Source organism: Aquarana catesbeiana, linkage group LG05 (assembly GCF_042186555.1).
Source record: "Aquarana catesbeiana isolate 2022-GZ linkage group LG05, ASM4218655v1, whole genome shotgun sequence".
NCBI classification, from domain to species: Eukaryota; Metazoa; Chordata; class Amphibia; order Anura; family Ranidae; genus Aquarana; species Aquarana catesbeiana.
The window spans coordinates 208,556,589-208,678,484 of NC_133328.1; the positions used below are offsets into that span (position 1 = coordinate 208,556,589).

Below are 121,896 nucleotides of genomic sequence, written 5' to 3' on the forward strand. Positions count from 1 at the left end.
TATATTTCAAGTTAAGACCATCCTCGTCTGGCCCTGGAACTCAGAGGGTTCAAATCATTATCTCTCTACTACAGGGTGACCCCCAGGCTTGGGCCTTTAACCTGGAACCAAACCATCCAGCCTTGCTCACAGTAGATGCCTTCTTTGAAACCCTAGGGTTGCTATATGATGATCCAGATCCTGCTGCTACTGCAGAATCAACCCTGCGTAACTTAAAGCAAGGAACTACCATAGCTGAAATGTTTTGCTCAGAGTTTCACAGGTGGGCCCCGGAATCTGGCTGGAATGATGCAGCTCTCCGCAGCCAGTTTAAAATGGGCCTTTCATATGCAATTAAGGTTGCTCTAGTCAACTTCTCCTACCCAGCCTCACTGGAGGAGGCTATGAGTCTAGCCATTAGAATTGACCGCCGCCAGCAAGAGAGGAGACTAGAACAAACCACAGCTGTGGCAAACTATATACCTCCCTTGCCGCCTGACTATTCCACCTCCAGTGCCAAATCTGAGGAAGAACCTATGCAGTTAGGCTCCACCTGGTTATCTTCCCAGGAACACACGCGCCGGCGTAACATGGGACTCTGCTTATATTGTGGCCTCAAGGGTCATATGCTCCGTTCGTGCCCTACAAGTCTGGGAAACTCCAGGACCTAGGTAATTGCGGGGAGGTTACCTTAGGTCTGCTCTCATCTCCCCAGGGGGACAATCGTATTCTTTTACCCGCTGTCATTCACTTGGGGACAGGGGCTCATGAACTGCTGGCCTTGGTAGATTCTGGAGCCGCTGAGAATTTGTCAGGGAAGACAGGCTTTCCATGTAAGCGCCCGGCGTGCACGCATGCATACTAGCACTTTAAGACACACACCTGTCACTAATACTGAAGTCAGGCGAGCTATTTAAACAGGGCTCCTACAGAGGTTCATTGCTGTTTGGTCTGCAGCTCCTGTGTTGTATCCTGTTTCCTGTGTGACCTCTGATTCTGATCCAGCTTGTTGTTACCTGTGATTGCCTGCTGCCTGTTCTGATCCCGGCTTCCCATAGACTCTGATCCTGCCTGCTGATTCTGTCTGCTGATCTTCCGGTACTACTTGGCTTGTGACCTGACCTCTCTTCTGCCTACCGTCTATGCCTGATCTGCCTGATTATTACCGACCCGGCCTGTCTGACCCTGCATCTCGCTCATCCAGCCTGCTACAGCTCCCAGCCCTGCAAGCCTGCATCTGGCACTGCTCTGTGGTTCATCCCAGCCTGCCACCAGTCAAGCATCGTGTCAGCTCATCTACTATCTGCCTGCTGATCACCGCTACTACACGGACTATTGAACTGTTTACAGGCACTCATACCCCACCGTGCTCTTGTGGCTGCTGTATCACTACCAGTGGTCTGCGAGCCGGAGTTGTACGAGAGGCCTTCCTCCACACGTCAGGCTTATATCCCAGGTACGTAACATTACCAAACAGCCATGTCTGAGCCTGCAAGAGGACCCTCTCCAGTAAATGAAATATGTCAGCATCTTGCTGCTCTTACACAGGCGGTTAAGTCGCTGCAAGAAGGATACGTGCCTCTCGAAGAGCGGGTACAGTCCCTGTCCAATCCAGCAACCACAGCTCCTGCATCTGATCCTGCCACCTCCATCACCCAAGCTGGGGCTTTAGCCAGCCATACAGTAATGATGTTACCCCCTGAGCCACGTGTACCTACTCCTGAGAGGTTTTCCGTTGATCGGAGTAAATTTAGAGCCTTTCGCAATGCCTGTCAGCTCTACTTTGCTCTCCAGCCACAGACTTTGACCCTGGAAACCACCAAGGTGAGATTCATTATTTGCCTCCTCCAAGGGGAACCACAGTCTTGGGCCCACCGGTTGTTAGAAGAGAACAATGCACAACTAAACACGATGCAAATGTTCTTTGACGCCATGGCGCTGATTTATGATGACCCACAATGTACCACCACTGCTGAAGCCGCTCTTCATACACTCCAGCAAGGCCATAGAGCGGCAGAGGACTATGTCACTGACTTTAGACGCTGGAGTGCAGACACTAGCTGGAATGACGCAGCCCTGCGTCATCAATTTCGTCTGGGTCTCTCGGAAAGCCTGAAAGATGAGCTCGCTCGGGTCGGGGTGCCAAGCTCTCTGGAAGCCCTAATCACTCTGTCCATTCAGATTGACCGCCGCCTACGAGAACGCAGGTCTGAAAGAACCACACAGCACTTCCGTCCAACCTGGATGTTACCTAAGATCCCTGCTTCTCCTAACCCGACTCCTGGAAATTCCACTTTCCCCACTCCAGAGGTGCCTAAACCCATGCAATTGGGCCTGATTCGCTCTTCTTTGACTCCAGAAGAACGCCAACGCCGACGAGTAAATAACCTCTGCCTGTACTGTGGAGAAGCCGGTCACTTCGTACATACCTGTCCTGCCAAGCTGCATAAGTGTCTTTCCCTTTCTTCACTCAAGCAGTCACCCCTGCCTGCCTTGTCTGCCAGCTCAGTTCATATCGCTCTGCCTGTTTCCTTCCAACTACCGGGAAGATCCGTATCAGTAACCGCTATTATTGATTATTGAGCGTGTAGCTGTTTCATCGACCAGTCCTTCGCAGCTCAGCAACACATTCCTCTACAAACCAGAGGACAGGGACTCACTGTATTCCTGGCCGATGGGTCTCGTATTAAATCTGGACTGGTAACCAAGGAGACCCCACTGATGCTGACCATCTCCTCCACCAACCACCGAGAGCTGCTGCATTTAGACGCAATTTCTTCACCCTTATTTCCCATCATCCTGGGCCTACCCTGGCTACAGGCCCACAATCCACAGATAGACTGGAAATACGGAAGTGTCAAGTTCCAGTCAGCATATTGCCAGAGACACCGTTTGGAAACTTCACCACCATCACCTGCTACCCTGCTGTGTATGGACGCAGACCCTGAATTATGTCAAGTAGTTCCGAATTCTTACCACAAATACCTGGACGTTTTCAGTAAACGAGGAGCAGACACCCTTCCTCCACACAGACCTTATGACTGCCCCATCGAGCTCCTTCCTGGGGCAGAGATTCCATTCGGGCGCATCTTCCCTTTATCTGAGCGGGAATCAGGAGTTCTGAAGGACTATATTGATGAGAATCTGCAGAAAGGATTCATCCATCCCTCTACTTCACTGGCCGGTGCCGGTATATTTTTCGTAGAAAAGAAGGATCATTCCCTGAGACCATGTGTGGACTATCGTGAGCTAAATAAAATAACAGTGAAAAATCGCTACTCCCTTCCTCTAGTCCCTGAACTGTTCCAAAGACTCAAATCAGCAAGCATTTTTACTAAGCTGGATTTAAGAGGGGCCTATAACCTGGTTCGCATACGAGAAGGGGATGAATGGAAAACTGCCTTCCGTACCCGATTTGGGCACTTTGAATATCTAGTTATGCCCTTTGGCCTTTGTAATGCCCCTGCCACCTTCCAGTACTTTATTAATGACATTTTCAAAGACTTTCTGGATATTTTTGTGGTTGTCTACCTTGATGACATCTTGATATTCTCTGTATCATTAGAGGTGCACCAAGGGCATGTTAAAAGCGTATTGTGTCGGCTCCGCAAATATGGACTTTATGCCAAAGCCGAGAAATGCGACTTTGAGCAACGGAGCATCCAGTTCTTAGGTCTGATCATTTCGACCGAAGGGATCAAGATGGACCCACAGAAAGTCTCAGCGATACTAGATTGGCCAGCCCCCACAGACAAGAAGGGAATACAACGATTCGTGGGCTTTGCCAATTTTTATCGCAAGTTTATCAAGAACTTTTCTGCTATCATTCACCCTATTACACAGCTGACCAAACAAGGTATCCGTTTCTGTTGGACTTCTGAGGCTCAAGCTGCTTTTGAAATTTTGAAGAGACGGTTTACCATTGCTCCTGTCTTAAGTCACCCAGACTCTACCTTGCCCTATATTGTGGAGGTGGATGCTTCAGAAAGTGCAGTTGGGGCCATTCTATCACAACGTCAAGGCCTCAAAGAAGTGACCCATCCAGTGGCATTCTTTTCACGCAAACTCACGTCAGCTGAAAGAAACTACAATGTAGTGGATCGGGAACTTTTGGGGATCAAAGCCGCGTTGGAGGAATGGAGGTACTTGTTGGAGGGAGCGGCCCATCCAATTCTGATCTACACGGATCATAAGAATCTTGAATATCTGCAATCCGCTAAACGCCTCAAACCTCTTTTTCTCAAGATTCTCATTCCATATTACGTACAGGCCTGGTTCAAAGAACACTAAGCCTGAAACAGGGGGGCATGACCGGATGTGGGAGTGAGAGGGTGAGGGTGTGTGTGTGATCTCCTCTCCCCCAGCTCTAACTAGCAAGCATACAGCTGAGGAAATGCTAGCCGACCCAGCAGCAGGAGAAAGCAGCCGACTTCAGTCCTAGAGACAGACACCTTCACCAGCACAAGTACATACCTAGTCCCGGTGAGAGCGGAGTCCCGGAGGACAGCGGAGAGCGTGACAGGGGGGAGGCGTGAGAGGTCTCCCAGACCTGCCAGCGCTCGGCGAGAAAACCGGCTTTAAGAGCAACAACAGTGCTGGTGTGAGGGACGGAGCGAACGCTTGGTGAGAGGAACCAGTGGGGTAGCGTGAAAGGCTCCCATTTGAGACATCAGCATCTGAGTAACGAATTGGCCTCAGCAACTGGGGCTGAGGGGAGTGAAGCGGTGAGCGGTTGTTAAGAACATAAGGTAATGCTGAAAACCAACAGACATGTGTGAAGACGTCTGATGCAGGTGAAAGTTTTTTCTATTTGTCTCGAATCGCATATCTGCCACATATGCTTATTTAAGCTTAGCCCATAACAGAAGAAACATAAATATAAATTTATTGCACTCTCACTTGGAACCTCCTCTGAGCTGATCTACTGCTTAGCGGTTGTTATTAAAGACTCTATACATATAAAATTCATAAGGTAACGTTGGAGATTGACTATCATGTGTGAAGACGTCTGATGCAGGTGAAAGCTCTTCCTACTGTTTTCAACCTACATATCTGCCATATATGTTTGTTTATCCTGAATGTATAGCTGAAACTAATAGAAACTTTCAGCTGGAACTGGGGCTGAGCTGAATCCATCGCTGCCTTTCTTTATTTAACCCTTGCCGTCAAAGACATTATATCTGCGATTCAGAAAGTTGCAATTCTAGTCCCGGGTGTGAGACAGAAGGGGAGCAAGCTGGGAAGGCCAACTAAACCAAACAGCAATAGTACAAATCAATATAACTAGAGGAATGGTGTTTAAAAGCTGGCTATTATGACTAAAGTGGCAATTTAAAGTGCAGTATTTCACCGCCTACTATTTAATCTCAGGCTCAGTTGAGCGGGATGACATTGTAAACTCTGGACATATGTAAAGGGACAGTGTTTCCCCTTTTTTTTGGTTTGTTTTGTCATTCTTTTTGAGTCCAACAGGAATTAACAGGGTGAAATAACAAGTGATGATGCAACACTGGGCAATGCTTTGAAACAATGTGTAAACTGGTTAATCCTTAAAGGAGAAGGAGAAAGGAGGAAAACAACATGGTGGGGAAACGAGCTGCCTAGGAGAAAGTAAACCAGCCACAACAGCCACAACAAGAAGGATCCCAAGTCACACGCTCTACAAAAAATCAGACAAATCAAGCAAAAGCTGCAGCAGCAACTGCAGTTGCAGCAGCAACTAAGCTAGAGCGATTTGCTAGGACATCTCTCTCACCAGCTAAATCTACACAACTAACCCACACAGTTCCATCAGGGACTAGGAAAAGTTCAAGCAGTGGACCAGTGCCGGTGGTGCCAAGCCCAACGACTGCCTTGCATATAAAGGAACAAGAAGCAGGGAAAGTGGATACATCAAGCGGTGACAGAGCAACTAGAAAGCTCTCTAACATAACAGAGGCAGATATGGAGGGAGAACAAAGGGGAAGAGCAGAAGAACCCACAATGAGGGACCTCCTATATGCGATAATCGCATGCAAGGAATCAATCGCAGGGGTGGATGCCCAATTGAAAGGCATAAAGGAGGAAATCACAGTGATAGGCGGCAAGCTGAAGGAGATGGAGGAAAGAAGGGCGGCACAGTGGCGCAGTGGGTAGCACTCTCGCCTAGCAGTAAGAAGGGTCGCTGGTTCGAATCCCGACCACGACACTACCTGCCTGGAGTTTGCATGTTCTCCCTGTGTCTGCGTGGGTTTCCTCCGGGTACTCCGGTTTCCTCCCACACTCCAAAGACATGCTGGTAGGTTAATTGGATCCTGTCTAAATCGGCCCTAGTATAGGTATGAATGTGAGTTAGGGACCTTAGATTGTAAGCTCCTTGAGGGTATAGGGACTGATGTGAATGTATAATATATATATGTAAAGCGCTGCGTAAATTGACAGCGCTATATAAGTACCTGAAATAAATAAAAATAAATAAACAACGGCTTTAGAAGAAAGATTAAGTGCAGTAGAAGATACGTTATCTCCACTCAAACAGGATGTCATTGAGATTAAAAAATGCATAAAAGAACAAGCAGCCAAAATGGACGAATTAGAAAATAGAAATCGAAGAAACAACGTAAGAATAATTGGCATGCCTGAGCGGAGTGAGGGGTCTAACCCCATAGAGTTCTTGGAGGAATGGGCCAAAGAAATATTTGGGGCTGCGACTTTTTCTCCTTTTTTTGGCATTGAGCGTGCACACCGAATCCCCTCTAGACTTCGTCAGGGAAAAGAATATCCAAGGCCCATAATCATAAAATTGTTCAACTTTAGAGATAAAATATCGTTGCTCCGGAAGGCAAGAGAAATGAGAGAGATTCTATACAAGGGGGCCAAAATTTTATTATTTCAGGACTTTTCTCCAGAGCTACAAAAACGCCGAGCGGCATACATACCAATCAAACGTACGCTACAGCAAATCAAGATGGATTATGCACTGCTATACCCAGCCCGATTGAGAGTGACTAATATAAATGGTATACACTTTTTGGATTCCCCACGGAGTGTTGAAGAGTGGTTGAAGGACAACGGGAAAACAGCACGGAATACAGAAGATGATATTATATAGGGGTAGTGGGAGGGAAAGGGGAAGAAAAGGGATCACAGATAATAATTAATTAAAAAATAAAAATTAAATAAATGTTAGCGTTGGCAAGTAAAACACGGATTAGGAGGGGGATTAGAATGTAATAAAATAGTGGAAGATTGATATATTAATTAGATTAAAATGGGGCTGATATGAGTATTTACCTTCACAAACACAAAAGTCATCGCACAGGAGTGGCACTAAAAAAAGGTTGGAGAGGGGGGGAGGGGGGAGGTAAGTCCCCGTAGAACAGGGGGATACAGAGATGTATGGTATGGAAAAGATGGGAGGGAGTATGTTGGGGAGTGAATATAGGTGGGAGGTCAAGATACAAGCCCCTAGGGTAGGCCCAGTTGGGCGGGAGGGGAGGGGAGGGGGGGAGAAGAAGGGTGGGAAGGTTTGGGAGGGAGTGGGGTGGAGAGGAGGGAGGGGGGGGTAGGGTAGGCACGAGAAGGGGCGGATTTATGCAATTAAGAAAGGGAAGTTATCACAAGTATAAGTTGTGCCACAAATATTTTTTGTATCACACAACTGACAAATGGGGGGAAAAAATAAAGTTATGTAGAAATGTATTGTATGCTGGCAGGGTCCTTGGAATGGTTAAAACCCAGAAGGCCAACGGTGTTATGATTTACTATTTATGTAGCTGTTTTCGATTCTATGAGTGCAGAAAATAGAGAGCTATCATGTATGAGTAAAGGGGGGAAAAAAAGGGTATTTTATTAATGACATGGAATGTAAGGGGGCTGGGGGATAGGGATTAGAGAAGTGCAATGTTTAAATATTTTGATAAAATGAAACCCCAGATAATTTGTTTGCAAGAAACACATATGCGGCCTGACTCTGTACATTTATTGCGCTCAAGGAGATACCCGATACAGTTTCATTCTATGCATACCTCATATTCAAGGGGGGTTAGTATTGTGATCTCCTCGGATATCTCCTTTGAGTGCTTGCAACAGAAAGTGGATAAGGAGGGAAAGTTTGTTTTTCTACTATGTAAGCTTAATGGACTAACGTGTATAATAGCTTCCATATACATTCCCCTGCCTTTTTCAGCAGTTCCCCTTGGGTGCCTATCGCAGTTCATGGCTCTGCATCCGGGGGTCCCGCTGTTAGCAGTAGGAGACTACAATAATATCTTGGATAATTCCCTGGACAGAATGTCTTTGACATCCAAAAATATGAGACATACCTCTGGGAAGACGGCTTTTCCCGCCCTCCTCGAGGAATTGGGACTTAGGGATGTATGGAGGGAGAGACATGACAAGGATAGATGTTACTCCTGTTACTCTGCAACACATGATGGTTTCTCATGTATTGATTTGGGGAATGAGTCACTTTTTCAGTGGGTAGAGGACTCTGCATATGAGCCGCGCCTTCTGTCTGACCACTCCCCATTTTGGGTACGGCTGGGCATTATTGGTACCTCGAGACAACCACTGTGGAAAATGAACCCATATTGGTTGACTCTGCTTCCACAGGCAGATAGAACGGGAGAGGTTTTACGGGAATTTTTACAATTAAATGGGGGCTCAGCCAGTAAAGCAGTAGTCTGGGATACACTCAAAGCATTCTTGAGGGGTTGCCTCATCAAAGAAATTGCGGGAGTTAAATCCCGATCCAGAGAGTGGGAAACCAGGGTACGGGAAGAACTGAAAGAAAGGGAGCAGGCCTTAATAATTGACCCATCACAATCCAATCAAGAGCTATGGAGAGAGGCGCAGGCAGTACACAATGCCGTATGGCTATCTGCAGCAGAGAAGAGAAGATATTTTCAGCAACAAAGTTATTTCGAAGAGGGGGAAAATACTGGCCGCCAATTAGCTCTAATAGCTAGAGAGCAACGGGAATCTACAAATATACTAGCTATAGGGACTGAAACTGGAGAGAAGTTAACTCTCAGCTCAGACATAGTAAATAGTTTTCAGCAGTTCTACAGGGATTTGTACTCTAGTAAAACCAGGTATAAACCATCGGACTTGGAACAGTTCCTACAAACCTGTCCTTTTCCGCGGTTAACGGAGGAGGAGAGGGAAACTCTGAATTCCCCAATTTCACTGGCTGAATTAACGGAAGCATTAGAGGGGGCAATGCGTCATAAATCACCAGGCCCAGATGGAATACTCCCATTATAGGGAGGTTCTCTTACCGTCATTGTTGCAGACAATAGAGGAGGCTGGGGAAGTGGGAAGGTCACCAGATAGTATGCAAGAAGCAATAATTACAGTTCTTTTGAAACCAGGAAAAGTTAGACTTCTAATGGATTCATACCAATTAACGGAAGCATTAGAGGGGGCAATGCGTCATAAATCACCAGGCCCAGATGGAATACTCCCATTATAGGGAGGTTCTCTTACCGTCATTGTTGCAGACAATAGAGGAGGCTGGGGAAGTGGGAAGGTCACCAGATAGTATGCAAGAAGCAATAATTACAGTTCTTTTGAAACCAGGAAAAGTTAGACTTCTAATGGATTCATACCGTCCAATTTCGTTATTGAATGCAGACGTTAAGTTGCTGGCCAGTGTTTTGGCTAAGAGGCTTTCTCAGGTAATTGGCAAACTGGTTCATTGTGACCAGTCTGGCTTTATACCAACGCGCTCTACGTCTGATAATATAAGGAGGTTATACATGAATTTGCAGATGCCAGTGGACAATCCGGGGGGTAGGGCCATTCTGTCACTTGACGCGACTAAGGCGTTTGACAGTGTGGAGTGGCCCTACCTCATGGAAATACTGGAAAGATTCGGAGTGGGAGGTAAATTCATATCCTGGGTAAGAGTACTGTATTCCAAACCTAGAGCCAGGTTGCGCATCAATGGGATCCTCTCCCCCCCATTTGGATTATATAGGGGGACTAGACAGGGCTGCCCGCTGTCTCCATTACTGTTCGCCTTGGCGATTGAACCCCTGGCTATACTGATCCGGAACTCACCTGAGGTATTGGGGTTTCGCAGATTTCAGAGAGAGGAAAAAATATCTTTATATGCAGATGATGCACTTATATATCTAGGGGATATGTCCTCTTCTTTGCGGGCAGTGATGGAGATAGTGGGAAACTTTGGCAGCTTTTCGGGCTTTGCAATTAATTGGTCGAAATCAACTATAATGCCATTAGATCAGACGAGGGAGGGACTCCCAGAGGGGGCTGAACAAATTGCTATTGTTAACTGCTTTAAATATTTGGGAGTGATGGTGTCTCCAGAGCCAGCCGAGTATCTTCGACTGAATTTGGGGCCATTGCTCACCAGACAGAAAGAAAAATGTAACAGTTGGTGTAGGCTCCCATTGTCAGTCGTAGAGCGGGCAAACCTAGTAAAGATGATCTGGGCCCCACAGCAATTGTATATCCTCCACAATTCACCAATATGGATTTCAAAGAAGTGGTTCAGACTAATAGACACATTAACGAGAGAATTGATATGGAAAAAAAAAGTGCCTAGAATTAGCTTGGAAACACTGCAATATGAAAAAGATAAAGGAGGGCTGTCAATACCCCACCCCAGGTTATATTTCTTGGCATCACAGTTGCAACAAATGGCAGGATGGGGTAGAGTGAGAAATGAGGACCCTATATGTAGATTGGTGACCATCTCGAAACCCACATTGGCGGCGGCCTTCCATTTAGAAATGGATCTACCAAGTATGAAGGGATTAGAACCTATGAGTTCTCTTTTTAAAAGGGTTTGGGGGGAAACTCGGAAAATATTGAAAATAACGGGCATGCTCCCATTCACACCAATATGGCATAATAAAAGATATACTGAGGTTCAGGAGTTGCGAGGTTTCTCACACTGGAAGGAAAGGGGGATTTGGTTCTTCTCACAAATCTATGAGGGGGACGTATTAAAGTCATATGAACAACTATGTAGGGAATTCCATTTGCACCCTAGGGGCTTCTACCAATATCTTCAAATCCGCCATGCGCTACAGGCACAACAAACAACCCACTCCTTAGGAGTAAAAACAGTCCCAATACTGAATGAAGTTTTGAAAGCAGACACAAGGAAAGGACTAATAACAAAAATATACAGGGAATTATTGATTAGGACCCAAGATCATACATCATTAAAGTGTCGGAAAAAATGGGTAGAGGATGTAGGCGAGGTAAACGATAATCAGTGGGAAGCGGCACTCAAAGCCATCCCAGTGGTCTCGTTATCTGCATCACAAAGGTTATCACAATTATTTATTTTACACAGGGCCTACAGGACACCAGTGCAACTCCACAGGTGGGGAGGTAGGGATTCTTCTGCGTGCCCCAAGTGCGGAGTGCACAGGGGGGACTTTATTCACCTAATGTGGAGGTGCCCAAAGTTGCATAGGTACTGGGAAGAGGTATCCAGACCCATTTCTGGGTTGGCGCAAATCCATATTCCCTTGAATCCGACGGTTTATTTGCTTGGCGCCATTGAGGCAAAAATGTTCCCTGGAGGAAAGTATCTTATGATAACTAGATTGATGTATTTAGCTAGAAAACGTATCGCAAGATACTGGATGGCTCCTACGGTGCCCACTGGGAAGCAATGGATCTCATATGTAAACTCCCTCCTTCCAAGAGAAAGACTGGCCTACAACCATAGAAACGACAAGGGGAAATTTGACAAAATATGGCAACCCTGGTTGAGGGAGGCGGAAGTGGCCCCCCATCAACTGGTAGTGGAAAAGCTCCAGATGTAGAGCAGAGGGAATTGCGTAGAAAGGAAAGAACAGGCAAAAAAATTGTCGGAAAAGGAAGAGGCAAAAGGAGGGGAAAGGAAAGGGGAGAAGGAGTAAGATAGCGAGTGGACCCAAGGGGTGATAACTACACAACAAAGAATAGGTTGGGGGGGAAGCCAGCGGCAAATGAGGGAGTGGCAATTAAAATAAAATAAAGCAACCCTAAAGTGACGATTGACAGGTAGATGTGAGGGTGGGAGGGGGGAAGGCTTGGGGCGGGCAAGGGATAAGATATGGTATTGAGAATATAATAGAGAATTTGTATAATTTTATAGAAATTGTATTATTATATATTATGTATAACTGTTTTGTGAAGTGTATGTATTAAATTAAAATAAAAAAATCTTTCTGATAAAAAAAAAAAAAAGAACACTAAGCCTGATGCGTTGTCGCGCATGTTCGAAGATCCAAGAGACATCCTAATATCAGACACCATTTTACCAGCTGGAAATTTCCTACTATTACACACTGACCTTATGTCTCAGTTACAGCAAGCTTCTGCAGAAACACCCAGTCCTCCAGGGGTCACACTACAAGCAAAGAATGGGCTATTATGGAGGGGTAAGCAGATTTTTGTACCTAAAAAGGTTCGAGCAATGATCTTGGGGGTTTGTCATGACCACCCTTTGGCAGGCCATTTTGGGGTTCATAAGACTGTCGAACTTGTACAACGCTCATTTTGGTGGCCAGGTTTGGAGAAAGACTGCAGAGCCTATGTAAATGCATGCACCACCTGCACCCAGAGTAAAAGTTCCCGTAACAAAGCTTGGGGATTACTCAGATCTTTGCCTATACCTGACAGACAGTGGAAGATGATTGCTATGGATTTTATAGTTGAACTTCCACCTTCTGAAGAATGTAGCGCTATCTTTGTGGTAGTGGATCGCTTAACAAAGATGGCTCATTTCATTCTTCTAAAGAGTACACCATCGGCTGCAGAAACCGCTCGGGTGTTTATAAAAGAAATTGTCAGACTCCATGGAGTCCCCGCAAATATTGTGTCTGATCGCGGTGTCCAATTCACATCCAGATTTTGGAAGGCCTTGTGCGAGACCCTACAGATTGAACTCTCATTCTCTTCTGCTTACCACCCACAAACTAATGGGCAGACAGAGAGGACTAATCAAACCCTAGAACAATACATCCGTTGTTTTACTTCTTTTGTCCAGGATGATTGGGTATCATTATTACCACTGGCGGAATTTGCCTATAATAATGCCACCCATTCTGCCACCAAGCAATCTCCGTTCTTTGCTAATTATGGATTCCATCCCACCTTCTTACCTAATCTTATCACAGAATCTTCCATTTCAGCCGTCCAGGATACTGTGGACTTTTTCTCTTGCAATAATATGTTGTTACAGGAAACCATCGCGAAAGCGCAGGAGGACAGCAAGAAATCATTTGACAAGAAAAGAAGGGGGGAACTGATCTTGCAACCAGGAGATCAAGTATGGCTTTCAACAACAAATTTGAAGATGCTATGTCCTTCAAGGAAGCTGGCACCAAGGTTCGTAGGACCATTTCCGGTAAGGAGAAAAATTAATGATGTTTCTTTTGAATTAACCTTACCTGAGTCTTTTAAAATCCACCCAGTGTTTCATGTATCCTTGCTAAAGCCTGTTGTGCCAGATCCATTTCCGGATCATAGACCAGGTCCTCCCGCACCTATTATTATTGGTGGGGATGAGGAATTTGAGGTTGAGGCTGTTTTAGACTGCAGGAAAAGAAGGGGGCAGACACAATATTTAATCAAGTGGAAGGGTTATGGTCCAGAGGAAAATTCCTGGGAACCCGCACGAAATGTACATGCCACAGGCTTGATCCGTGCCTTCTTCCACAGGAACCCATAAAACAGGAACCGGTTGGGCACCCGGAGGTTGCCCGTAGGGAGGGGGCAAAGCCAGGGAAGACAGGCTTTCCATGTAAGCGCCCGGCGTGCACGCATGCGTACTAGCACTTTAAGACACACACCTGTCACTAATACTGAAGTCAGGCGGGCTATTTAAACAGGGCTCCTACAGCGGTTCATTGCTGTTTGGTCTGCAGCTCCTGTGTTGTATCCTGTTTCCTGTGTGACCTCTGATTCTGATCCAGCTTGTTGTTACCTGTTATTGTCTGCTGCCTGTTCTGATCCCGGCTTCCCATAGACTCTGATCCTGCCTGCTGATTCTGTCTGCTGATCTTCCGGTACTACTTGGCTTGTGACCTGACCTCTCTTCTGCCTACCGTCTATGCCTGATCTGCCTGATTATTACCGACCCGGCCTGTCTGACCCTGCATCTCGCTCATCCAGCCTGCTACAGCTCCCAGCCCTGCAAGCCTACATCTGGCACTGCTCTGTGGTTCATCCCAGCCTGCCACCAGTCAAGCATCGTGTCAGCTCATCTACTATCTGCCTGCTGATCACCGCTACTACACGGACTATTGAACTGTTTACAGGCACTCATACCCCACCGTGCTCCTGTGGCTGCTGTATCACTACCAGTGGTCCGCGAGCCGGAGTTGTACGAGAGGTCTTTCTCCACACGTCAGGCTCACATCCCAGATACGTAACAGAATTTTATTGATAGGACTCTGATTACCTCTTTGTCCCTGGAAACTCATGCTCTAAATTGCCCAGTCCGCCTGATTTCCGAGGATAATCGGCCTCTCTCACAAGATCTAGTGCTCCAATCCACCAACCCTTTCCAGTTACAATTGGGGGCTGTGCATTGGGAGAAGATTTCATGTCTTGTCATTGACACTCCTTTGATCCTAGGCCTTCCTTGGCTTCAAAAGCACAATCCTGTAATTGACTGGCGAACAGGAAATATTCTGGCTTGGTCCAATCAGTGTAAAAAGAACTGCATCCAGCACCCTGTTCGACTTGCTACCTGTCAAGTGGGAATGGAACAGATTCCACTTTGTTGTAAGGACTTTCAGGATGTGTTTTCTAAAGGGATTGCTGACACTTTACCTCCTCATCGCAGTTATGATTGTCCCATTGACCTCTTGCCTGACACTACACCTCCTCGAGGAAGAGTCTTTCCACTGTCTGAGCCAGAGAATCTTGCCTTGCAAGAATACATCCAGGAAAACCTAGCTAAGGGTTTCATCCGTCCCTCCACTTCTCCCGCAGGAGCAGGATGCTTCTTTGTCCCGAAGAAGGATGGGGGACTGAGACTTTGTGTTGATTACAGAGGTCTAAATAAAATAATTGTTCCCAATCGGTATCCTCTTCCTCTCATCACAGAATTGTTCTCTCAAATCAAGGGAGCCAAAATCTTCTCCAAACTGGACTTAAGGGGAGCCTATAATCTGGTGCGCATCCCTGCAGGCGACGAGTGGAAGACAGCCTTTAACACCAAGGATGGTCATTACGAATGTCTTGTCATGCCTTTCAGCCTCAGAAATGCACCAGCTGTCTTTCAGAACTTTATGAATGACATTTTCCGTGACATGTTGGGTCGCTTCATGCTTGTATATTTAGACGATATTTTGATACATTCTCCCAATCTTGAAACACATCAGAAGCATGTCTGCTTGGTATTGGCCCGATTAAAGACTCACTCCCTTTTTGTAAAGCCTGAAAAATGTTCATTCCATGTTAACCATCTCAATACAGTGCATTTTAACCCCCTTCCTGCCCAAGCTATTTTTCAGCTTTCAGCGCTGTCACATTTTGAATGACAATTGCGCGGTCATACAACACTGTACCCAAATGAAATTTTTATTATTTTTTCCCCACAAATAGAGCATTATTTTGGTGGTATTTGATCACATCTGCGTTTTTTATTTTTTGCGCTATAAACAAAAGAAGAGGGACAAGTTTGAAAAAAACACAATATTTTTTACTTTTTGTTATAATAAATATCCATTTTTTTTTTTAAACAAATTTTTTCCTCAGTTTAGGCCGATACTTATTCTTCTACATATTTATGGTAAAAAAAAATTGCAATAAGCGTATATTGATTGGTTTGTGCAAAAGTTATAGCGTCTACAAAATAGGGGTTAGATTTATAGCATTTTTATTTTTATTTTTTTAACTAGTCATGGCAGCGATCTGCGATTTTTATTGTGACTGCGATATTGTGGCAGACACATCGGACACTTTTGACACATTTTTGGGACCATTCACATTTATACAGCGATCCGTGCTATAAAAATGGTTACTGTATAAATGTGACTGGTAGGGAAGGGGTTAACACTAGGGGGTGATCGAGGGGTTAACTGTGTTCCTAGGGAATATTTCTAACTGAAGGGGGAGGGGACTCACAAGGGGAGGGGACCGATCTGTGTTGCTCTGTACTGAGAACACAGATCGGTCTCCTCTCCTCTCTGACAGGACATGAATCTGTGTGTTTACACACACAGATCCACGTCCTGCCAAGTTACCGGACACGCGCATCGGGTGCCCAGTGACACGGCGGGCGTGCGCGACTGCCGTCGGCGGCGCACGCGCGCCCCCTGGTGGGTAGGGAAGGTGAGGGCATTATATGACGCCCTCCCAGAACGAGAGCCGCCTCGCCGTTATATGACAGCCGGCGGGAGGCAAGCGGTTAAACAAGTACCTTTCCTAGGCTACCTAATTTCTGACACAGGCCTCACCATGGATCCAGCCAAGATTCAAGCCATTTTAGACTGGGCACCACCTTCAGACCTGAAGGCAGTTCAGCGCTTCCTGGGCTTTGCAAATTTCTATCAAAAATTCATTAAGAACTTTACCACCATTGCACATCCCATCACCTCTCTCACCAGGAAGACTCTGACTACGTTTAAATGGACTACTGAAGCCCAGGCTGCCTTCACTGAGGTAAAGAAAGCCTTTACCTCTGCACCAATCCTACGCCATCCTGTTCCTGAGCTACCTTTTATTGTGGAGGTAGATGCATCTGAAGTAGGGGTGGGGGCGCTTTTGTCACAAAAGGATCCTGTAAATGCTGCCATCCACCCCTGTACCTTCTTGTCTCGTAAATATTCCCCAGCAGAGCGCAATTATGATATAGGCATCAGAGAACTTCTAGTCATAAAGCTTGCTTTGGAGGAATGGAGACATTGGCTGGAGGGAGCTTGCTATCCATTCATAGTTCTGACTGACCACAAAAACCTTGAATACATCCGTTCTGCTAAAAGATTGAACTCACGTCAAGCCAGGTGGTCATTGTTCTTCTCCAGATTTGACTTCTCAATTTCATATTTATCAGGGCCAAAAAACATTATCTCTGAGGATAGGATTTTGGCTTTCACCCAGACTGACATCTTTGAGGCCTTGTTACCTGCACAGGCTGAAGCCCCTCCCTCCACTCCCTCTGGTATGCTTTTTGTGCCCCTGGCTCTTCGTTTACAGGTATTGCAGCAGGTACATGCATCAAAACCCGCAGCACATCTGGGGTTTAGACAAACTTTTGAGATTATCTCTCGCAACCGCTGGTGGCCATCGATTAGGCAGGATGTGTTAGCCTTCGTCCAGGCCTATGAAGTTTGTGCCAGAAGCAACAGCAGTACCTCTATCTACCAATACCTACCTGTCCCTGGACCCATTTATCTATGGATTTTATCACTGACTTGCCTCCGTCCCAGGGATGTTCCACGATCTGGGTGGTGGTAGACAGGTTCAGTAAAATGGCTCACTTTGTTCCACTTCCGAAACTTCCATCTGCTAAAGTACTGGCATCTTTATTCATTAAACATGTTTTCAGGCTCCATGGAGCACCAATTAACATTGTCTCAGACCGTGGGTCTCAGTTTATAGCCCAGTTTTGGAAGGTCCTTTGCTCTCAGCTGGAGATTAAGTTATCATATTCTTCAGTATATCATCCTGAGACAAATGGCCAAACAGAAAGGACTAATCAGACTCTAGAGAAGATGGTACATTGTCTGATGGCCAATGATGAGGTGGAGTGGGTCAACGTCCTGCCATGGGCAGAGTTTGCCTTTAATAATTGTGCCAGCACATCTACAGGGACCTCTCCTTTCTTCTGTGTTTACGGGTTGCATCCTCGTGTGTGCTCCTTCGATCTTCCACCCTCTGATGTTCCAGATGCCAACACCACAATTGAAAATTTGTGCAAAATCTGGTCCGATGTTAATCGTGCTATTTCTCGCTCTGTGCAGGCTTTTAAGAAAATGGCTGACAAGAGGCGCTCAAAGGCACCAGGATATAAAGTTGGTGACAAAGTGTGGCTATCATCTAGGAATCTGTCCCTGCATGTTCCATCTAAAAAACTTGCCCCAAAATTCATCGGGCCCTAAGAAATTTCAGAGATTGTTAATCCTGTATCCTATAGATTAAAACTCCCCCCCATTCATGCACATTCCAAATGTCTTTCATGTTTCATTGTTGAAACCTGTTCCTTCCAGCCTCCAAGTAAATGAACCAGAACCTGTGGATGTGTTGGACAGTCAGGAATATGAAGTGGTATTTATTCATGATTCCAGACGAGTGCGCAATTCCTTACAATATCTCATTCATTGGAAAGGTTTTGGCCCAGAGGATCGATCTTGGGTCCCAGCTCGTGATCTTCATGCTGACCGACTTAAGAAGAAGTTCCATCTTCGTTATCCAAGTAAGCCTGGGGGTGCAGGAGCAACCCCTCGAGAAAGGGGGGGTACTGTCAGTACTAGGATCCCTTTAGGACCCAGCACAACTCACCTGACACAGCCTTTGCCTGGGAAACAACAGTGATTGGCCACCTCACCTTTAAATCACCTGTATCAGCATTCAGTCAGTGCTCGTGTTAGAGTTTACCTTGTGTTTGATCCAGCTGATATCTGCTCTGTGTATTTCATGTACGACCCGGCTCGTTTGACCCTGTTTGCTTGCTTCTGATTCTGTACTATTTGGACTCTGATCTTCCTGTGTATGACCCAGCTTGCCTAGACTACACTTTGCCTGATTCTACTGTAGTACCTTCATCTGCAGCGGTGAACTACAAGCACCAGTTAACATCTATCCTCATCTGCAGCAGTGAACTACAAGGTCCAGCAAACATCTACCTTCATCTACAGCGGTGAACTACAAGTCTCAGCTGACCTGCTCTGCTCGGACCTGCTCATGGTTTGTGCTCTTGTTCTTTGAACTCTTTGTATAATCAGAACACCTGAACTGTTACCTGTTATATGCTCCTAGCCTGACACCTTCCTTTCCGTTACAACTCGGAGGACCCCTCACAAGCGCAATGTCCCTGGTGTACAATACCATGGCCTACTCTGCTACACCGCCTATGGGACTGCTCGGCTATCTCTCTATACTGGGATAACTGTCATCACCTACATTTACAAAGTCACTAAGACCCAGTTATCCAAAGACCCCCTACTATGCCTTTTTGGATGTGAAGTCACAACCTCATCATCAACATTTCACAACCTCTCACAATGGACCCAGATATGCCTACTGGTGGCTCGCAGGGTGAATGTGAGCAACTGGGTAAAACCTTCACCACCTTGCCTTCTGGCTGTACAATGAAAGCTACTATCACCATTCAATATAGAAAGGCTGGAAACTATCATATTAAATTTTTGTTCTACTCAGCGCTTCTTTGCCAGATGGTGAAAGTTTATGGAATTTACAATTACTCAGGAGGAACTAGAATCTGCTATACGACCCTTTCACTACACTGATTGGTACCTGAAACGAGACCTCATCAACTCCCTTGGCAAACTTAAACTACCAGAACCCAAAGAGCCCCTTGACTCTTCTCTTCCCTATGTCCTAGAAATGGTAGGGGGCCACTAGCTCTCCATATCCCTTATACATATATACTTTTTTATAGTTAGCCTTGTTTTTTTTTCTAAATCTACTTCAGCACATTTCTTTTCTGTGATCATCACATACATGAGTTTTCCTTCATTAAGTTATCATATTCTTCAGTATATCATCCTGAGACAAAGGGCCAATAAATGGTTGTATAAGAGATTGTTGTATCACTTTTGTAACCTGTTCATTTTACTAACTATGGGTAAATTTGCATCCTTACCCCCCCCCCCCTTTCCTACCTGCCCCTGTTTAAGACATATTTTGCTTACTTTACAGAGTCTATGATTTTAGGCTCTACAGCTATGCACACTGTCGATTTTTGTCTTGTTATTGTGAAAATAAACATTTTTTCAACAAAAAAAAAAGCCGATAGATGCACAAACATGCATGCTCAAATCATGCAAGGCTATTTACTTTCAGCCAATCAGGTTCTGTTGCATTGCAAAGTGCTGTCAATCTAACCTACAGTATTTTCCTACAGTGGAGGCTGCAAATGAAATGTTTAGGCATCTTAATGGTGGGGCAAAGACAGGGAGGACCTAATTAAATTGATGATGTTCATCCATAGTCATGATCATGAAGAGCAGATGGCATATGAAGCTGTCAAGCTGCATAGTGCATAGTGATAACACTATCATGGCCATGTGGTGGCGCAGGGATGTGTGAACCACAAGACAAGAGTAGTTAAACATAATTCCAAATATTTTGGCCTTGTACTTATAAGGCAGTACAGCTGTTAGAGCAGTGAAGTTGCAGAGTGAAAGATATAGAGAGGAAGTAATGTGAGTTTTGTCTGTTGGCTTGAGCATTGGTTTCTTCTTCCAATTCTGTCTTTGAAGCTTGTTCTCTCTGACCTTTAACATCTTAGAAAATCACTAAAATGTCCCACAACCAAACCTAATGGCAAAGATAGCTGGGAATAAAGTGAACTCTCATAAGTGAATTAAGATTATAATTCTGTAGACCAGGACGACATGCTATCAAAATAGTTTTTACATATAAATATGTGCCTAAAAGTAGGTAAAGTTAGAAGTTAAGCTTCCAAACCAACAGCAAAAGTATTAGGAGCTCTCTTTAAGGGTTATATATGTATATAAATACATATGTGATGTTTAGGCGGGGTTGCTATCAAATTTAGTTGCCAGGTGATAGTTGCCTTGGCCAATTGTTAGGAGATCAATGAATTCCTCTCTAAATCTGGACTTGTTGCACCCTTTCTCTTCTGTCACTTGGTGGCACTATGCTAGTGACATTAGATAAGACAGGGGCTTTGCAAGCTCAGACATGAATGGATGGGGTGTCTTAGCCAACGGGCAGGGATTTTCTTTGGTGCCTTGGCCTGCTGCGTGAACGTATTTATTTGGGTAGAGTCAGGTGATCAGGGTTTTGTGCCACCTGGACGACTGTCTGGGTGGACATGTGTTGTGCTGCCCCGGGCTGCTAGGCTGGAAGCCTGAGGCCTATCCCAGGGACATTTGGCTGCTAGGCTGCCTGAGGGCCTTTCCAGGAGTGGGAGAGCAGCGTAGGGTTGGGACTGCTGGCTTGTAGTCCAACCAAAAGTAGTGGTTCAGCCGGACGGGGGAACCACCTGTGGTCGGAGGTAGAAGGGGAAGCTGTCGCCACTAAGGGACCATCCACCTTGTTACCGGAGACCACTGTGAGTAAGCAGAAGCCGGTACCAGAGCAGTCTTCTCACAAGCCGGGGATGGTGAAGAAGGGGGAAAACTTCAGCGAGTGCCAGGCCAGGGACCCAGTGGGACAGAAGAGGTGACACTTGAAGAGTATCTGTGAGTGCCAAGCCAGGGACCCAGCAGGGAAGAGGGGAAGACACTTGAGGAAGATATGGAGTGCTAAAAGTGGAAGAGCTCAGGGAATCCAGTGGCTATTGGTTCCGAAGTCTAGTGAAAGACTGGGCGTTCGTTGAGTGAAGATCCGCAGTGAGTGACTGTGGAGTAAGCGGAGAACTGTTTGCGTTGCCAAAGTTGAATACAACTACCGTTAGTAACTGCTACAAGATTGTTGCCATAGGAGACAGCGGTCCTACCTATACAGAAGTGGTGTCCGACTGGAGGCCTTCACCTGTATAGCTGTCTTCCTGTAGAAGTCTCGGAATCTGCCAATTATCATTGCATGTACTTAAGGATGTCCTGGCCCTAACCCTCTCTCCCACAGTTCTGTTCAAGAGACAATAAAACTGTCAGAGAGTGTAGATAGGGGTTATGGCGCTCCCTTATGGGGGGTATATAAGTGAATACAGTGAATAATGATAAAGATATTATAATGAATAGTAAATACCATACGCAAAGGGTAAATAAGTGCAATAAATCTTGATGCTCATAAATAGATTAATACCATAAAAAAATGAAAACAATAAAAAATGATGAAAACATCCCATTCATATGTAATGGGCAAGTGTGAAATATTAATCAGTTGCAGGTGTTAACCAATAGGTGCTAATCATATATATAGTGCATGTGCAACTCTGTAATTAGTCCAACGTGTCCCAAAAGTAAATAACAAATGCAAGCCAATAAGAAAAATATAAAAGGAAAAAATAAAATAAAGAATCCAAATGGAGTAAAAATTATACAAAAAGTCCAAACAGTCTAATCAAAAGTGATATATTCAAAAATATATATATCATAACGAAGTTCCAATTGCATTGGTGACTGTGGTGCCCACAGAGAAGAATATCCGTGACTTCTGTGCTCCCCCTTTTGGCTCCCCACTCACCGGCTCCCAATACCCCTGCAGGGGTGACAGACTCTATAAGATTCCAATGCCGTCCTCTTGGTTGGTATCCCGTGGTTGCTGAAATATGGTTATCCTCTATCCCAGGGTTCCCAGGTCAATCATCCATATCACCTTACACCACGTCCAAGAAGGGGAATCACCAGAGAAGTCCCCTTTATGACACCATTGACCAAACATGGACCATATATGGTCAAAGACATCACCTGGTGACCCTGTTCCTTTGTTTACTTCAGCAGCGGGGCATCTTATACACTTCCTGTTTCTTGTCTGGTAAAAAGCCTAGGCTTATGACATCATGCACAGCTCTCTCTCTCTCTCACACTCTCCTGAGAGTTTGCCAGCAAAAGAAAGCTCTATTTGTGGGAAAAAAAAAGACGTCAATTTTGTTTGGGTGCAATGCCGCACGACCACGCAATTGTCAGTTTAAGCGACGCAGAGCCAAATCGCAAAAAGTTCTCTGGTCAGAAAGGGGGTAAAATCTTCCGGGCTGAAGCAGTTAATAATAATAAAAAAAAGTTAAACAGAGTAAACGTAGTCAAAACATAGCCAGAGTTCAGGAACCAGAATGGATAGTCAGACAAGCCAAAATGTCAGGGAGCCAGAGAACAGTGTAGTAGAACAGCAAGCAGGATCTGGAGCCAGAAGGAATGTCAGCCAAACAAGTCTTTAACAGGAACACAGGAGAGCATCTCTAGAGATGTGACCAAGGCGAAGGCAGAGATCATCTGGACTTGACGGCTTAAGTAGACAGGACTGATGAGCAGGATATCAACATCAACAGGTGAGTCACTGTGGAGAGATAGGAGCTGGCAATTAGCCAACAGCTGAGCAGCCAGTTCAGAGAAGGAAGGGCTGAGCCCAGCCCTGACAAAATCTCTTTGCATTCAAAAAGTGTCTGACGCCCACCATTTCATCTTGCAGTACACCCACCATGCCTTGCAACCCACTCTACACAGAAGGATGTCAGCTGTCTCTAACTCTGGAGGTCACCATTAGGCCTCAAGGGACCCGGGACTTTGCTACATTTGGCGTCCAACATGGGGCAAAGGCGTTATTTCTACAGAAACCACCCATAGCAACCGGCTACAGCTACATCAGGATTTCATCTGGCTCCATGGGAAAGTGTCAAGTAACCCCTTTACTTCGTATAGACTGTGTTATTGTGCATTCCAACAATGTGGGGAAGAACCAGCATGTCTCACCGCTCATGGCAAAGTATAAGCCTGGTCTTTTAACAGTTTACGCCAGTGCTGCAAGGGTTAAAACAGACTCCATTAAAGTTTTGGCGCATCGCGAAAGGAAAGAGGCGGGCGCTGAAATTCCCAGAAAGTATCTGTGCCAATCCTTAGGCAGAGGGAGTAGCCCTCTCTGCAGTGGAGGACAAGGAAGTGCTGCCACGTGTGCCCTGTTGTAGGATGGAGAAAATGGCGCAGTTTGGAAGTACTATGGTGGATTGGAAGATGTATGCTCTGGTTGTTGGCCTTGGTCTGATCGAGTCCATGAGCACTCTGACTGACACCGGAGTGCAGTAGACACCTAAGGGTAGCCCTGTACATGGCTGGAGGCTATGAGGCCTTGGGACTGATCTGCGGGAAGTGTTCCAGCTTGGCCATGCATCTGAGGTCTTGGATCATCTGTGGATGCTGCGGGGAACCCCTGCTTGAAGTAGTCTCACTAGCCCACCCTCCTGGGAGCAGCACTGAGAGTCCACCTGCTATCACCCAGCTTGTGAGAGAAGCTGCTCCTCTTGTTTCTGTAGCTGCTCCAGGACCCAGTGCTCCGGTTATCCCTTGAGACCGGGGTCGGGCCCACCTGCTCTCCTTGATGGCGGAACCACTGGGGAAAAAGACACTGGAGTCGGGTAAGCCTGCAAGGGTGAAAGTGGTGTCCCAGTGGGAGAGGTCATACCTGTGGCCATTAAGGAAGACAATGCGGTTGTGCAAAACAAAGCCAGCTCCACGCACAACTATCTTCCAGCCGAAGAATGCTCCAGACATTTTATCATGGACTGGGAAGTGGACTAATAGTGATGAGGAGCAATTGTGTGATTTAGAGGAGGATGAAGTTCCCTCTGTGCCAGAAGCTAGTGTCAAAGTTGAATTGTCTGTAAGTGCAGCTCCCTTCTTATGCATTACTAAGTCCTTTGAGGAGGATCGTTGGGCAAGACGGGTTCCTAAAGTTGCATTGAACAAACCAATCCCATTGATTGAGCCCCCGTTCACACCTATGCGAATTAGATGCGGATACACCACATCCAATTCGCAGGACATTTTAAAATACATTCACATGAATGCATCTGGTTCACATATGTGCGTTGCATTCACACTGCGCATTGCACAAAAAAAGTGTGCCTTTTCTGGGCATTGCAGTGTGAATTACAAGCCCATTATCTTCTATGGGAACGCATCTGATTCGCAGATGCACTGCGTTCTGAACATGGATTTTCTCCTTCTCCTCGCTACACCTCCCCCTCTCCTCCCCCCTCTCCCTGCTCACTGATCCGCAGCTAGAATGCAGAGGAATCTCTGAACAACTGATTTTTATCTTCCCAGTGAAACCTGAGCTTTAATTCGCACCGCACATGTGTGAACCCAGGCTAAGTCTGGTTGCAAGCCAGATATTGTTGTCGGACACCCAATTCAACGTGCACCAGATGCACAGGTCCTAACCGGGTATGGAGACCCTAAAACACTGCCCAGGCTGTCCAAGACACAGTGTATAATTATTAAGAAAGTGGCTGAGGAGTATGGTTATCTGTATCCCAAGATACCGGCCCATCTAGAGGAAGAGATCCAGGACAAGGAAACACAATGAAGATGAAGCTGTGTAGAGTTTTCTTCGGATCCTTTTGCGGGTGGATTTCCAAAAGTTGTTGCCCAAGATAGCTGAGAGGTATACTTCAGTATTGCAAATCTGGGGCTATGGTCGCAAAATTGACCCAGACAGTGTGATTATCCGCAGGCCAAACATGAAAGACATTCAACATTACATTACTACGGTAAATGCCAAAGGAGAAACCCTGAAGTTACCAGATCCCAGATACTAGTGGTAAATGCTATCGAATTGTGTTTTTCACTGACACCATACGGATTACAAATGTGTGCTTTGTGGAGTTAAGAGACTATGCTGAAAAGCCACTTCACCTCTTGTACAGAAAGTGTTGCTAGTGGGGGACATTCCTGTTGGCTGTATTGCTGGGACTGTGTTGGACTGTGTGCTACCGGCAGATACAGGGAGTGCCCACTTGAGTCATGCTGGCTGGTGCTCTGGAATTGCCAGTATGCCTCCCTTGGAAAAGTAACACCTTGATCTGAAATTCAGCGTGTTTGTTTCTTCAACCAATGAGGAAATTTATTCTCAGTCCCCGGCTGTTGTGTGGACAAATCTGTCCACACAACAGCCGGGGACTGAGAATAAATTTCCTTCCACTGCAAGGGGACCTATGTCAAGAAGTGCGGTCTCTTGCACCATGGCCTGGCTGCTTGTTGCCTGATTGCAGCCATGCCTCCTGTCCCCTGAGTTTTCCCTGAGAAGAAGGGAAACTGCTGGGAAATGTTGTTCTACCCTGAGTGAAAAATTGATGGACTTTGGGGCTTCAAAGACACTGGGGTGTTTAGTTAGTTAGGTAGAATAAGCTGTGGCAAAGGGGCAAGTTCTCAACTTACAATTTGAATGATGGACTGTCAAGTGTACCAGGATTGTTTTTCATATGCTGACCACCAGGTGGCGTGAGCCGTGCCAGCCTTAGTGAGCCCTTGTTCACATTATGCACTTATCTGATAGGAAATGCTAAGAAAGTTTTTCTGTAAGATAGCTATGAAAAGGGGTCGCACCCTTGGATGAGGGTGGGGCCCATTTTCACCTGTATTTGTGTTTACATTGTAGCTTAGGTATACTATAGGGTGTATTTACACTGCTTTGCTGCTCTCGGCTGAGGGTAATTAACATTTACTCAAGATTCACTCATGTATATATTGCACTGTATTATCATAGGGATAGGATGCATTTTTTTTCTTTGCTGTCTATTTTTCTCTTTCAGGTGTTCCTGCACCCTTTTTTCAAATATATGTATTAAACATGATATATATATCTATATATATAGATATATAGATATATATCTATATATATATATATATATATAGATATATATCTATATATCTATATATATAGATATATAGATATATAGATATAGATAGATATAGATAGATATATATATCTATCTATATCTATATATATATATATATATATAGATATATCTATCTATCTATCTATCTATCTATCTATCTATCTATCTATCTATCTATCTATCTATCTATCTATCTATCTATCTATATATATATATATAGATATATATCTATATATATATATATAGATATATATCTATATATATATATATAGAGGATCTGTGAGTTTTTTTGTTCAACCTTCTGGTTGTACAAAAAAACTCAATGTGTATGTAGTGCTACCCCTGCAGGAGCCGCTGATTATGGTTACCCCTATTCCTGCACAGCCAGGCAACACGCATTTTCCACTTGTACCCAGGCACAAGAAGTCAGTCCCTTGGCTTTGTTTTTTGTTATTTTATTAGGGGTAACAACTTGGATGGGGTAGAGGAATATATGGGATACCCTCTTTGAATGACAAAGATGAGGACAACTTCCTTCCTATATATAAAGATAAGATCCTAGACTGTTCTCCTTCCTGGACACACTCAGCTTTTAACCACTTCAGGTTTTAAACCCTTCCTGACCAGGCCATTTTTTAACTGACAATTGCACGGTCGTGCAACGCTGTACCCAAATAAAATGATTGTCCTTTTTTCCCACAAATAGAGCTTTCTTTTAGTAGTATTTGATTACATGTGTGGTTTTTATTTTGTGCGCTCTAAACAGAAAAAGACTGCCAATTTTGAAAAAAAACAATATTTTTACTTTCTGCTATAAAACACATCCAATAAAAAAAAAATTAAAAATCTAATTTGTTCATCAGTTTAAGCCAATTTGTATTCTGCTACATATTTTTGGTAAAAAATTCCAATAAGTGTATATTGATTGGTTTGTGCAAAAGTTATAGTGTCTACAAACTATGGGATAGATTTATTGACTTTTTTTTTTTTTTTTATTGTTTTTAATAGTAATGGCGGTGACCATGATTTTTAGCGGGACTGTGACATTGTGGCAGACAAATCTGACACTAAGTGACACTTTTTGGGGACCAGTGACACCAATACAAAGTGATCAGTGCTAAAAAAAAAAATGCACTGACACTGTATAAATGACACTGGCAGGGAAGTGGTTAACACCAGGGCAATCAAATAGTTAACTGTGTTTCCTGGGGCTGCTCTCTTAAGCCTCGTACACACAATCGGATTGTTGGCCAACAAAACCGTGGAATTTTGTCCGAAGGGCGTTGGCCCAAACTTGTCTTGCATACACACGGCACACAATTGTTCGCCAACAATCACGAACGTAGTGACGTACTACCTGGTTTTTCAGCTCTTTAGCGCCACCCTTTGGGCTCCTTCTGCTAATTTCTTGTTAGTAGAAGTTTGGTGAGTGTTGATTCGCGCTTTTCATTTCGCGCTTTTCATTTCGCGCTTTTGATTTTGCGCTTTTGATTTGGTGCTTTTCATTTCGTGCTTTTCAGTTCGTCAACCAGACATGTTGCGGAATCGGAGGAGATAACGTGTTATTTATTATTGGCCTTGGAGTTATTGCTTTGACATTATTTTTTGGTTGAATAATGATTTGATTTGTTATATTTTCTATGTTTTTTGGATGCATAGAATGTACTTTTTAGTTAAGTTCTATTGGCAGATAGCATGTCTAATTTTATTTGTTTTCTTTTTTTAATGCACAATAAAAAAATTGTGGAGAATAATACTTGGCTATGTGTTTTACTTCAAATTACAGTTTGAGAGTAGGCAGTTACATTAAAAAAAATACAGTGTAAAATTGACAAGGAACACCAACACAGTTGTATCTTTGATCCTAAAAACTACGGGATAATAGTATTGTGGTAACTTGCCCAAAAAAATTTGTTTACAAATGTAGACTGCCGTTCTGTCATTTCCACAAACGATCGCGGGTGGCCGGCGGCCATCGTGGCCACCGGACCCTCTGATTGGCTCCCGCTGTGTCTGATCACAGCGGGAGCACGGCTTCTCCGGCGGGTGCACCCCCCAGAGCTGATGGAAGAAATCACGTACAGGTACATGACTTTGCGCTTAAGGGCCGCCCTGCTAAAGTATATGTACGTGGGGCGGCCCTGCTGAAAATGCCAGCCCACGTGGCTGCTTCTCCACCAGCCCACCTGGCTACTTCTTCACCAGTCTACCTGACTGACTCTCCACCAGTCTACCCGACTGCTTTGGCCCAAGTAAAACCCACCCTGGCATCCATATTTAAGGGTTGGCTCAGCCCCATGCTAGGCCCACTGCCTGGGGATAGGCCAAACTCGTCTAAGTATGCAGATCAATCCCCCGGCCTCCGTCCACTAACCTCTAGAAGTTTCTTCAAATCATCCAGGCTAAATACAAATAACCCTGACTCAGATTCCGGGACTCATGCTTAACCATGAGCCAAACTATGTTTTGCCTACCTCACACTAGTAGCACATTAGAGGGTGCTACACACAAATGAATATACAATATCAAAAACAGAGTATGTACATTTGACATATAGCAAAAATACATACTGTATATACAGCAACCTAACTACAGCTCCCTGCAGCTAGCAAACATCAATGAAGGAAACATATGTACAGAAAATTTACATATTACCAAAGGTATTTTCCAGATGGAGCACCTCCCCCTAAAGGAAAGCTCTCCCAACAAAAACTTTCCTGGAGAAATACTTTAAAAAGTCCAACACTCACCCAGGAAGAACACAGGCCTGTGGAGATCGGGTAATCCTCAACTTGTAGGCCTTGTTCTGGGCTTGTATCCTGCCCCTGTTGTTCGACGGTCCTGTCGGGACCTGACGTTGGGCATGGACATGGTTTGGTTGGTCTAGTTGGTCTAGTTTCTGTCCATCCGTGTAGGGTAATGGCTGCTCCACTTCTCCTGCCCATTCTGCCTGTTCAGAGGTAACGGTCTTCTCCATCCTTTCTGCCTTCCCCCTCAGGTAGTCCTGACTGCAAATTTTTAGCTTCCTGAGCATACCCCCACTCTCATTTTTCCTCTGAGTGACTCCCCAGGGACCACTCAGTCTCTGCCTCTAGGGGCCCAAACTCAGCCTCCAGTCTGGGAGACCCCCAGTCAATTTCACCACCACTATCACTCCCCACTGGCTCACCTGAGGAAACACTGTGATCACGATCTGGCCCCTTCCAGGTGGGGCTGACAGTGTGGACTTCAGCAACTGGCTTCTTTGGTGGGCTAGCTTCCACTGGGCTGGCATCTCTTACCTACCATTGTGGCTCATCCTTTTCCCGGACTGCACACCTCCGGCTCTTCCATAGCAGTAGTGGCGAATGCCTAAGTGATCACAGGCTCGCAAACCGCACACCTCGCGATCTCCTATGGCCGACCGGGATTCCTCTCTCCACTTAATGCAAAGTCCTGACTTCAGATGCACTGTGTATGTGACCAGGGGCCGGTCACTGAGCACCAACTTTACTAGTGGCTCCTCACAGTGCCCACACTTCAGCCAAGCACCTATAGCTGCAGTGGGTCTTCGGCATTCAGGACACAGCAGGCACAATCTCTTCACTCTATTTATCATGCCGTGAGCGAATCCCCGGTTGTTCCATTCGCACACTGGTATCCACCATCCAATACTCAGACATTGCCTCCTGCTTTGACTAACTGTGAACAAAGTACAGACAGGGTTAATCATGTTAAACATTACTTTGCAGCCCCCTTCTAAACAAAGTAAGGAGAGCATGTAAAACTAGTCACAGATGGATCAAAATGTATCCGGTTTAGCAGGGACTGGCCACATTTCGATCCATCTATGGCTGTTCCCACTCAACAGAAGTTGATCTAACAATCGACTTCTGTCTAATAGGAATGTTAGAGAATTTGTATTTGATCAGCAGCAGCAACTGTCTGCAGCCCCATTCACACCAGAGCAGAGCGATTTTCTGGCGTTTTTATTTTAAGAGTTTTGCAAGCGAATTATAAGCAATTTAGAAGTGTATTACAAGTGCTTTACATGTGTATTCAAGCTTCAAGTGTTTTTATTTTAGCCAATAGAAAGCACTAGGGGGAGGAGAGCTTCTGCTTTGCCAGAAAACATGCAACAAAAAGCTTAAAAAAAAAACTTGTAAAACGCTCATGTTGAGCTTTTTTCAAGTGTTCCCATTGATGTCTATGGGACCAATCTGCCTCTATTCTGCCTAAAAGAAACTCATGTACTTTTTTGAGCGACGAGCGTTTTTCTGCAGGCGACAAAAAGCTCAGATGTCAACAAGGGTCAATGAAATAAATGGGATTTTGTTTGTTTAGCGTATTAGACCTACAAGTTTCAAGCAGAAAATCTCTCAGGTGTGAAGAGGGCCTCAGTGTGGTGACAGTAGATTAAGTCCGCTGTCAGAATGCAATAGCACAGTGAAGAGGATTTCTCCATGCACCTCGCTTGCGTGGATGGGGTAATCTGTTCGTTTTGGGGTTTTTTTTAATCAGCCCGCTGGCTAATTGAATAAAAAAATGACCCATCTAGCCACCCATCAAGCCACTTACAAGGGTAACCAGCCATTTTTAAATTTATGTTAAACTACTGTATGTTATGGTAACATGTAGAAAATATAAAGTAGGTGTTTTCCCAATTTGGCTGCAAAAGTGGAAATACATTTTAAACCTTCTTTGCGTCATGTTACGGTCTACAAAATGACAGCTACGCTTTTAAGTTTTATTTTACAAACCTCTGTGAACTGAAACATACAGGCATTTTGGCATACAAGTGTGTCAACAGATTACACCAATTAATGTGATCACTTACATTATGAATAATTGTTTCAGAAGTGCTGCTAGGCAAGCAAAACGTAATTGCTGTCTAGGATGATGATCTCCTTCATTCAACCACGGCAGCAATTTAATTTCCTTTCATGGGCGTAAGACGGCTAATCTTGTCCATACTGTTTAGTGCTATAAGCAATAAATTGTTGAGTCTCAAAGATAAGCAGTTCTGAGTGCAAAACCTTATCTGAAACAAGGAAAACAACTTTTTGTTCTAATAAATAGCCACCTCATGATGTTTGGCTGCATAAAATCCCTAACTTTTATTTAAAGTGAAACACCACATTTAATGAGAAATTTAAAAAAAAAGAATGTCATAGACACGCTTTAAAACTGGGTTCACACCTGTGCATTTTTTTGTGCATTTTCAGTTATGCAGAAACACACTACATTCCATTTAACATGGTTTCCTATGGATCATGTTCAGATCTATGCATTTTATGGAAAGGCCCGGGGACATTTTTCTGGTTTTTGGTTCCATAGACTTCAATGGATCAAAATTGTGTATTGAAAAACACAAAATGCACCTGGAATATGCAAACTGCAAGCTGCATAGGTGTGAATCAGGCCTAAGATTCCCTTGCTCCTCCATACAACAAATGTTGGTGTGGGTGGTGACATGTTCATGTACTTGTCAGGAACCAATACATGAATCTGTCACATGGAGGGGTGTGGCACTGAATCTGGAGGGTCCACACCATGCTTCTTTCTAGCTAGGACACTGTCAGCTCTGTGGCCAACAGCATCATAGTAACAAATGACTGATCCCTGGCCATTCAGTTGACCGCCAAGATATTCCCCAGTTGATTGTAAGCAAAGAGGCAGGGATATGCCAATGTAAATACCCAAATATGGCCATGGTCACTATTGGACAATAAAGTCAGCCAGCATCCCAGCCTCTTTGTTTACTTTTAACTGTCAGCCAGGAAATCTCCTGGAGGCAGGTGAATGGCCAGAGATCAGTCATCGGTTGCTAGGAAGTTTGCAGCCACTAGCATCCTAGCAAACACAAGCCTTGTGGGGGAAGCTGTCACATTAATGACAGCTTCCCAGTATATATTCCCAACTCTAAGCACTCTCTCTCTATGCCAATTCCATGCTGGTTATAATTACTGTGGCCCAGAGCTGTCTGAGGCTGTTTCACACTGACATCCTTCAGTTGGGATAGGAGTGTAGCTTTCTTAGTATACAATGGTCTTAATTACTGGCAGTTTGCTTATCTGCAAGCTGGCAGTAAGTTGTTTTGAACCTGTTGCAGTCATAGCAATAGATTTTAAAAGTTTCAGTGGTATGAACTAAAACTGGCGCATGTGTCAGAATTGGTACTGAAACTGGCACAAAGCTTTTAATAATTAGGCACAGGTCATGTTACTACCAGGAAAGTGTCATTACCTTATTGATCAGTTATGTACATTGCAAGGATTTTTATCACACTTTAATGCAGAGTCTACTGTCCTGCTTAAAGGGGAGCTAAACCCTCCTATCCTTTTCAGCCAAGGAAGCTGCCATCTTGGCCTCTGATGTTAAACTACCATGATGCTGCACATGTAATCAGTTATAACACCAGACATTTGATGATTTGATAGTTTGGTTGAGAGCACAACCAATGTGACAGTTACATTCCTGGCACGTGTCGGGAATGAAACAGTTTTTTGAAACTGTTAAATCAATGGGTTTAGTTCCGCTTTAAACTGACTCATGCATTTCAATCACTTTCTACTTTCTAAATTTAATATGACATATTTGTCTACAGTGACATGATCTGTCTTAGTGATATAATGAGGTAATAACTTCTGGAAATAGCAGTAAGTCAATCACATATGCAGGAAATTACATTCCTTGATGGCATTCTGTATACATGAATACAAAAAATAAATACACAAAATGGGGTTGTCATTTTTGGCATGGTTAAAGGAAGCAACATGTGAGAATCTTTGCCATTTTTAGAATACCAGACTGTAAATGGATTGTGAAACAATTATATGTTATATAATTTTTTTATGAGAATGGTGTTTTCCTTTAAGTTGAACACAGTTGCTGGTAATGGTAGTAGAAGTGGGCTGTATTACATCTAATTAATAGTCATAGGTGTGTAGCATTGCCCCTAGGGGACTGCTTGAATTTACCTGCTCATCTGCATCGCCGTGACTCTGTGAACCTTGCAACCGACCTGACACTCTGGGTTCAGACATCATTGCAATACCTTTAAGTAATAAGACAACACTCAATGTGTTTATATTCTATTAACGTTTACTGGAATACTTCAGTTAAGGTCTGGTTGTACAAAGAGGTAATGATTTAACTAAGTGTGGGATAGCAGCTCATACTCAGTCGAATGACCACCAAGGCAACAACAGAATAATATATACACCTATGTACAGTAGAATACCACTTTGACATAACCTGAAAGGATAAACAAGTTAAGCAGCAATACTGACAGTACTTCTAGAAAGAGAAACCCAGGCCAGCCTGTTTAACCTCTGATCCTAATGAAAGATGGAGATAAACATGGATGGTGTAAGGGTCCTTTAAGTAGGTTTGCAAAGATCGGCAATGGCCCTCTCACCAACGATCAGGCTGATTCAACCCCTTCCAGCTAGCGACTCCCGAATGGACATTCTGGCTGCAGATCGGCTTGTGATGCGCCCGATCTTGATCCAACGATGTGCACAAGAGCAGCAGCTGTGTCAGCTCTCTCCCTCCTCATTGGTTTAGAGACAGCAGCAGGAGATAATGGCTCCTGCTGCTGTCAAACACAGCCAGTGGGGAGGGAGTGGGGGCAGGGCCAAGCTGAGCTCTGTGTGTTAATGGACACACAAAGTGAGGCTCGGGACCGAGCACTAGTGCCCCCAGAACAAGTGGCCTGCTATGGGGGCACTTGGTGGAGTCAGGAGCACCGGTGGGGGACCCAAGAAGAGGAGGATCAGGGCTTCTCTGTGCAAAACCATTGCACAGAGCAGGTAAGAATGCCATTGGGGCTATTTACTAAAGGCAAATCCACTTTGCACTACAAGTCACTTGGAAGTGCAGTCGCTGTAGATCTGAGGGGGGACATGCAAGGAAAATAAAAAATAGCATTTTAGCTTGCACATGATTGGATGATAAAATCAGCAGAGCTTCCCCTCATTTCAGATCTACCCCTCAGATTTAAAGCGGCTGCACTTCCAAGTGCAAAGTGGATTTGCCTTTTGTAAATAACCCCCAATGTTTGTTATTTTATATAAATAAATAAATAAATAAATAAATAAATAAATAAATAAAGGATTTACAATCACTTTAAAAAGACAGCTAGTTGATTACTGCCACAAAATATTTTAATATGTGAGTACAATATTTCTCTTTGTCTTTTACTTTACAGGATTAAAGAAGGATTCTACACAATGCCAATGCATTCTACTGCCTTTTGCTATTCAATAAAAAAGAAACCAAACCAGACTGGAGTAAGGCCCCTTTCACACTGGGGCGGTGAGTGCGTCGGCGCTAAAGCACCGCTATTTTTAGCGGCGCTTTACCGTCAATTTTGCGGCGCTATTCGGCCGCTAGCGGGGAGCTTTTACCCCCTACTAGCGGCCGAGAAAGGGTTAAGACCACTGCAAAGTGCTGCCGCAGCAGCGCTGTGCCGGTGGTATAGCCGTGCTGCCCATTCATTTCAATGGGCAGGAGCAGTGAAGGAGCAGTGTATACACCGCTCCAAAGATGCCGCTTGCAGGAGTTTTTTTAACGTCCTGCAAGCGCACCGCTCCAGTGTGAAAGCACCGGGCTTTCACACTGGAGAGACAGGAGAGGCTTTTTACAGGTGCTATGCAGGCATAATTTTTAGCGCTGTAGCGCCTGTAAGGCGCCTCAGTGTGAAAAGGGTCTAAGGCTGGCCATACATTAGTGTATATAATGTTTTGTATTCAATTTTCCATTAAATTTACTAAAATCATATAATATGAGGTGAAACCTAAACACTTTCAATTTGTATGCCATCAGGCAGGCCCTTGCACTACATACAGTAAATCTAAAATAAATTGAATAAGAAAATTGTATAATGTATGCCCAGCTTAAAGGTGACCTTAGGTTCAAGGGAGCATAATTAAAACAGAGGTTATATTTCTCACACTAACAGTCATACATAAAAGGTATCTGTAATGAAGCATGTACCTGTATAAGAAGTTTCTGATGGAAGCAGGCACTCCTGTTCTGCATTCTACATCTGAGTGAGAAATGTAAGTGAATTTGCAGCCCCGAAAATAATATGCAACCTTTAAGTCAGGGAATAGAAGTGTCGGTCAGGGTTTTCTGGCACATATATTTTGCTTGTGACTAAATCTCTTTAGGACCATACACACATAGCTTTATATTTTTTACGCAATTTGAAAACACTAATAACCATCAGGCCATATTTGAGTTTATACTTAAATGATAACAAGCACTTTCAGAGGAATAGCTGTTCATCATGCCATGCATAGATGTTCCATTATGTATGAAAAGGTGCAACTGTTTCTGGCAGTGACCTGATTTGAATAAGCATGGGCAGATGCCACACCACCTGTCCTTCTTCATAACGCCCATGAACGTGAAGCCTTAACTATAACTGCCAGGGCCTGATTTATTAATTTAGCAAACTTGCTCACCAGGCTGTTGATCTTAGGCCAAACAGCAGGTATGCTTTATTCTGATTTACAAAAATAAAAAAATAAAAAAAGTCAGCACATACAACAATCTTGATATTGTGTCCTACACCTACATACATTACATTTTAGAATTGTATTCGATTACTTTACAATGTTTTAATGCTATTTTAATTCTAGTTTTTTTTTTTTTCTAACAGTGTAACCTTATAAATGTGTCATAGTGAGTTACAAATAAATATCAGCATCTTATATTTAATACTGGCTAATCAGAAGCTGGAGTGGAGCATAATAGTAAAACCAAATTTTGAGAGATGCGGATTATGCAGAGATAAGAAATGGAGAGAAGCGAGTAGCTCCAATGGTTCATTAAAAGTGTACGTGAAGGTCAGGAACTGTTGGGGGCATCGTTGCAGAAGTGTGTTTAACACAACTTTACTGAGGAATAGAGAAAAGGCCATAATCCAATAGGACTGAAAATATAATATACCAGTACAAGTGCTCACGTTATGAGACAGCAAAGCTCTTATAAAGAGAACCTCTAATTAATAGGGTTATTCGGTAATCTGAATATTCAGCCTTCAATAGGAAATGGAGGAAATATGGAGGCTGCCATTGCTGACTTAATCTTTGTAAAAACATAGATATATGTTTGTCATTCTGATGCTATGGCTTCAATTACTTCTGAGTCGCAAACCGATAACAAGTATTATAAGATAAGGATTTCTCACTTTTCTCTGCCATTTGCTTTTTCTGGGTCAATGACACAATCAGACACAACCAGGCAACTAGCATTTTCAAACAAACCCAGCAATGGCAACTCACACCATTTTTCTTTATACATTTGTATTTATAACCAGGGATGAGCTTGGGTTCTGTTCAAACCCAAAAGTTAGCTGTATTGCTGGCTCAATGAGCTGCAGGCAGGAGATGTGGCCATATTAGGTCAATGATGTCACTAAAAGGGAGGTTGAATCAACCTAGCAAGACACCAGATAAAAGCTTGTCAGGGGCTTGAATTCCTCCATCTTCTACCTAAACTAAAATGTTTTGACTATACATACCCTTTCGTTTTCAATTTGAACGTATATAGGATCCTTACAGAAATCTGCCCCTGTCCATGAATACAGACAGATAATTTGGAGAAAAAAATAAAGGATAGTGGATTATTTAAGCACAATGAAGGGAACAAAACCAAATGTAATTACTAAATGAGCAGGTGCACCAAGGATGTGATTCTCATCCACTAAGCATAAGCTTTGGTGCTTGGACTATATGTTTCGAAAATCAAATTAGAGGAGATGGCATTCTAAAAAATAATAATTATAACTATAATGATTATGATAATAATGCAGTTCTGTGATGCTAATTAGTTCTGTTGGATGATTTATTAAAGGAGTGTTTTTTGTTTGTTTTTAATATTAGGCATCTAAAATCCAATTTTAGGTAGACAACCATATTGAGAAGAAGTTTAAGATTTGTTCTGCCAAAGTAAAATCAGATCCACTGCCAAGTGACTCCCATGTGTTAGCTCTCTGCAGAGATCGTAAAATGAATACCATAAGTATTATAGAGTTATTTAAAGTGATAACAAATGAACCTACGTATGAGGAAACAATAATATATAGATAGATAGATAGATAGATAGATAGATAGATAGATAGATAGATAGATAGATAGATAGATAGATAGATAGATAGATAGATAGATAGATAGATAGATAGATAGATAGATAGATAAATCTAGATATATAAACTTTGGGCTAAATGTAACATTTTAGCTCTAAGATTTAAGCCATTTGGAAGCTTGAATACTATGTTTTCGTTTTAAAAGTATGTTTGTTACTCTTTGTTATTTGTTTTGGCATTTGGATGGGTAGAGATGGAAGTGTTCAGCAAATATTGTTATTTTTTTTCAATGCTATATATAAGGCTAAAATGCGTACTAAAAGAAAAAGGAAAAGTGACTTACTCAGGCTAATGTTTTCCACATCTTGTTGCTCAGATGTAGTTTAATATAGGTGTCTTTCATTTTGTAAAATGCCCCTTATTGTTACTATTCCTAAGGAATCATTGCCAACACAGGGGGATAATCTTGTTTGAGTGTCAGCGGCGCTGCCAACATGAGAACTAAGGGGAGCGAGAGGAAGAAGTGAGCGGCTCGGACTAGGAGATGTATGAGATGTATGAGCCGGGCCCGTCTAGACAAGAGTCATTCCCTTATCAGGGTCTGGGCCAGGGAAACCTTCTCCTGGGGGATGACAGGGGACCCACTATGATTTCATAAGGAAAATAAAGACATCATACGCTTCTCCAGACTCTTTGTGGCTCTATGCTTCAACCAACAAAACTGGGATTATACTGTGTTCTGGCTGCTCTTTAAAGGAATACAGAAATGTTAGTTTATGATAATAAAGTATACTAATAGTGTAAAATAATGACTCTGTATAGAGAAAAAAGGCAATACACCAATGAGTAGAAATAGAAACCTTTATAGTTGTGTAATATGATGATGGTAAAATTATTATATATATATACGTATGTAAAATACATACCCCAATATATATATATATATATATACTGTATGACATAATAATAATATAATAATGCATTATTATATTATTATTATGTCATACAGTACTCTTAAAATAAAAAAAAATCTAAGTGTATTTACACATATTGGGTGGATTTACTAAGGGAGTAAATCATGATTATTTAGCTAAACAAATAAACGGATGAGTGTTCAGGGAAATGTTTAAAAAATTAATTAAAGGGTGGCTTTATGATAATAATTAACTTTATTCACTAGGGAAAGTTTTATTTATTTATGTATTTATTTATTTATTTATTGAGAGAGAGAGAGAGAGAGAGATACGAAAAGACAGAATATAGATCAGCACATTTATATATGTTATATTTATCCATATTATAGATAGATAGATAGATAGATAGATAGATAGATAGATAGATAGATAGATAGATAGATAGATAGACACATAGATAGATAGATATTAACTATTAATAACTATTAATGTTATTTTGTACAGTACTATTAGAATCAAAAGTGCATATACACATATTTGGTGGGATTGGTCAAGGAGTAAGTGATGATTATTTAGCATGAGAAGTAAACTGAAGAGTGTTTAGGAAAATGTAAAAAAATATATTTTTTAGGTGAATGGATGATAATAATTAACTTTATTCACTAGGGAAAGAGAGAGAGAGAGACGAAAAGACAGATGAATATAGGTCAGCATATTCATATATATGGTATTTATATATAATATATGTAGAAAAAGAGAGATAGATATGAACTATTAATATTATTTTGTACAGCACTATCAGAATCAAAGTGCATATACACATATTTGATTGGATTGGTCAATGAATAAATGATGATTATTTAGCATGAGAAATAAACTGAAGAGTGTTTAGGAAAATGAAAAAATATATACTTTACATTTTTTTTTTTTTTAGGTGAATGCATGATAATAATTAACTTTATTCGAGAGAGAGAGAGAGAGAGAGAGAGAGAGAGAGAGAGAGAGAGAGAGAGAGAGAGAGAGAGAGAGAGAGGAGTTAGATAGATAGATAGATAGATAGATAGATAGATAGATAGATAGATAGATAAAAGACCTATTATGAATGATCTATTTATCAGATAATGTTATGGATGTAGTTGTCAATACATTTATATGTCAGGAAAACAGGGGATCATTTAGTGATCACTTAGGGTGATTGGGACTGATTTTAAAATACAGCCTGAAAAGTATTGTTTTTTTTTTATTAACTACCATATGTTCTTTAATTGTTACATTGGTGCGGAACTATGCAGGAATACATTGTAATGGGTTTGTAGTGAAGTCCCATCTCCCAGCAGCAATGGTATCAGTGCAGATGTGAAGGAACTGCAGTAAAGAGGTGCAGATAGGCAGTGTTGATTTAAGGAAAAGGCCAGGACATTAATAGACACATAGCAGAGATATGTCATTGTAACAAAACAGATCTATCAATGTACCTGCAGTCAGGAGGATTGTGCTGACTGTGTTTTCCCATAGTCTGCTTCAGGAGTCTTGTTCAGATTAGTGAGAAAATGGTGTGTTGTGAAGTGGATTAACCCCACTGAGAGAGGGGTCTGGAGGAGATAGTGAGAGGATGCAGACTATACAAATGTTGCCACACAGTCTCCGCAAACAGCCTGAATACAAGTGACAAGATCTCCTCTACACTGACCATTACACAGCCCTTCATTCCCATTCCTTCATTAGAGTCCGATTAGACTTTTATCTAAAATATTGTCTTATGTTTTATAGTTCTAAATTATATGACTATCTTATCACTATCTAAAATATACATCTCCTTAAACATAAAAGGATAATAAGAATAAAGGTATCATTACAAGAATATTAAAGAAGCATCACATATTCTTTTGTTATTTAAATGTAATAAGAAATTGATATAATAATAAATAACATAAATTTTGTTTATCTTTTGCACTGTATGGCTTATGGTTAGGATCTCATATGCATAATTTGATACTGTTCTTATAGCTGTATTTATATTCACTTATTATTATAGCCAATCGTTAAATAGACAACATGAGGGAGATAATAGTTATAGTAGTAGTAAAAACCATACTATACATGAGTAACAATAAAAAAATCTATGTATATATACATATATATACATAGATATAAACAGTATATATATATAGAGAGAGAGTTTAATATGTATATATTATTATAATTATTATGACTATTATGGTTATTTGTATTATTATTATTGTTGTTGTTATTCTTTTCATATTATTTATTTATTAGATAACAATATAACATTTTACCTACACACAGCATGCATGTTGTATACACGTTGACATTTACATTATCTATACTTTGCATGTTGTTGTTGTTTAATTATAATAATAATATTCATAACATTATTCTTATTATTGGTAGTAGTAGCATTAGTAATAATATTGTTGTTATTATTATATTCTGCTGCTGCTATTATTGTTGCTGTTGTTGTTTTTATTACTATTACAATATGATCATTGTTGTTATTATTATTAATATTAAATAATAATACGAATAATTTATTATTATCATCATTGATATTTGAAAAGCCTTACTAGGTTATACAATCAATAAGAAAATATATGTTTTATATACTACAAAGTAGATTTAGTAGGATGTGAAGAGCCAGTATATGTGTGGAGGTTGTGATTTTGATGTTGACTCATTAGTCTTGGCTCATAGCACTGTGGACAAGCCATTAATTGGCAGTTATCACAAGCTCAGGATCTGTGGCTGGTGTGCAGGTAATTGGAGGGCTCCCTATCACTTGTGTGATTAATTCCCAGTCCACGCCTCTCCCATTGACATGATGGCACTGGTGAAGGTGGGACCCAAATGTCTGATCTGACAAGTGTGCGCTGCGTCCTTCCAGGTTGACATGTACAGTTATGGAGCATTTAAGAACATTATGTAAAGCTCTTTAAATATTCAGGCATGTGTAAATTCAGTGAATGATCTCTATCTTCATTATGAGATTTCAGAGGCACGTTCCTGTCTGTTATACAAGCTTGGCCCACTCCTGATCATAATCGTAAAATAAGGCTAATGGTCCAATTCAGCATTCTAATATTGCCAGCACTCCTCCCTGTAATCCTGGGCTGAGATTTAATGATCACCTTTTAGGAAATGACAGAGATGTTGTATTTAGGTATAAGCTGTGCACATCACAGTGCAGGCTGTCTGTGTCCTTCAGTCTTGTAGACATTTATCAGCTGGATCAGGCAGATGTGACGCACAAGTCCTGCCATTGGCCAGAGAAGAGATATGATCTGTGTGGCCATCAAATGAAGGAAGTGGAGGCTGAGATTCAGCACAGAGTACAGCACCAGCTCCAGCCAATCGGCGGCGATCCTCCCAGGCTACTAAGTTCTGTCCTAATGCCAAAGCTTCTCTCCTACCAGTAATACACCAAGCCTGGAGGGGAACTCACTGACACACTCACTGACAATATGTTTCCATAGAAGAACTACTGATACCTTCAATCCACAGGATCATCGGATCTACAGCAGCCTTCCCACTGCTTCTGACTTCTAGGAGAGAAGAGAGCCCAGCATGGAATACACAGCTTCTCCCAAACCTCAGCTCTCCTCCAGGGCGAACGCCTTCTCTATAGCCGCACTCATGTCCAGTGGTCCGGGCAAGGACAAGGACACCTCGGAGAGTACCATCAAACCACTGGGTGAGTAGACAGACTGGTCAGAGGGACAGAGGGACAGAGGGACAGGGACCACAACTATATACTGACATATACTGGGGATAGAGTCACACACACAAATACACTACTGCACAAGTGCCTTATAGCCTGATCTTATGTACAAAAAGTGGACTTACAACTGTCTTTGGCAAACACACACACACACACACACACACACACACATATATATATATATATATATATATATATATATATATATATATATATATATATAGTATATCATGAGAGCGAGAAATAGAGAGAAAACATTTGACAGGAAAGGGGGAATAGACTAATGTACACAAAGTAGACTCACAACTACACAAATTCCTTCAATATAGTCTGACATGAAGCTGTCTGGGAATGTTATGATATTTTGTATATACTGTGTGTGTGTATATATATATATATATATATATATATATATATATTTGCAGAGACAGCTTGAAGTCCATACTTTTATTATTGTATATTTATATGGACATATTTCTCTCTCCTCTCTCTCTCTCTCTCTCTCTCTATATATATTATCTATAGTTATATATATTATTTTATATCTACAGAGGCATATTTATTTCACTCTTTTTATCTATCTCTATGTAAATTTCCCTCTCTTCTCTCTCTTCTCTCTCTCTCTCTCTCTCTCCCTCCATGCCTATATAACTTTACAATAATACAAATACTATGGGTTTCAAGCTGTCTCTGCTAATATATATTGTATATGTATACAGTATATATATATATATATATATATATATATATATATATATATATATATATATACACACACATACACTTTCCTGCTGTTCCATGTTCGAAAATTAAACATATTAAACAAATATATGTTGATCATTTTGCAGGTGTATCGATTTCCATGTATACACACAAATTGTTCAACCCCTAGCTTTAGAATGAATATTTATTAAATATTTATTTAACATAACACATGCTTTTTTTATTGTGATACTGTAGGAGTTGATATACTAAAGGGGTAAAGACTTATTCACTGAGGTTAGTAAATAAGGAGAAGTTGTGTTCACTTTAATCACCCAGTCATGTGCTAGTGAAAGTTCTATGTCTCCTATATAAGAGTGTATTTAACTAAAGTGAACACAGGCTCGTCTTGTTTGCAAACATTCAGGTATCACTTATTTAGTAATAGTAAATAAAGCCTATTGTGTACGATGAGTGAGCAGTTAACATCTGGCCAGATAGATGTAGAATATTGCTCTCCTCTCTATCAGTGCTCAGATAGTGGTGATATGGAAGTCACCCCACAATATAGAATAGGCAGAACCCGGGGATCACAAGGTAGCCCTAGGATCTGAACAGGAAAGGTGCAATGTTCACCAAAGTAAGCAATGCGATTTCCCTGGAAAAGTGAAGGAAGGGGTTCCAGGCTGTGCTGTCAGTGAGACTGAATCCTGTTCGCTTTAAACAGACAATCGGGTCCAGGGGGGAATTGTAATGATCCCTCGATTTTTTTTTTTTTTTTTTTGCCATGTTAAGCGAATACAGGTTAGTGTATACATGATTCTAATATCCGAAGTGTTTTTTTCCCAATCAGTGTAGCCAGGCTCTTCCAGGAGCCTAGCTGTGTTTAGGAATCATGGAAAATGAATGTATGTTACAGCTGACACTAATGTGTGCATAGTGATATGTAGAGCATTATTATCAGAGCTCTAATATAGGAGCAATCTAAAGTTTTACATTCAACTTTAATGGGAAAGTTCCCTCCTGGAAATGTCCACAGTGTTCTGTACAATCCAATTGTTTTCTGTATCATTCAGTCCCTGGCTTCATAACTGACAGGCTCAAAGAATCACTGTGTAAAATACACCATTTTTAAACTTATGTAAAAAAAAGTCATTCGCTTACATCCCGGCTGGTCTAGTTATATTGAGATATTTATATTTAAGCATTAATGCGATTATGTGCATTTTACAGTTTGAAGATTGAACTCCCTAGTGCCTTTCATTCATTCCACATAATAATATTATTATACTCTATATACTTATTCTGCAGTGGTAATACTCATAATATAAAGGCACAGATGATAACACTGGTTCAGATACATTCAGCACTAGTCTAACATTCAACACCCGTATTCTGATACATTCAGCTATTCTAACAATTATTCTGATACATTCAGCACTTCTCTAAATACAATGTAACATGCAATAAATATAACAGCATGTATCTTATAATAATATACTTTATACTTTACAGATCCTGCAATGCATCTGGTTAATACAAAGCCTGAATTGCACAGGTTCTAATACATTCAGCACTATGCTATATAAAAGCATTCTCATTTATATCAAATAATAAAATACTCTGTACTGTTTAGATTCTGCAGTGCTTTTACTGGTTAATAAAAGAATATACAAATATCACTGGTTCTAATTCATTTAACACGATTCTATATAACAGTATTTCCCTTTATAGCAAATAATATACCCTATACCCTACTGATTCTTATTTACTGGTTAATACAAATAGTATTGGTTCATTCAAAACTGTTGTAAATAACTCTATTCCAATTTATATCAAATAATTGTATATCTGTGCTCATTCCACAATGCTTCTACTAATTCATACAAATGCCCACATAATACTGTTTCCCATATATCCAACTATTTTTAAGTAATAGTATTCTCCTTTATTATATTTTCTGCGTGCGATTTACTTGGAATCTGGTGCAGCTGTGCATATTTCCAATCAGCTTTTTATTGCCAAAGTTTAATTGAACAAGTTGAAGTTAGAAGCTGATTGGTGACTTTGCACAGTTGAACCGTGTACATCAGTTTTAGTAAGTCTCCCTATGTGTATTTTTCTGTAGTGTTTTTACTGATTAGTACAAATACCCAGATTAACATGGTCCTGATACATTCAACACGGCTTTTAAAATAATAACATTCCCTCTTTTAAATCAAATCATATTATATTCGATGCATACCCTGCATTGCTTTTACTAATCAGAATATGCACAGAACACAGTTTTTTTGACAGTCAACACAATATTCTAAATCATAGTACCCCTTTTCTTATAAAACAAGAAAAACAATGTTTGTGCCCTTCTCATTCTGCAATGTTTATATATAATAATAAAATACACAGATGACACTGGTTCTGATACATTAATAATAATATCCCTTTTGTGCATTTTTTAGCTTTTTTGTCTATTTCTTTTCTCAGATATTAATTTGCTATTAATGCAGATGTTGCTTTAAAATGCCTAATAGTATTGTGTGATATGAGCTCTGCTGAGCCCAGTCTGATGTTTTGTCCTTCCAAACCAAGTACAGGCAGAGTAGATTAGTAAGAATTGTAAGTCTGAGGAAAATCACCTTAGGGGAATTGTACTTCCTAGATGATTTCGTTACCATGATATATATATATATATATATATATATATATATATATATATATATATAACAAGAGTTATCATTTTTTAACATATAGGCTCTCATGGGCAATTCTATGTTAAAGAAGGACCACTGTGGAGTGGTTGCAATATTCTGGTAACTGTAAGTTGATAGATGATAACTGTAAGTTATCATCTAATAACAGTATTCAGTATATGAATTTCTTTCTTAATTGCACATGCTTTTTTTATATGTGTCTCTACATTTATATGCAAACATATTTTCCCTTGTTATTTATGCCTGGTACCTTGGTCTGCATCTTAAGGTGGAGAAAAGAAATAAAAGCACATAAAATTAAAAAATAAGGGAATTTATGTACTATATACTATCATTACATACATTAATCTCATCCAGTTTTCAGCCTACAATATTGTCAGTGATAGGTGTTCCTTTGAAAGACACATTCTTTATATGATCACCTGACCTGATATTAGTGCAATTAACTTAAAAAGTGGAGGCATAAAGAAACTTAGGCTTCAGTAATGTAACTCTTCAGGATACTTTAAGCAAATCTCTGTCAATGTCTATTAAAAATGTCCCCCAGCAGGCATATTAGTGATTAATGTCCTGAATGGGATAGGCTGCAACATTTGTAAGTTTTTCAAGAACCACATCATAAAAATGGCAGTAAAATATATATGAATGATCTGTATTTAACCATTTACCATTGTTTCATTTTCTGACATCAAAATAGATAGGGTTGCAGTATTATCAGTATTATAAAAATATATATATATATATATATCTGTTATATCTTGAGAAATGTTCAGATACATTGAAGCTATATTATTTAAAAATACATCCAATATTCTTTGTTGCTATGGTATTTTACTGTAATTCATTTGTAATGTAATATATAAACAAATATCCTATAGTAAGCTAGCTGCTTTCTTTCTTTCTTTCTTTCTTTCTTTCTTTCTTTCTTTCTTTCTTTCTTTCTTTCTTTCTTTCTTTCTTTCTTTTTCTTTCTTTCTTTTCAAAATATGATTTTTTAATGTGGCATTACATTTGTTATTAAAAGAAATCTATGTGTATAATAGTCCAGTGTACTTGACCAACTGGCTAGCACATTATGTAAGTGATCATAGCACATAAAAAGTTTAGAGTAAACCCGGTCTGCTAGGGAAGGGACTTTGCTTTCTTTGAGTAAATCTGCAGCATTCAGAACATTTCATATGTACATCTTACTTTTATTAATTCATGGATAAAAGAGGTCCCTTAGCACACTGAACTAACTTTCTCCACAAAGGTTTATACCAATTGCTGCTATAGATACAGCACTTTGACAGCACCACCAGCAGTCATTAAAGAATTGCTAAACCTTATGTGTGCAGTAACTTGGGACAACCAATCGGTATTTGCCTTACACTGCTCTGCTGCTTTCAGTAAAGATAATAGTAATTTATTCTGCATCTGAGAATTAGCACTTTAAAATATATCCTTTATATTCAAGAGGTTCATTTATTCAACCATGTACAGAGGTAATTCAAGTTTTTTAAAATCCTGGATTACACTGATACAGTATGTTGCTAGTGTTGCTTTTTCTGTGCTTGTCTGATAATTCTATGGCACATGGAAGATGAATGCTTTTCACTTTACTGCTTTGATTGGACTTGGGCATCATCCACTCCAATGTTAGTAGTTGATTAGGGCCCCCAGGCATGTGCAGGAAGCTTCTATTTTTTAAATTCCCCTGCATGTGATTGGGTATTTGAAGTGAACAACACGTGGGGGTAATTTAATAAAACTGGTGCACACAAAATCTGGTGCAGCTGTGCATAATAACCAATTCTCTACTAGGTTTTATTGTCAAAGCTTAATTGAACAAGTTGAAGTTAGAAGCTGATTGGTTATTATGCACAGCTGCACCCGATTCTGTGTGCACTAGCTTTAGTAAATCTCCCCCCATACTTATGCCATCAAGAGAAATAACATTTTAAGTAAATCAACCTCTAAATACATAGTTGAGTAGAATAAGCGATGTGCAAACTACAGTGAGTGACAGGGGAGGGTTGGCAGCCTTAGGGCTGGGGCACAAGTTCAGTCAAGTGGCCCATTGAGCCGGTGGTGGCAAAGTGATGGATCGGGAAAAACAGTCTAAGGTTTTCCATGACCACAAAGGTGGGGAGAGGACAATGTGGTCCTCCTGAGTGAGCTACCCAGTTCCAAGAGAGAATTTCATATTTAGGATTTTTCCTGGTTCTTTCATGTTATTCACATAATAACGACAATGGTAATACTTACATATATTTTATAAATTATGGGTTATGTTGGCAAAACATTATGCAAGCCTTTATACAATACAATACTCATCTATGGGAAAAGGGACACTTTCTGGTCCACTTTCATACATATCTCTCACTGACTTGAATCGAATAGACACTAATGCACAGCTTTTATCTTTCTCATCACCAGCCCAGTATATTCAATTGCTTTTAAATGAGAGAGACTTTCCAGGTCTGCTGCCTTGTGTCCTTGTTAGTTCAGTCACTGATACATTTTCTTTTCCTTTGTGTTAGAACAATTTGTCGAGAAGTCATCCTGTGTTCCTTTGAGTGACATATCCATTGTGGACCCTCATGGGGATTTCAGCAGCAGTCCTGCCTCTCTGTGTACAGAACCTCTTATACCTACCACTCCCATCATCCCCAGCGAGGAGATGGCTAAGATTTCCTGTAGCCTGGAGACCAAGGAACTGTGGGATAAGTTTCATGACCTAGGGACGGAAATGATCATTACCAAGTCTGGCAGGTAAATCAACTTTCCTAAAGTATCAGAAACTTCACTTCCAGGCAGTAAGGCATACATTTTATATAATATAGGCAAGTCAATGTGATGCATCTTTATCTGTATTCAAGTAAAAATCTCTATTTATAGCTTACAAACTCTTTTAGGTTGTTCTTTGCTTCATAGAACACGTTATGACATACTGGAATGAGTATTGAAAACAATGGAATGCATTTAATAGGTGCCCCAAAGGATGAGGATATCATCTTTTGAGGCCCAACACATGAACAATATAGCAATAAAAATGACACCACATCCATTACACATAATTTGTTGCTGAAGTGATGTTCTGGGCCTATGCAATACCCCAGAAAGAATATTGTAACAACACTAAATATCTTCCAGGAAATCCTGGCCAATCATTTCTTGAAAGCTAGAGACTAATCCCTACCTCCAACTGAGTTAAAAGCTTTACCTACATTTGTAGCTACATACCTCCATTAGTGAAGGGATCTGGTAAAATGAAAACATACCTGGCCTTATACAGTAAAGGCTAGTCATGTATAAAACATTACGCAATATCATTTTGGGGCTTAAAAATGTCACGACACTTCCACAATTATGTAATAAATTTGCATTCATTAATGCACAGCTCAAGATGAGGCATAATGCCATTTGATAGCAAATATTATTTTTTAAATGGCAGTTAAACCAATCACAATCCTTCAAACCTGGTAAATAATTTAAAGGAATTTTGTATCTGTGGTCAAGAGTCAGACATACCAATGTATGCACAGCAAAATGTTTTTTATTTATTTGCCGCATTTATACAGTGCTGACATATCACAGAGTATTTTATAGAGAATTTGGAACCATTCACGTCGTATAAAAAGCCCATTAATACAAGTTTATGAAGTCTTTGTAAAGAACTACATTTTAAAGGAAAGAAGCTTATGATAAAACAAACATATAAAACATTTTGTTTGAGCAGTTTAGCTGTTGCAGGCAATGCTGTAATTTTAAGATTTTTTTGAACATTCTGTAAACTAAGCCTAGGGGGTTAATATAATAGATTATTTGTCCTGGCTTCACTCATTCTTTTTTTTTCTTCTAAAGGTAAGTCTGGATTCACACCTTTTCATATGTGTTTTTGTGCGTTTTTATATAAACTGTGTTCATGCATTGACGTGTTTTAATACACATAGGTGCGACCAAGTTCTCAATGTTATAAAAAAAAAAATCTGTGCCAATGAAAGGAGCCCTGCAGCAGATCTATGATCTAATCTGATCTCTGATAAAGTACCATGTTTTTTACAGAATCAGGCAGTGTCTGAATTGCTGTTACAATATAATACTAACTGCCCTCTGGGGGAAAACCAGTATAAATATTTACTACAGGATACAAGCAGAAAGCAGTGGCCCATCCCTTGACTCCATATAGCTTTCTGCTATAGGGTTTGGTTTTCTAAGGAAAATGCTTACTTTGTTTAGTGAGTTATATGAAGCTGTGTTTACACATCTAACCACATGAAGAGGAGATAAAAAACAACACAAGACTTTGTCTTGCTCATGATGATTAAATAACTAAACGCAGTAACTCTTTATTCACTTTATTGGCAATATTAATTTAAATAATGCATGTTGTTTTCATATAGTTTCCGTATGAATCTTACCTAACAGATTACAATTACCTATATAGTGGAACCCTGGTTTACGAGTAACATGGTTAATGAGCGTTTTGAAAGACGAGCAACTTTTTTTAAGAATTCTGACTCGGTTTGCGAGCGTTGTCTCGCAAAACGAGCAGAATTCAAGCTAATGGGGTGTGCAGTACCGCTTTTGGCCAGAGGTGCAAATCATAAGTGGAAAATCAAGGGGTCCCCTGAAGGGGTCACCTGTTCTCCTATCAGCAGAAGGGGCATTATTATGGGGTGTTTGCCCAGAGCGGTTTTCATTTGTCACCTGATCTGGGGGATGTCTCCTTATTTAAACCTCTGACTCCATAGATTAAAGTTGCTAAAGAGACTAATGCCTCACCAGAAATGTAGACACCCAGATCATTGTTCTTTCTTACTAAAATATATGAGGATAAATAAATCTGTACTCTGGGAAAAGTAAAAGTCCTCCCATGCAACGTGGTTGTTTATGCATTACAAGGGTTAGCTTGCTTTTTATGTCTAGGGGACTGGGTAAAGCATTTTTATTTATCCGATCCTCCACTCCCTCTGGCTCCCCCTGTGCAGCAAGACTGGTCCCCGCAGATTTTCTTCCCATGCACTCCAGTGGTTGGCAGCCCCTGATGTCATCAAGATCAATACAGGGACCATAGCTCTGCATTGGGTGTAAGGATGTTGAGGGACAGCCCACTATCTGGGCAAAGGGGAGCACCATTTTGCCAGGGGAGTGGAGGATCGGGTAAGTAAATGCGCTTTTACCATACCCTAGCCTAGACCAAGGATCTACAAACTCTATAAACAAAGGGCCAGTTTACTGTCCTTCAAACAGTGGGAGGTATAGTGTCTCATCATTGGTGTCAGTAATTGTGCCCCATCATTGGTGTAAGTGGGAGATAGTGTTTAATCATTGGTGTCAGTAATAGTGCCCCATTATTGGTGTCAGTGGGAGATACAGTGTCCCGTCATTGCTGTCAATAGGAGGTATACTATCTCATCATTGGTGTCAGTAATAGTGTCCCATCATTGGTGTCAGTGGGAGGTATAGTGTCTCATCATTGGTGTGAGTAATAATGCCCCATCAGTGGTGTTAGTCTGAGATATAGTGTCCCATCATTGGTGACAGTGGGAGGTATAGTGTCTCATCATTGGTGTCAGTAATAATGCCCCATTAATGGTGTCAGTGGGAGGTATAGTGTCTCATCATTGGTTTCAGTAATCATGCTCCATCATTGGTATCAGTGGGAGGAATAGCGCCCCATCATTGGGATCAATGGGAGGAATAGTGCCCCATCAATGGTGTCAGTGGGAATAATAGTGCCCCATCATTGGTGTCAGTGGCAGGAACTATACCCCACTGTTGCCGAGGGCTGGATAAAACCAAACAAAGGGCCACAGTTTGGAGACCACTGCCCTAGACTAAATGAGAATTTAACCCTTGCAGTGTGGACACAGCCACACTGCAAGGGAGAGCTTTTACTGCTCCCAGAGTTGAGCTTCAACTGTAGATTCCCATTATCTGTATAATTATACCTCTTTGGATCTGGCCTGACATTTTGCATAGCTGATAGCTTTCCAATACCCTGGGGTCAGTTACAGGTTTAGAATTCCTGGAAATGCATACTGAATGTATCTCTGTATTGTTCTATTATCTAGTTGACATTGCATACTCCAAGTTCAACACATCTTCCTAAATGTTGACTGTTTTAAAATGTTACTGGATTTTTACTTTTATTTGCAATACAGTTGGATCTTACTAAAGGAATAGTGTCTACCTAACAAATGGAATGTTCACTTAGCTTAGTGCATACATTGAAATTGTGATACCTTCAGTCATACAATAATATCCAAGGAAAATTTGGGGGTTATTTTCTTATATCCCTCACCCAAGATTGGGCATCCAAAGTGAACATAGCTTCACCTCATTTACCAAGCTAGGTGTACACACACATTTCAAAGTGAACATTCACTTTGCTAAAAGGACAGTCTTTATTCCTACAGTAAACCAACTTCATAGTATTCTAAAAATACTTTTGGGATATTGCAGAAGCTTACTGTTTGTTTTATCCTATCCGGTCAAGCAACCAAAGTATTATTCTGAACTAGGGTTAGCTTAAGCAAGTACAATGTCATAGATTTTTCTCCATAGTCAGGCTGAGCAGTTCCATAGTTTCCAGTATTATGTCTTGTTGAGTGAAGCTATAAATAATCCAGTAGTTTCTAGTACTTTCTATTTATTATGGAAGGATTAGCTCACTTGTTTTTTTACCATGTCAAGATAACCTCAAGGTAGCTGTGCATTATACTCTGATTTTCAAAGAATTTAGCAAGGCTATTTAAAGTTATGTCAAGGCAAAAAAAGACATATGCAGTACATCATGCACTTTTCCACATTCCCTTTTATGACCCTGAAAGTACAGTAAAATACCCGTTGATCTGCCAGAAAAGCACTCAACCCTAAGTCCTATTGTGGGCTAACAACACACAACATTTTTGTGGTCTGAGTGGTGTCAGCCCTGCCCAGTTTTCTTTTACTAAACTACTCAGACCCTCCTACTCTCCCATCTCTACAACAAAAAGGCTAAAGCTGGCCATAGGCGGAGAAGAAATGTACTCGATTCCCCCATCAACACAGTCAGTATTAACAGGGGAATTATTCCCGTGGAGCCGTGGTGTTCTCCAGGCAAGGGGTAAGGGGCAAGGGGCCGGGGCCAGCCCGCTCTAACAGCCGCTAGCAATAACCACATGTAAAATCCGGTAGGCTAGTTGTACCCAAGTTGATCGATCAATCAATTTGGGTACATTCAGCCTGCCCATACATAGTTCAAATCTCGGCCGGTTGAGATTTGCACCGCCAATGGCCGGCTTAATCAATATTACTTGTAAATGGACTTATTTTCAAGTGTAAATGCACCCTTATCCAACCAATATAACAAAACATTTTTAATGGTATATTTAAGAGCCCCAAACAAGGGAAGTTCCCTGTTAGGGTTTCAATACACTTTAATACCATGTTACATTTTAACTAATCTGGCTAAGCCAGGAATTTTTTCCGCATAAAGAAAACTGGCTTTAGGGTTAAGGTGACCAATAATAACAATGATCCCCATTTCATGTTTTACTTGCAATAATCAAGGTTTCTCAAGGTTAGTCCTGCTTCTTTTGCACATTAGCCCCGAGGAAGGGGAAGACTTTTCCCCAAAACACATTGGATTTATTTGATGCACTTAACCAATAAACAAACAAAATACCTCTAAATGATATAAATGTAATGTGCTCCTCAATACCCACCTCAGAGTTTTGCAATAATTAAGCCATTTATGGCTTCCTGTGGATTGATAATTTATTAAAATATTTCCCTACAGACAGGCCTGATTCTTCAAATGCCAATGCACAAGAAGACACAAATTAGCATATGTTCCCTACTGACATATGAGGCAAGGTGTGCAGTAGATAATGGTACTCTATATGCTTATTTGAAGACAGATAGATACAGATAGGTACAGTATCTTCCCACAAAAAGTTCTTTGGTAGAGGCCCCCATCTTACTTACACTCAAGTCATTGTTTCCAGTCTGTATATTGTTATTAGTCTGTTTATTATAGGATTTTAGAAACTACCTTTCACATGCCTGAAGCCCTACAATACGTTTTTTTAAAGAGTTACACTATAATTGGTTATTTATTGGTTAAAATAAGACAGTGGTGTGTTAAAGTAAATGCTAAAGTAGACCTAAAGGCAAAACTTTTTTTTTCATTTTGGATAGAGCATGGGAGGGTATAACCCGGTCAGATTTTTTTTTTTTTTTTTTGCCATCTGTATTTCATTGTGGAGATTTCCCTTCCTATCCCATAGCCAAACAGGAAGTGAGAGGAAATAACTCCAAATTAAGGGAATTCCTTGGGGACCCCCATGTCACCAGAACAAGTGTCCCTATTGAAAGATTTCCCCTCTATTACTTTTCTGGGGACAACCCAAAATTTGGGATTTTCTTTTACTTTCCCTTTCAATGATAATGATAAACAGGACAAATAGAGAGAGTGAATCTCTTTGACTGGGACACAGATAGCAATAAAAGCTGACAAACTTTCTAATCTCTCTGCACTCTATCCAAAACAAAAAAAAAAGTTTTGTCTTTATTTATACTTTAAGAAGCGGCAAAAGCAGGGACGCTTCAATCTAGAAATGACTGATGTTCTGATTTCTAATATAAATTCCAGCGTTGAATCAGAATTTGCCCAACTATTACAGAACAGACATAGCAAAGAAACATAGTTGCTTTTTTTACCAAATAAAAATATTATGTAGTTTATAATGTTTTAGGCTCCACGCACACAAGCATTTTTAAACTCTTAGAAGCTATTATGAGCAATTTATTTTCTGTTCCTAGAAGTTAATCCTATGGGTCCATGCACACTATTTTATGATAGAAGAATTTTTCAAGATTCAGCGTTAGAGTTTTTGGGAGCATTTTCCTGGCAGAAAAAAAACACGACGTGCTTCTAAATGCTACTAAAACAACTTTTTTCAAGTTTTTTTTTCTATTTATGTACTGTAAAAATGCTAATGAAAAACTAACACTCCTAAGCACTCCTAAAAATTTCTAAAAGCTACTAAAAGGCTACTACAAGCTGGAACAAAAATGCTATTATCAGCGTTTTCATCCAGCGTTTTTTTCTAGCATTTTTAAGCTTATAAAAAATGATCGTGTGCATGGAGCCTTAGAAGTTAGCCAGAAGATAATGAGATGCTCCAAGGTGCCCTTCGGCATTAGATGATTGTCATCTAATCCACCTTCAAACGTGAGCAGATACTTCCAGCCAACCTATCTCCAGAAAAAAAAGCTGATCATCCAGACTGGGCTTATCTGGCCAACTGCTAAAGTTCTGCATAATGCCTGAATTAGGAGCTTGCACTTCAGTCTGGCTTTACTGAGTAGGACTAGGGATGAGCCCGATGTTTGAGTCGAACATCGGGCTTCGAGTCGAACATCGGGCTCAGGTGTTCGCCTGTTCGCCGAATAGCAAACAATTTGGGGTGTTTGCGGCAAATTCGAAAGCCACGGAACACCTTTTATAAGTCTATAGGAGAAATCAAAAGTGCTAATTTTAAAGGCTTATATGCTTGGTATTGTCATAAAAAGTGTTTTGGTGCCTGGGTCCTGCCCCAGGGAATAAGTGTATCAATGCAAAAAAAGTTTTAAAAACGGCTGTTTTTTCGGGAGCAGTGACTTTAATAATGCTTAAAGTGAAAAGTGATATATTCCTTTAAATTTCGTACCTGGGGGGTGTCTATAGTATGCCTGTAAAGTGGCGCATGTTTCCCATGTTTAGAACAGTCCCTGCACAAAATGACATTTCTAAAGGAAAGAAAGGAATTTAAAAGTACTCACGGCTATAATGAATTGTTGGTCCCGGCAATACAGATAAAAGAAGTATGAATATTAAGGGGAACCACGAACCAAAATTTTAAAAAAATGGCATGGGGGTCCCCCTCAAAATCCATACCAAACCCTTCAGGTCTGGTATGGATTTTAAGGGGAACCCCGCGCCAAAATAAAAAAAATGGCGCGGAGGTCCCCCCAAAAATCCATACCAGACCCTTATCCGAGCACGCAACCTGGCAGGCCACAGGAAAAGAGGGGGGACGAGAGAGCGCCACCCCCCTCCTGAACCGTACCAGGTCACATGCCCTCAACATGGGGAGGGTGCTTTGGGATAGTTGATGGGGACAAGGGCCTCATCCCCACATACCTTGCCCGGTGGTTGTGGGGGTCTGCGGGCGGGGGGGCTTATCGGAATCTGGAAAATGAATAATTTGGCCCAATTTGGACATTTTCACTTAGGAGTGTACTCACTTTTGTATATATACACACACAATATACACAGATCACCCACAACTTTTTTTGACCACCCAATATTGTGTAGGTTCCCCTTTTGCCACCAAAACAGCACTTACCCGTCAAGGCATGGATGTCACTAGACCTCTGAATATATGCTGTGGTATTTGGCATTGAACTGTCAGTAGCAGATCCTTGAAGACCTGTAAGCTTTGCAAGGTAGGGCCTCCATGGATCTGATTTGTTTTTCCAGCTCATCCCATAGATGCTCGATCTAGAGAATATGGAGGTTAAGTCAACACCTTAATTCATTATTGTATTTCGCAAACTATTCTTGAACCATTTTGGTACTGTAGTAGGGCGCATTATCCTGCTGAAAGAGGTCTCTACTATCAGGGAATACTGTTTCCATGAAGGGGTGTACTGTGTCAGCAACATAGTTGAGATAGGTGGTACATGTTAAAGTAACATCCACATGAATGGCAGGACCCAAGGTTTCCCAGCAGAACATTGCCTATAGCATCACACTGCCTCTGCTGGCTTGCCTTCTTCCATTACTGCATCCTGATGCCATCTCTTCCCCAGGTGAGTGACACACGTGCACCCAGTCATCCACATGATGTAAAAGAAAATGTGATTTGTTGGGCCAGGCCACCTTCTTCCATTGCTCTGTGGTCCAGTTCTGATGCTCATGTGCCCATTTTAGGTGCTTTTGGCTGTGGACACAGGTCAGCAACAAACTGTGATCCCCATTTTTTCTGCTTTCAACACATCAACTTCATAGACAATATGTTTGACAACATTGACCTTTAGATGCCATTATAACAAAACAATCAATGTTGTTCACTTTACCTGTCAGTGGTCATAGAGATATGGCTAATTGATGTATACACTAAAGCTGGCCATATACAGATAACATTTCGGACATTTCCCATCTGAAAGTTGATTGGTGGGTGACCCTGCCAGCACCACTTGGCTCAACAAATGTAGATCTGAAGATCGAAGGAGCTTGGCAAAACATTGTTGACTGAACAGTAACTTCAGTCAATCAGCTACAGTTACTGTTCAGGTATTCTAAATACAGATGAGTTAAGGTTCGGGCTAATATTAGGTCAATAATTTCACCAGCATGACATCAAGTGGCTGTGGGGTGGGAAATTCCACAGCTGCGGCAAGTTGGGATGGCGGTCTGCCATTCACTTGACCATGCCCAGCGGGTTCGGCTGAACTGATTTCCATCCAAACTTTAGTTTATCCTTAAAGCGGGGGTCCACCTATCTATCGTTTTTTTTTTTTTAGTTCATTCACAAACTTTTCTTCTCAGCATTACATACTCACATATTGTGTGTAATATGTCCGCCTGTGTCAGATTTCGTCGGAAAGAATAACTTATATTATTCACTGCAGGCGGTTTCCATCTTCATTGTGGGCATTTGAAGCCCACAAGCATTTATTTCCTGGATGTGGTGAATGCTGTGCTCCCAGCATTCACCGCTCGTTCCTGCACATGCTCAGTGGCATCCTGGGAAGCCTGAGACTAGCCCCCAGGAGCCTGGGAGAGGCTAGAAACACGCCTACTCCCACGGGAGGAGAACCAGGAAGTGCAAAGAAGAATAGAAAAATAAAAGGTAATTACGGCGATTTAAATTTTTTTAAATGGCATGTCAGCATCTAGGCAAGGAAGAGAATACATACAGATATTGTTCAAAATTTGGGTGGAACCCCGTTTTAATTCTGCCAGCCATGGGTGCTCTCAGAATACAATAGTCGGCAGGGGAGATTTGTCCATCAGTGCTATTAAGCATAGGGGGAACCTGTGTGACCTCTTTTGTCAAGCCTGCAGGTTGAATGAAAGAACTCTATGCGTGTATGGCCAGTTTAAAAGAAGATTTGGTAACCCATTCTTTGTGGGCTCTATTATATAACAATTCTCATTATAAACATGTTACTCTCTTTATGTAAAAGCTATGGTCAGTGTAATTATTTGTAGCATTTATCAATTCCTAATATACTTTCTGTTTATTTTTCTAGGAGAATGTTTCCTACTATCCGGGTTTCATTCTCTGGAGTCGATCCAGATGCCAAATACATTGTGCTAATGGACATTGTGCCGGTGGACAATAAAAGGTACAGATATGCCTATCACAGATCTTCATGGCTGGTGGCTGGAAAAGCAGATCCTCCTCTACCTGCTCGGTAAGTTGTTACACTATCATTTTTATAAAAAATATTTAAAATTATGATTTTTTAACATTTATAGTAACTGAAATAAATCAAAAAATTTCTACGCGTTTAAAAGTCTTACTTCAATGAAAGTATTTTATGTAGTTTTGCACAGAGCAGGGAGGGAAAAGAGCCTCTGCCAGATCTGTATTTTTATTATTAATGTTATTATTGTTGTTGTTGTTGTTATCTGTGGCTCTTTTGGGTATGTTTCTCAATCTTTCTGTTAGGACCGAAAATTAAGAGAAATTTCTCCAACAGGGACAAAAAATCAGCCTGGACAATGCTGATAGCCACAACTGCAAGCAGACAGCGCCTACATGAATGTGGCAACTCTGCTCTGTATTTATAAGCAGAGCAGTATTGTTGCCACACCATCACAGGAAGCTGCATTAGATGGACTTCACTGGCAGGATTTATGAGTATTTGTGGGAATTTGCAGGGGGACTAACCGAAAACTGTAAATGCAGATATACTTGTAAATAAGTGCTGTAGCACATATTTTTTGAGGCAATAGCTTTACTTTACTATAAAGCTTGACTTGCTGTTTTTTGGTTAGCAACAGAATTCAAAATTCATACATTAATATATGTGGTTACCTGGTTACATGTCGATCAAATAGTCTCCCTAGCCTAGTACAAGCATGCATTTCAGGAATTTTGATTTCCCTTGCTTTTTCTGGCAAATATCTCAGAAATAGCTGAAACCAAAGAAAGAAAACTTGAATTCTCAGCAGGAAGTCAGTACTGGAATAACCCATTACAAAAATGTTAGGAAATATTTTCTAATAAAATATATAAAAACAAGAAGCCCAGTAATCATTCCACCTGTGACAGTGTGGTAAGATCTGAAAAATATATTTAATTAATGGCCTCCATGGACTGCTTAGGGAAATATTAGACCACTGTTTGTGCCCCCAAAAATAATGATACATAATAATTATTTACTAAAGGTCTGACATACACTATATTGTCAAAAGTATTGGGGTTCCTGCCTTTACTTCTTAGTCTGCAGGGTTCAATATTGAGTTGGCCCACCCTTTGCAGCTATAACAGCTTCAACTCTTCTGGGAAGGCTGTCCACAAGGTTTAGGAGTGTCTATCGGAATGCTTGACCTTTCTTCCAGAAGCGCATTTATGAGGTCAGGCACTGATGTTGGATGAGAAGGCCTGGCTTGCAGTCTCCACTCTTATTCATCCCAAAGGTGCTCCATCTGGTTGAGATCAGGACCCTGTGCAGGCCAGTCAAGTTCCTCCACCCCAGACTTGCTCATCCGTGTCTTTATGGACCTTGCTTTGTGCACTGGTCCAAATCATATGGTGGAAAGGGGGATTATAGCGTGGGGGTTGTTTTTCAGGAGTTATGCTTGGCCCCTTAGTTCCAGTGAAGGGAACTCTAAAGATGTCAACATATCAAGACATTTTGGACGATATCATGCTCCCGACTTTGTGGGAAAAGTTTGGGGATGGCCCCTTCCTGTTCCTACATGACTGCACACCAGTGCACAAAACAAGGTCCATGAGGACATGGATGAGCGAGTTTGGGGTGGAGGAACTTGACTGGCCTGCACAGAGTCTTGACCTCATCCCGATAGTACATCTTTGGGATGAATTAGAGCAGAGACTGTGATTCAGGCCTTCAGTGCCTGACCTCACAAGGAAGAATGGTCAAACATTCCCATAGACACTCTCCTAAACCTTGTGGACAGCCTTCCCAGAAGATTTGACGCTGTTATAACTGATGATTCTGGGACTCCAGGTGAAAGGTCTGCCTTTAGGCTCTGACTCCCAGTAGGAGGGTTTTTACATGTTTCCCAGCATCCTCTGTAGAGTGAGATAGATGAATAAATGGAGAATCCAGAAGCAAGAGAATGACCTTTACCCCATAACAAGTGCAGCTAATCTTAATCTACCCGTATCTACACAAAATCGTTCTTATATTATTCAGAAAATCGGCGCTTAAAACCTTCAGTGTTGGTGTCAGTGGCCAAAATAATAACCCCCACAATCTTTTGTCAGAGACCGTGATAATGATTCCCACAATGATGTCAGTGACTACAATAATATCCCCAAGCATTTTTGTCAGTGGCAGTACTATACCCACCACATTAATGGTCAGTGGCAATGCTGTTAAACCCCACCCACCCCACTCCTGCACTGGTGATAAGTTGCAGTACTAATTAGACTCTCTCCTAATGGTGGCCAGTGGCATTGCACTTTAAAATTCCTCCCAGTGGTGGTCAGTGAAAGTGTTTCTTACCCCTTCCACTGGTGGTCAGTAGCAATGAAACTTAACATCCCTGCAAAGGTGGTCAGTGGTTACCTACCTGATCACATGCTCTTGCCCCAATGCCTGTATTCCCCTTGTTGACAGAGATTACTCCACCCAAAAGCACAGTTTTAAAGGTAAACTGTTATAAACGAAACATAGAAGCTGCCAATGCTTCCTTCTTTTTTAAAAATGCATTTTTTCTGGCTGCTATGCTCACTCTTTGGCTTCAGTGCTTTAATGTAAATGTATAATGGTAATGGTTTTGTAAATATGTTTTTCATTTCTTGTGACCTGGACTAATAAATACAATTTTATATTTTCGTTTTAGTCAGTTAAAGTGGATGTAAACCTGATTCATGAAATTTGAGCTGGGCACATATATCTGCAGTGTTTTGTTTTCTCTCTTCAAAGCACTATGTCCCATAGCTGTCTTCTGCTCCTTTCTTCTGTTATCAGCCTGATAACTTCTGACAAGTTCTCAGTCACAAATGATAAAAGCAGCCTGAGTTTTGTGTTGGGGAGGATGCTATAAATAGATTAGCAGAGCCCTGAACTATTTAACGATCAGTTCTGAAAGTCTCTACCTATGAGGAGAGGGTGTGTGTGCCTTTCCTCCAATCAGCTGTCTTAGCTGTATGCCCAGGCTTCACTGCAGTGTTAACCAGAAAGAGAAACTGAACTTTCCAAACAGGATATATGATATATAAGATAAAGACAGCAGATATACAGCGTCCCACAAAAGTGAGTACACCCCTCACATTTTTGTAAATATTTGATTATATCTTTTCATTTGACAACACTGAACAAATTACACTATGCTACAATGTAAAGTAGTGAGTGTACAGCTTGTATAACAGTGTAAATTTACTGTCCCCTCAAAATAACTCAACACACAGCCATTAATGTCTAAACCGCTGGCAACAAAAGTGAGTACATCCCTAAGTGAAAATGTCCAAATTGGGCCCAATTAGCCGATTTCCCTCCCTGGTGTCATGTGACTCGTTAGTGTTACAAGATCTCAGGTGTGAATGGGGATCAGGTGTGTTAAATTTGGTGTTATCGCTCTCACTCTTTCATACTGGTCACTGGAAGTTCAACATGGCACCTCATGGCAAAGAACTTTCTGAGGCTCTGAAAAAAAGAATTTTTGCTCTACATAAAGATGGCTTAGGCTATAAGAAGATTGTCAAGACCCTAAAACTGAGCTGCAGCACAGTGGCTATACAGCAGTTTAACATGACAGGTTCCACTCAAAACAGGCCTCGCCATGGTCGACCAAAGAAGTTGAGTGCTTGTGCTCAGCATCATATCCAGAGGTTGGCTTTGGGAAATAGACGTATGAGTGCTGCCAGCTATGCTGCAGAGGTTGAAGGGGTGGGGGGGTCAGTCTGTCAGTACTCAGACCATACGCTGCACACTGCATGGCTGTTGTCCCAGAAGAAAGCCTCTTCTAAAGATGATGCACAAGAAAGCCCGCAAGCAGTTTGCTGAAGACAAGCAGACTAAGGACATGGATTACTGGAACCATGCCCTGTGGTCTGATGATACCAAGATGAACTTATGTGGTTCATATGGTGTCAAGCGTGTGTGGCGGCAACCAGTTGAGGAATACAAAGACAAGTGTGTCTTGCCTACAGTCAAGCATGATGGTGGGAGTGTCATGGTCTGGGGCTGCATGAGTGCTGCCGGCACTGGGAAGCTACAGTTCATTGAGGGAACCATGAATGCCAACATGTACTGTGACATACTGAAGCAGAGCATGATCCCCTCCCTTCAGAGACTGGGCCACAAGGCAGTATTCCAAGATAACAATCCCAAACACCCCTCCAAGATGACCAATGGCTTGCTAAAGAAGCTGAGGGTAAAGGTGATGGACTGGCCAAACATGTATCCAGACCTAAACCCTATTGAGCATCTGTGGGGCATCCTCAAACGGAAGGTGGAGGAGCGCAAGGTCTCTAACATCCACTAGCTCTGTGATGTCGTCATGGAGGAGTGGAAGAGGACTCCAGTGGCAACCTGTGAAGCTCTGGTGAACTCCATGTCCAAGCGGGTTAAGGCAATGCTGGAAAATAATGGTGGCAACACAAAATATTGACACTTGGGCCCAACTTGGACATTTTCAATTAGGGGTGTTGTGTGTGTGTTGAGTTATTTTGAGGGGACAGCAAATTTACACTGTTATACAAGCTGTACACTCACTACTTTACATTGTAGCAAAGTGTCCTTTCTTCAGTGTTGTCATATGAAAAGATTTAATAAAATATTTACAAAAATGTGAGGGGTGTACTCACTTTTGTGAGATACTGTACATGTAAAACTTATGTAGGGAGATTTGTTTCATCCCTGTGTATCATCTGAGGCTGTTCCCTTCACTGGGTACATGTGAGGGTTTACATCCACTTTGAGGCTGGGTTCACACCATCACCACATCCGTGTCAGAGCAGGGATCCAGTGCATCCTGGTTCACTGTTTCAGCTTCGATTTCAGCCTGACTTTTGGGCTGAACTCAGACCTGAAACAGACCAAAAGACGCACAGCGTTTTGTGCAAAACGCATTGGATCTGCTTAGGAGATATGTGAACCGGCTCCATAGAGAGCAGGTCAAAATCTCCTACTATTGGGAATTGGATGCAGAGAATCTGCATCCAATTCGCAATGATGTGAATCCAGCCTAAATATTTAGTTTTATCATTTTCAGCCAGCAGGAGGAGCTGTGTGCTTCATTTTATATGTATTCCAAGATAATATTATATGCATTGCTAAAAAAAGCTATTATTTTAAACAGCTTACTAGCACTAACTGTAATTTATACACAGAACAGAATGAGAGTGTGATCAGTTCACTTTAGTTATCCAATCATGCAAATGAGGCAGCTCCCTGTTTACATATTTTAAACGCACATGATTGGATAATTAAACTGAATATTCACACAATTTACTGTGTAAGGCTGGCTATACAATATACAATTCTCTTGTAGAATTTTCCTTTAGATTTACCAAAACCATATCATTGGAGGTCAAACCTAAACACTTTCAATTTGAGTGCGATCAGGCAAGCCTTTGTGCTACATAGCTGAATGTAAATCTAATGGAAATTGAAGAAGAAAATTGTATAATGTATGGCCAGCTTAAGGCAGGTGCAAATTTCTTTCCTGCAACCACAGGATTCCCCTATCAACACAGACAGCGGTGACAGGGGAATCCCTCCCGCCAAGGAATTGTCTGCTCCCGGTGGGCGCGGGCGGGAGAAACCATTCCCCTGCTAGGAGAAGACAGTGATTATCACTAGTGGCTATAGCAGCCTCTAGCGAAAATGGCAAGAGAATCTGGCAGGCTTGTTGTACCCAAATTGATCGATCGATCAACTTGGTACATTTAGCCTGCCCATACACAGTTCAAATCTCGGCCGGTTCCTGCTGAACCAGCCAAGATTTGAACCATGTATGGCTGGACTAACATTTACTGCTCATTTAGCAAATAAGCCTCAGTGAGGCAGAGAAGTGACTTACCCCCCACCCTCACATTTCTTGTCTTTCTGTTCAAATGGATGCATCTAAAGAGTCATTTTGGATAGAGACTGTCTGAAATGAAAAGGCTTCTGCTACATTAAAAAAGCAGGTATAAAACATGAGTTTAAAAGCACACACATTTATAGAAATTATAAAGTATAGGAACCATTATAGTTTTTTGTGTATTATAGTGTATCTAAACTCAAAACATTTAATATGTTGCAGTTTAGTGGTTTTTAGATGTGGTAGCTGCTGCATTTTTTCCCCACATTCCTTTAAAGCAGTTGTAAACCCCACTTTGTAATTTTTAAATACAGGTAAGTCTATAATAAGCCTTACCTGTAGGTAAAATATAGGAGATATTCACCCTGCGTACAGCCGCTGACGTCAGAGGTGCATGCGCTCTGTCGGTCCGACATACTGTGCGGGACCTTCAGAGCTTCTTGCTGGAACTGAGGGATCCCGCGCGCATGTGCGGGAGTGACGTCATCGCGGCTCTGGCCTCTCACAGCGCCGGAGCCTGCAATCCCAGGAGAAAGGACGGGAGAAGATGTTAGCCCTCTCAGTGGTGACTGAGCGCCGCTGAGAGTGCTTCGTTCTAAGGTGAGTATTTCATATTGTGCTAGTATGCAATGCATACTAGCACATTAGGCCATTGTCTTGCAGGGTTTTTTTTCAGCGGTTTACAACAGCTTTAATTTCTGCCAGTTACACACTTCCAGTTCTAGAGTGACAAAGATTGCTCACCCTTCTGTATCAGGCAACAGAAACAAGACAGGACCGATAATCAAATGCTTTCAATTGTATAGTTGACAGCCAAAAAAGGACCGAATAAGAGAAGCTCATTGTTAGGCTCATTGTTAGGTTTTACATATCCCTTTAAGTCACTGATATGTATATGTAAAAAAAAGTATGCTTTTGATTTTTTCTGTCCAGATCTGCTTCAGGTCACTAAAGCAGATAGCATTTATAGATAGAATTTAAATCCAGCAATGGCAACCCCAGTATTTCTCTCACCACAAATCACCTCACCTTAAATCGTTCCTAAAGGCAAAACTTTTTTTTTTCATTTTGGATAGAGTAATGCCGCGTACACACGGTCGAACTTTCTGACAGGAAAGTCCGACCGTGTGTATGCTCCATCGAACATTTGTTGTCGGAATTTCTGGCCACAAATGTTTGAGAGCAGGTTCTCAAATTTTCCGCCAACTTCACTTGTTGTCGGAAAGTCAGAGCGTGTGTACACAAGTCCGTCGCACAAAAGCTCACAAATGCTCTGAATCAAGCAGAAGGAGCCGCACTGGCTATTGAACTTCCTTTTTCTCAGCTTGTCGTACGTCTTGTACGTCACCGCGTTCTCACGTTTGGAATTTCCGACAATATTTGTGTGACCGTGTGTATGCAAGACAAGTTTGAGCCAACATCCTTCGGAAAAAAATCCACGGTTTTGTTGTCGGAATGTCCAATCGTGTGTACGTGGCATAAGGGTGGTTTATGATGCCTGTCAATTTCTGGGGTTTTTATTTTTGGGGGGGGGGTTGCCATTTGTGTCCCATTGAAGAGATTTTTCTTCACTTCCTGTCGTATAGCCAAAACAGGAGGTGAGCAGAAATCTCCCCAAAGGGAGGGAATCCCAGGCTGTCACAAGGGCCAGAACTCATGTCCCTATTGGAAGATTACCCTTTTATTCCTGTTCTGATGCCAACCCAAAATTATGGGATTTTCTTTTACTTTCACTTTCGATGAGAGACAAGACAAGGTGATTCTCCCTAAAGTTGGCACAGGCAGCAGTATTACAGATGTTCTAGTCCCTCTCCGCTCTATCCAAAATGAAAAAAAAAAAGGTTTACTTAGTTACACTATAAGTATTTATGTTGAATATCCTATGTTTCAGATTTGATTTACCAGTCTGTGGCTATTGCTGCTACAATAAACCAAACAAGGTTAAAATAAAAGAAATTATGCCATAATTATAATCCTAAATGAATTCAGATAACACTGTCATTAAAACCATTTCAGGTCTTAGAAAAGATATATTACACAGATTAAGCTCAAGAGTATTGGAATAATGCTATGAAAATAGCAAAATTGTGCAATAAAATATGATGAAGATTTACTTTAACATAAACAGCAGGCATTTCATGGTAATTATGTTTTAAAAGCACTTACAGTGAATTCAGTACATGGCTTATGTAGAAAAAGTTTGTTCTACAAAATATGTTGGTTCCACAATACGAATATATATTGACTGAGGAATATTATAGCACCACTCTAATAAAACAGGGTTGTAAGTATTTCCTAACTACTTTAAACAGATAAGAGACACTTAAATTATTTTATCCACTGTAAAGTTCAATTACACATGTGAAATGTATTCAAAAATACTTATACATGACCGTGTATGGCCCATGCAGCAGTTTAGTATAATAGCCAAAACTCAAATCCTCAACATTTTTCATTTTTTTACTGTACAGAAAAGATTTGCATTGTGTCTGTATTGATTTAAGAGGAACTCAAGTCTCTATCTCTCTCTCATTTTTTTTTTATGGCCTCTTACCTTTCTTTGTGGTGTTATTCACAATTTACATAATATTCTAGCCAGCCAATCCAGTGTTGTCCTGCTGTGATCTGCTGTGCCAGTGTTATGCAGCGTACACACGGTCGGACTTTTCGACCGGACTGGTCCGACGGACTTTCCAACGGACTTTTGACGGACTTCCGACGGACTTTTTAATGCACGGACTTGCCTACACACGATCACACCAAAGTCCGACGGATTTGGACGTGATGACGTACACCGGACTAAAATAAGGAAGTTGATAGCCAGTAGCCAATAGCTGCCCTAGCGTCGGTTTTTGTCCGTTGGACTAGCATACAGACGAGCGGATTACTGAGTCCGGCGGAGTTACGACGTAAAGATTTGAAGCATGTTCCAAATCTAAAGTCCGTCAGATTTTCGACTGGAAAAGTCCGCTGAAGGTCCGATAAAGCCCACACACGATCGGATTGTCCGCCGGACTCGGTCTGTCGGACCAGTCCGGTCAAAAAGTCCGCCCGTGTGTACGCGGCTTTACATGTCAGGTCCCACATCCATCACCATCTTTGTTGCTGGCATCATTGGGAGCCGACCAGATGTTTATGTAACCACCACTTTGATGGTTAGGTTATTGATATATAGTCCACTGCCACATCAGTTATGTGCATACTTATACTATTTACCCATCAAGCAATATTTGTTATGGTTTTCTCCCTTTGCTTCACATCCAGCACAGGGCTAAAATAATTTGACATGACTTAGTTAACTAGAGAAAAGTAAAGCTACTACAAAAGCAACCAGGCATAAATTATACCAGGAGTCTAGTAGTTTGCTGTATGCAAAAGTTGCACTTTAATTCCATTATTTCATAAACTAGCTCCGTGAATGCTTTTTGAATCTAGCGTTATAGTTTTATACAGCTCTTTCACCCTTAGTAAAAATGTATATTGTATGTTTTATAATGTATAACGTAAGAGAAAAGTTAGTGTAACCACTGAAAGGAACAAAATTATGTTGTCCATAAATGGCCCAATCCTGCATCGATCCAATATTGAAGATCTCCATGCAACCAAGCTGATCCTTTATTCTCAATGAGTTTAGAAAAGGAAATTCTTAACCACGCATGCACAATTAGACAATAATAAAAACATTACAGTTGATGGGCAGATGTCTCCCCACTTGTTGTTCTGCACCTTCTGTGCTGCAGCCGCCCCCAGAACCCCCCTTTTTCTTACCTGAGCCCGATCCAATCCAGGGATGTGCAAAAGTGCAGCAGCTCCAGCTGCTGATGCCCTCTTCATTGGACAAATCGATAACAGCAGGTGTCATTGGCTTCCGCTGCTGTCAATCAAAAGCTGTGACATGGGAGCGGGGGCGGAGCCGAGTTTCACTGTCTGTGTCAATGGACGCAGTAGCTGGACTCTGGAGCAAGCCTACATGGAAAGCACCATTTCGTGAAGGCACCTGGAGAAGAGGAGGGGCTTGGAGCGCCAGTGGGGCACCCCAAAAGAGGAGGATCAGGGCTACTCTGCACAAAACTATTGCAGAGCAGGTAAGTATAGGCATGTTTGTTATTTTTATTTTAAAAAAGGGAGGTTTTACAATTCCTTTGATTTGACAGGGCTGTGGCCCTGTGTGGCAGCTCTGATTGGCCTAACACTGTCACATGACTAAAACTTCCCATAGATGGATAGAGTTTTGAATGAAAAGTTTTAGGGGGGCGCATGCGCGCGAGCGAAGGAGATGGCTGCCTGATTCCTCCGCACCGCGCCATCGGAACTACTACACCGGCCGTATAGCGCACAGACGGAGCGGGGACACAGCACAACCACCTCCACGGCCACCGGAACAGCCCTGGACTCTGATGGTAATGTACCGATCAGGCAAGCTTAGACAAAAAACCTGGCAGCCTCAGAAAAATACCTCAGGCCCTGGCAAGGCTAAATCCAATATGGCGTCCGGACCTCCGTAGCCAGATGACGCCGCTCACATCTCAGATGAGAACCCTGAATCTCCCACAGACAGTTTGCAGCAATTCCCCACGGACCTTGTGAGCCCTCTCCCCTTAGACCCTGATAATCTCCTGGCAAAATTTAGTTCTATAGTGAGAGATGAAATCACTGTGGCCTCTCGCAAGCTTTCCTCTGACCTGGTGCGGGGCCTTAAAGAGATAGGCCACCGCACCAATCAATTAGAACAACGCATGGACCTAGCCACGACAGTGCTGGAGGGTCATGAAGAAGAGGTAGATAAACTATCAGCGGAGCTTGAGACCCTGAAAGATAAGTTGGAAGATGCAGAAAACAGGGCCCGCAGGGACAACCTACGCATCCGCGGTATCCCTGAGGCGGTGACAGACCTGCAGGACACAGCTACTGCTTTCTTCCAGGAATTGGCTCCGGAGATTCCAGTGGAGAGGTTAGAGTTCGATCGAATTCACAGATCCCTGGCCCCCAAGCCCACAGATGATCCCCCGAGAGACATAATCATAAAATTCCACTACTACCGCACTAAGGAGAAACTCCTACAAGCAGCAAGAGAGCAGCAACCCCTCTCCTTCCAAGGAAATTCCCTTCAACTATTTGCGGATCTGTCACCAGTCACAATCGCCAGACGGCGTGGCCTTAAACCATACCTGCAAATCCTACAAACCCAAGGGATTAAATACAGATGGGGGTTCCCGTTCAAGTTAACTTTCTCCCACTTGGGCCGCCAATTCCAGGCCACATCCCCAGCAGATTTGAGACGTCACTTTCAGGACCTGCAACTGGATCTCCCTTCCTCCCAGGTGGCGGCGGCGTCCTCCTCCTCCGGGCCGGGACCCCCCAGACCCTCCCGACAAAATTCTCAGCGTTCTCAAGCAGGATCCCAGGCTCTCCGAGATCTACAGTCTCAGAGGTTCCACAAGTCCAACAATGGATGAAGGTACTCTACTTCACTTGCTACTGTGATGTCACCTGACCCCCCCCTTCTCTTTTTTGTGCAGCCTGACCCCAGGTCGAGGTCGATTTATCCTATTTACTTTCTGACTTTTTACACCTGGATCATTTGAGAGTGTTTGGGACTGAACCAGCGCCTTTCACTGCAAATTGTTTGGTCCTCAGTTTTGGGGATTTAAGTGGACACCCCAATATGGTCCGCCCCACTAGTGAGATGGCGGTGAGGGGTGAGAATAGGTTAATTTAAGTTTGGCATGAAGACGAGGTCATAGGAGGACGCTCTCAACTATTTTTAATTTTTTTTCCCCTTTTCTATATATTATTATTTTTTTATTTTTTTATTTTCATTATTATTATTATCATTTTTCCATACTAACAGAAAGTTTATTGCAATATCCAGATATCTTTCAGGATTCGACATGCCGGGGGGAGGGCGAGGCCGTTGCTGCGGAGATGGCCCTTTCGGGTGTTTTGCAGCGGCACGGCTGGAGGCTCCCGCGCCCTCCTCCGCCGCCTCCATTTTTCGGGGGCGGTGGGGGGAGGGCGCGGAGGGGGTTAGGTCAATCCCCTTGTGGGTGTGGGGGTGTTGGGCCTTTTGAGCTCTCTCCTCCGGACCATAGGGGAATAGTTTTGGTTGAACTTTTATGTCTGTTTATGTTTTACCAGCACCTGTTTAGTAGAAACCTTTGCTTAAGTTGTGCTAATTGTTATTACTCTTATTATCTTTATAGTTTTCAATCGTCCTTAGTTTCTGTGCGCAAAATGTTTTAAACACTTATAATATTACATGATAGGCCGGTGGTCCCGACGGACCGATGCTCCCTCTAATGAGTCGGTGATTGACGGAGACGCCTGTCTCTGTCGACGTCCTACTCGAACGTGGGTCTTACAACCCACAAATTAATGCAATTAAGATATTATTGCTTACTCTACTTCAAGCTCTTCTTACTACATTTATCCTACTTGCCTTACTTTCTTTCTACTACCTTCTTCTTGTCCCTCCTCCTCGTCCCACTCTCCCCAGGTCCGTGGGGTGTCCGGTTGTGAACCTAGATAGGAAAATTCCCTGGTTTTATGTCTCTTAATTGGCTCTCCCTGAATGTTCAGGGTATGAATTCCCCCCAAAAAAGGGTCAAGATCTTCAAATATCTTAAACAACAAAAAATAGATATAGCTTGTTTGCAAGAAACCCATTTCTCTTCCACTTCATGCCCCAAATATTTTGCAGCTTATTACCCGCAGGTTTTTCTGGCCAATGCTTCCACTAAACACAGGGGTGTTCTGATCGCCATAAGCAAAACGGTCCCATTTATTTGCAGTAAACAAATATCCGACCCAAACAGCAGGTATCTACTTCTGCAGGGCACTGTTCAAGATAACGAAGTGACAATTTTGACTTACTATGCCCCAAATGTAAATCCAGGGCCCTTTCTTTCCCATGTCTGCTCCCTGTTACGATCCCACCAAAGAGGCACCCTCCTGCTGGCGGGGGACTCTAATGTAACTCTGAATCTCTCTCTTGACAAATATCCATCGGACCATAAAACCCCTTTTCCGGCCGCCAAATCTTTTTCACAGTCACTAAAAACTCATGATTTAATAGATATATGGCGAGAGCTTCATCCTCTGGGTAGGGACTACACTCATTATTCCCATCCCCATCATTTGCATTCTAGGATTGACCATATGCTTGTTCTTCGCAAACACCTTCCCTTAATAGAATCAATCTCAATCCTCACAGTCCCTTGGTCGGATCATGATCCTATCCTGACGGTCTGTCACTCTCTTCTAAGTAAACCACAATTTTCTCCCTGGGTGATGAATGATTCTCTTCTATCATACAAAGAGATCCTTACTGACATTCATGCCGCTTCCGTTGAATATTTTCAAATTAATACAGGCACAGTATCATCCCCAGTTACACTCTGGGAAGCATATAAAGCTGTTCTCAGGGGCCATGTAATCCGTATAGCATCTAGACGCAAAAGAGAGAGGGCAAAAATTTGACGCAATCTCGAATTAAAGTTAGAGGCTGCGTCCACATCTTTCAAACAATCACCTACCCCTGCTAACCGCACACTTCTAGATAAAGCTTGCACAGAACTAGATTTATGCCTAACGGAGGAAGCAGAAAGGACCTTACGTTGGGCCCGACAGAATTGGTACATTAAAGCAAATAAGCCAAACGCAATGTTAGCTAAGGGAGTACGTACCTTTACCCCGAAATTTACCCCCATTACTCTTCGCACCCGTCATAATGTCCTAACTGGTAATCCTCAGCGAGTCCTGGAAGAATTCAGGTATCGCCTTACTAAACTTTACTCAGAACCAGACCACCTCAAGGCCTTGATTCCTTTCTCACAAACTTATCTCTACCTTCTTTATCTGAAACTCATACAGCTTTGATGGACCGTGACATTCAGGTTTCGGAAGTTCTTCAGTGTATAAAAGAGTTGAAGGTAGGTAAAAGACCTGGTCCGGACGGCTTTACGGTCCTTTATTATCGGAAAATGGCAGAAGTCGTGGCCCCCTATTTAACTAAGATGTATAATTCTGTTAAAAATGGTAGCTCCTTTACGTCCAATCTCTTGACGGCCAATATTGTCACGATACCAAAACCTGATAAAGATCATTCATCGTGGGCTAATTTCCGTCCAATATCCCTAATTAATATCGACATGAAAATCTTAACAAAGATTCTAGCCACCCGCCTCAATTCCTTCCTCCCACGTTTAATAAAGAAAGATCAAGTAGGCTTTGTTCCAAGGAGACAGGCAGGTGATGCTATTAGGCGTCTCTTGCAAATACAACATATTGCTCATAACAGGTCCCTAGAAACGATGTTTTTGTCACTGGACATTAACAAAGCTTTTGACACACTGTCATGGCCCTACCTAACACAAACACTTAAACATTTTAGATTTGGCTCCTGTTTCATGCGGTGGGTCTCGGCTATCTATAACTCCCCCCAAGCGAAAGTGAAGTACTATGGGTTTGAATCAAATACCTTCCCTATCAGAAGGGGCACTCGTCAGGGATGCCCGCTGTCTCCACTATTATTCATTCTAGCGCTCGAACCCCTGGCGGAAGCCATTAGATCCCATCCGGATATTGCAGGCGTAGAGATATCGGGCACCTCACATAAACTGTCAATGTTCGCGGACGACATTTTACTCACCATAACTAAGCCGAGACTCACCCTGCCTAATTTACTAGCTCTTCTGGACACTTTTGCTACCTTGTCGGGTTTATGTGTTAACTCTGCAAAATCAAAGGCAATGTCGATTAATCTCCGCCCACTGAAATAACGACCCTTAAGTCATGCTTTTCTTTCCAATGGTTAAACTCGTTACCCTACCTAGGTATTCAACTTACCCCAAATTATTCGGGCCTATATCAAGCTAACTTTCCCTTATTGTTTAGTAAACTTGCAGGTATGCTCTCCTCGTGGTCTAACCTTCCGTTATCCTGGTTTGGCAGGATTGCGACCATCTGTATGTCTTATCTCCCAAAACTGCTTTATTATTTTAGGGCTTTACTGGTTCAGGTCCCCTCTCATATACTCCGTATTCATCAGCGCAAAATTAGGCAGTTCATATGGGGCTCCAAGAAACCTAGAATCAAGAAGCAGGTACTTTTTGCTTGTAAGATTAATGGGGGTCTATCAGTACCCAACCTACAGGCATATTACATAGCAGCAGCTATAGCACCATTATCCCATCTTCATGAAAAACAACAAATGCTGCTATGGGCCACGATGGACATGGTAGACTCACACCCGATACCTCTAGCCTCCCTCCCATGGCTTCCTCAGACATACCGCCCAAATAATATAGGTCCATGCTTGGCACACTCAATACGATTATGGGACTCAGTCAAATACTCAGCAGGTCTCATCTCTCCACATCTTCCTCTACTTTCTTTTCTTCACTGTCCATTGTTTCCGCCAGGAACTGATAACCCACAGCAATTCCGGTGGTGGTCTGAAAATGGCTTCATGGATGTACACTCCTTGCTTTCCCCAACTAGAATTATAACATTCGCAGCCTTACGCTCTTCCCACAATATCCCTCTTAGAGAACATTTTAGATACACACAAATAAGACACTTTCTCCAATCCCTCATAAAATCACAAACTACCCCTTACACACTAACCCCATTTGAAAGTCTTTGCAGATCACGACCCCAATCCTCGGGTCTGATTTCATTAATTTATGCAGCCATTATTGGCTCCACAAAACCACCTTTAAGACCATATCATCTCCAGTGGGAGGCAGAATTAGGAAAAAGGTTGGACCCGGAGGATTGGCAGGTCATGACTATTGCATTGTCCAAAAGCTCCAGGAATGTTCTCTTCTTGGAAAATGCATACAAAGTACTATACAGATGGTACTATACTCCAGCCAGACTGGCGAGTTTTATCCCATCATATTCCCCTTTATGTTTCCGAGGGTGTTTGCAAGAAGGCACGATGGCACACATTTGGTGGAGGTGTCCCAGGGCATGCAGACTGTGGATCAGGGTTTATGCACTCCTTCGAAGTCTTTTCAACACTAATATAAAGAGGGACCCATTTGAGGCCATCCTGGGGAAACCAATCACTGAATTGTTGCGACCGGAACGCCAACTGGCATCCCATATATTTACTGCAACTAAATTAACTATTGCAAAAGCTTGGAAAACCCCAGTTCTTAGTTTTGAAGCGGTAAAAAAACACGTTAATGACATCATGGTCAACGAAAAACTGACTGCAATATTATCTGATAAGCATGATAAATTTCTTCGGACATGGCAGCCTTGGGTGAATTATGCCCACCCCTCTAGATTTGATTCTATGCTACTCTCATTGTAGTGGGTTTCCACCCCTTCACCCCGCGGACCCCCCCCCTCCCCTCTACCACTTTTCCTCTCCCTTCATACTCTCTCCTTTGTTTCCCCCCCATCTTTTCTACTCTATATACCTATTATAGCTCTTCTCTGCTCCTTTCTTCTCCAACATTCTCTGGCTCCCCTTTTTTTTCAGCCTCTGACCCACGGGCTTATTCCTGACTGGGACAGAGTATAAGATGACATTATCATATGAACACGTATTGTCACTATAGAGATTTGTTCATTACTTTATGATCAGATAATACGTTCATTTAGGCATCATACAATACATTACTTTACATATCGCTAATGTTATGTAATTTGAGACTAGTCATTAAGCCTATGTAAGCATGTCACTGTACTATGTTCATTTATGTGTTCTTTTTGTTTCTGTATTATTAATGGTCTTTCTATTCAATAAACCTTTTGTACAAGAAAAGCTTTAGGAAAAGTCTTAGAAAAATTAGTACAGAAATTCTCAGAACCATTGAATGTCATTCAAAAGATTTTGTTTGCTTTTAACATTTTATTTTGGAATGAATGGACTTTACCAAATGAAAACCACCTACACTATTAGAAATTCGTTCATTCAAAATAAAATTATCCATCCTGCTCCTTTAAATTTTCTCGTCATTGTGGTTGAAAAGGAATGTCAATTTGACCCACTATGATTATAAAAAGAACAAACTTCCTTAGAACCTTCTTTTCCTAAATATTTTTAATTGAAATTTTACACATGTTTGGCCAGCTTAAAGCGGAGCTCCAGTCAGTTTTTTTTTTTGCTCTCATAAGCACCCCCGTGATAGTCGCAGCTTACCTAATGCAATCTGGCATGTGCTGTATATGTAATCATTTCAGTTATTTATTTATCCATTGTACTCCACCCTCTGTAACACGCAAGCTCCCATCTTCAGTGTGGGCATTTGAAGCCCACTCAGAGTTTCTTCTGTGATACGGTGAAACTGGCTACCCAGCATGCACCTCCCGATCTCGTGCCTGTGCAGTGTGTACAAAGCGTGGCACACTCCTATTGCAGGTTGCCGTAGCAATGGCGGCGCAACAGAGGAAGTTCCTGCCCCGTTGTTATGGCAAACTGTCAGTCAATTTACCCACTGACTTATGAGATCAATGGCACTTATATCCCAGGAGCCAATGGGAGGCAGAATATGACGTGCCTCACTGTAGCGAGGTACGACAGAGGTGGAGATCTTTATTAACCCTACAAGTAATATACTTTGAAAAAAAACCATTCCCAACATTAATGCCATTGTGTTCAGCAATGCCAAATTTCAAAAATAGGGTGGAACTCCGCTTTAAGTCACATGCTCCTCCATACCTAAAAGTGCCAGATATCTCCTTTGGCTTCTGAAGCAGTGGGGTGGGGCAAAGCAAAAGAAATGTAAGTACAGGTGCATTTAAGAAAAATTTGAGTTTCAACAAAAAGTTCATTTATTTCAGTAATTCAATTCAAAAAGTGAAACTCATATGTTATATACATTAATTACACACAGAGTGATACATTTCAAGCATTTCTTTTTTTTTTTTAATTTGGATGATTATGGCTTACAGCTAGTGAAATCCCAAAATTCTGTATCTCAGAAAATTAGAATATTACATAAGACCAATAAAAAAAAGGATTTTTAATACAGAAATGTTGGCTTACTAAAAAGTATGTCCATTTACAGTCCATGATGATATGGGAAGCCATGTCATCTGCTGGTGTTGGTCCACTGTGTTTTACCAAGTCCAAAGTCAATGCGGCCCTCTACCAGGAATTTCTAGAGCACTTCATGCTTCCCTCTGCTGACCATCTATATGGAGATACTGATTTAATTTTCCAGCAGGACTTGGCACCTGCCCACACTGCCAAAAGTACCAATATCTGGTTTAATGATCATGGTTTCACTGTGCTTGATTGGCCAGCAAACTCGCCTGACCTAAACCCCATAGAGAATCTGTCAAGACGAAGATGAGAGACACCAGACCCAACAATGCAGATGAGCTGAAGGTCGCTATCAAAGCAACCTGGGCTTCCATAACACCTCAGCAGTGCCACAGGCTGATCCCCTCCATGCCATGCTGCATTGATGCAGTAATTCATGCAAAAGAAGCCCTGACCTAGTATTGAGTTCATACAATACTGTACATGGACATACTTTTCAGTAAGCCAACATTTCTGTATTAAAAATCCTTTTTTTTATTGGTCTTATGTATTATTCAAATTTTCTGAGATACTGAATTTTGGGTTTTCACTAGCTGTAATCATCAAAATTAAAAAAAAAGAAATGCTTGAAACATATCACACTGTGTAATGAATCTATATAATATATGAGTTGAATTTTTGAATTGAATTACTGAAATAAATTAACTTTTTGATGATATTTTAATTTTAGAGATGTACCTGTATATACTGCTGAGGACAGGAAGAGCGTATTAAAGCATTTTTTGCTTTAATTTTTATTTATTTATGTAAATTTAGCACAACTATTTGTTTGCTGGATTTATTTATGATCAATTACTGATAATCTGTACCTGTAAATCATAGAAAGCAATAAGCAAGCTATAAATAAATATTCCTGAACTAAAAACATTCTGCATGGAAGAAAACTATTAGGAAAGAATAAACTATCAAGAAAGAAAGAAAACTATCAAGGAAAATATTTTAAAAAACCTGTCCGCATAAATGTTTGAAAGCTTTAATTTGTGAAAATGGGCTGCCCAAACTTTTGCATATGCTACATTTTATTTTTGTTTTGAATTTAGATAAAATAAAATATTCATTGCTGATTACATTTTTGCAAAAAAAAAAAAATAAGTTTTTTTTTTTACTGCATGCAAAAAGGTTTCAGTAATTCATAAAATTTGAAAGAAATATATTTTTTTAAAAAGCTAATGATGATTATTAACTATTTATTTTCTATTTTATCAACTAGATTATATGTGCATCCTGATTCCCCATTCACTGGGGAACAGCTACTGAAGCAAATGGTTTCTTTTGAGAAAGTCAAGCTCACAAACAATGAACTGGACCAGCATGGGCATGTAAGTGTGTACATACTGATAGAAGGTCATATACAGTGCATACACCAAAATAACACCAGCGCCATCCCAGAGGATTGCATTACTCACCCAACCACAAGTGTTTGAACAGATAAAAAATTGGAGAGGATAGAGGTATTCATGTGTGATATGATTAGAGGAAGACGCATGCACAGCTTTTTAAGCAACAGAGATAGTAGAGTGTCTTGTTAATTGTCAAACATTCAGCACATATGTCTATAGTATTTGTAGTGTTAACGCAGATATTCTTAATGTGCTGTGTTTTATGTTTAGCTTTCCACGCTGCCAACAAAAAGATATTACAAAACCCTTGGAATTCCTGAAAAACAGACCATAAAACATATGTGCATGCACATACACATACACCTTATGGTCTAATATTTAGATATTCTTTTGGTTTTTATTATTTGTTATTCTGTCATTAAGATTTCCAAACCGAAGATAGGATATACTCAATAATTACTCTTTGTACCATATTACCCTTAAACCAATTCTGGCTCACAAAAACAGTGCAAATTCAGTAAATCTGGATAGTGAGTTTGTAGGTAATGACTGAGCTCCTGCCACAGAATTTTAAATCACATCTTTCATTCCAAATTTTAGGTCACAGCTCATTTTGACCATAATGCACTGTTTTTCCTAATGCCATTCTTTTTTTTTCCATATTACTGAAGACATTTTGGCAAAATCATTTGCCCAGTGTCAGGTGCCTTCAGATATTTAACAGACTTGCTTTTGTTATATTTGTCGTTTTTATGGTGTGATCTTCCAACCTGCCTGCAGCCTGTGTTCCCTCTGTTTTATATGCCACAGTGGAGACCATTTTTGTATCAGAAGCCAGGGGGCTATGATGAAAATTCTGAATATCTCACACAATTAAAGACACTTAGGGCTATTTTTATTTTGTTGTTTGGCACTCATTTGTATGTCTATACTTTGAGTTGCTTCCAAGTACCAATTGAAGGAGGCTTGAGTGTTTGAGAGCTGTCTCACCAGAACCAGTGAGCTTGTTTGATGAATTCCTTGTGTTTGTACCATTGGAAATTCCAGAGCTTTTTATTGTGCGTTTTTGGAGTACATACTCTTGTGGGATCAACAGTCTAGCGCTCACAAGCAGTATATGAAGAATTCACTAGGGGCATCATACACATGCACATGATGCCACTTTGACACAATGAAATTGTACAACTCCTCTGGCCACCGCTTGTCAAACAGACCTGAAAAGATGTGCTGGATGCCCCAGGCTTGCATGTATTCCAAAAAAGATGAATAATGACTGAAACAGATTTGTCAACTTTTTTAAATTTGCGCAATATCGAAACACATTTTTACATTTAGTATTGGTCTTTTAGATTATTCTGAATTCAATGCACAAGTACCAGCCAAGGGTCCATATTATCAAGAAGAAGGACCACACTGCATCTCTACTGAATTTAAAATCAGAAGAATTTAGGACATTTATCTTTCAGGAAACAGTTTTTACTGCTGTCACAGCCTATCAAAACCAACTGGTAAGTTCATCGTCATACAAAAATGAGGAAGTGATTACTCTTATATGATACAGCTCTCATCATATACACAATTACTATGATATCAAGATCAAAGATTTTTTTGCAGGTAGTGCTAAAAAGAAGCAATTAATAGCCAATGTTTTTAAGTTTAATTTCTTCTTAGTGCTCCTTTATCAGTAATGAAGTCATGTCAAAGCATATTACAAATATCTATTGGTGTAATTAATGAATGTTGGAGAAAAAGCAAGCAAATTGCCATGGATAAAAATACAGCTATTCATAAATCATTTGAATAAGTACATTTTCCGCCTTTTCACTTCTGTTGCTAAGGGTATGATTCAATTTACTTTGTCATTATTAGATAAAGGATAAACACATTACATTTTCAACAAACTATCTCATAATTTTGGATTTAAAGGTCAGGTTTCAATCCAAGTAGTCAAACCACTATGACAGAGTTGACGCGCAGGTCAAATGACATGCTCAGAGATGTCTTTTGATAGATATTTATATTTATTGCTGTCTGTTAGCCAAGCCATATGTAGCCCATGTTTCCAGCTTTTACAAACATACCTAATAAGGCCTATTTTTTTAAATAAAATTCTTCAAAAATATATAAAATATACTTTCAACATGCAAACCTTATTTAGATTTCCAACGTGTTCATCAAAAGCTTTAACAATCCATTTTATCCTGTTTATATATATTTTATGTTTATTATAAATTATGATTAAAAAATGGATTGAAGGTTACACAAAATATTAAACAGAATTACCAAATTATTTATGGATTGCATTTACATTTGAAATCATATGTAAATGGATATTCTGTCACAAATCCAAAGTTCAAATACACTAACAAACTCTTTAAAAGTAAATATATATGAGTTATGAACCCACAAAAAAGACCCAAACTACATAATATTAGATGTAAGCAGAATGCTAAAGTAAGTGAAATGATCTCGGGCATTTGGCATGTCCTGCTGTAAAGTGACACAAAAACACTTCAGTGAGCAAAAAGAATGCTTTATATATTAATAGAATAATTAAAGTATACTTAAACCCAAGAAAAAAATGTAATATGTTGTAGCAAAGCAAGTACAGCACAATTCCTGTTCATTGTACCAAACTGATATCTCAAACAATGTTATCAGCCTTCCCAGCTATTTTCTGGAACTACAAGCACTCCTCTCTCCATATAATGGAGATAAGAAAATGAGATGCTTTTAGTCCAAATCAGAAGAACAGCATAGGGTATCAAAACTGCTCCTCCATTGATACAGTACAGTGAGCAAGTGTTGTTAAAAAGAAAACCAACACTAAGGGGAGAACCTCTGGGGCAATCAAAGATGCAAAAGGATCTGTGGGTCCTAGTAGATGACCGATTCAGCAGTAGCATGCAATGCCGAGCTGCAGCAAGCAAGGCCATCAGACTATTAGTGTACATTAAAAAATCAAGAGATAAAACATCAAGAGATAAAACTATAATTCTACCACTTTACAAGACCCTGGTTCGGCCACATCTTAAAGCGGGGTTCCACCCAAATTTTGAACAATATCTGTATGTATTCTCTTTCTTGCCTAGATGCTGACATGCCGTTTAAAAAAATTTAAATCGCCATAATTACCTTTTATTTTTCTATTCTTCTTTGCACTTCCTGGTTCTCCTCCCGTGGGAGTAGGCGTGTTTCTAGCCTCTCCCAGACTCCTGGGAGCTAGTCTCAGGCTTCCCAGGATGCCACTGAGCATGTGCGGGAACGAGTGGTGAATGCTGGGAGCACAGCATTCACCACATCCAGGAAATAAATGCTTGTGGGCTTCAAATGCCCACAATGAAGATGGAAACCGCCTGCAGTGAATAATATAAGTTATTCTTTCCGACGAAATCTGACACAGGCGGACATATTACACACAATATGTCAGTATGTAATGCTGAGAAGAAAAGTTTGTGAATGAACTCAAAAAAAAAAAAACGATAGATAGGTGGACCCCCGCTTTAAGTATGCTGTCCAATTCTGATCACCAATCCTCAGGAAGGATGTCATTGAACTGGAGAGAGTCCAGAGAAGGGCAACAAAGTTAACAAATGGGCTGGAGGACCTCAGATATGAGGAAGAACCACAAAAATTTAACTTATTCTCCCTAGAGAAGTGACGCTTAAAAGGGGATATGACAGAAATATACAAAATTTTAAATATGGACTGTATAACATTGGGGTAAAACTTTTTAATCTTAGCTCTCTAAAAGAAGACACGCAGCCACACAATGAAGTTGGTTCAATCTTAAACTGTGTAAGGGTTTTTTACTGTTAGTCTGGTAAAGATGTGGAATTCCCTTCCACAGTTGGTGGTGTAAGCGGGAAGTGTGGAAAAGGTCATAAAGCTTTTAAATGTGTTTCTTTGTAAACACAATGTATAGGGTTATGAAAAACAGTAGTCACACACACACTCAGGTTGAAGTGGATGGACCGATGTCTTTGTTCAGCCTTATCAACTATGTAACCACTGTATGTAATATAGCAGTCACCACATCTAAAGAACTGGTAAGCTTCAAGATATTACATTTCATTTTTGGTTTTAGATTTTCTTTAAATGTAAAATATATTTGATAGATGATCAACAGCACAAAACCATATTACAGCATCACACCAACAGGTCCCTAAAGAAGGACACAAGGGGACCAATAAAAAATAACATAATCAGTACATCGATTTTATTATCTCTGCATCCAAGAATTCAGTAGAACATATGCAGTATAAATGTGTAATACAGTAAATTCACATTTCTCCATGGTTTATCTCTTTATAAATGCTGCACGTACAGTACAGGAAAATATATGTTGCTGCTGCTGCTGAGCTCCACTGCTGAAATGAAATCCCAAGCAGCATCTTCATCCCTGCCCAGTTCTTTTTTTCTGGGCCACAGATACCCCCTTCATGTTAAAATTATTAGCAGGGGGTGAGTGTTTTCCGTAATTTAGCACAAGAATTTCAGTGCATCAGAGGCACCATGTTATTTGCTCAAACAGAAAGTTAAGAGGACACAGGATTTCTGTCCGATCAACGGATAATTTTAAGCACTTGGTGTGTTTTTAAACATGGAGAAATGTGCATGCGTTGCAAAAACTTACAGCGATTTTTTTAATTTCTATTTTGTTTTCAACATTTTACCTGGGTTAGTAGTGGTCATACTGCTATTTAGGTCTGTATATTACAATGTTCATAGGGTAACTAAATCATACAACCTATGATTTTCATAGTAACAAAATAATTGTTAGATTTCATTTTACCTCATTTACCTGAATTGTAGACACTTGGACATTTGCTTTTCTTATATTTAGAATAAATATTAGTCTCCTAGAATGGAAAGCCTTAACAATAGTTTTACAAGGGCATAAAAAACAGTTATAAAATGTTGCAGGCTTACACAAAAAGAAGAATGTAGTATTTCTAAGAGATAATGACAGGGGAAAAAATAGTGGGAGTTTGTGATTTTATGAGGGTTAATTGTTTGTAGGATGGTTGGGAGTGGTGCCGATGTGTCAAACTTGGAGCCATTGTGTGGCCTTGTCTTTATAGATAACCAAACTGAAAATTGACAGTAACCCTTTTGCCAAAGGATTCCGGGACTCCTCCAGGCTCACTGATATTGAGAGGTAATTGGAACTGCATGCTTACATATATGATAAGATAAAGTAATGGTAGTCTATGTTTTTTTTCTTTGCATTGTTCAAAACTACAAGTTTAGAAATTATACACATATTTACTCATTATCATTTCCACTTTCCTTTTTAAATTTAGTAATTACAAAAGGATATTTAAAATTAATTATTCAATCTTACAATTTACAATTATTTAGAATTTAAACGTGAAAATGTATATACTGTGTGTGTGTATATGTGAATATATATATATATATATATATATATATAAAAAGGGGGAAAACATGCTGGCACTGAAAGCTGCCAGCAAAAACAGTCAGAGATACTGTGCAATACAACTTAAAACACAATATGCAGCACTAATAGTAATATTTATACATAAAGTCCCGAAATTATGTGGTCATTCAAAACAGTCCAATAATAAGAAAAATTCTGTGCAATCGTAACAGTGGTTCCGGTCATAGAAACAATAATGATCCAATTTCATTGCGTGATCCACCACCAATGTAAAATGGACTCTTACCGGAGTTGAAGGACTCTATTATGGAGTCAATCGCGCCTAGTACATATATCAAGCATCTAGGAATTATATATCATCCAGGAACATCTTAACGAATAACATAAAATCCGGGTACATCTCAATGGATTTGGTGAAATATCCATGAAGACAACCCATTTCACTATATCCATTGAGATGTACCCGGATTTTATGTGATTCATTAAGATGTTATCAAGCATCCTAGATGCTTGATATATGTGGATACACTATACTAGGCGCAATTGACTCCTAGATGCTTGAAATATGTGGATACACTATACTAAGCACAATTGACTCTGTAACAGAGTCCTTCAACTTCAGTAAGAGTCCATCTTACATTGGTGGTGGATCACAAGGTGGAATTTGATCACTATTGTTTCTATGGCCGGAAACATTGTCACGATTGCATTGAATTTTTCTTCTTTTTGCACTGTTTTAAATTACCACATATTCTCTGCAATTTATGTATAAATATTACTATTAGCGCTGCATATTTTGTGTTTTAATATATATACATATATATATATTTTGTGTTCTGTGTTGTGTTAAAAAAAATTCTCTCGTCCTGAAAAATATTAGCCCATTTCAACAGGTTTAGGGCTGATAACAACAGAATACAAAGTGTTTAGACCCATGCAGTCCTGTTCGTTACCTGCAAGTGTGTTATCAGTGGCCTGGTATTTAAGGAAGGGGTCCAAAAAATGTAGAGGTGTCCCATTTATAGCTGGGGGAATCAAAGTGGGTAGATGATGGGTAGCTAAGGTATATGTAAACCCTGACAATAAATTTAGCTTATTTGCCCCGTTTAGTGTTAAATATAGCATGGAAAGTGTTTTTGTTTTTTAATCTGATAATTGCAAAAAATACCTGTAGATCTTGTCAGAAATTCAGAGATGTCCTGTGTCTTGTTCATTCATCTTGTGTTATCTCAAGGACTCCTCCCAGTTCCTGTCTTGGACTACAGAAATAGTAATCTTTATGTTAGCTGAGGAAGGGAGAGGGATTCAGTAGTTTTACAACAGACCACAGGACAGCACTGGCACTATGCCTTGTTTTTTCACTCAAGAAATAGGCATGTGGTATCAGTCCATAAGAGGCATTTAGGAGCTTAATGCATTTGTGGCAAATCAACAGGTATTTACCTGTACATTCAGAGGTTTAAATGACTATATTCTAGAAGAGTCATTTTATGGCAATTTCTGGACCCTAAACAGAGGCCTAGGAAAATGGTAATTTTAGTTCTGTATCTGGAGAGCCTAATCACAAAACCTCAAAAAAATAGGGATTAATGGAAGTATTGTAATTTTACAACAAATTTGCTGGAATCTAAAAGCATTATTATGTGGGCAGTTTTCGTACTATAGATATTTTCTAAGTAAAGGGGAAAAAATTAATCATTTGTCATATTAACATCAAAGGTCAGTATTTCGTTTTATTCATTGTATTAAAAAAAGGTCAGTAACTAAAACATTCAGTAAACTGAGATTTGAAAAAGGTCATAACAAGTATCTTTCAAACCATGAACATTTGGGGAAAATTGCTATACTATTTTGGGACCAGAACATAGAAAATAGTACAGTTTGTTTAATCAGGAAATACATAGATATATATATATATATATATATATATATATATATATATATATATATATATATATATATATATATACGCATTATTTGCAGCTGCAAAAGCATTTTGCACTTAAGCCTAGTACACACAGGCCAAATGTTGGGCCAATGGCTGAGAGCGCTAACTGGAGTGTTGGCGGGGGGGGGGTCGTTTTCCTGTCAGAACACAATAGCTCACCTGGGGAGATCACTGTACTAACGTTGGATCGTTAGTACAGCGGCTCTGACCTGAGCTGTCAACCCGGCGGGTTGAACAAAAAAACCTGATAGTGTCTACTAGGCTTAACTCTGCTTGGTTCTAGATTCCACTTTGAATATTATCTGCTATGGTGTTATAAGGGAAGATTTACGGAAAGTAGGGACTGTTCAGTATGCAAAGTGAAAGTGGTTGTAAACTCTCCCCCACAACCTTGTCCCATGTAAATCAGCATTAAAAACCCTAATGAACATTGCTTGTAGATATCTCCTTACTTGCTTAGTATTGTTGTAATCCTTTTTGTTCTTTAGAATGATGTCACCGAGCATGCTCTTATCTCCCCTGATTTATGGCACACTCTGTGTGCTCGTCTGTCTATTATCATGACTTCCTACGGCACAACACTGAAATCCCACGAGACTGCATAATCACTCAGAGCTTCCTACTACACCCCATGTGACCATGTGACATCACATGGAGTCTAAACCTGGGCATCGGACAGCATTACTGCAGTCTTATCAGCTGAAGCTGATAAGACTGACATAGGTAAACACTAGATAATTGGCACAAGTAAATACTATAAAATAAAACAAGTCAGCTATGAGCAGCGAAGCAGGGTTGCCATAGAAACGTTGGATTGAGAAGGGGGCTTGGTTAACAGTACAGGAAGTGCTCAATGTAAGGGCGGAAATACAGTCTACTGTGGACTCAGAAAACAATACTTAAGATGGCGCTGCCTTACCCCTGGAAACAAGTTTTTTAAAGTTTCTTTAAACAGTAAGTAATATGCGATTTGGGCTGGATTACAGTGGCTATAGTTTGATAATTACTTATTATAATGAACTAAAGGAAAAGAAGCATCAGAGTGGGAGAGTTTACTTCCTCTTGAAGGCTCACCGGGCTTAATAAAATTTGTGACTGAGAAAATGCATTTTACTATGCAGTGGTGCTGAGATAATAGGCAACTTTTGACCAGACTGTCAGCAGCAATTGCCTTGTGTGGTATAAATGACACAATGGTGAAAGATATGGTTTAATAAAATTACATAAATAGATCAATAAAATTACCATATTTATCAGCGTATAACACGCATTTTTAATTTTAAGAGGGAATTTCAGGAAAAAAACCCTACATTTTAAATAAAGAACTTTGCAGCAAATTAAGGGTCACAGGCTATTAATGCAGCCTTAATTAGTGCCCATCTGCAGCCTCACCAGTGCCCATCAATGCAGCCTTACCGTTGTCCATCAATGCGACCTGATCAGTGCCCATCTGCAGCCTCTCCATTGCCCATCATTGCAGCCTGCTCAGTGCCCATCTGCAGCCTCACCATTGCAGCCTGATCAGTGCCCATCTGCAGTCTCACAATTGCCCATCAATGCAGCCTGCTCAGTGCTCATCTGCAGCCTCACCATTGTCCATCAATGCAGCTTGATCAGTGCCCATCTGCAGCCTCACCATTGCCTATTAATGCACCCTGATCAGTGCCCATCTTCAGCCTCACCATTGCCCATTAATGCAGCCTGATCAGTGCCCATCTGCAGCCTCACCATTGCCCATTAATGCACCCTGATCACTGCCCATCTGCAGCCTCACCATTGCCCATTAATGCAGCCTGATCACTGCCCATCTGAAGCCTCTCCATTGCAGCCTGCTTAGTGCCCATCTGCAGCCTCTCTATTGCCCATCAATGCAGCCTGCTCAGTGCCCATCTGCAGCCTCACCATTGCCCCTTTAATTCAGCCTGCTCAGTGCCCATCTGCAGCCTCTCCATTGCCCATCAATCCGGCGGCGCTCGCCCCCTCCTTCCACTCCAAGGCAGCCAGGATTCGGCATATAACATGCACACATGATTTGCTCCCGATTTTCAGGGGGAAAAGGTGCGTGTTATACACCGATAAATACTGTATATATTTAAATACAATATACAACATACAGTATTTTTTTCAGAGACAGCAGTCAGAATTATTTTGCAGACTTGCTCCACAGTATGTAAGCATTTTTACAAGGCTACAATTTAAGAGAGAGAAAGAACAGGTAAGTTTATAATTAAGAAATAAAAAATAGAATGCAATTATTTCACAGGAAAAAAAATTAGGAATATTGGACAGACTTTAGCAGGCCACAGTTTAAGAGGGAGACACACTGCAGGATTTAATTAAGAAATCAAAATTAGAGTGTGTTGTTTTACTGAAAAAAAGAAAGAAATCTTGGCTTACCTCAGCCAATTAGCGCGACCACCCCATGGCATATCTATTCCACATCAGCCAGAACCCACTCTCTTGATATAAGTACTCTTTAACAGTCCATCTTAGCAATACAGCCAGGGCATGCATATCCTCTACTACAGGGTTTCCCACCTATAGAGTTGTGGTTCGTTAAAGGTAAGGTTATAAGTCAGATGGAAGAGCTTTGTACCACAGGGAAGAGAAGTTTAGAGACACTTGGTGCCCCTGGCTTGCTTTCACTTACTCCAAAGATTATAAAAAATTGTTGGCACCTTTGAAAACTGGCAAGTCTGCCCTACTTAACTGTGCTAGAGACAGTTCCAAAATACAGTAATTGGATATAATAGACCAATGTATTTAACATGTAACAGCTTCCTATTGATCTTTTGGAGAGATTTAACTTGATCACAAGGACAAACTTGTCTCCTACTGCTATAAAATCAGGGACCATACAGGTGAAGTTTGTGTATATTCAGGAAGTGCCTGTGTCTTTCATCAGGAGTCTGACCCTTGATATGTTATAGGGCAATAGACTCCATTGTAATGTTTGTGTGCTTGTGGACGTACTTTCAATGAATATCTATAATAATACCTTGGCTGTATGTGGTTATGTTATAGACTTCTTTCAGCTGTGGATGAGGAATTGTACATTCCTTGTATCTTTTACATACTCACCTGTATCTATGTTCTAAATAAAGAAATAAAAAAAAAAGAAAGAAATATTGTTCGGTCCATGTATACTAGGTGAGGTGCTTTAGTAGGCTGCAGTTTCACAGAGAGACAACAGGCTGGTTTATTATTAAGAATTTATTAAAAAAAAACCTAAATTAAGCATTTATTTAACAGAAAAATAGCTAAGAATATTGTACTTTTTCTTTTATTGTACTTGTTACAGGACAGACACCAGCCAGCTTTTAATCAAAGAAATCAAACAGTTAAACAGAGATTAAACAGAAATGATATCCCCCTGCAAAAACACTCTGTGAAGCCTCCGAAATCTGCTATAGGAGCGTGCAAAACACAGTGAGTGGAATTTACTAAGACTAGAGCAACCAGAATATGGAGATGCTGCACAAATCAACCGATCAGCTTCTAGCTTTCAAAAACTTAACTGAACAAGTTGATAGGGTAATATGCACAACTGCTTCAGAGTCTGTCTGCTCCAGTTTTAATAAATCCCCCCACAGTGGGTCTGTGCCTCAATGTAAATATGGAAATTTTTAGCAACGATCAACAGCATTAGCCCCCCCCCCCGAAAAAAAACCTCAGTCTAATTTGCTATATCACTGTTCAAAACACTGTTAGTGTGTCTGTGACTCAATGTAAATATAGGTAGATGTTTTCAGCTATCAGCACCAGCATCTAACTCTCCTTGGAAACACTGTAAAATCTCTCCCTGGTTCTGTGACTCACTGTAAATATAGATAGACATTGACAGAAATCAGCACCAGCATTAGCACCCAGGTTTCACTGGAGTCTGTTATCTTTTCTAACTATCACCTGTCTGCTCCAGCACACACTTAACAAAGGCTGCTGGGAACGCTGCCCTTTATAGGGAGGGGACTGGCACATAAGAAAACCATCATGATATACCTATTTAAGCCATGTGACCGTGGTTTAGAACGGTGTTTCTCAACTCCAGTCCTCAAGGTGCCCTAACAGGTCATGTTTTCAGGCTCTCCATTTTTTTGCACAGGTGATTTGATCAGTTTCACTGCCTTAGTAATTATCACAGCCTTTCATCTGAGAGAAAATATGAAAACATAACCTATTGGGGTGCCTTGAGGACTGGAGTTGAGAAACACTGGTTTAGAAGACGGAAAATGCATTGTTGGTAAGTGGTTGCTATGAGAGTGGTTATTTTACCATTTTCTCAGAGCGAAAACAACTTGGGTTTGTGTCAAGCCCATGGCAGACCCAAACCCCAAGCTCATCCCTAATAAAAATAACAAATTCTAAACACTCACTGACCACTCATTCTTTAAATAGAAAGGCAAATGATTAGAAGCACAATATTATATTTGAGCCAAACATTGCTCAATTCATCGAATAGCCTTTACAATCAATTTTATTAATTTAGGAAAGGCTGCTAAGATCTGGTATGCCTCATAGACAGCCAACTGTTGCTTAATTTTGCCAACATCCTTGAAAACAGGCACCTAACCTAATCATTTTACTAAACTGCCAAACTGGTTCAAGTCTGCTAGACTATTATTCTTGACGATATAATGGAAATGGGGGTTGTAGATGTGACAAGATACAATTGCACTTTCCATTTTTTCTTGTTGACATTTTAACTTTACACCAGAATGATGGAGATAATACTTGACAGTTAAGCCAGCCATAGATGAAGCAAATTTCTTTCCTGCAACCATGGGTTGCAGGAAAGCAAATCACTAAATTCCCCCATAAACACTGCAATCCCTCCCGCAGAGCTATTGTGTTCTCTAAGGTGAAATTTCAGTGCATGGAGACATTGCATACCAACCTGTTGGCAAGTAGACAGTTTTCATGCTGCATTTCTGCCAAGCAAGCCATGGCCACGTAGGAACTGCAAAAATGTATGCAAACCCACATGGTCTGGCATCAGGGAAGCTGATAAGGCAGTACAGCCATCCCTCCTGTACTGGGCCCAGGCCTCATCAGTTCAAAAGTGGGGCCCAGGCACCTGCCCAGCAGGAGGGCCGGCAGTACTGCCTTATTGCTGACAATAGTGTAGCACCCTCTAGTGTGCTAGATGTATATAGGTTTGTAGTGTAGGAAAATTTGGCTTGGCTGAGAGCCAGGCCTAGGTTGAATCTGGGTCAGTTTTGTGGCTCAGGGAGGCTAGATGACTCAGCAAACAGCATTTCTGGTGCCTCCCCCTGCCTTCTGGAACCTTGGAGAAGCTTCCAGGTTAGTGGGCGGAAGCTAGGAGGAGCTGCTTGGCATATTTATGAGGGCCCCAGCCAATCCCCAGCAAGTGGGCTGGCAGGGGGCAGGCCCACTTCATAAATAGGCATGAGTCATGCCATCAGGTGCAGTCGGGTGGAAGATGGAGATCGCATGCTGAAGAAGCTGTTGTGACCCTTGACTGTGCCCCTAGTCATCTGCGCTCCCTGCTGTCTGTGACCTCTGTGTGCCCCTTTCCCTGCACTGCTGCTGGGAGGAATATTTCAGGATGGTGAGCGAGGAGGTCTCACCATCCTGAACAAACATACCATCCTGAATGAACACAGTGAGCGATTGATGCTGATCATATTGCCTCCATGCCACTATTCACTTGAATGGGTGTTGTTCGATTGGGATATAACTTTTTCCATGGCTGAAAAGCATAGCATTGCGGCTTTTGCATTTTAGCAAAAACATCGATTGATATTTTAAGAAGAGGGAGGGCCATGTTAGGTAGGCTGTACAGGGCCCCGTGACTTCTATCAGCAGCCCTGTCTGGCATAGCATGTCTTGGAAACATAGGCCAGGCAATGCATGTGTGTGACTAAGCTTATTGAACATTCCGTTTGTTAAATAAACATACTTCCCAAGTAAATTAACCCCTGACCTAAATTATTATAGACATCAGTACAACCCTTAACATCCCTGGCTGTATGATTATGTCAGATTTTTGCATGTCAAAGTGGTACAATTATTTTGCAAAGAAATTTGGCGTGTTATATTGTAGGCCTGTAATTCTTAGCAATAACAAACTTAAATCTGTCCAAACAAGAGTCTAGTAGATATCCCGGGTATGATAAAATTTGAAACACAAAATCATAAATTATAATATAATAAATAAATATAAATATTTATATAAAATAATAATATAATAATAATAGAATAAATTTCCCCACGATTCACTATCGCTCAATTCTGCAAGTGTTCTAATTTACTATCGCTGTTTTCTAACTATTCTAAAACCACTTTTGACGTAAAGGGACACTTTTTGGTTGCTGTGGACAATCTCCAGTTTCCAGGCAGAAAGAACAGTATATATCATATAAAACTGCATGCAGGGCACTAGACAAGCACTAGGGACAAAAGGAATGTGAAATAATTTCATACAGTAATGTAATCTGTAAGATTACAGTGTACTGTATGTGTTATGATTTTTACATTTTTTTCATTTGCCGCCAGGCTCCGCCCCCCCGTGCGTCGCAACGCTCGGAGGGAACGGAGCCCGGCACACAGAGGCTTTGGGTGGAGGACAAAGCCCACGGACACAGCAGGGGGACATCGCAGGATCCTGGGGACAAGGTAAGTATACTGCACCAGGATCCTGCAATGCAATCCCGAGTGTGGCTCGGGGTTACCGCTAATGGTACTGAAATTTAACCCCAAGTCACACTTGGGAAAACCGCCAGGGAGGTTAAGGTGGTTGTAAAGGTAGAATGTTTTTTTATCTTAATGCATTCCATGCATTAGGATGAAATACCTTCTGTGCGCAGCAGCCCCCCCTAATACTTACCTGAGCTCATCTCGATCCAGCAATGTTATACAAGAGACTTGTCCGAGAGACACCCTTCTGATTGGCTGAGACACAGCAGCAGGCGCCAATGAGGAGAGAGAAGGGACTGGGCCGAGTTGTGGCTCCGTGTCTGAATGGACACACGGAGCTGCGGCTCGCGTTGGTGCTCCCATAGCAAGCCGCTTGCTGTGGGGGAACTCAGCAGGAGGGAGGGGCCAGGAGCGCCAAAGAGGGACCTGAGAAGAGGATGTGGGCTGCTTTAAAACCACTGCAGAGAGCAGGTAAGTATGACATGTTTGTTATTTTAATACAAAAAAAAAAAATGAGACTTTAGTATCACTTTAAGCTGGTTATACACTAGTAGAATTTTGTTTAAATATTTTTGTTTTAAGACAAATTTTAAATTTTATCGATTTTCTAATCGTTAGTGAGGTAAAATTGACATTTGCTTTTGACCACAGTGACAAGAAGATTTGAAGGAACAGGATGGAAAATGAACAAATTATTTTCCAATAGTGTATGTGGTTTCTGTTCAGGAAATTTAATTTATTCTAAAATTGAATTTTAAAAAGCAAGATTCGTCCAGTCATCGAGTGTATGCATGAATATTTGTACGAATGTTTGCTGAAAATCTACTAGTGTATGGCCAGCTTTACTGAACAAGCCCATGAATGCAAAAAGCACAGTAAATATAGCTGCCTGCCCCCTTTCTGGTCTGTCTCTATCACTCTACATCACTATGCCCTAATAAGATCATTTACATAATGATGATCCCTCATTTAAGCATATATAAAAGGTATTTAAAAATAAAATAAAAGAAAGAAGCATCCCTCTTCAATGGGACTTTAAAGGCCATATACACTGATATAATATGGAAAATAGTTTATTGAATACACATAAAAGTCTATGATCAGAACAGAATGATCAATATTAAAAAACATCACAATTATGCAAAATGTACATACATATGAGAAAAGAGCAATACAAACAAAAAAACAACAATTTACATGAAAAAAATATGAAAAAAGAGATAATAATACTCTCCAGTAGGATAATCCCCGGTAACTGACGCGTTTATGGTTAAATACCTTCGTCAGGGGTATAGGATAGAAGTAGATATGGTTATGAATTGTTTTTACTCATGTAAAATGATTCCATAAAGAAAATGGATGAGGCAACTGTCCCAATGGGGGTATAGATGGACACCAACCAGGCAGCAATGGGATCTTGGAACAAAATGTTCCCGTTTATTATTGGTCTGAAAGGCCACAGCAACTGTATCCAGTAATATAGCTGAACAATACATACTGTGTAGCAGGGCTTTTTTTCAGCAGGAACTAGGGGGAACTCAGTTCCACCACCTCTGGCTCAGGTCTTCTGCTCCCTGCTCAGACAGGGACAAGGGAGATACAGAACAGATGCCCAGGGTTCAGTGCAGTCATGGGAAGGAGAGGGTGTGTGGTAGGCTGCACCCTCTGTGGTCTCCATTTTTTCCCTGGTGACTAGTTGTTGATGCTCCTACTGCATGATCTCCCTTGCACGTGACTGTAGTATAGTATAGTATGCTGGGGGGTACTACAGCCGGATAGGTGCTTCAGCTTAATATTGCAACAAAGGTAAGAAATATGACAGATGATGGAGCTTTTAAGGAGGGGGAGAAGATGAGGGCAGTGGAGGGAGGGGTTGTATGCAGAGGGAAGAGTTACTATTTGATGCCATTTGGCAGGTATGTGTGTGTGGCGGGCATGGTTGAGTTCCTGTACCTATTCTCTGAGAAAAAAAGCCCTGCTGTGTAGACATCTAAGGAGATAGCTATCAGAAGCTTTCAGTGAGTCTCCGGATCAGTAGCTCACTGCAGAGCGGGGGAGAAGCCAACCATACAGACCTGTTCCAGTAAATTATGGAAGACAGGTGGTGTTAAGGACTCTTTGGTACTATCCACCGATCCGGAGCCTCACTGAAAGCTTCTGATAGCTATCTCCTTAGATGTCTACACAGTGTGTATTGTTCAGCTATATTACTGGAATACAGTTGCTGTGGCCTTTCAGACCAATAATACACGGGAATGTTTTGTTCCAAGATCCCATTGCTGCCTGGTTGGTGTCCATCTATACCCCCATTGGGACAGTTGCCTCATCCATTTTCTTTATGGAATCATTTTACATGAGTAAAAACAATTTATAACCATATCTACTTCTATTCTATACCCCTGACAAAGGTATTTAACCATAAACGCGTCGGGTACCGGGGATTATCCTACTGGAGAGTATTATTATTTCTTTTGTCATATTTTTCATGTAAAATGTTGTTTTTTGTTTTTATTGCTCTTTTCTCACATGTATGTACATTTTGCATCAATTTTGATGTTTTTTAATATCGATCATTCTTTTCTGATCATAGATTTTTATGTGTATTCAATAAACTATTTTCCATATTATATCAGTGTATGTGGCCTTTAAAGTCCCATTGAAGGGGGATGCTTCTTTCTTTTAACCATGTTTCAGGGATGTGGCTACTGCACTGTTTCAATCTGATATGGTGAAAACCTCTTTTTTGTTAAAAATAAAGTATATTCTTTTTAAAAAAGGCTAAAAAGGACACTGTTTTTAATCACTCAAATTCCATACATACTGTATTCCATATTTACCCTGAGCACATTGTCACTTCTCATATTGTTCACTGATTTTGTTAGCTAAATTAAATTGAATCACATAAATGATCTCAAAGCACCTTAACGACTAATTAGTAATGACTAGCTTAGAATAATTGGACAGAAAATTAAGATAAGAGCAGACCATTAGGTGTCTGCCTGAATGCTTAGAGGGCATATAGATAAAAACCTTAATTTCTGACCATCAGTTATCATCCATCCACGGTCCAGCAGTTTTAATATATCAATTGCACATTGCACTCATAATTTTTTTTACTATATTGGGAGGTATATATTTTCTAGTAATGGTCTATATGTCATTGTTAGATGTTTAACACGGCCTTTCCCCTAAACAGCCTTTAGGGAGAAATCTAAATCAGATCAATTGATCTTCAGAGAAACAAATTCAATCAGTCTGGAGTCAGTTAGTGCACTAAACCGCTGAGTAATTGGATTGCTTCTTGTAACTGATTAGAATCAACTTCTATCTCAAAACAGCACAAAGTGATTTCTTTTTAAAAATTCACTCCATAAAATTTAATTTTATTATATTGTCATAGAAATTGGAGCTTTTGGAAACAACTGAATATTACATTAGTATGGTCAAAAATATTAGCACTTCTGCATTTCTGACAGATAGGGCACCACTTCATCCAGAAAATTGTTGCAATTACAAATGTTTAGGTATTCTTGTGTTTATTTATTTTGTTTGTATGACACAAAAAAAGCGGGGAAACAAAAAGCCAAATCTGACATATTGCACGCAAAACTTAAAAAATGGACTGGACAAAATTTTCGACACCCTCAATTTAATATTTGGTAGCACGCCCCTTGGAAAAAATAACTGAAATCAATCGCTTCCTGTAACCATCAATGAGTTTCTTACACCTCTCTACTTTCATTTTTGGACTACTCTTCTTTTGCCAACTGCTCCAGGTCTCTCAGATTGGAAGGGTTCCTTTTCCCAACTGCTATTTTGAGATCTCTCCACAGGTGCTCTATAGATCTGGACTCATTGCTGGCCAGTTCAGTACTCTCCAGCACTTTGTCTTAAACCATTTCTGGGTCCTTTTTGACGTGTGCTTTTTGGTCATTATCCTGCTGTAAGACCCCTGACCTCTAACAGAGACCCAACTTTCTGACACTTGGCCCTACATTACACCCCAGAATTCTTTGGTAGTCTTCAGATTTTCATAATACAATGCACACATTCAAGGCATCCAGTGCCTGAAGCAACAAAGCAACCCTAAAACACCAGTGAACCTCCACCATGTTTGACTGTAGGGACTTTATTATTTTCTTTAAAGGCCTCATTTCTTTTTCTGAAAACAGTAGAATGATTGGCTTTACCAAAAAGCTGTAATTTTGTTTCGTCTGTCCACAGCACATTCTCCCAACAGGATCTTGGCTTCCTCAGGTAAGTTTTGGCAAACTCTTTGATAAATGTTTCTCTGTCGTCCACGTCCAGGGAGATTGGCTACAGTGCCATGGGCTGTAAACCTCTTGACAATGTTGCACACAGTGGACACAGAAACATTAAGATCTCTGTTGATGGACTTGTAAACTGGAGCTTGTCCATGCTTTTGCTCGTTTTTTGTCCTTAAATTCTCAGACAATTCTTTGCTGCTCTTTCTCTTCTCCATGCTCTGCGTGGCACACAGATGAACACAACAGAAAGGTTGATGAAGGAATCCCTCCCGTGGAGCTATTGTGTTGGAGGAAGGGGGGGGGACAGGGAGCCTTCCCTGCCGAGAGGACACAGTGGTTACTGCTAGTAGCTATAGCCTGCTGAACCAGCCGAGATTTGATTCCTCTATGGCTGGCTTGAGATGTAGTGGCTGTATCTAATTTTTTTTTTCAGGCTGAGGCAGGCCATAGACAGTGCAAATTTCTTTCCCACAACCACGGGTTGCAGGAAAGAAATTTGCATGATTCCCCCATCAACACAGAAAGTGCTGACAGGGGACTCCCTCCTGCGTAGCAATTGTCTGCTCCCGGTGGGGTGGGGGGGCAGCCGGGTAAATCGTAGGTAAATCCGGCAGGCTGGTTTTATCCAAGTTAATCGATCAATCAACTTGGTACATTCAATCTGCCCACAGACGGTTCGAATCTCAGCTGGTTCCTGCTGAACCAGCCCAGATTCAAACCGCTAAACCGCCTAAGGCTGGCCATACAAGGTGGGTGGATGGAGGAATTCTCCCTGCTGTTTTGTATTCTGACAGTGGGATTTGTCTCAGAATACACTGATAAGCATGCAGCCGATGGGCTGCAGGAGCTGATCGAATGAAAAGTTTCCGACAGCCCTGTTTTGAGAGAAGTTGATCATGAGATTGACTTCTGTTGAGCAGAAACAGCCATAGATGGATTTAATTTAAATCCATCTATAGCCAACTTAAGTCCTTTTCTTGCAAGTAAGTACAAAATGTTAATTGTTTATCTTACCCAAATTGCAGTGGCCTTGTAACTTTTTGTGCAGCTTTGGGCGGTACTCACTGCACCCATACAAGGACCCGGAGAAAGCGCTTGCTAGTGCCTCCAGAGACAGGCTGAGGCTGTTATTCAATGCAAGGCTGCCGTTAAGGCTTCCTGTAAGACTTCATTAACTCCTTGAAGCCCGTGGCACAGTTCTTTAACTCATTACACTCTGTACACTATAGATAACAGTTCTTCAATACCTTCGTATCTCTTTTCTCTGCATTTCTGAGCTGGTACCGCTGAACCTGTACCGGACTCCACTAGCCCAGTTACCCATGGTGACATGGATTCATAAATTACTCTTGAATACTAGGAAGCTTAACTTGTACGTAACCCATGTCTCTCCTGAGGTCTCACTCTGTCTTCTGTGACATACAGGCTGGGTCCCTAGGATGCCTGTGTCTTAATGTCGGTCTTATATTGGGGTACCAGTCACTAAGGAAGGAGCATAGGCATACCAGCTCCTTTATTACCAGGGCCCTCCTTCACCTAGACCAAGTCACACTGCTTCCTGACCAGCTGGCTGCTTATACACTCAACTCTAATACTGTAGTCACTGGCAACAGCAATATAGCCTTCTCGGAATAGCTTCACTGCATGTTAGACATAAGTACTGCATCTTCTCTGTCTTGTCTCATCCCCACATAACCCTGTTCTGTGATACACCATGTATGCAACCCTTTACGGTTGTCCTCAAATAACTTCAGACCAGACAAAGTTAAAAAAACAACAAAAGTTGTTTTACTGAAGTTGTTTAAATACAACATGTGAACAGTTCAACAAAGATATCTTCAATACACATTCCTATAAATGATCTCTCCTTGCCCATGAGGTAGTCATACCTTGAATAGGTGTGGAAAATCCTTAAAATACTTGAGTCAAAAGCATCCATGGCCCTGCATCCCTGAGTCACAGCGTCTATACCTCTGGAACCTCGGGGGTGGTTAAGTGTAAATAGTGGATCACATCACTTGTTCTTTGGATGGGGAGACCTGGAACTGAACCTCAAGCCATCTTACTCACCGCTGTGCCCCAAAGATATGGTTACCTCTCTTTTTAAGTGGTTACCCCAGTAGAGGGTGGTACCTTCCCAAAAACCCTGGGAAAATCTGACCAGCAGAGTTAACCTATACCTCCAAGGGAGTACCACCTTAGCAGGGAAAACACAACTAAACACTGCAACATATTTACACTACAATACAGAAATTTAACCACATTACATAGGAAACAGTAAAAATATTTTCAACATCCACCTGCTTACACACTGAACAACGTTATTTGTTTTCCCAGCAATCCTCTATGAACTACAAAAAAGTATGTATTATATATATGAAGCGCTGCGTAAATTGATGGTGCTATGTAAGTACCTGAAATGAAAATAAAATAAATTAATAAATAATACTAGCAGGTTCACCAGGTAAAAACAGAAAAAAAGAGAAAAACCAAAGCAGCTACATAATCTAAGAACGGGTAAGCTACAATATACAGTGCCTTGAAAAAGTATTCATACCCCTTGAAATTTTCCACATTTTCTCAGGTTACAACCAAAACCATAAATTTATTTTTTGGGGATTTCATGTGATAGACCAACACAAAGTGGCACATAATTTTGTAGTGGAAGGAAAATGATAAATGGTTTTCAAAATTTTTTACAAACAAATATCTGAAAAGTATGGTTAGATATAAACCGCGCTGCAAACAAGTGTATTATAATATAAATAGATCTCTGAAGGATCCACATAAATATCAAAAAGAAAAACACTAAACACAACCCATGTGAAAATAAAACAATATAGAAAAATCACACCAGTGAAATAATAAAGTCCAAATATAAATTCAAATAATGTCCAATAAGGTGCAATGAAGCTTATAAATCCTTCCGGTGACACCACGTGAAAGAATCCACCACCAGGTAAAATAAATGCTTACCAACAGCAAGCTGTGAAACAGCTTGTAAATAAACCAGGCGCACAATCGTATTAACGTCCTGATATGATTCACAATGTAGGCTGTATTTTATCCTTGCTTTTAACTCTGCTGTTTACATAAGTGCAATAATCTAACCATTATCTTATTTGATTTTGTATATCCCGCAATTTTAGAACTGCAGCTATTTTTTGTGTTAGCGCGGTAATTTTTCTTTTTTATCTGAAAAGTATGGCATGGATTTGTATTCAGCCCCCTTTAATATGATACCCCTAACTAAAATCTAGTGGAACCAATTGCCGTTAGAAGTCACCAAATTAGTAAATAGAATCCTCCTGTATGTAATTTAATCTCATAATAAATAAAGATGTTCTGTGAAGTCCTCAGAGGTTTGTTAAAGAACCTTAGTGAACAGACAGCAACATGAAGGCCAAGGAACACACCAGACCAGGTCAGAGATAAAGTCGTGGAGAAGTTTAAGGCAGGGTTAGGTTATAAAAAAATATCCCAAGCTTTGAACATCTCACGGAGCACTATTCAATCCGTCATCCGAAAATGGAAAGAGTATGGCACAACTGCAAACCTACCAAGACATGGCCGTCCAACTAAACTGACAGGCCAGGAAAGGAGAGCATTAATCAGAAAAGGAGCCAATAGGCCCATGGTAAATCTGGAGGAGCTGCAGAGATCCACAGCTCAGGTGGGAGAATCTGACTACAGGACAACTATTAGTTGTGTACTTCACACATCTGGCCTTTATGGAAGAATGGCAAGAAGAAAGCCATGGTTGAAAGAAAGCCATTAGAAGTCACGTTTACAGTTTGTGAGAAGCCATGGGGGAAACAGCAAACATGTGGAAGAAGGTGCTCTGTTCAGATGAGACCAAAATTTAACTTTTTGGCCTAAAAGCAAAATGCTATGTGTGATGGAAAACTAACACTGCACATCACCCTGAACACACCATCCTGTGAAAAATGGTGGTTGCAGCATCATGTTGGGATACTGGGATGCTTATCTTCAGCAGGGACAGGTAAGCTGGTCAGAGTTGATGGGAAGAGGGATGGAGCCAAATATAGGGCAATCATAGAAGACCTGTTACAGTCTGCAAAAGACTTGAGACCGGGGCAGAGGTTCACCTTCCAGCAGGACAGCGACCCTAAACACACAGCCAGGGCTTCAATTGAATGGTTCAGATCAAAGCATAGTCATGTTTTAGAAAGTCCAGAGCTAAATCCAATTGAAAATCTGTGGCAAGACTTGAAAATTGCTGTTCACATATGCTCTCCATCCAGTCTGACAGAGCTTGAGCTCTTTTGCAAAGAAAAATTGGCAAACATTTCACTCTTTAGATGTGCAAAGATGGTAGAGACATACCCAAACAGGACAACTTTTAGTCGTGCACTCCACAAATCTGGCCTTCATGGAAGAGTGGCAAGAAGACAGCTATTGTTGAAAGAAAGCCATAAAAAGTCCTGTTTGCAGTTTGCGAGAAGCCGTGTGAGGGACATAGCAAACAGGTGGAAGAAGGTGCTCTGGTCAGATGAGACCACAATTGAACTTTTTGGCCTAAAAGCAAAAGGCTGTGTGGTGGAAAAATAGCACTGCACATCACCCGGAACACACCATCCCCACATGAAACATGGTGGTGGCAGCATTATGTTGTGGGGATGCTTTTCTTCAGCAGGGACAGGGAAGCTGGTCAGAGTTGATAAGAAGATGGATGGAGCCAAATACAGGGCAATTTTAAAAGAAAACCTGTTAGAGTCTGCAAAAGATTTTAGACTGGAGTGGAGGTTCACATTCTAGCAGGACAACAAACCTAAATAAACAGCTAGAGCTACAATGGAATGGTTTAGATCAAAGCATGATCATGTGTTAGAATGGCCAAGTCAAAGTTTAGACCTAAATCCAATTGAGAATCTGTAGCAAGACTTGCAAATTACTGTTCACAGACGCTCTCCATCGAATCTGACAAAGCTTGAGCTATTTTGCAAAGAAGAATAGGCAAAAATGTCATTCTCTAGATGTGCAAGGCTGGTAGAGACAAGCCAAAAAAGACTTGCAGCCGTAATTGCAGTGAAAGGTAGTTCTACCAAGTATTAACTCAGGGGGCTGAATACAAACGCATGCCACACTTTTCACATATTTATTTGTGAAAACATTTGAAAACCATTTATCATTTTCTTTCCACTTCACAATTATGTGCCACTTAAAATCACAATAAAACCACATAAAATCTCAATAAAATACATTTACATTTTTGGTTGTAACATGACAACATGTGGAATATATCAAGGGATAGGAATACTTTTTCAAGGCACTGTATTACATTTTAGTGTTGCGGTACACTTTAAAACCTTACACTATAATAAAAAGCAACTATTACTAGGCTCACAGTGCCCACGTAATAAGTGCATTCTCAATAAGCTAAGTAGCATGAACATGTAATAAACTTTGATTTTTCTGTATATTTCATAGATAAAAAAAACGTGCTACTAAACAGCCCATATGGCTGTTGAACATAAATAAGCAAATATATAATAATTTAAACAATATGAAATAATTTGGTTTAACATAGTTTCTTAGTTAAGACTTAAAAAAAAACATTTCTCTTGGTGATTGAGTTAAAAGAAAATACCGTATTTATCGGCATATAACACGCACAGGTGTATAACATGCACATTCATTTTAAGAGGGAAGTTTCAGGAAAAAAACTTAAATTTTAAATAAGGAACTTTGAAGCAAAATAAGGGTCAGTGCCCATCTGCAGCCTCACCATTGCCATCAATGCAGCCTGATCAATGCTCACCTGCAGTCTCACAAGTGCCATCAATAGAGCCTTATTAGTCCACATCAATGCAGCAGCCTCGCCATTGCCATCAATGCAGCAGCCTCGCCATTGCCATCAATGCAGCAGCCTCGCCATTGCCATCTATTGACTTCCTATTACAGAGGCCGCCAAGTAAACAGGAGATTCTCACTGTATGTAATCTGACGGCACTCGTCCCGCCCCCCCCCCCCCCCCACCCCCGGTTGCCTCCAAGGCAACCGAAATTGTAGTATTGGCGTATAACACGCACACACTATTTGCACCCGATTTTCATGGTGAAAAAGTGAGTGTTATATGCCAATAAATACAGTAATACATTTATCAGCTTTTTGAAATATAGGATTTATTAAGACTGTATTAAAGAGATTATTCTTTGGACCATACCTAGCCACTGCATTAATCTCACAAAAAAAAACACGTTTTTTTTCCTTCTCAAACAGCTCCATCTGGTGGCAACATGTTTCCATCACACAGTGAATGACAGGTGTGTAATTGAAACATGTTAGGATATTAATAGTAAGACTAAATGTGATTGAGAATTGCCAGGATTTTATTAAACTTAAAATTAAGTAGGAGCTTCACATCCTTTTTCATATGCACCAGCATGACATTTTTAAATGTTGATCCTTTTTTAATCCTTTTTTATATTTTTCATGTAAAAAAGTAGAAAAATTGGCAGACAGATTGAGATCCCTTTATATTGACAACAGCAGATTGGTGGACCTAAGAACAGAGGGTTAAACTTAAGGCTTTCAAACCAAAAGTAATTTTAGACTCCAATGAATTTATATCTTCAGTCTGCTTTCCCCTATATGGGCTTACAGCACCTACAGTAAAGGAAATATATGTTTAATTTAGTTTTGGAACAAGTAGAGAATAGTTCAAATCCATCAGTTTTTTTTTTCTGTGCCCCATGGAGGAGATTTTCCCTCAGGCTGTATCAAGGAGACATAACAGGAAATAAGATGAATTCTCACTAAATTGAGGGGAAATCCTCTCTTCCAAATTGTCATCAGTAATGTGGGCTGGATCCTTCCATATACGCACGTCTTTCTCTGTTAACCTTCTAGAGTACCCACTGGAGGGTAGCCTCTTCTGTTGTGAGCAGCCTAACCTGAGCAACTGGGCTCTTCAAATGTTTTTCGCCCTCTCACTACCTTGAATAAACTCATAAACTCATATCAAAGTCCCATTGCCTCTTGGATGCCCTTTTTTTTTCATTAAAGTTGTCATCAGATTTACCCATTGAAAGATTTCCCTTCAACTCCTGTTCCTATGACAATTTAAACATTTTGAAATTCCTTTCACTTTTAGTACTGGGTACAATGGTCACCAGCCCAATAAAGTGGGTCAATCTCCCAGTGGGGGGGGGGGGGGGGGGCAGTTTTTAATAAAAATAAAAAAAGAGGTTTATACTTACCTGCTCTGTACAATGATTTTGCACAGAGCGGTCCCTTACCTCTTCTTTAGCGGTCCCCAACCAGTGCTTCCCACTCTTCCTCTTCTCCAAATGCCCCCTTAGCAAGTTGTGTGTTATGAGGGCATCCATGAGGGTGCACTCACGAGCCGGGCTGTTTGCGTCCATAGATTCAAACAGTGGGCTCGCCCATGCTCCCCACTCCCATCTCACAGGATTTGACTGACAGAAGCAGAAGCCAATGGCTCCTGGTACTCTCAGAATCTCCTGTTAGACCAGGTGGGCACACTGGATCGAGAGGGGACTCAGGTAAGTGTAGACACTTATGGGGGGGATGGGGGGAACCAAGTATTGGGGCATTTCTTACCTAAATGCAGCAAATGCATTCAGATAAAACATTTTATTACTTTATAACCAATTTAATAAGATTCAGTTTTACTTACACTTTAACCACTTCCTGACCAGCCACCGCAGTTATACTGCGCCAGGTTGGCTCCTCTGGGCGAGCGGTTGTAGCTGTACGTCGGCTCTTGAAGACGCTGTAGCAGAAGAGTGCACCGCCAGAGGCGCGTGCCCGGAGCCGATGCACATGCCCCGATGGGCACGATGACCGCCGGGCACCAGTGATCGCTCGTGACAGAGCAAGAGCCGGGATCTGTATGTGTAAACACACAAATCCCGGTTCTTTCAGGGGAGAGGAGACAGATCGTGTGTTCTTACTAAGTAGGAACAACAATCTCTCTCCTTCTCTAGTCAACCATATTCCCCCCACAGTTAGAAAAACACATAGGGAACACAGTTAACCCCTTGAGCGTTCCCTAGTGTTAACCCCTTCCCTGCCAGTGACATTTCTACAGTAATCAGTGGCTATTTTTAGCTCAGATCGCTGTATAAATGTCACTGGTTCCAAAAAAGTGGAAAAAAAAGAGAAAAAAAAAGATAAATTTTTGAGTATAGCCTCAAATAAGCCTAGATCTAGGCATAAAAAAGTACCATCATCCAGAATTTATATAGGAAAAGAGGGAGAGGGTAGGAGGTGAGGACAGTTGCTGAGGTTGTCCAAACATACACTCTCACCCAACAAAAGTTTTTGGTGGACTATCTCGGTACTGATACAAATTGATAAATTTGGGTAAAAAATAAATTATTTATTACATATAAAAAACATACATAAATCTCAATAAAAATTCAAAAACTGTACACAAATACTCAAAGGTTTCCCCAAGAAGTATCTGATGATGAAGTTTTTTCATAGATTAACCAGTCCTCTACTAGTTTCACGGTACACAGACCGCTCTGTCAGGAGGAGTAATCTATAAAACAAATAATGTAATAAGGTACAAAGCAAAAAAACAAAACATACAAGAGCATATTAGTACATAAAACTCAGCAGTATCACTGTGAAGTTGCTTACCCAAGAGGCCCAACACCAGGTACAAGACCCAGCTACTCAAAAGTCCCCCCCCCCCCCCCCGCGGTGGACACGGGGATTGTGCGGATAATAAATCTAGCTAGGAAAAAGACTATATATACACAATGGTTGGTGGAATGCTAACCATAAAATAATGTATAGTGCACCAGAAAGGAAAGGGATAATGTGGAGGAAAGGGGGGTGAGGAAAGGGGAAGGGGAAGGAAGACCAAAGGTAAAAGAGGGGAGGGGGGGAGCGGAACAAAAAAAACAGGAAAAGGGGGGGCCTTGAAGGAAAGAACTAGGGAGGGAAAAGGTGAAGGGGGGTTGGTGGGTTGTTAATTGGGTATTGATGGGGAGAGTGAAGGGGGCGGGGGGGGGAAAGGGGGGAGGAAGGAGGGGAGAAGGGAAGGAGGGGAAAAAAAAGGGAAAAAGGGAGGGAAGAGAGAGTGGGAGAGGGGAAAAGGGGGAGAGGGAAGAGAAAGGAGGGACAAGGAAACGGGAACAGAGGAGAGCAGGGGACACGGAGAGAGGGGAGAGGGGGGGGGGAATAGTGAGGAATGGGGAAGTGCAGATATACAAAATGGTTACAAAGATTGAGTGCTTGTTACATTTCTGATTTAAAGTGGTTGTAAAGTCAGAAGGTTTTTTTATCTTAATGCATTCTATGTATTAAGATAAAAAACCTTCTGTGTGCAGCAGCCCCCCTCTGCCCCCCTAATAGTTACCTGAGCCCCATCTCTCATCGATGTCCACGAGTGCTTCAGCCGTCTGGGACTCCGCCAATGGCTGCAGCGGCAGCCATTGGCTGCCGCTGCTGTAAATCAAAGTCAGTTAGCCAATCAGGAGAGAGAGAGGCAGGGCCGAACCGGGGCTCCGTGTCTCAATGGACACACGGAGCTGTGACTCAGCTAGGGTGCCCCCATAGCAAGCTGCTTGCTTTGGGGACACTGAACAGGAGGGAGGGGCCAGGAGAGCTGAGGACGGAACTGAGAAGAGGAGGATGAGGGCTACTCTGTGCAAAACCACTGCACAGAGCAGGTAAGTATAACATGTTTTTTATTTTTAGACAGATAATAACAAAATATAATTTAATCTGGCTATGGATTCATTGGAAACCATTGAATATGTTTCACATGCATCTGGTAGGCATTACAGAATCTCTCTTGATATCAAACTCCTATTATCCCCTCTACAGCAGCGCTCACACTGGGAGAGAAAGAACCAGCAATGACAGGCAACCACGCTGTGCTGTGTTTCACAGTATTGTCCATCTAACTCCATTTTCAACTTTCTATATACCTTTAAAGTAGGTTTAGCCTAATGCTCGTACACACGGGGAGTTATATTTTTTTCGTTCAACCCAGCGGGCAAAACAAAAAAAGCTGAGGGGTAGCTAACTAAGTGATGTTAGTGAGGCGATCCCCCCTGCTGAGTTATCCTGTTCTGACACGGGGACTGCCCCCCTCTCCAGAACACATTGATCAGCACTCACAGCCATTTGCTGCAAGCGCTGATCAGATGCTGGTTTTCCAGCATGCCCATTTGATAAAAGCCAGTTGTTAGACCACCCTCTGTTGTTGGAAATGCTGCTGTACACACAAGCTGAATGTATGGCCCGTATGTACCAGCCTTTAAAAACTATGCATGTTAAAAAGAACTCTTCTTATGAGTTTTGAGATATGAATAAGTGAGTGTTTTTGCTATTACTCAGAGAAAAAATAGAATACTTATAACTGCTAATAGTGATTTTAATACATATTAAACCACCTACTTCTGTTTCTAGGAAAGAAGAACGATAGTTATTTCTAAATTAAAGATTTTTTTTTTTATATATATTATGCAGAGAAAGTGTGGAAAGCCTTATTCAGAAACATTCTTATGCAAGATCTCCAATTCGGACCTATGGGGGAGATGATGATGTTTTGACAGAAGATGGCCAGGTGGTACAGAGCAGGGGTAAGTCAGTGGCTTTCATTTATTAAAACAGAAATGGCTGTTGACTTTGCAAAATGAATGTAAGTGAATACAATGCAGATGTGTTTACTTTGAATAGTTAATTTTGTACTAGCAAAAATTCAGTTTGCCTTGTTTATACTTTATTAAAGCAGAATTAAATATAAAAATTAACAATAGGCTGAAAAGCAGGATACGAATGAAGAGCCTACTAGTTTCTTCTGTTATAAATCTTTCTCCCTGCCAGTTAGCGTTGGTTTCCTTTTTCTGAATATACACTGAGATGCACGTACGCAGCTCAGCATACAATTGCAACACGACTCATTCTGACATCATCCTGTATTGGGCAATTACAGCAAGCGGCCAAAGAGTCAGAGAGTCAGAACCCAGAAGACCGGGAGAAGATGGAAGCACCCATGTCCAACAGGAGCACTGATAGTGTAGCTCTGGAAAGGGTCGCTTCCAAGGTAAGTCTGCCCTAATGTGCTAATATGCTCTGCATATTAGTACAATATTTAAAGGCTCCTGGGGGGGACATTTTTTTTGTTCCTGAAGTGTAATGCCCTGTACACACGGTCGGACTTTGTTCGGACATTCCGACAACAAAATCCTAGGATTTTTTCCGACGGATGTTGGCTCAAACTTGTCTTGCATACACACGGTCACACAAAGTTGTCGGAAAATCCGATCGTTCTAAACGCGGTGACGTAAAACACGTACGTCGGGACTATAAACGGGGCAGTGGCCAATAGCTTTCATCTCTTAATTTATTCTGAGCATGCGTGGCACTTTGTCCGTTGGATTTGTGTACACACGATCGGAATTTCCGACAACGGATTTTGTTGTCGGAAAATTTTATATCCTGCTCTCAAACTTTGTGTGTCGGAAAATCCGATGGAAAATGTGTGATGGAACCTACACACGGTCGGAATTTCTGACAGCAAGATCCTATCACACATTTTCCATCGGAAAATCCGACCGTGTGTACGGGGCATATGTCTGCTTTAAAGCAGAATATTACTTACCTCAGATCCAGCGATGCTGTGTCCTCTAACTCCCCACCTGGCTGTTGACATCTTCGGGTGGCTGGCTTCTGGGTATCATTCGCCGTCCGCTGTCATTGGCCTGGGCAGGGATTACCTCGCCCATGTGCATGTGCAGGACTTTAGTCAGATTTGGCATTCCCAAATTTGTACAGTAAGCTGTGGGTGCGCTGCTCACTGGGCAAGTCAGGTAGGCAAGCAGCTTTAATGTAGAAGAGACAAAATATGTCTCTTCTGCATTTAAAATCCTGTCTGTCCACTAATTTTAACCACTTCAGCCCCAGAAGCATTTACCCCCTTCCTGAACGAGCCATTTTTTGCGATACGGCACTGCGTCACTTTAACTGACAATTGCGCGGTTGTGCAACGATGTATCCAAACAAAATTGACATCCTTTTTTCCCCACAAATAGAGCTTTCTTTTGGTGGTATTTGATCACCTCTGCGGCTTTTAGTTTTTGTGCTATAAACAAGAAAATACAGACTATTTTGAAAAAAAAAGCAATTTTTTTTACTTTTTGCTATAATAAATATCCCCAAAAAATATATTAAAAAACATATTTCTTTATCACTTTAGGCCAATATGTATTCTCCTACATATTTTTGGTAAAAAAAATCGCAATAAGCGTTTATCGATTGGTTTGAGCAAAAGTTATAGCATCTACAAAATAAGGGATAGATTTATGGCATCTTTATTATTTTTTTTTTTTTTTTACTATTAATGGCAGCGATCTGCAATTTTCATTGAGACTGCGACATTGTGGCGGACGGATCGGACACTTTTCACACTAATTTGGGACCATTGACATTTATATAGTGATCAGAGCTATAAATAGCCATTGATTACTGTATAAATGTCATTGGCAGGGAAGGGGTTAACACTAGGGGGCGATCAAGGGGTTAAATGTGTGTCCTAGGGAGTGATTCTAACTGTGGGGGGATGGGACTGCCTGGGGCAGGAGACCGATCATTGTTCCTAAGCAGTAGGAACAACAGATCGCTCTCCTCACCCCTGACAGAACAGAGATCTGTCTGTTTACATTGACAGATCTCCATTCTCTCCTTCTCAGGAGCAATCGCGGGCAGCCGCCGGCCATCGCGGCCGCCGGCCACGTGCACGGGCTCCTATGTCACGCGGTGGGTGCACGCCCGATACTACTTAATGCACCCGCCGTACAGCTGCTGCGATTCACGCAGGAGTGCCATTCTTCCACCGTCAATCGACGGTGGGCGGTCGGCAAACAGTTAATTATATAGCCTAAGTTTCACTTTAAGTAAACAGCTAGAAGACTTTATATACAACTCAATAAGCAAAATGAACGTAACCAGCTCATATCTCTGTTGAAACACTTGTTCGTAGAGAAATATCTTGCAGACGGCATCGCGGCTGCCAGCCATGTGCACGGGCTCCTATGTCACGCGGTGGGAGCGCGCCCGATACTACTTAATGCACCCGCCGTACAGCTGCTGCGATTCGCGCAGGAGTACCATTCTTCCACCGTCAATCGACGGTGGGCGGTCGGCAAACAGTTAATTATATAGCCTAAGTTTCACTTTAAGTAAACAGCTAGAAGACTTTATATACAACTCAATAAGCAAAATGAACGTAACCAGTTCATATCTCTACTGAAACACTTGTTCGTAGAGAAATATCTTGCAGACAGCATTGCAATTGTTAGACGATGTTACAAATTTCAGCTTTCTCTTGATATTATACTAAACTGTTATTAATAAATTATTTGTCTTTTCTTTATAGGATCAGCTTTTACAGCCTCTGACAACCTATCCCTCGCCTCCTGGGTATCCTCCACATCAGGGTTCTCTAGTTTCCAGCACCCACAAACATTGTCAGCACTGGGTTCTAGCAGCGCTTCTCTGGCAACACCAATTCCTCACCCAATCCAAGGCTCCTTGCCTCCCTACAGTCGACTCAGCATGCCACTCACACCTTCAGCTCTTGCAAGCACAATGCAAGGTAGCGGGCCTTCATTTCCTTCTTTCCATATGCCCAGGTACCATCACTACTTCCAGCAGGGACCTTATGCAGCCATCCAAGGACTGCGTCACTCCTCGGCTGTGATGACTCCATTTGTATGACTGGTATGTTGCACTTGAACACCTAAAATATATAAAACTAAAGCAGCTCATCAATTACAGGGTCACTAGTGCAACTATTCTCACATGCCACTATTATAAGGAACCACATAAAGGATGAGAAGAGCACTAAACTTATTGATGTGACTCCACAATGTAAGCAGCAATGTATGTATCTTATCATGGAGACAAACCTATATAAGCTGAAGAAAAACATATAAGGAAACATCAAACTGGTTCCTCCACTGTTTGAATTCTCCACAATAACTTTACAAGTTTTGGCACCGACATCTATTTTAGAATTGGTCTCTAGTTGATCTGTATACAGTGTACAGTTTTGATAGATGTGTTGACTGTTGGTTAGTTTTCTTGCTTATACACTTGACGTTCAGTAAACATTCATTGCTGCTTTAATGTTTCAACTGGAGTAGCTGACAAAAAGAAATATGGTTTAAATGCAGTACTGTAAAAGACAGATTTTTGGTACATTGCAATAATTGTTAGAGGCATATGTTGCTGCTATTCTCCCATTTCAGTATAAATGCTAATTATTTATTATCAGATTTAGTGCATGTTGAAGCATTCTGTGGATCAGTGAACATCTTAGGGACCAGCACATCGTTGAAAAATTTAAGGCAGGACACAGATTTTGTTTCCTCTCCATGTCGCATTCACAAGCTTTTGTTACATCTGCTTTAAAATAAAATTACCTTGGTTTTCTACAATACAAACACATAGGATTTTGTAACCGCCTGCAGTTCAATGCCGATATTCAGCAATAACAATTGGTGTGTACTTTATATTTGTTAAAAAAATGTGTTTATGTTTGAGAAAAAAAATATACATTAGATTTTAGGGCACAACTATCACTTCGTGGCAAAATGTAACCTTCTATGTAAGTGGTGGAAAATGTTGAGATCAGTTCCGAAACTTCCCATTTATTTAGAAAGCCAGAAGAGTATCAATTCGGTTATGTCGGAAACTAGTTTTGAAGCCCAAGATTTGAACATTGATGAAATGTGTATGTGATGTTCTATGATGCAGAGTTTGTTACTATTACTTAATTTTATATATATATATATATATATATATATATATATATATATATATATATATATATATATATATATATATATATATGGTCTTCAAAAAGGTTCCAGTGACTTCTAACCTAGAGGGGATGCCACCTTTTTTACAGAAGTTAAAAACACCTAACTGGTAGGCAGCAACTAGTGGCAAGAGCTGGCTTAAGCCAACTACATTTTGCTAGCTTTGGGACCCCTTTCAAGCAGAATGTAAAAAAAATACTCCCATTGTGTGGTTGGATGGTTTCCTGGATATACAAATTTCTGATCTTACATTTAAGTCTTGTATATTGAAAGGATTAGCCACAAGCTTATTTGGTTATCTTTGATATGAAATTAAGGTTTCACTTTGCTTAAAGATTTCTTCAACCAATGCTGATCAACACTTGTGTTTGGCTGTTTGCCACCAACATACTGGAAATGATCATAAACAATGCTTGAATCTTCACCTCATTAGTTGATCATGGTTCCACTATTACCAGCACTAAATTACAGTCAAGAAACAAAGATAGGTAAAATGTTACAAAAAAGATAAATAGGTTGACCTGTTAATTTATGAAGATCCTAGGGGGGTATAAGAGGATGTATTTATCCATATACATTCACGCAAAAAGAAAAGGCAGATTTAAAATAAGAATTTGAAATTAATTTTTTTAAGTTAGAGTTGGCAGCATTTTCACTGTTCATCAAAATATACAAAAACAGATCAATATCCATCTTGTCTCTCATTTTAGTCATTGCAATGACCCCACCTCTAAGCACAGGTTGAAACTCCTTCCTCACTTTACAACAGATAGTAAGAGCCACATTTGGAAAAAAAACAGGACATTATTATTATTTTTATTACAGGTACTTATATAGCGCTGTCAAATTAACGCAGTGCTTTACACATACATTTGTACATTCACATCAGTTCCTACCCTCAAGAAGCTTACAATCTAAGATCCCTAACTCACATTCATACATACTAGGGCCAATTTAGACAGAAGCCAATTAACCTACCAGCATGTCTTTGGAGTGTGGGAGGAAACCGGAGTACCCGGACATGGCCTCATTTGACTTTTAGAACTGGATTTCACTTTTGCATTTGTTATTAGTTTCCTGTATTACTGTGTCATTTTGTTACCTTTATAATGAGTGTAATCTCTGGAAATAAGTGTAATCTATACAGATGTATTTTATGCCAGAAAAAAATGCAGTTGTTGTTAAAAGTGACGTGGCACCTGATGGAAATATCGTTTTAAGTGCAATATATTTATTTCTGCAAAAATGTTATATCAACATTATGTAATATTTGAAGCGTTTAAGAATGAATGCTACTCAAAAATTGCTTAAATTCTATATATATATATATATATATATATAAATATATAACATGAAAACATTGTATATTGTTGCTAATGTGTGATTCATTATTAAAATATTTGTGTGTTTTAATATATTTTTTAAATTGCTTGTTTACTGTGGATAATGGAAAGGTTTGTAGACTGTGACAGCTGTTTTGTGAAGGTCCAAGTTTTTTAACGGGTTACTGATGTTGCTTGAGCGGGTGGATTACCAATTAAAAACAAAGGGTGACTTGAAGTGGAGGGACTCAGTATTCATTGCAAATATTTAATTATGTCCTTAATTTTAAAAAAAAAATCACCTTTACATGATTACATGTTTGAAGTGAACATAAATGCATTGACACTTTGCAAAATGTAACTGCATGGAGTCTTCACATCACATCCACAAACGTGAACATACATTTATACACATGCTCTACCCGTCACTAGCTACCTAAACTGAATATAAAATTTTATTGAGTAGTGGTCTTTTTAAAAGGTGAAATTGCCATACATGTGATTTTTTTAGATATCGTTACCAAATTCCTATCACAGCTCTGCTTGTAAGATTACCAAACAAGCATTTAAATGTCAACTCCAGTTAATTTATTTTTATTTTTTGCGAGTTAATTAGGGAAGGGTTAGATCTTCTGCATTTGACTCAACTTATAACCTGACAAAGTTTTTAACCTTTGCTTACTTTATAAAAGTAGTGGTTGCCTCTGTCCCTGTTGAAGAGATATTCTATAATTTCCTGTTCCACAGTCTTTCAGTCACCAGAACAGTAATAAGGGTACATGCTTCCAATGGGGACACTGACAGGGGTATAACTACAGATCATGAATCTCCATGACAACATTGTTATGGTATCCCTCAGTGACCTCTCTCTGTGGCACCTGGCAGTGTAAACTGTCAGTGATCAGAACATAAAGTTTGTAAAAATCGAGGGCAGGTACCAGGATAGCTACTAACATAATGTGTATACTATTATGCACCAGTGCTAAGGATATACTATACAGTATGTTGTCTGAGAAGAGAAGCATTTTAGACCCTCAGGGCCTTATTGCAAATTCTATGCCCTACTACCCTTTCTTCCACCACAACAAGCAAATGCTGAAAGAAGTGGTCGAGCAATTTTTCATTTTATTACATATTGTTAAGGGTTTGTGCATACAGGAGGTTTGGCTAGTACAGAACAAAAAACTCAGCATATTTGGGCGGAAAGGAGACACAGATGCAGTGTACAGCCTGCTGGCAGCAGACTGTCATAATCAATACATGTGGATGGATACTGTTCGAGTACGAACCTGACAAAGGTTCTTACCACTTCCTACTCTGTCAATGGAATACTTTACGCTTTGCAATACACTGCTTCACATTTGCTGGGTTCTAATCTCATGACATTGACTGGTAAAAAAAAAATAAAGTTTAGCTCCTGCTCCCAGCTGGCTGAGAATTTCCCAGTGTACATAGCCAAACAGATTGGTGCGAAATATCCAGATATCTATCTGCAGTTATAGTCAACATAAAAGAGGAATTGCACACATTTTTCACACATATTCCATGCAGCATGGGTTTTCCAGATAGGATACAGTTCTTGGCAGTCAAATGGTTAGAAGAAGTGAAAAACAAGGTGTGGAATGTAAGTTGCTCATAGTAACTAGAAGGTTTTACTTCCTGCAGATACAATTTTATTGAGATCTGGTTGAATGCTGTTGACATTACCTTTATTTTTTCTTCCTGCAGTGTTTTCCAGAATATTGGTGACATTTTTGACATTTAACACATATCCTATTCTTATTGTGGTTAGTTTGTTTTATTTCCATTCATTTGAATTAACTTATCAGGACAGGGCTTTGATGTAGAGCATTTGTTGTATTATACCTGAAATGCCTGCTGTTTAGCTAAAGCCAAAAGAAATCCATGAACCAACTCCAGCTGAGTCTTTGAAGTCTGAACATTTCAGGGAAGGCAAAATTGAGCACTAAGTATATATAGTGATGTGAGTGCTTACTGAATCACCGCTGACAAAATAAAAAATTGGAAGGTAGAGATGAGTTTTTAACTGACTGCCTAGACAGTTTTATTTATCCATTATTCTCATTTTTACACCCTCATGAGGCAGAAAAATCACTGGCCTTACCCCAATTTACAGAAACTGCAATCTGTCAGGAATCCATACGCAGGAGACTCCTCTGCCAGGGCAATTGGTGACCATCTGCACTCCCTCCTCTATATGTGGCATGGCTGGGGTTGCCTGGTGATGGGTGTGCCTTGGTATAACCTCCTTTTAGGTCTTGTTGTTCCTCTTGTCCTCCCTGATACCTACTTTGCACCTGTTGCTCTTGCAGCTATTTTTTCTGTTCTACCTCAGTCCTCTTGTTCACCTGTTGATACTTCTCAGGTTGACCCCGCTTCTATAATCCCCTCTAGCTTTTATCTGTATGCTAGCTTACCTCAGTATGTGTATTCTTGCTCTAATTTCTTTTCAGGCCAGGTGTGCATAGGAGGGCATAAGGGAGCTCTGATTTGTCCATATCAAAAAAGTGCACCAGAATGTACATTCTAGTTGCATGTTGTAGTGATGTGTCTTCTTGTTGATATCATCAATCATATCCTCAGAGTGCTAGCACATGTATATAAAGAATCCCTGAAAGGTAATTGATAAACATGGTCACCTAGTCAGTCTAGCCTTTATAGAGTCCTGTCATGCTTACCCCCAAGGCAGGTGGTCAGATACTATAGCTAACTTCTGTGTTCTTCACCTATATCAGTCCCCTTTCCCATAAGGCAAGCAGGCCTACCGGTACTCAGTTGTTCCCAGGACTTATACACAGTGCCCGGCCACCACCCTGGAGCAGGCGCGAACTGAGCAAAACAAACAGGTACTTGCGGCTGCCTGACAGGCAGAGCGGTTCATTAACAGTCCAAGTACACAGTAGGCAAGGTTCAGAATAGTCAGGATCAATCTGTAGTCAAAAGGCAGGCAGAATTCAGAAAGTAGTTGATATCCGATCCAAGGTTGTCAACCACGGAATACAAACAGCAGAGCAGGACAGACAGAGAGCTTGGAGTACGTGCACAAACAAAATATCACAAGCATGTGACTGCAAGCTTGACTGGCTTAAAGCGGAGCGCCGCCGAAAATTTTTTTTTTAAAAGTCAGCAGCTACAAATACTGCAGCTGCTGACTTTTAAAACATGGACACTTACCTGTCCAGGGCGCCCGCGATGTCGGCACCCGAGGCCGAAGCGTCTCTCCATCCTCGGGTGCTGCCGCCTCCATCTTCGGTAAGGGAATCAGAAAGTGAAGCCGTGCGGCTTCACTTCCCGGTTCCCTACTGCGCATGCGCGAGTCGCACAGCGCAATACGGATGGTCCCTGCTGCCTCTGGGACCCGTGTGTTTCCCAGCAGGCAGCGGGGAGGGAGCAGGAAGTGGCGTAAATAACCGCAGATTCTGCGGCTATCTATGCCGGAAGTGGGTACAGATACCTGTAATATACAGGTATCTGTACCCCCCTCCCCCCTGAAAGGTGCCAACTGTGTCACCGGAGGGGGGGAGGAATCTGATGAGTGGAAGTTCCACTTTTGGGTGGAACTCCACTTTAAATCAGGTTTAGTCTCTACTCAGACAGACAAGGAAAATGCCACAGCTAAAACCAGGATGCTGGAATGAGAAGCAGGAATGTTACATGCTCCTGACAAGGCCTAACCATTGCACGTGGCATATTACTCAAACCAGCCTCTATTTTTACACCTATTTTAAAGATGTGACATCAATGTCACTTGACAGTGCCAGGTATACTATCAGTGGAGTGTCTCCTCTCATCACTCAAGTAATTAAACTCTGACATCAATAATCTTTTTTCGCTATCTGTAAGGACAACATTGTCCCACCTAATCACCAATACAAGGAAAAGAAAGGCGCCTCTAAGTGCAGTATGCAAAATTTAATAAAGTGCACAAAGGGTTAAAAGCACTTACAAGATCGTTGAGTGTTAAAAAAACATGATAAAATCAGGAGTCCTCATCTGTGGCATGTGTCCATCCTCAACACGGTGGTAGAGAACAGTGTAGAGCTGTCCAGCAGTAAAGCGTTCTCGTGCTGGAGAGAGGAGGCAGCAGGGAAGCCTGTGTTGCAGGTTCACTGCGGGACACACAAGGCTGATAGTGGGGAGAAAGTGGCAATAACGCTTTTCGGAGCATGTGCGGCTCCTTCGTCAGACCTGTTCTCTGTTTTATAAATCACCAATACAAGGGGCATTCTTTTCAATGACCACAAATGTAAATGGCATGCTTCCCACAGACCACTAATTTAGCAGGGCAATCTCTCCACTAAATTACCAGTGCCGTGTAGAGTCTAAAGCTGGCCATTAAACATGTGCAATTTGTTTCGGTCCGCATGCAAATTCAGACAAATTTTTGGTTATTCAGGGATTCAGATGTATCTAAATCTCCGAATGAAATAGTAATGAATAGTATTCGTTGAAATCTGTTAAAATTTGTTTTGTTTATTCATTTTCTAACGAATTCCAACTTTTCAGAACGATTAGAATTCAGATCGGTCGAAAAAAATAAAAAAAAATAAAAAAGAATATGCCAATACTGTATACAGATAAAGATTTAAATTGAATTTTGCAAGCAGGTTGCCATTTTTCTAGCCGACGTGCACCCACATTAGGGACTGCACCATCACCTAGTCTTTTCTCATCTAAACAATGCCAACCCACCTGGCTCTCCTATCCTGGAAGTTACCCTTGTAATACAAAAACCTGTAGGTACTGTAATTTGTGTCTTTTGGGTAAACGTTTGTTGCCACAGCTACAGATGAAGAGTTTATTCTACAGCAATATATCAACCGTGGCACAAACTATGTAATTTACCTGATCACCTGTATTTCATGCAGCCTTCAATATGTAGGTTGTACCACACGTCCTTTGAGAGCCCATATAGGGGAACATTACTGTGACACAAACAACCCAAATGCTAGAAATATTTCAAATGCAACACGTCACTTTAGAGAATGTCATCTTTCCTCATTTTGCTTCAGAGGAATAGAACTGTTGTCTCACTCGCCCAGAGGATGTGATAGGGAGAGAAGGCTACTGGGAAGAGAAGCATGGTGGATTTTTAGATTAAAAACTAGATCTCCCTAGGGGTTAAACCTGAGGTGGGATCTGGACTTGGACTTACATTAAGAATGCCTCTCCCCAGAGTCCCCCCCCCCCCCTCTTCCTTTCTCTTCTCTGTTTTTTTTTTTTTCACATACCTGGATTATTAATTTTTATTTTATTTTTTATTACATTTTTTTGAATTTTTTTGTGTGTTTCTTTATGCCTATGTCTATACGTGTATAAATGTATGCACGTGTGTACATGCATGTGTGTACATACATGCGCATGTTGTCACTACAAGGTGTGTGAAAATTAGTGGCATACACATGGATCACCCTATATGTATTGCAGCTGATTCTCTTTTTTTGGATAATTGCCTGCGGTCAATTAAGACAATCAATGGATGGAGCTTGTGATCTTTACAGCTACTATTTATTTCAAAGTTTTATGTTTGTAATGTGGTTATGACTAAGGCCTTATAGGCCTTAGTCTTATAGGCTGAAAGCCTTATAGGTTAAAATGCGTCAACTGACTTAATCTGCGTTTGTTAAGAAATTTTAAGAGCAACAACCAGAGTGCGGATCATTTTTTCTACATGCTTCCCATAGACCACTAATTTAGCAGGGCAATCTCTCCACTAAATTACAAATGTCATGTAGAGTCTAAAGCTGGCCATTAAACATGTGCAATTTGTTTTGGTCTAAATACAAATTCGGACAAATTTTTGGTTATTCGGGGATTCAGATGTATCCAGATCTCTGAATGAAATAGTAATGAATAGTATTCATTGAAATCTGTTAAAATTTGATTCGTTTATTCATTTTCTGGCAAATTCCAACTTTTCAGAACGATTGGTCGAAAAACGATCGACCGATTCAAATTCTGTGTGAAGAACTAGCTGGTTGTTAAGCAGTGGGTGAGTTATCATCTGACAGCGGGCTTCCCCACTGATGGATGAATATAAAGAATGCTGACAATTGCAATAGAAATAGAAAAATGGCAATAGAAAAATAAAAAAAAAAAAAACACAGGAAACATTTTTTGACAAGTCAAATTTTGTTTCTTGATGTCCATCACGACGTCTGCCGACCCGAAAAATAGAAAAACGGCAAAAAACGCTTTGCCTCCTAAGAAGCTAACCATCGTATGCTCTCGCTTCACTTTGACAACTCTTATGTAGGCAAGGGGCGGGGCCATCCAGTTACATTTTGTTAAGCAGAGGGCCGGGAAGCTGACAACCCGTGTCCTTAACAACCATAAGTCATCATCTGTCAGTGGGCTTCCCCACTGACAGGTGAATATAAAGATTGCTGTTAAAAAAAAAAAAAAAGAATCCCGGCAATTGAAAAATGTTTTTAAAAATGGCGTAGGGTCCCCCTCCCTGGTCCATATCAGGTACTCCGGGTCTGGTATGGATTTTAAGGAAACCCCATGCCGATTTTTTTTTTAAAAACTGCGTGGGGTCCTCCCCAAAATCCATACCAGACCCTTATCCGAGCATGCAGCCTGGTAGGTCAGGAAAGGGGGGGACGATCGAGCCCCCCTCCCTCCTGAACCATACCAGGCCACATGCCCTCAACATGGGGGGGTGGATGCTTTAGGGGCAGAGGGGCTCTGCGTCCCCCACCACAAAGCACCTTTTCCTCATGTTGATAGGGACAAGGGCCTCTGCCCGACAACCCGAGGCCTTGATTGTCGGGGTCTGCAGGGAGGGGGCTTATAGGAATTTGGAAGCCTCCTTTAACAAAGGGGCCCCAAGATCCCAGCCCCCCCTCTATGTAAATGGGTATTGGGTACATCGTACCTGTACCCATTCACCAAAAAAAGTGTCAAAAAGTAAGAAACACAAGAAACTGTTTTAGACAAGTCCTTTAATAAAAAGAAAAAAAATGGTGTGCCTCGATGTCAATCACGATGCCTGCCGACCCGAAAAATAGAAAAATGGCAAAAAACGCATCGCCTCCTAAGGGGCTTCTCATTGACTGCCCTCTCATCGGCTTTAACAGTTCTTATATAGGCAAGAGGCAGGGCCACCCGGTCGTGTAACGTCAGAAGGGGGCAGTGCCACCGGGTAACGTGCCTGGGTGGCCCCGTCCCTTGCCTATATAAGAGCTGTCAAAGCAAAGAGAGGGCATACGGTGAGTAGCCTCTTAGGTTGTGAAGCATTTTTTGCCATTTTCCCTTTTTTTTCGGGTCAGCGGGCGTCGTGATGGACATTGAGGGACACTATTTTTTTTTCTTTTTTAATAAAGCACTTGGCAAAAACTGTTTCCTGTGCTACTTACTTTTTGACACTTTTTTGGTGAATGGGTACTGGTACAATGTACCTGATACCCATTCACATGAGGGGGGGCAAGGATATGGGTGTCCCCTTGTAAGATTCCAATAAGCCCCCCACCCAAAGACCCCGACAACCACAGCCCAGGGTTGTTGGGCAGAGGCATGGGGACAAGGTGCCCCCACCCCCATGTTGCATGTGGCCTGGTATGGTTCAGGAGGGATGGCACTCGCTCGTCCCCCCCCTTTCCTGACCTGCCAAGCTGCATGCTTGGATAAGGGTCTGGTATGGATTTTGAGGGGGACCTTACGCCATTTTTTTAACATTTTTCTATTGCTGGGAAATTGTCGGCATTCTTTACCTTTATATTCATCTATCAATGGGGAAGCCCACTGACAGATGATGACCCATAGTTGTTAAGGATGCGGGGGCCGCTGCTTAACAACCAGCTATTTCTTCACACAGGATTCAAATCGGTCGATCGTTTTTCGACTGATCCAAATTCTAATCGTTCTGAAACGTTGGAATTCATTAGAAAATTAATAAATGAAACAAGTTTTAAGGGAAACGAAACAAAATTTAATGAAAATGGAACTAAACTAATTCCAAAACCAAATTAAACTAATTCCATAATGAAACAAAATTAGTAACATAACAAATCTATCTGAAACAAAACTAAACAAATTTTTCCGTTCTGCACATGTCTACTGACCATACATTACTCAGTTGTTTTCCTTCAGCAAGTGGAATCCCATGCAAGAGCAGGCAGAGGCTCCCCTCCTTGCTGGGTGCCAAGTGTGGGTCACATGGAAGGCCTACCCCCGGGGCGTGTTCTTTGGGCAAATCTAGGCGATAAACGGAGTCACCCGTGCTAGCAGGGGGGTAACACCTTGCCAGAAGGCGTGCTCACTAATTCCTGGGACCAGGCAGGGGCCACGGTCATGTGAAAAGTCGAACATTGGGGACAACTCAGAGATGAGCCACTTATGTGTGGTGTTTTATGCGGAAGTCCTCCAGAAAACGTTGTCCCTTGTCCTACACACTTGTACAGGTGTATGCGTTGCATTAGTAGGGACATGCTTTTAGGGCTGGGCCCTCAGCAGCTCCCTTCTCTGTGCTCAGGCTGCTCAGCTGTCGGATAATTGTCAGCACCCATCGTTCCACAGTGGCTCACCTGGTGATTATTTCCTGCTCATCAGTCCCACCTACAGCTACCCCCTTCTGGCTATTTAAACTGTCTTGTTCATTCCTTTTGTGCCTTCGCCTTGGTAAAACATATCTAGAGATTCTCTGCTGTGTTCCTGTGAAAGACTTTGCCCGGCTGACGTCCCTTCTGGTTCCTGATCCTGTTCTTCTGCCTCCGACTACGCTGATCTCTGGTTTCCTGATTTACTGGCTTGTCTGACTTTTCGCTTTGGCTTCCGATCCCTGGCTATATTTTTGCTACGTTTACTGTTCTGTACAATTTTTACCATCATAGTAAACCCTCCATCCACTTTCAATGGCACGAACCACAAAATAAGCGCTTGACATCTTGAAATGTAGTCTAATATCAACACCTCTCCTAGCATACTCAGACTACTCAAGCCCTTCAGAGTATACACCAACGGCAGCTTTCAAGGCCTAGGTGCGGTACTCGCACAAGAACAAAACGGGTGCGAGATCATGATCGCTTTGCAAGCCTCAGACTGCTGCCCTCTGAACGCAATCCCCACAACTAAAACTCATTTAAATTGGAACGGTTAGCCCTGGTGTGGGCCATCACGGAAAAGTATCTTACTGGGGCTGAAATTGAGATTTATACCTATAATAACCCTCTCGCTTGCTTGAAGACTGAGAAACTGGGGGGCTTGTAGCCCGTTTACCGGTGGAGAAGCCCATGGGCAATGTGGACGTGAGTCAAGAGGACTTAGAAGTATCCCCGTACTGCCCCCAAAACCTGGTTCCATGGATTTTTCTCGGAGCCAATTGTGGAATCTTTATCAGAGCTGGCTGAAATCCATATTCTGCCCAAATGGGCCACTATCCAGCAGAAAGACCCAGACCTTTCCCAAATACAGCGCTTCCTATCTAATCATCATAAGCCTACTTCACATAAGTGCCAGGGGTGGATGGATAAATCTAGAGTCCTGCGGCGGCAGTGGGACCAGCTCGAAATGCGGGATAATCTTCTGTACCATTACGCTCCCATCCCTATGGAGCAACAGGATATTCTACAACCTGTGGTCCCCCAGTCATACATCTTGCAGGTCTGCCAAAGAATACACGCCATGAGTGGGCATTTTGGGGTGGACCACATCAAAGCCCAAGTTAGGGGGAACATTTACTACCTTTGAGTGCCAGAATAGGAACAGCGGTACACCCCGCATAAGGTCACCCCAGAGCAAATGACCACTATGTATATTACCACCTGGAAACCTTTCGAACTAGTGACTATGGACTTCTTGACAGTATCAGCCTCCCCTTCCATGCTCTAGTGACTATGGACTTCTTGATGATATCAGCCTCTCCTTCCATGTTCCACTATTCCTTAGTATTCGTTGACCAGTTCCCAAAGTTTGCAATAGTGGTACTCACCAAAGACCAAACTTCTGTAACCATCACCAGGCAGTTCTGGAGTCATGTGATCCAGCCCTATGGATACCCCAAGTGTATTATATCGGACCACGGCTCTAACTTTGAATCCCAGGTATTCTCAGAGCTGTAAATAATTTTTATATAAAAAAGAATGGATTTTCAGGTGCCACATTAAATGAAGCACAATAAACAATTTAAAAAACCCTGCCACAGACAGGAATGTTCAAAGTACCTACAAGAATTTTTGCTTTCACAGTGGTATACCATATACAATACATGTAATATACTGTGCATT

General features: G+C 41.1%; 1 protein-coding gene across 1 annotated transcript; it reads left to right on the plus strand.

Annotated features, from left to right (window-relative positions):
- Window positions 1-41,851: 41,851 nt before the first annotated feature.
- Window positions 41,852-111,563, plus strand: TBX20 (T-box transcription factor 20). Its single transcript, XM_073632684.1, has 8 exons — window positions 41,852-42,125; window positions 48,088-48,319; window positions 57,839-58,003; window positions 77,090-77,198; window positions 78,569-78,727; window positions 82,304-82,380; window positions 105,973-106,085; window positions 108,881-111,563. Exons 1-8 carry the CDS (start codon window positions 41,999-42,001, stop codon window positions 109,219-109,221), a joined length of 1,323 nt encoding a protein of 440 aa, XP_073488785.1. The 5' UTR covers window positions 41,852-41,998; the 3' UTR covers window positions 109,222-111,563.
- Window positions 111,564-121,896: the final 10,333 nt, after the last annotated feature.

Coding starts and splice junctions, on each gene's coding strand:
- TBX20 (XM_073632684.1), top strand. CDS start 41,999: ATGGAATACACAGCTTCTCCCAAACCTCAGCTCTCCTCCAGGGCGAAC. Junction 77,199..78,568: donor AACTGGACCAGCATGGGCAT/GTAAGTGTGTAC, acceptor TTGGTCTTTTAG/ATTATTCTGAATTCAATGCA. Junction 106,086..108,880: donor CCAGGTGGTACAGAGCAGGG/GTAAGTCAGTGG, acceptor TTTTCTTTATAG/GATCAGCTTTTACAGCCTCT.